This window comes from Tachypleus tridentatus, chromosome 13 (assembly GCF_004210375.1).
Source record: "Tachypleus tridentatus isolate NWPU-2018 chromosome 13, ASM421037v1, whole genome shotgun sequence".
NCBI classification, from domain to species: Eukaryota; Metazoa; Arthropoda; class Merostomata; order Xiphosura; family Limulidae; genus Tachypleus; species Tachypleus tridentatus.
In genome coordinates, this window is record NC_134837.1 from 36,212,248 (window position 1) to 36,354,122 (window position 141,875).

Sequence of the window (141,875 nt, forward strand, 5' to 3'; positions counted from 1 at the left end):
TTAAAGGAAACATTTGTATTTCATCTATCACCACGCTTCTATATAATGAACAGTGATAACTCCATGATTGTATATTTTGTTAAAATGCTTCTCAACAACTGTTAAAAGGGAAGAAATTGTTTTAATTTTCATAATTTGATTTTAATTAAGACTAATACTGAAAAATGGCAATAATTACTTGCAAAATGTCATTAATCCAGTGGTAAAACAGATGTTATTTACAAGTTCTCAAAATTAATTCTGTGATTTTAAATATGATAGAATTTTCTGGATACACTAAAAGATAAAATAATAAAGTGGAAACTATACTTTAATTTCAAACATTTTAATATCATATACATTATTCATAATGTATAACAGGCTTTTTTTTGGTACATTATGTAAATATTCAACTTACCAAATATTTAATACTTCATTATACTCCATAATTTATTCACATACATTTAATGTGAGAGAATACCATGGCATATTGCTCAAAAGGTCAAGAAATGCATATATAAAACTGTTATTCAACTGTCATACATTATTAGTTGTTACTTGTGTTATCAGGATGTTAAAATCATTGTAAATCTTGAGACATTTTGAAATTTTACAATGAAAATCCAAAACTATATGCCAGAAAGGGAAAAAAGTAAATACCTAGATAAGGATATTTTTAACGATTAAAACCATTTGTTTGATGTATGCTTGGCTGTTAGAGGTTGTATATCTGTAACACTCTTCTTCCTTCAGTGATTTAAAATTTTTTTAACCTATCACAAAACACAAATTTTTTTCAAGTTCACACAGAAAAAATTTCTTAATTAAGAAACTTCTAACAATATCACCTTAACCCACTAAAACCATTGTTTATATTATTTTGACCTACAAAGCATTTTATTCCAAATAAACATCCTCAGATATCTGAACACCAGTAGAAAATCAAAGAAAAATACATTTGTTTAACAAAAGCTGTCAGTCAAGGAAAATCATATGCAATGTGAAAGAAAAAACATTTTTAAACAGATCGATATATTTAATATTATACTTAAAAAACTTTTAAGGGAACATTTAAGCATTAGGTCACACATTCTTTGTAGCAATTCTCTTCTTGGCTTGTGTATTTTCGACATTTGAGATTCCACTAAAAATCAGTTTAAAGAAACTCTATATAATATTTAGATATTTAAAAATACTGTAGTGAGTATACAAGTTCCATTCCGTTGAGACTGTATCCACTTTACAGTGTTATTAACAACAGAAGGATCTCTGCAAATTTAATATTCCAGTCTTTTTAACTCATAATGTCTTTGAATAAAAACTGTACTGTACTTTTTCTCTGAATTAGTATGTGACATAATACTTGAATATTCCCTAGCTATGCATTTATATGTAACATATACCAAGACAAAAATGACTATGAAACTAAGAAGATATGAAAATGGAGTTGTGAAAACCTTAAGAAAAGAGATCTTTACAAAGGAACCTCTCTGTTGATTGTGCTTTACTTGGAATCTTTACGCTCCTTGTTTTCCCGTTTATTTCCCTGTAAAACACAAGTCCAGATAACTAAAATATTTAAGAACAGTTTACAATAACTTTACACCAAAAAATGGAATAATTTAAATTTATTATTGAAAACAATTGTAACTGTTCTATTAAAGTAACCCATTTTTAACAAATTATTATAGCTATTCAGTCATGAATGGATAATGTGCCAGAACATTACATGGAAGCTACCAGAAACTATACATTGACGACTGAAACAATCTCACTGGTTTAGCTGATCTTATTAAAAACTATATCCTAACATTCTTAAAGAAAAGTATTATGTAATGAGTGCATAAAGTCTACAATAATATATTTCCAACTTACGTTACACCCCTGTACCTCTGAATCAAAGGTTAATTCTCATTTAGTCTGCACAAGTGAAAAAGCAGTAGCAATTACAGGAGTACAATTGGGAATTTAAAAACCAGTGATAATTTTGGTTTCATTCTGTTAATCAGAATTACATTTGGTAGAGTCAAAATAGAGGTTTGTAACTTGAGTAAATAGTATCCTCAGTGTCTCTATCCCAGTATGCTTACCTTGTTTATTATCACAGTTTGCAGGTTTTTAAATTCACGGTTTTTATTTATCTTGTGCCTCAAACCTTAAACTTGTATATTTACTTTTTTGGACTACATGTTCACTTTAAAACTATATTGTTTCTGTATTATTTTTATGTCCATCATGGACATAAATGTGTGCCATAGTAGTGATGTCCCATTTGAAACAGTTTATTTTAACAAAACATGTTGGTGTATGATGCTCTGTTAGAAATGATAATCTTTGGACTGGCTTCATGCAGAATAGATGGCTATTGCTCTTGATATCATTGACACAATGGTATCTTGGATAGTGGGCACAATGGATAATGTGCCAAACCATTATATGCATAGTGATCAATATACCAGGTTATGTATCTGCTTGTAAAATACACACACACACACACACATAATTACTATATTTATATCCTGTAGCAAGCAATTCTTATTGGTATTTATGTACATATACATGCGTGTTTTTCTTACAGCAAAGCCATATTGGGTTATCTGCTGAGCCCACCGAGGGGAATCAAACCCCTGATTTTAGTATTACAAATCCATAGACATACAGCTGTACTAGCAGGGGGAACATATACATGCAGGCTTTGTTATTTTAAATTGTAAAGCTATATATATATATATATATAAAAATAGATAGCCATATGAATACAAGAAACAATGTGTCATAATATAGCAGCATGTGTGCAGAAGCATTTATAATATTTCTTGTGGTCATTATAATGCTTCCTCTCAGCTGGTCACACTTTTGGTGCAACTCAGCAGGTTTACTCTTAGGAGTAAAATTCTGCACATTCTACAAGATCAAAAACGTGTTAATTAATTGGGTTGATTTTATTAATACTCTGATGGAGCTCGAGTTCTGACATTTCTGTGACCCTCTTCCACAATGATGGCCCTAAACTTTGGTAAGCCTTTGTTGGAACATATTTCATCTGAAACTAATTATTTTATAAATAAACTATAGAGCTACAAAATTTTTGCCTTACTTTCACCTCAAATGGCCTGCACAAGTTTTGACACTCCTTACAGTCAACTTTAATGATGGCTAACCTATCTACAGCATTTATAAAATACACAATCATTGTGGGTTATAACTTGATACTTAATATCAGCAATCACTGTGACTGCCAATCCAATGCTTGAAACAGAGCTTGACACTATCTTTTAAACTATAGCTTAAAGGTATCTGTTGAGGGAGGCCAACTGATATGGTTCATGATGATTTACTGTAGCTATTAACTATATGATCACATTAGTTCAGGATCTAGAAAATTTAAGCTGCAACTGGAGACTGTCATGAAATTTGTTTGAGAACATAGTGAGCATTTATGGTTTCAGCATAAATAAATTCCCTATGTACAGCAATTGGTATATACATACCTACACTAAGATAGAATCTCCCAAAAGTGCACATAACATTTTACCAGGATAAAAGGAGCATTTTCAGATAAAACATAGATATGTCAAACATCATTTTAAACAAACATTTGTGCCTCTTAATGTAATTATTCTATGAATGTGTGTAATAAAATTTAATGTATATTTTTTACTCCTTCACTTCATACATAATATATTGGTTGGCTCCCTAGAAACACTGAATGTATACTGTACAAAGCATTGAGTACCTACATGTTCCAGTCACCCAATATTCATCTTTTATTGGCTGGTAATTCCTGTATTGCCCTGTAATTAATTTTTTTTTTATCTTATGAAAAGTATAGAAATAACTTAAAAAAGTACCTTATGCAATGCACAATGATCCTTTTAGTAATAGTGTCCAGGATTGATTTCAATACTCATGCCCATTCTTACTGTTGGCTGGCAGAACAATAATATTGTATAAAGAACAAATAAGTGATCCTTATTATGAGCCACTACTGCAATTCATGATAATAAATTCAGAACCAACAGCAAATATTTTAACAAGTAAATATTAGACCAGCATTTTAGTCATTCATAAAGAAGGCAGAAGACAGGCCTTGATACAACATATAATGGAATGTGATCCATAACCTTTATTTTCTTTTTTCAACAAGGAAGACTTCAGAATTTAGACATAATAAAAACATTACCTGGTATTTTCTTAACTCAGTCTGAAGTGCATGTACTTTGGATCGTTCCTGTTCCAGTGATGCTTTTAAGCCTGATATCTGTAACATTGAAGATAGAATTATTCTGTGTAAGCCCCAGTAAGAAGGAAAAACAAAAATCTATAACCTGAAGATTCAAATCATCTTGCTCATACATAGTTTGCTTGAATATTTGCATCTGTTAGTAAGATAAGAATATAAACGGTTTTGCATTTTAGTTCTAATTATTTAACTATTTTTAACTTTACTTTCCACCCAGACTGTTAGTCAACAGGTCCATAGGTTTGATGAGCTTAAAATCAAATAGTTTACTACAATCCCAAATTACAACTTGTGTTACAATTTTGAAATATCTAAATACAGTACCTGTAAAGCTTTTAAGTTATAAAATTAATTATTTCAGCTCACTGTGATTTAAATTAAGAGGACATTTCATAAGTACCATGCTAATTACATATGTTTTAGACAAAGTGAAATTTTATATAAAAGAATTTTCTGCAATAATGATATGTTAGTCTTAAATACGTTTCATTGTCTTTTAAACACTTAACACTTCAAAATTAAGCCTATTTCCAATATAATGATGTCTATAAGATATACTTAAAAGGCATTGTTAATGGTTTGAACCTATCCAGAAGGTTTTTGGACAACAAATGTTCAAAAATTTATTAGACAAATGCAGTCCAGTAGTAATGCTTTTCAAGTATGATATCCCCTGTTTAATCCTTCTCTAAAACAATAACCTGCAAGGCATTATTTTTCTTAAATTTGACATTCTATTACTGGTAAAGTTCCTGAAGGTGTAAACCAGGAAAGATCTCTTTAACTGAAACATGAAATCAAACATTATTTACAGTTTTTAGATGTTGCTGGTCATTGAACCGTACTTACAAGACTTAGTTCATCACCACAAAAGGAGAAATGAATTTCTCACAGTAACTGTGACTCCTTAAAAGCTATGTACTGTGTGTAAACACAAAACTCGGTTTGTTTGATATAGTGGCATAACATGGTATGCAACAATTTTAAATGATGTCAATAATAGAGACAAGAATGTAACTCTTACCTCTTCTGTGAGTTCATCTTTAACTTGTGTTATCCGTTCTACTTGTACTAATATTTCTGCTTTATCTCTCACTGTGGATAAGAAACAATTTATACATGTATAAAGATAACACATCTAATATCAGTATTCAATTACACACACTAATACACTTTTTTCCATGTTATTTTATGTACTTAAAGCACAGTAGATAATTAATAGCTGTTAGTGTAGTTAAACAAGCATGCATGAGAAAAATAACTGTAACAATAGCTTATTTTAATAACTAATCAATGTCATCTATGAATCTTACTATTACTAAGAATTTCATTAATTTAAGTTGTTGCATGATGTAGAATGAAGGAATTATAAAGCTAGTACTGTTTCATAAGGCAGTTTGCAGTTGATGTGTAAGTAGGCTTGCACACACAAAAAAAAAACAACAACTCTCTTTCCTTATAATTCCTATCAGGAGTTATAAAATACTTGGTTTTCTTTCATCAACTTTCTTGATTTAGAATATTATCTTTAATGATATACAAGTGCCTGATCTTCTGATTTCAAGTATTTCACAAATGTCCCTATTAATCTAGGTAAGTACCAGAACAAATGACTAGAACTAAAATATTTTATGTTCTTCTTACATACAAAATCGTAAAAAATTATCCAAAAGTTCCACGTATAAGTTGTACAACTGTAAAGTTTTTAAGGCAAAATAAAATCACGTGTTCAAAATTTTATTATGTATTTTGATTCATACTAATAATTAATTTTTTTTTATTTTTTTTTTATTTTTTATAAAAAATGATATTACAAGTATTGAAATATCCTTGGAACTATTATTTCATTGTCATCTTATCTTGATCTGATGGCTACAATTACACTATTGTTTGAGCTTGAAATTTCCATTGTCACAAACTTCTGCTAAAATAATGTGAAATTAACCTCATATCACACATATGAACAACTCTGAATAAGGTTCTTTACTGCAGAGGGTCATTTGCTCCAAGACTGTGCTTAAGCAGAACAAAAGACCATAAGTACAGTATTGAAAGCCTTGACAAAAATGTGATCAAATGGGTTTGCTGTCATTCCAGTTCTTCTATCATCTTTTTCACAAAAACATACTTTGATTTTTAGGTGTAGTTGAAAGCATATGAGGCTTCATCAACTTACTATTATTGTTTATTGTCTTGTTAACACTAACAATAGATGTGCTCAGGTTTTGGGGTCAAAGGGTATTCATAACCACAACTTTAATTTTTCAGATGAGGGCATTGTTCTGAATTGGCTTGTAATGTTAAGGAGCACTATGCTGTTCTATATGCTCTGTTGTGTAAGATTGTGGATCTACATCATTTAACAATCTCACAAAGATCCTTCCACAGAAGGGTCTGTGACAGAAACTTCCTATCATAACTATATGATTACTATATGTTACTAAATAGGTTGGGAATTCACCATGAACCAAATATACAGGTTAACTGTGGTACCTAATCACACACCTGTAGGGATATGTCACTGCATTAGAACATGTAAGTTGTTCTTATAAAAATGTAATTAATTCTTTAAAAATGTACATAAATAATATTTATTTTACTTTGTTCATAACCTAACAGTAACTAGAACAGAATCTGAATCCTTAATAGTCTGCATGCAATAATAGTACTTAAGGTTTCAGTTAATGACACAGAACAATACAATTTATAAATTTGTATGCCATTTACTTGTAAAACACACTTTGATTTCTAAGAGCTATTACCGAATAAAATATTAAACTGTACACAGGTTCAGTTATTTTGACCAACCTTTTATGGCCAAGACACTATATGTAAAGTAACTCTGAATGTATTTTGTGTACCTTCATACATTTAGCAAGACTGGTAAAAATGATAATTTTAGTAAAGTCTTGTCTGTAAATTTATAATGCCTATACTGAATAAATCTAAGTGAAAGGTGGTTTTTATAAGCCTATTTCAGTAATTTATACTGAGGATAATGCTTCCTTATTACTAATTATTTCATACTATATTGGTTTTCCACAGCATCATTAATGTTCCTTTTAAATAAACATTTTAGACCATAAAAAATTACATCAGGCACTAGAATAGAATGTCCTAAAACTATTATAATTAATTGGCTTTCTAAGCTGTATATACATTACAAACATTCTGTTAACTATTCAGAACTAAAGATAAAACAAAACATGATCACAAACAATGAAAATGAAATGGTCTCCTTAGAGGCAACAAAATGAAATAACCACATAAGGTGTCTTTGTAAGGAAAGAAGCCATGCTTTCTGTTGGTTGTGAATAATCTAATAGTAATGTAAGAGAATTACTGACATATCTTGAAAAACAGAATAATATGAGACAGACAAGTTAGTGTGGTCTTCACATTTTTTATAAATCAATAAACTGCACAAGTCAATACATACTGTCTGTATATATTTCTAAGTAATTGGACACTTAGAAAATCATACAAGGGTAGAAAGCAAATCTAACACAGGCAATTCAGAGTATATATGCAGTACTTGACATAGACAAGTCAAAACTGAGAGTTGATTTAAATATTTCCTTCTGAAATTAAGAAAATAAACTTACATAAATTAAATATGTGAATTATAAACTACATTTTGATGCCAAGTGCATTAATCCACATTTATAACAAGATTGTTTATTTACATTTTAAACATAATTCTGCAAAACAAATATGATGAAACAGACATTTTTGACTCTCTCACAAGTGTAGGGTTAATACTTACTTTCACCTTGAGCTAATAGATGACAAAGTTTCTTGCATCTATGCTTCACTGTCTTCAGTTCTTCCTGTAACAAATAAATACAGTTACTAGTGCAGGTGATAAAACTTCTCGGTAATTCTTTAAAACTCAACTTACTGATGAAATTGGTAGAATAAGAAAATTTATTTAATAGTTTCATATTCTGTGTTAACACTGTAAAAGATTGCAAAACTATAAATCATATTTTATTTCATTATGTCAAAATATTATAGGAGAGAATAATCAACTAACTATGGCACAACATATCACTTTAATTCACCTTTGTCTTTTTCAGTTCCTCTCTGAGCTCACTGATTTCTTTATCTTTTCTTTCAATATCTTCTTGATGTTGAAGACTACGTACGTGCTCTACCTGAAAATACTACGTAGGAAAAATAACTTTTCTTGGAGAGATTCTTTACAATTTCATTCAAAGACAACTACTACTGGACATACGAACAAAGCTACTGATTTATTATTCATCCCTTATGATGATAATATATATTCTTTTCTTTTGTACATATATCTTTGAAGTAACACTGTTTTGTTTAGTTCCAAGAACTCCTAAACTATACTCATGCAACAGAAGAGTGCTCTACCTGAAAATACTACGTAGGAAAAATAACTTTTCTTGGAGAGATTCTTTACAATTTCATTCAAAGACAACTACTACTGGACATACGAACAAAGCTACTGATTTATTATTCATCCCTTATGATGATAATATATATTCTTTTCTTTTGTACATATATCTTTGAAGTAACACTGTTTTGTTTAGTTCCAAGAACTCCTAAACTATACTCATGCAACAGAAGAGTTTCTCTATTAGATCATTCTTTGGTAGAACATCTAAAATATTTTACAAAATAATGACACGTCCTTTCACATCATAAATATGTTTAAAGTAATTATAATAAACCTCCTCAGAGAGTTTTTTACCTCTGGACTCTTATAAGAGCTTTGTCTGTGTTCTTTTGTAATAATTTTTTCTGCATCTTCTTCAATCTTTTCAAAGAAATTGGTTTCCTCAGGTATAGATGCTTGTTGATTATGAGTTGGACTTGATGAAATATCTCCACCTGTTACAAAGAAAATCCAGATTCCTTTTTTCTCACATATTTTCCCAATGTTAAATTCTGGAAGAGCTTTAAATGAATTTAAGACTTCCCTTTACTCTTATTCCCAAAAATATAAAAACTAAGTTTAAAAAAAAACAACACCTCTCATTAGCCATAAAAGGTAGACTAAGGATGTTTTACATTAGTTATTTTGACAAAAATAAATGATTAATAAACCTCACATACATAAGTCTGATATTAAAATAAGCCAAAACAACTTACAACATCTTTAAACTAAAGTCTTATCAACAGTTTTCAAACACAAAGAGTACAAATAATTACACAAACCTATATATTTCAAAATAATGTTTTTATCTTGCAAATACTGAAACATAAATTTTAAACTACAAATTATGGCTGTCACATATCACAATAATAGTGTCCAATTATTTTTCTTTCAAGGAGTTAAAATTTGTTTCTTTGTGACACAACCAAAAAACTGTAAGAAACTAAAATTTCTTTCATGCAGAAAAATATACACTTGAAGCTCAATGAAAGACAAATATCTAATAACAAAACTTCCTCAAAAATTTTGTTCACCTCCTTCCAACTGTTTAGGTAACATATTCTGAAACTGATCAAGGGTCATGGTAGATGTTTTATCTTTCTTCTGGTTGTTTTTCTTCTTTTTTTTTAATTCATGGCTACTATTTTTTTCTACTTCTGCTTGCTTTTGGATGGCACCATAGAACTAGACACAAAAATATTTTTTCAGCTCTTTTTAAATAATAATTTATACTTTTTTTTACCCAATGTTTCTCTTAAATTTTATGCCAAAAATGGAGAATAAATTATATTAATTTACAATTAATCCCTACTAACAAAATTTCAGTTGATCAGATGTTTCTGTATAAAAAAGTAAGTATGAAAGCAAACATAAAACATTATTGAAGCTGTATTCAAAGTGTTATTACATAATAAATTAGTTTTAAAAGTTAAATATATAAAAGAAATTATCCTTAAATCAACATAAAATATTTTATTTTCCATTTTATAAGTTACAACAAATGACTAATACAGGTTTATATAACTCACTTTGTTAGACTATGAACAAACAAAACTTTTCATTTCATGAGACAATTTTTGTTTTCATGGAGAAGGAAGTTACAATAACTTGATTTTAACTAGCTGTTTTCAGATGAAATGTTTGAGTTCACTAATCTAAGATTCATATAGACTTTGCAAGGGTAATGTGCATCTAAAAACAAATACTAAAACCACACACACAGTAGATATATCATGGAATGTTTTAAATTTCAAATATATTTAAACATGGTTTCTTTGCAATCAGGATTTTCTTTGACCTTCTAATAAAACTGAATGATACTTAGCAGGCCTAGTAGCACCACCAAACTTTATCTGACACAAATTTCAGACACCTATTAACGTTCTTTCTATCTCCACTGCTGGGCTGAAACCTACTAAAGAATTTTCTCTCACACTTACTAGCCCAAACCTATTAAAGATTTTCCTATCTCAGTTACTAGTTTATGGACTTAATTATAAGCCACAAAATATATACTCTCATGTAACTGTTTAACATTAAAAGAAAGTTGAAGAAAATGCTTTTTATCATCTTAAATCAACAACATCTCAAGAGTAAATGGTTTAATAATTTCATTTGTTTTATTGCTTCTTTGTCATCAATCTGTAGTCTACCAATTAAAACAACACTTTCATATGATTTTATCTGGTATTGCAAAAGGTGAACAATGTTTCATTTGACACATAAGCCTAAAAATTTACTTACCGTATTTTCCGCCTAATAAGCCGAATTTCTGGCCCTAAATTTTGGACCTGATTTTTGGGGTTGGCTTATTGGCCGATCACTCCTTTCGGAAATTTCTTCTTCTTAGGAAATGTTTTTCTTTTGAAAATTACCATAGGCGGTAATTTTGTCCAATCAACAAAGCACGTTAAGACTACAGTGAAACGTTGTTTCTGGAATTTCATTGGTTACCTAATTACAGTGAGTGGAGCCAATAACGAATGACATATTGATTCCATCTCTGTCTCAATACGACACGTTCTGCTTTACTACAGAATGCCAATGATCACACACAACATGCATGCTGACGCTGAAACGAGACTAAGAAATCATTTTGAAGAAACTTGTCACTTCTTAAAAATGGCTTCGGCTTATTGGGCGGTAATAAACAAAAACCCTCATTTTCAGAGCTGAAAATTGGCCTCGGCTTATTCGGCGATTCGGCTTATTAACCGGGAAAATACGGTAATTTAACTTGTGTGTACATATATTGTTCTAAGGAACATACAATCAAAAGCCCTGGTCAATGCCATTTTGTTTTTATGTGTATATGTTAAGCTTGTTACGTACCGATACAGACAACTGAGGAATGAGCTGTGTATTTCTATGGCAAATTACACAGTATTGGAAAAACAACCAAAACTTTTAAGTTTTGTTTCTAAGTTTTATTTCTGTGTAGAGCAACAACCCCACTATCTAATACAACTTAAGTAAAAATAATTTAAAGAAAATTAGTACAGTTAAATGCTATCTAATTTCAGGCTACAAAAATATGTGTTTATAAAAGGAATTCCAAATTTTGTTATGAATCACAGACTGAAATAATCAGGCATATTAAACTGTTTCCTGAAAATATTTACTACAAAAAATTACTCAACCACAAAAATTTACATGTATTTAAAGCATCAACCAGCCATAAGTTCAAATGAAAGTTATTTTTACAAGGAATAAAAAAAAAAGGCTAAGGTACCCATTCTTTTTATACTGTAGTTTTGTGTTTGAAAACTCTTTACACGATGTTCCACATTATGTTATTTGTTTAATGCATCTTCAACAAATATATTTTAAAATTTAATATTACCTTACACAATAAGCATGCAGCTGGCAAACAAATGCTGATTGTATGTTCATACTACACAGGTCATTATTCTCTACATCTAAACATTTTAAGAAGCAAATTAAATACCATTCCTGATAAAAGACACTTTTCTAACAGATACACACAAGTTATAAGGAAGCATTCTCTTTCAGTGTGTGTGGATTACCTTTTTTTTCTCTTCAAATTCTAGTTTACTTTGAAGCAAAGCTTCTTGCAAGTCTTGTTCATACACATCACATACAAACTGAAAATATATAAATATTTATTTGTAAATCATGGATAACATCACTAGTAAAACATTTTATAATGAACTATTACATCTGTGAAATACCATTTTTGGTTTTAAGGGAAACAAAATTGAACCTCAGGCTCCTGTAAAGTAGGTAAATGCATTACCAATTCAGTTAAAGGGTTAATTCACTAGTGCTTACTAGTAAGGCACTTTTTAACAACTCAAACAACTATATTTTTTCCCTCTCACAAACAAAGTCCATCTTTGAGCCTTATATTAGTTACTTTTAATCTTTCAATACATTGTGACATTTACATATGATAGATTTAAATACTTCACTGAATGACATCTAAACTATTTTAATACTCTGAAGGTCAAAACTTGTGTGTTCAGTTGTTTCCTTTATCTTCTATTACTTTTTATTTCTGTTTGTTGAAAATTTAGAAAAATTATTTTCGATAGACTGGTAAACAATTAATAGAAATGTTTATATATTCATAATGGCAATAAATCTGCATAACAAATTCAATGAAAACTGAACAAACTCTAACATGACATCACTGACAGGTCCAGGATAGGACACAGCCAGAATCCAATCCATACCCCTGACACAAAAAAATGTTGTCTCTGAATCTGCTTTCTGTAATCTCATCACTTAAATGGACCTTTTGATCCACAGCTACACTAGGTTATGTCTCCTTTTCCTGCAAATCCTGGACCTGCCAAGACATCAAACTATTGAGTTCTTGTATTAAAAGTGCAAGAAGTCAATGAAACCTTTAGTTTCACAATATAGCTCTAATCATAAAAATCTTACTTAAAATTAGGTATCAGTCTTTGTAGTATTAGATAGAATGCTCCAGAATAACCATATTTATTTTTAATGCAAGTGTAAAAACAGTGGTCCCAACCTAATTCTGCAAAGGGCAACTCTTCAATACATGTACAATTTACTGCTTACTGAACTTTTGAAAAACAATAACTTGTATTTGTTTTCTGCAAAGGACAATGTCATACAATCAAAAGAAAAAAAAAAATCCTAAGTATATTCCAAAGCAGTAAAACTGGGTAAATATCTTACTACTACCATAAAGCCATTTCCTTTAAATAAAAATAGTGGTTAGTTTAGTCATACATAATGTTGCATCATCTAGTTTCTAATTTCTGTTCTTGTTTTAAGCTTAAACAATGATTTATTAACTTTATAATTTGTTACCTACATAATAAACAAAACGTACAGTTATCCATATACTTAATGGGTATTATAAATTAGTATCATGTGTAGTAAATACATCATAAAAAGTCTATTTTCATCAAATTATAGCTTTCTTATATTGAAACTGTATAATAGATTGTATTAGCACACAGCTACGCAATGAGTTATTGGTGTTTTGCCCACTGGGAAATCAAACTCTGGGTTTTAAGAGTTGTAAATCCTTCAACTTACCATTGACTTTCTGGGGAATGTTAGTTTGTGATAAAAAAATTAAACAGTTCTCTACCAGATAAATATGAAACATGTTTTGACAAACAATAGGATAAATTTAACAAGATTTGTGTTGTAAGCATCTTGTTACTATTTATTCTATATATTCCTTTATCTAAAGGCCCTACTTAGAGATATTTTAAGATTTATTTTTTGTTTCATAACTTGTTTCAGTGTTTGAAGTTTTAAATACTGACAAGCCCCCCAGTGACAGAATGGTATGTTTGTGGACTTGCAATGGTAGAAACCAGGTTTCTATACCTGTGGTGGGCAGAGAACAGATAGCCTATTGTGTAGCTTTGTGCTTAACTACAAAACATTAAAACAAAATATTGACAAGGTTCAAGACCTATAATACAAAATGTGAAAAAGTATCATAAAAATTATAATGCTATTCTTTAATAATGAACTATAATTTTTTTTAGTTCAAAACAATAAAAACATATATTAGAATAGTTTTTATGTAACATAGTAAATACTGGAATGAGGAACTTGTTTTATCAGTAGAAACAACTTGAGCTCAAGAAACGTTTTTTTTGTTTACCAGTGTTTTGGTTTTTACCTATCTTTGCATAAGACATTTTCCAAAACTGGTAAAATATTCAGTTTTTCTGTTGCACTATGTCATTTTACTTGTAGAATAAAAACATGTTTTCACCTGCATGTTTTCTACAAAACAAACAGTTACTACTTACACAAGCTAATAACAGAAAGTATTACAACTTGGTTTGATAATCCTAATAAGCTACAAAAATACATCTTACAATCAATGTTAGGTGTATTTAACCTTATGTAATATACCATCAAAATTGGACTCCGATGTGCAAATACAAAACATATACCACTGCAACTGAACTAGAAGATTGCCCTCCAATAAAAGAACCACTACTCATACAACACAAGATGTTAAGCACATTAATCAGCTCTTACTTCATCATCTTTCTTCTTCCATTCTTCCCACTGAGTATCAAGCCCATCGGAACTGTGAGAAGAGCTGCGATTCCCAACTGAAGTCTGACCCAATCCTTTTCCTTTATGTTTAACATTTGGACAAAAAGCAAGGTTCTGAAGCTAAAATGGTATCAAAATCCCAAGATCATATCAAGGTACACTGCATATAACCACTGGAAAAATTCAAACCTTTATTAAAAGTATCAAGAATTATAAAATTAATAATAATAATTTAAATACAAAATATATGCTTATGCACTAATTTTTTATGAGATTCCAAAACAAGCACAAATTTGAAGAAATTGCCTTTACTGAAAACGTGAAATGAATATATAAAAATCATACATCGTATAAACATACACAAATATTTACAAAAAAAAGTGATCACCATAAACAAACATTACTATTTTTGGTAAGGAATTGGAGAGTTCATTTTCTTCATACTTAATATTCTAACTAATGTAATACTTAACTGGATAATTCTAACATGCCAAAATAGAATTTTAATAGCAACAGGTGATTTCATCTTATGGTTAACATTTTTACCAAAAAGGCTGCAAAGTTAGATGAGAAATACAAAATAATGAGATTCATGAAAAATATTTTTTTAAACTTTTTTATTCATAATGTATTAAAGATTTAAAATGTAAAGAAAATACAAAAAAACAATAAAAGCTGTTGGGATATTTATTTATTTCATCTGAGCTTACAAAATTACACTTGATTTTATATTTTTTAACACTTTTTTTTTTAAAAGACAACTCTCTCTCTCTGCAAATAAACTACTTACAACCTCACCTCAGTTTTTTCACTATTACTATTTTTTTTTTTCTTCTTCTTCTTATTTTCACTGCTAGCTGTCTTACCACTATCTTTGGATTTGGTTCCCGATGTAGATGTTTTGGGAGCCTTTTGAAAACTGGATGTATTTTCTACAAGTTCATCATCTTCAAGTTTCAGCACAGAAAATCGAGATGCAGTAGCTACAGCCATGTTATGCTGCAAAGCAGTATGGGTTGCTAAATACAATCATGACAACTCCATAAATAGCTGAACATTACAGAAAAAAAGTATTTACTTTTGTCAAAATGGTTTGATCAGAAATAAAGATTCTTAAATAGAAAACCTGTATATCAAATGAAGAACAGTCCAATAGCTATTTGTCCAGTTTTTACAGTGCACATGTACAAACTTATTTTAAATTCAGCTTACCCACATTAACACAGACATTCTGTTTCTACAGACTATATATTCTTAAACTTTTTTTTTTAAATGACTAAGCCAAAAGAACATTTTGATAGCTATTTGTCCAGATGGAGGGTCCAGTTAGACTCTAGGTGTTCCATAATGCAACTTTTTAAAGGTTTGCTGATGCAGGTTAAACATAAAGCTACACAATCAGATATCTATACTCTACCCACCACAGGTATCAAAACCTGATTTTTATTTATAAGTACGTCTGGCAGTTAGTGTTATTTGCTAATCAATAAAGTGATGGTCCCATTAATCAATTACATCTAATCAATTGATTATTACAGTATTTCCCTGATCATCTTGTGTGCAAGCAAAAAATAAATAAAGTCAGTTACCTTCCACTTAGCTAGTAGAAGTTAAAAAAAAAAGTTGGGAAAAGGCACTGCTAGCCAGTTGCCATTTCTCTAGTTAGCAATTCAATAAACAAACATTTGTCAGCAGGCTATCAAACAGTTGTTTCTTTCTCCCTAGTCAGATATTCAAAATAAAGTGGCAGATGGCCTTAACAGCTTAGCAATAGAAAGAAAGGTTGAGCAAGTATGGTGGCAACAGGAATTGCATCAAAGACACTGAACCACAACCTCTCCACCTAAATCACCAAAGATCAACAAACTTGTAATTTTTTTGAATTTAAAGTTGTGTCTTTGATGCAATTCCTGTTGCCACCATACTTGCTCAACCTTTCTTAAGCACAAACATGCAATAATAATATTTCTATTACTTAGCCAATTGAAATAATAAAATATGTTAAGTCAAAAACACTAACTTTGATTAGTTGATTATTTTGTGACAATCAGTTCAATAGTAATTTTGATTAATTAATTGCTGGAATAATGTAAAATTAAAAATCAGAAACTCTAATTATGATTAATTGATTACAATTTCAATTAATACAATTATCTTCAAAATTACTCCTCACAGATAACTAATTATATCAATTAAACCTAGCTCTATGATGGTAAAAATTCAGGAAAACTCAATAAATTGCTTTAAAATGTTTTCAGAGCCACCTAACAAATTTTACAATTTTGTTTAGTGGCAACATCATTTCATATGGGGTAAATCTTGACTCACACTTTGATATTTTTCAAAGATGTATCTGCTTATGAGGATAAGGGTAAAGGTGTGGATTTAGTATACTTAGGTTTTTAAAAGGACTTTGAAAAATACCCATATAAAAGTCTAGTTAAAAAAATCTCTCTCCATGGATGTGGGGAATAAGTGAGCTCAATACTGATAAGGTAACTGAAATTGGCCAAGTGTGGTGATGACATTAAAACACTGTGTAGTTGGTTGTAAGGAAGGTGCTAGTATTTTACAAAGAGATTTGGATCATTGGTCAAATTGGGTAAAGATATGACAGATGGCATTTAATTATGTTAAATGCAAGGTAATGCATATGAGTTACCTTAACTTAAACTACAAATAATATCTTGATGGAAATCAACTCAACAGTAAATTTTAGAAAGACCCAGAAACTCAATCATTTTAAAATAGCTATTTTTCTTTAACAGTGTTTGAGCATCTGGATCTTTTGAAATCTACTTAATTTTTCTTGATCAATTTAATAGTATTATAGAAGAAAGAGATCTTCTTGGTTTGGTTGACAGTCTTTTAAGCATTTCAGACTACCATCAGTGTTGTTACTAGTGGGAAGCAAATAAGGTTTTAGGTTGCATTTATAGAAAGACTGAAGTCAATGGAGCCATTTTTTGGTAAGCTTCATCTATAATACTGCATTAATTCTTGGGCTTTTTATTTTAAGAAGGGCATTGAGTAGTTGGAATAAAAGGGGTTCAAAGAAGGGCTAATAAGATTTCTGAGACAGAGGTGACTCTCATATGAAGAAAGGTTAAAATCCTGAAATTTTTTTCAAGAATGGATCTGACTGAAAAGTTGAAAATTATAAAGGCAATACACACGATTCATGCATGATATTTATAGCGTATAATGGTTTTAGCAATACACATGATTCATGCTTGATATTTATAGTGTATAATGGTTTTAGCAAAAGAACTAAGATACATGCATTAAAATCTGGCAGGGTAGAAATTTTTCACAAATTAGGCAATTTTATTTTTCAAACAGGGTGGTTACCTTTGAAATATGTATGCTGCCTTTAGAGAAGGGTGATTAACTTGATTAATCAGTATAACCCATTCCTAATGAGCACTGATTAATGTAATGTAAATTAATCAATTAATTTAAATTATGATTATATTAATTAAAATATCCAACTAATAAAAAGTAAAATTTCTAATATTACTGTTTTTGGTTATTCCAGTTATTCAAAATATTGACATTACATTATTAAGCAAAAAAAGTATACAAAAAATATACCACTGGTGGTATCAAAAACTCAATTTCTAGCATCATAACATTTTTTTTAAGCCATTGCATGTGAAAATAATCAATTAGTTGGACATAACTGATTAATGGGCTCAACAATTAAAATTTTTTACTAATCACTCAACTTTACAACTTGCCTTTAGACATAGCACACACACATAAGAGAACTTTAGGAATATTGTGAGAATCAGAGCTGTATATTAATAGATATTTTCCAAAATGAATGGGACAACTACAATGCTCAAATACACCCCCTTACTGTCCTTCAAATGTTATGTATTACTGTGTACTTAATATAATTTGAGGCAATTAGCTAAAACACTTAAATAATTAAAAGGTCACTTATCAATTAATTGAGGTCATTTTCAACACCCTCAAAACAGATTTAAATATCCCAAAATTTAATATAATCTACAAACTTGACTAATTATACTTTCATCAATATCACTCATAAATAAGAAAAAGCAAAGGCCAAAACACAAGTAACAAGGGTCCAGTTTAAATGGTGCTTTCTTCCATCCAACCATCCTGCAAACCAATTAACTAATCTTTATCCAATGTCTACCGATATGATTTTCTCTTTCATGTACACCTTATTCAAAGTTTTTGGAAATTTAAATACCATAAGTCCACACACTTTCCATCATACACATAATCAGTATTCCGTATCTTGAACAGCTGATAGAAACATGACTAACAAAATTACTTCATTAATTCTGAACTTAATAGGAAACAAAATGGGAAATTTATAAAAGAGTAAGACTCCTTGGCCAGATAATATTTCCTGAAGAATTTTTAAGGAGATTTTTGTCATTCCATGAATAGTGGGCAGGTAACAAAGGACTGAAAGTTAATTAATGTAAGTCCTCTTTTCAAGCGAGATAAAAATTTTCCAAGTAATTATAGACCCATTAGTCTTACTCAAGTTTTGGGAAAAGTTTAGAATTTTATTGAATAGTCAACATTGTTCTACTGATGGAAATTCTACCTTTACAAATCTTTTGGCATATTTTGAAAAGGTTACTACTTATGTAGATGAGGATAAAGATGTAGGTTCGTGTATCTGAATTTTCAAAAAGCATTTGATAAGATGCCACATAAAAAAATGTGTAATAAATTATCTCTATAGGTCTGGAAGTTAATTAACTAGATAGAAAGAGTGGCAAGACAGAAGAGAGCAGAGGGTTGTTACAAATGGAGTTAAGTGGAACTGTGTTACTGTTACAAGTGGCATAACTAAGGGCTCAGTCACAAAGTCCTTACTCTTTTTGATTTACATAGATGAAGGAATGGACATAAACTTGCAGATGATACTAAGGTATTGGTATGTTGTTGGCTGTGTAGAGAATGCTGCTGATTTACAAAAGGATTTTGATCATTTAGTGAGTTGGGCAAATAAATGGCAAATGGGTTTTAATTATAATAAATACAAGATAATGCATTTGGGTTGTCATAATTTGAATTATAATTTGGAAGAGAACACCCTTAACAGTGTCATTAAAAAATGGCTCTTGATGTAATGATTTATCAGTCTCTTGAGCTATCCAAACAAAAAGAAGACAGGTTGAGATCTCTCAAACTGTTTTCTCTTGAAAAAAAAAAGTTATAAGGAATTCAATTGAGGTGTTTAAGATTGTAAATGGAATTGATAGTGTTGATGCATCATGTTTATTTCATACTTAACAGTGAGAACAGCAGGACTAGGAAACACAAATATAAATTTTGGCACTGTGGGAGCCATCTTCAGCTAAGACATTTATTTTTCTAACAGGGTGGTTAGTTTTGGAAGGAGTTGCCTTCAGTTATTTTGCCGGAAGTAAATTTTAGTGAGTTTAAAGAGAAAGCTTGATAACTATATGAATGATAAGGATCGGCTTTAAGATGTTTATTTATTAAATAGTTTTAGTTTAGTTTAGAGGACGGGACAGCCAAGATCAACCAATAGGTGTTTTGTTGTCCCTATAAATCATGTTAAAACATGTAAAGTTATAGGAAACAATAGCAATAGATTTTTCTAGGATTAATAGTTCTGTAATATAAAGGGCAAACTTATCATCTCTCTTTAAACAAACAAAAAGAAAAAAAAAGTAACATTAGGAAACCATCAAGCAATTATATACTATCTACTGATAAAACAGAGGCTCACATATCTGAACTCTGACCTCCATTAAAATTGTGAGGAAAACTTTGTCTGATCCTGGTGCTTTATCTACTTTTAAGTTCTTAGTCTTTCTGTTTGTAACCAAAGGATTAAGATCTAAATAATTCAGATCACCTCTTAACATCCTTCATAGAAAACGCACGGTCAGAAATAATTCTATTATCTTTTACTGTAAACAATATGACAACATTAAAAACCTGGCCATTTCACAGTCTTCAAAAATCTTCCCACCAGCATCCTTTAAGGGCCTAATCCAAATGTTAATATACTGCTAACAAAAAAAAAAAGACTTGTCTCATGGCCACAGATTTGGTTTTCTGAAAATTAGGAACTATTGCTTTGAGTTGTTTTTCTTAACCAAAATACCTGACTACTCAAATTTAATTATGCAAAAATATCACTTTTTCAAATGTTCCAATACTTCAACTCTTGGAACTCTATGATACATATATACACACAAGCACATTTTGTGTTTCTCTAACATATGTTCAATTATAATAGACACAAGACACTACATAAATATTGCAGAAATTAGAAATAAATCTTTAGTTTACATAAAATATCACAAACCCAAATATTCATATACTATCTTAGACTAAATAAATAATGCAAAGAAATATAATGAAGATATCTTTTTGTTTAATAAACACAAACTGTTATATTTGTAGAAAGGTTGTATTACATAAAGTAAATATATCATAAGCTGTGCTAGAGAGAAAATACTTTTCTTAAGCTCTAGTCTATGTTTAGTTGTAATTCTTGTATATGTTGTGAGTAGATACAGTTGAAGAAACACAAACTTAATTTACAAAAATATGTCAAAAAATAAATTGGCTGACCTTCACCTATTAATATACACACTAACAAGTTTCTTGTGGATAAATATTATACTTTAGGATAACGTTTTTCAAATATTTCTATTTTGGTATGCTAATAAAAAAATGATAAAATACCAAATTTAAAACTACATTAAAATTAGGTATTTAACATGTAATTGGAGTTTAAAACATATATAAAGCTCTAAGATAAATAAAAATGGAAGTTTTGCATTCTTATGTAGGTCTAATACATAGAAGTATCTTACTTTGGATCTTTGAAGACTCAAAACCAGGAATTATGGTTTTATATATGTATGATTTTATTTATTCTAGATTATAAATAATAATAACGTTTTTAAAAGTGGTAAACATTTTCATTTTGCTTCATTAATATATATATTAATAACAGTGCACATGCTGAAAAGGAGAAAACACAAATACACTAAGAGATAAATGAAACTTCTACACAAGTGATGAAACTGCAAATTAATCAGTCACCAATGCTTAGCACATTAAAAATTAAGACTCTGTTTACAAAAACAAATATTTCAGAAACTAAATCTACCTCAATCATAAGAATCGAGCAGCCAAACAAAATTACAATATTTATAAAAAGAATACCTATGCTGTCTTTGAAGAAATTATAATTCACCATTACAGCAAAAATGACAAGTACACTTCAACACATTTATTCTGCACCACATTAAAAAAAAGGCTACTTTTCATAATGTACTTAATTTTAGGCTTAACTTGACATCTACTATTATAAATATTTGTTTCAGAATATTGTGCAAAGAAACACAATGGCCATCTGTGAATAATTTTGAACTAACAGACTAGAAAGAAGGCAGTTGGTCACTAGCAGCCACCACTAACTTTTAGGATACTTATGTCTAACTAAATAGTAGGATTTGACAATCACTCTTACAGAATGTCCTTGGTCTCAAAGAGTCTCTACGATTTATAGTGTATTTTCAATGAACCATGAACCCTTGGATTCAAAGTCCAAACAGGCCAACTACTAGACCAAACCCAGTTAAGTCTAAATATTAAAAAAAAATAAAATAAATAAATAATATACAAAACTAAACAAAAATCTTTCAACACAAAATTGCAGAACTAAAACAACAAATTAAACTTTTTAGAGCTGTAACCAAAGGCAGATCTTGATCTTTGAAGGTTTAGAACATATCATTAAATGAAAGATTAAATCTTCAATGGTACTACTTTGCATAACTACTAGTACATATGTGATTGAAAATCTTATTATTTCAGATGTAATCCATATAAGTAAAATAAAACATTCATGTGCAGTTTTTTACTTTAAAAAAATGCTACATATAAAAGTAATCATATTTTCATAACTTAAAAATACACATTGATAATGTACATCCAACTGATACTGCTTACGATACTCATACAGTAAACTCACATTGCAGGAGTATCTTACTGCAACCAATTAAAAGAATTACATGACTTAGGCAAAACAAAGCTATATTTAACAGTCAATATTCCAATGTTAGTTAATTAAAAATAACTAATAAAGAGAATAATAATTAATTAATATTAGACCATATTATATGCTTCATATTTATTCTACCCAAACACTTCTCTTATGTTTTGTGGACTAAATGTCTTAAATTTCAATTGGCATAACATATATACAGTGCCAGATTATCCTAGTAGCAAAATTAGCATATGCTAAGTCTCCACGCTAAATGTTTTCAAGTTATTAACATGGATTGGCCATACCCAAATTCTATGTTGATAAAAATGGATTGTTCATTTCGTTATGCACTTTAAGCAAAAGACAAAAGTCCACAGATCATTTCTGATTAAACAAAATACAGATGGAATGCTCTACAAGTGTATTTTGAAGGCTTTAAAATTTACGTGCCGTTAAATGCCGAAAAGTGCAATATTTGCATACTTGTATTCTTGGCAATTCATGACTGAAAATAGTTTGCCAAAGAGAATTTACATCCAAATTTGCTGGCAACACATGAAGACTGGTAGGACATATACTAAGATTATATACACATAGATACCACACTCTCATGCAAAAAGTGGTCCCAATAGAAAGTGAAAATATAAGACCAAAACCCCTAACCTTAGACACATAGTTGGAAACAGGAATAATGATCATATTGTGGGATGAAGTATTACAGTATTTACAAATGATCAGTGCTTCTTTGCAATCTTTTGACCAAGATTTGAACACAGTTTGTGCGCTCTGTGAATCTTTGCATGGGTGTATGGGGTCTACTTTATCAGGCATTGAGCAAAAAGTCAAAGATCTGACTGAGCTTGAAGATTATCAACAACAAACTCAAAGAGAACACAAGTGAAATCATGAGTACGATGATTTCAATGGTTCCAGCACTCTTGATTCACTTGTTGAACCTCAAACATCTTCTCAGAAGTTTAAAAGCCAAACATTTCTTGGCATTATTGATAGCTTGCTTTCTGCCCAGCCAAAATGCCAGAAAGCATATCAAAAAATAAATGGTGTATTTGGATTCCTTCATCAGTTACTGTCAATTACTCCTAAAAATATTGTAAACAGGTCATCAAATTTCATAAAATCATATCCAAAAGATCTAAAAGAAAGTCTTGATGAAGAATTTGTGTAGCTTACTGAACTGTTGAACACTGATCTTGTTTCTCATGTTGGCACCAAACAAGAATTTGTGGAGTCACAATATTTTCCATTTGATAATTGACAATTCTTTTGAGTCTTGTTTTCCAAATGTAGAAACTACCTTGTGCATCTATTTGTCATCCATGGTTACCCACTGCAGTGGAAAAAACTCATTTTTGAAACTAAAAAGATTAAAAATGAACTAAGAAGCATCATGGATCAAAATAGATTGAACAATCTGACTCTAATGAGCATTAAACATGAACTTCTATGTGAAATTTCCAGTATCATCAACAAATTTGCTCATGCTAAATCTAGAAAATGCATCTTTTGACATTTGAAACTAATACCTACATGTAAATCACATTATTAATGAAATGTCAGATATATTTGTCATGTTATCTGGCTGTATAGCAAATGAAAAAAATACAATTAATTTACTATGCAAGTTAAATATTTGTGTTTTTTTAATTTAGGGCCACTTTATAACATACGCTACAGGTCCTACACTAGCTTAATCTGGCCTTGCAGATATATTTCAGAATTTTCGTCTTAGTCTTAACTACAGTTTATACCAACAAGCCTTTGTCCTAAGGCATACAACCATGCAAGAGCAGAGTGGCCCAGTGTCTACAAAGAGGTGGTTGAATACCTCAGTTAATCGATACAATCCATAACCTATGAGTATCTATTACATTGATTAATGTCACATGAAATAACTAAATCGATTAATGTCGAGCAAACACTCAATTAATCAAAATGTTTCCAATTGCAACTGTTTTTAATTAGTCCAAATATATACAAGTAATTTAAATATTACCATTATGATTTCTCATTATTATTTTTATTTCATTCAAAGTTGTTCAACTTAATTAACTAATGTACAATTCCTGAAAATAAACTAACTGATATCAATGTTTCTAATCATTATAAGTTTGGTTAGTCCACTTATCCAAGTCTTGTGTAAAAATAATCAATTAATTGAATGTAATTGATTAGTAAGCCCAACAACTAACAAATTATAAAATTTTATTAACTGATCAGCTCTTGTGGTTATTGCTTTGGATTCACAGTCAAAAGGTTATGACCTCATGGCATGTTTGCAACATGTTCTTCTCTTGAGAAAGGCACTTTGTGTTAATCCTTTCAGTCTATCTACCTATATAATTTATATAAACTGGTAGTTATGAGTTAACCTGCAATAAACTGACATTCCATCCAGGAGTAGTGTATTATGATTGCTATCCACTTGTGACAATGAAATTGTATTAAAACATCAGTTCCTATGTTCTCAGCATGGGATGGAATAAAAAAAATTGTATAATACTAAATAAAATATTAATCTTATTTCTAATAGTATGAACTAGTGCACCTTCTAAACACTTTATCATGTTTTTCTTACATTACTTGTGTTATAATCAATGATATATAAAGTTAAATTTAAAAACAATACACAAAGTTCCAGTACTTGGATATTTTACCTATAAGATATTATAATTATTGAACAATATAATACCAAATTGCTTGTTAAGATAGTTTAAACTCTAAGGCAAGTCTTTAAAGAAGAAAAAATGGGCATATGCTGTATTTAAGAAAAATTTCTCTCCTGTGAAAGGGGTGTGAGAATACCTCACAGCTTATGTTGTACTTTCTACCTCACATATCATAGTAACCAATAATAATGCAAATATAAAATATTAATGGGAAGTTAATTTTTATTTAAGTATACTTATATGTTATAGCCACAATCACAGGTTTAAATTAGATATCTTTGCTCCTTTCACTGCAAACATCTCTTCCTGCTGGCATTGCATGCTTATATAAGTACTAATTATTTTCATTAATAGGAATTAATTATACCTAACTTCATGTTTTGGATAAATGTGACATGATATATATCTATATATAAAAAGCAGACCTGTAGCTTTAATTTTGATATAAATTGAGCTTTGAAGTTAAGCAAAGTTATTTTTTCCTCAAGTGAATTGTGAAAATAAAAGGTTTGATTTAGCCTAGATTAAACTAACTTTAAAGACAACTTATACAACACAAGATATACTAGCATTATTAAGTTTTTCACTTAATATTACATTATTAGGCTTATTTACACTTAAATTCGAATCAATAAAAGTGGAGAAAAACTTATACTAAAGTCCAATTAATTATAGTTATATGTTTTTAATGTTCACAAATTTTAAATATTTTAAACTCTTGTTCCATTAACTTTGACGTTTAAAACTGCCAGAGGTTGGAAACATTAAATCATTCGTCTATAAATCATCTTTCTTTTATTACAAATGTATTCCCACTTTCTGAATTAAATGTAATTGTACCATAATGGTCTTTATAAGAATATTAACCCTTATTTTCACCTAACAAAATAAGAATGTTTTAAATAACTGAATGATGGTTTCTGCTCTAGGCGAAATTACAATCTATGGAGCTCAAAAATGACTTGGAATCGTTAAAATATTTGTAACTTCTAAAAAAACTTGAAACGTATTATCTTTAATCTTATCCTCATGCTCTTAAAAACATTAATATGATTTTTAATTTTTGCTCTTTTTTAATTTTATAAGCTTAGTTTATCTCAACTCAAATCAAAATATAAAAGAATCTCGAAGACGAGTACTCGTAGTTTCTTTTACACACTAAAAGTCAACAGCCACATCTTCCTATTAAACTTAAAAATGATTAATATTTTATTACTTCACTTTCAATATTATCAAGCACTTAAATAATGCCTACGCTATATAAATATATTCTAAATGTAGGAAATAAATATCAAACATACAAACTTGCTTTAAAAACAACCGTCAAAAATTAATCGCTTATAAAAAGTTTGATATGTCTCGCAAGAATACACCTTCCTAAACAACACGTGCGCCACGATATAAATTTAGTCTGTCACTTTGACTTCGCACATTTAAAATAATAATAATAAGTTCTTTATTCTTTTCTTTAAAGTTGAATTGACTCCAACACAAACTAAAAACAACAGAATTAACAAACATATATATTTTAACAACTCTTTCTCCGTGCAAATAACTTTATCAAACTATTGTTTTAAAATGTAAATATAAATAAGCATGGATGTGAGTTTTCTTCAGCAACACATTCCAAATTTAATTTTAAAATAAAAAGATATATAATAGGTTATTTTCAAGTTTCTTTCTAACGTTTGTCGTTAAAAATAAAAATAAATAATGGACTACTTGTGCTGCGCCAACCACGATTATCAAAAACAGGTTTATAATGTTATAAGTCCCACAAACTTAGGAGTGGGGAAGGGTGTCTTGAAACATCAGAAGAGAAACCGTGATCGATATTGCATTGAAATACTGAAAATTCCTGTGCCTAAGGGCACGCCCCCCTTGGCACAGCAGCATTCCGTGGACTTAAATGATAGAAATCGGAATTATTTAAATATATATATAAAAATATATGCCACACTTATATACAAAATTTGATATATATATGTAAGTACTAACTTACTCTAATATAGCAAAAATCAACAATTCCTTTTAATTCTTAAATTTCTGCCCTTTTATGTTTGCCAAAAAACTTCGAAGTTATTTGATTTACTCTTCTCGATTAACACATACGTACAACAATGTGATTAATACATATCTGCGTTCCAATATTATATTTATTAAACCTTAAAAAATATTTAAATCAGAAATAATAAAAACACTATTTCAACATTATATATGTTAAAATGGACTATATTCTGAATCGTTCTTATGCATAAAAATATTTTACTCAATCATGTTGTAATATTATTCATCGGAAATACTGAATTGCTATTTAAAATTTTTAAATTTACTTATTTCAGTCAATTATAACAACCTATCAAGTGTCTAGATAATTGTACATATATATATGCGTGTGTGTGTGTGTGTGTGTGTATTATTTAAAATACATCTTTGAAGTTTAATAGATTACTTACAAGTAACTTCTTGCTCTTAGAATTTACCTCTTCTGCTTTAAAAACTCCCAAGTTACACTATTTACGTAGTTATAATTGTACGCACTAGATGCCAGCAGTAAAAAAAGTAAAGCTGTTGTCCAGTTTTAACACTTTATCAGTATAAACTGTATGTTTATTTAGCTAATCATTCTGCTACTAACAATGGCTGACTTTGAGAAGAAATAGAATATATTTTTTATCGTTAGTTGTTGTTTTGGAATTTCGCACAAAGCTACTCGAGGGCTATCTGTGCTAGCCGTCCCTAATTTAGCAGTGTAAGACTAGAGGGAAGGCAGCTAGTCATCACCACCCACCGCCAACTCTTGGGTTTTATCGTTAGAAATGAATCGTTAAACGGGTCGGCAATGTTGTACAGTTTGTTTGTTTTTTGGAATTTCGCACAAAGCTACTCGAGGGCTATCTGTGCTAGCCGTCCCTAATTTAGCAGTGTAAGACTAGAGGGAAGACAGCTAGTCATCACCACCCACCGCCAACTCTTGGGCTACTCTTTTACCAACGAATAGTGGGATTGACCGTCATATTATACGCCCCCACGGCTGGGAGGGCGAGCATGTTTAGCGCGACTCGGGCGCGAACCCGCGACCCTCGGATTACGAGTCGCACGCCTTACGCGCTTGGCCTGCAATGTTGTACAGCAAAATATTTCACACAATATTTTATACAATCAATCTTCTACACCACTGGTGACTTGAAATATTTGCAAACACTTGCAATGTGTTAGTTAAATATTCACTCAAAATCGTGCTTTCTTTATTCCTTCACTTTATTTATTACAGCTCAGGCTTTCAATTTCTTTAACACTTACTTACAAACGAATAATCAAGTAGGAAACATAAAACTTTGCTTTTTGATACAAAATATTCAGATAAACTAAATTAGCATTTGTTATTTTATTTTTCGGATAGAGTGATTTTATGTATGACTATGCATTAAATAATATATAGGCTTAATACAGTTTTTATCCTTTTATATAATGGATGGTGTTCGTTTATTATCAGAACTCGTGGACTCAACTAGAGAACTTTAATCCTAGTCTAGGTTCATTTTTAAAAGCTGGAACATAAAGGTATTTTAGATAGAAGAATAGTGTGTGTTTTCTTACAGTAAAGCCACATTGGGCTATCTGCTAAATCCACGGAATCCCTAATTTTAGGGTAGTAAATCCGAAGACGTACCGCTGTACCAGCGTGGAACTAGAAGAAGAAAGGTAAAAAATGAAGGTTTTTTATCAATGTTTTACAACATTTAAGGTGCTAAATACAGTACTATTTTTGTTTGTAAACCAAATATCAAAACAAATAGGTAAAAGTCTTCCCCTGGTGGGACGGCAGCAAATTTAGTGACCTATAGCGCTGTAATCCTAGGTACGTAGGACAAAATAAATAGTCCAATGCAGCTTTGCTCTAAAATAAACAAGATAACATGTCAAAATAAAATTAAATATATGTATAACAGCTTTTAAAAATGTTTTACAAACGGATACAAAATTTAAAAGTTTCACAGTTTTTCTGAAAGTTAGAGACATTTTCAAGCATATCCACTGTAACCTTTAGTGTTACTTTTTAACAGCTTTTCATCAGTGTTTATCTTTCTACTTACCAACTAGTTATATTAATGCGTTTCAAAATTTACATTTCTAGATTGATTATTTGCTTTTGAATTTGTTGCACCAAGACTATCTGCGCTAATTGTCTCTAATTCTGAAGTGATAGGTACTCCCTGCTAACTCTTGCGTCTCTTGAACAACAAAAAGTAGTATTAAGCGTCGCATTATAATGTCCTCATGGCCAAAAGGACGGACATGTTCTGCGATGGTATTCAAACCCGTCAGATTGAGAGTTGAGTGCCATAACCATCAAACTATGGCGGGCCACTATATTGCAGTACTTATTTTTGTTTTTGTCACCTATAAAGATTGTGAAATTTAATAAAATAAAAAATATACTATTGACTAGAAAAGAATATGAGAGAAATTGCTAATCATTTTTGAACTGACATTTGCATAAATTGACCCAGCAGGTGTTTAACATGCAAAACTGTATTACATTTTCTGTTAGCAGTTGCAGGAAACATCCTTGACTTGTATCTTATCTTATGTTATCAGGTCACCATTAAAACTGTTATGATTGAAAACGTAATGGAAAAAGGTGTGATGAAACAGTGAATTCAAGTTAATTTCTGACACGTGTATGCACATTAAAGTAAAAAGATTCACAACATACATCCTCCTAAATTTTGTTTACAAGTACTCTATAACTACACTAATGTTAAGTGTGGTAGCTTATAGCAAAGCCACATCGGGTTATCTGCTGTATCCACCGAGGGGAATCGAACCCTGATTTTAGGGTTGTAAATCAAAAGACTTACCACTGTTCCAGAGTGGGACACTAATGGAGAAAAATACCTGTGAAATATTAAAAATTAAATCACACAGGTTTGGAACAAAAATTAATAATAAATAAATTAATATAAATAATGAAAAAAAAGAAAAAGAAAAGAATGGTATTTCCTTATCCAGTTAGCTTCTACAGACAAAAGAGAGATAAATTTAACTGCCAAGCCAAGTATAGACGTGACCAAACTATATTGTTTGAAAAGCCGTAAAGAACAATCCTTAACAACTGTTTAAAAACCTCATAAAATGTATGCCATCGTCACTTTAAAACGTTGCTTTTAATAATGCCCATTTCTTGGAAGCTATAATCTTCTTGAATACAACAGGTTAAAGGTTCTAAAGACCATTATTTGGGAACTATGTTACTTCCTCAGCAAAACACTCAACAAGTCACAGTAATTACTTTTTAACCAGAAAATCAGGTCAATAAACATTTATGTTTTAACCTTAGCAACTAGGTTAGTCAAGAGGAAGAGATACGCTTACCAATCCTGTTCTATACTTATAATTTCTTTGTTCATTAAATTTGTTACAATTTTATTTCTATTTTTTGCATTTTATTTGACTCAACTACTTGAGAATGGAATTTATTTTTTTCAGAACCGTTTAGTTCATGTGACTATAGGGCCTGGCATGGCCTAGCGCGTTAAGGCGTGCCTTCGTAATCTGAGGGTCGCGGGTTCGCGCCCGAGTCGCGCCAAACATGCTCGCCCCCACGGCTGGGAGGGTGAGTGCTGGGTAGTGATGACTAGCTGCCTTCCCTCTAGTCTTACACTGCTAAATTAGGAACGGCTAGCACAGATAGCCCTCGAGTAGCTTTGTGCGAAATTCCAAAACAAACAATCATGTGACTATAACGATAGAAAATTTTATGTTAACTTATCCTGTTTTTTTAAATGAGGTGTTACATCTTAGACAATCTTGTAAAAAATATCTATTCGTTAAATGGTACAGAAATGTGATATACAACTTATAACTGTTCTGTACTTAATAAACTGATAAAAACAAGAACGTTTATTACCAATATTTACATATTGTATTAAAATGTTTATATGATGAAACAAATAAAGGTGTAATCTTAATGTCTATGGTAAACTGTTTACGACTAATAAATATTGTGCTGAACAGGTATATCATCTGCTGGGACATCAGTAAGTTTTCAGATTTAAAGTGCTAAAATAAGGGTTCGATTTTATTCGGTGCATACAGCAGATATCTCTGTGGATATACTATAATAAAATATACACACGCTAACTGCTCTAAATTTGCTGTCGGAATTGATGTCATTATGTTAGGTCAAATCCGTAAAATGCCATTGTATTTCTTTTATTCAATATTCCAAATATATAATGATTTATATATATATATTTATTTTTATCATTCCACCCTTTCTATGACGTCAGATGTTTTCCCTAAGACTTGTTGAAGGAAAACGTACATAACTAAAATTAATAAAAGGCAACATGCTGGAGAATATTTAGCGTATCATGGAACGATACGGACTATGTAAAAATAATTTAGTTGAAACATACGATTAAAAGGTAATATCCATTTCTAGAACCAGATAAAATCAAATATTGAATATGATATAAACAAAGTCTTATATTTGAACACCTTTTTCTCACATAAACAAATTACATGCTTTCAGTGTTGTATAACACTAGCAAACACTCAAAACAAAACGGAAATTGAAGATGCTCAGCCTCTTTTTATATGTGGTCTTGGCCTAATAAACATGTCGGATTGTGGAACCAAATATTAATGGTTCACGTCTCCTTATTGTAAAAACATTTAAAAAATCGCGCATCACATTTTAGGGCAATGAATATTTTCTAACAGCTGCGGCCAAATCCTACTATTCAACTAGAATACCCAGAGAATAGGCGGTAGTTGTTGTTGATTAGGTGCTTTTCCTTATAACCTATCAGGAAATTTAGGATGTCTAGTAAAGATGGCCTTTGCGCGAATATCTGAAACGAAACAGTTTGTGTATATAGACTTATTTAGTTAAAGCGCCCTCTCTTTTTCTTTTATTAAACTTAATACATTTCACTAGCAGCTTCGATTCACCAGCCTTAAAGGTGACTTTTACAGAAAAAATAAAACTTTGCAGTTAAAAGAATTACTCATACTGATTAATATTGCAGGTTCACATTTTTTATAAAAAATATGTGCTAATAAATGAAACATAGAACTTGGTGCAGAAAGAGCCCTTTTCGAGCGGCAATCTGAACGTTTTAGGAAAAGTATTGTGACGTAATAGATGCCAAACAAACTGCCAACGCGTTGAATGTAAATAAACATGGACATACGGAAAAATAGAGGCGTAGTCTGTTTTGACTTTGTGTTCTGAACAGTGTCGAATAGCGCCATATCAATTCGAACCTACTCTGAACGAACCTAGAACAGTTACTTTTGACACAGATCTGACAAGTTCCAGTGATGAGGACAGTTTCACGAGCGAGAGTAGCGGAACTGTAAGTGATACTAATAGCGCCCAGGCCCGTCGGTCATACCTCCAATGAAAAAATGGTAAGCCTAAGCCGTGACAACAAATATGGTCTGTATTATTTCACGTGCAATTTTAAGCATCTCGAAACCTGTCTGGTGTTTATAAACTATTGGTATCACAGACTGGGTTTTATTTGTTTATACTTTGCCGACTGTGGTAACTAATACTCGGCCCTTCCACAACCATTGTACCGAGTATTTACGACTCGTAACAAAATGAATTTCAATTATACCTCATAATTCTGTTCATAAAATCAAACTAGATGTAGCAATCTGAATAGTTAATTTATCTCGAAATATTAAATTTAAAAACTGGAATTCTTCAAACTTTTCTATATTTAAAAATGATACAAAAACATCTACAGAATGATCTAACAGCTTTTAAACTTGGAATATACTTTATTTGGGATAGATTTATTCACTGTCTAGACTAGGAAATCAAGGTTTCACTGACTTTCAGGTGCCACAAATGCTAAATACGCTCATGAATGTGAAATGTGTATGTCTAGTTACATTCTTCTAAAAAGTTGTACTTTTTAAATTATTATATTATACTAATTATTGTTTATCGCTTTATACTGCACACATACCTTTAAGTTTGTTCTTTTCGTGATGGCAAGGGGTGGAACCTGTACGCTGCAGGCTGAGATCAGTTCTCAGCTCTACACGAGGAAAGATGGTAGGGACGATCCTGTCTACTGCCGATGGTTTTTTTCAGTCTCAACCTGCCTGGCTTGAAACCCACGGAATCCAAAACAGTTGGATCTGACATAAAACATAAGCGTTTAAAGCGATCTTGACAAAGCTTTGCATGGTGTGAAGGAGTCCAGTTCTTCCTATTGACTATCCCAACCCACTGTCGCCACCTTGCCGGTTCCTTCTCCTTGCACGGAAACGAAAAGAAGCTTTTGCTTGAAGCCGAACCGTTTTTACAACCATAAGCAACGCAGTAAACCATGTCATCATAAAACAAACATAAAGTAGCAATATCAAGACAAAAAATAGTCTCACAATATATGTAATCCGAAAAAAGCACCGATAGATTTACATAAAACACCAGCACTGAAAGGAACACAGTGGTCGGCGCGCAAGGAAGAGTGTTTGGCAACTATTATGTCATAGTTGTAAAACGTCACGGAAACAGCAGAACGCCCGAGAGGAACTTGTGTTCGAGAACCAGCATATTTTGTTTCATTTTTTACTCAAAAACTAAAGTGTTTAAAAATATGGCAACCACACAGGAATTATACCTAACTAAAGTACAGTTTCTAAGGCAATTATTAAATGTGTTGACAATTCACCTTTAAAAATCGTTAGATGTCTTCTTAAAGAACCATTGCTGCTTATTTGAAGAAAAGTAACACATCGAAACACGTTTACCTGATAATTAATATGTTTATTACTTACATATCCGATAATTCATACTTATCACAAACTGTATTTAAAGCGCAGGTCAAAAATACGAATTTCAAAGTTCGATTACGCAAGTTCCTTAACTACATAAATACACCCAGAAACAACAACGTTACTAGTTTACAATCTTCGACAAATTTTCGTTTAGGATAGCATCGGGTTGGTTATTTCATAACTTTCGTTTCTTCAAACCTTTTCTTCTTCTTCCAGTACCTCTTAACAAAAAACAAACAAAAAAGACGTTATATTCTTGATATATTTTTTTCCTTAAGTTTCAACCCACTTTCAACTGGGTACTTCTTCTTAAATCAACCTTTCTCACAATATATATTTCCCATTTCTGTAAGAGTAAAACATCCCCCACTACTTTGTTTGTGGTCTGGTGTGATCATGCCTAGCACGGCCAGATGGTTAATCTGAAGGTCACGGGTTCGAATCTCCGTTACACCAAATATGCTCGCCCTTTCAGCCGGGAGGCGTTATAATGTGGCATTTGTAGTTGTTGTTGTTGTTTTGAATTAAGCACAAAGCTACACAATGGGCTATCTGTGCTCTGCCCACCACGGGTATTGAAACCCGGTTTTTAGCGTTGTAATTCCGCAGACATACCGCTGAGTCACTGGGGGCATTCGTTTATAAAAGAGTAGCCTAAGAGTTGGCAGTGGGTGGTGATAACTAGCTGCCTTTCCTCTAGTCTTACACTACTAAATTAGGGACGTCTAGCGCAGATAGTCCTCGTGTAGCTTTACGCGAAATTAAAAAAAAAAAAAAGTTTAAAATTAGGGATAGCAAGCATAGATAGTCTTTTTGCAGTTTTGTTAGAATATCTAAAAAAAACCATTATATTTCACTGTTTTATGTGAATAGTTTTGTTACGGATTCTCATAGCAACATTTCTGAATCAAAATCTCCCATTGAATTTAAAAATAACTGAACGTTTGTTTTATCGGTTCACAATACACGTGTCATTCGTTCTTGCAGCTATTATAATTCTTTGTAAAATTCAAACTTGATTACGATATTCATAGTGATTACAACAAATAAATTAATGAAAGAAAGACTTCTACTTCTATAAAAGGGCAAAACTTGAGTTTCGGCTGTATGAAAAAAATAAAAAATATACATCTCGGCAAAAAATAAATTTAAGAAAGCGTCAAGTAACCAGCCTGCCAAGTTGGGTATAGAGGCCAGTTTGTTGGGTTAGAGATCGAAAGGTCTAGGATAGGAAAGAAAATAGGTTTTCAGAACTAGGGGTACGTATGAAAATCGGGGTTAGGTGGGAGGCGTGGCTTGGGATATAAAAATAAACAAAAAGGCCTAGTTTTTTGTGAAGTAAAATTTATGTTGGATTTGCTACTCAGTGGTACATCGGTATATGTTTAACACTAGAAACTACGTTTCAGTACTATTGGTGGCCAGAATACCGATAGCCCATTGTGTAGCTTTAATTACAAACAAACATACATACATATTAAACTTGAGAAATAAATGTTCCTATAACCACTTTGAAAATGTAATAGTTATTGAAGAATTTGCCTTGGCATGGACAGTTGGTTAAGGCACTCGACTCGTAATCTCAGGGTCACGGGTTATAATCCCCGTCAACCAAACATGCTCACCCTTTCAGCTGTGAGGGAGATATAATGTGACGGTCAATCCCACTATTTGTTGATAAGAGAGTAGTCCAAGAGTTGGCGGTAGGTGGTGATGGCTAGCTGCCTTCTCTTTAGTCTTACACTGCTAAATTAGGGACAACTAGAGCAGATAGTCCTCGAGTAGTTTTGCGCGAAATTCAAATTAAACCAAACAAGCCAAACCAATTGAAGAATTTCAGGCGTTTGTACGCAAATATTCAAATATATAGTAATTAATAAGCTTCCATCATGAATACAGCTATTACACTTGCATCGTAAGTTTTGAGCTTGAATCAACAGATCAACGCTACCTTAAGTACTATTTATTTTCAAGAAATGATCTGTCAAATACAAAGTGGAACAATACACAATATATCAGAGAATGCTGTTTACTTCGGCCTTCAGGAACCAGGGGTAAGGCGTACCACCATATTTTCATTTCTGGTCTGGGATTCGAGTCGTGAGGTCACTGAACACGATTCACACTTTCAGCTGTGAACGCATTATACAAGTGGCAGCCAATTCTTTTATTTGGTACTAAAAAAGCCTCCGTGGTGGAGGGATCTGCAAGGTTGGTTGCCTTTCTTTGAGAAGTTAAAAAGTAGGTCGACTATACCTGAATTCTGTAGTCCTCTGACCTCAATGTTTAGCTCACATGCGCATAAGATAGTGTCCAAGTTGAAAACTTCCAATGCAGTTTTCTTTGCTAAATTATTAGAGAACTGTTACCAAGGTAACTTGAAAACATTATTCTTTCTTACAAGAAAGAATCTTCAATAGCCGTTGTACTTGAAATTCTTTCAGACAGGATTAGATTAAATTAATCTATCAGACCATTTTCTCCCTTTTTATGAGTAATATTTTTGTGCGACAGCAGTAACAAAATTGAGGTGCCAATATAACCGATTCGATTTTATTTCTTATCAAGATCTCTACTTGATTACCCGCAAACTGAAATTCTTTTAAGCCCAATAAGGTGACGAAGCTATGAAGTAAATTTTGTACTTAAAAAAACTCAGAACCATTCTAGAAGCCGGTATGTTGCGGCTAACAAGATATTTAATAAAGGCAAAAGTTTTCCGTGTTTTAACTCAAACACGTGCCGACTCGACTGGTTTATTTTGAAGACGCTGACTCGTGACAAAATGGAAATAAAAAGACAAAATCAAAGGGATATTTTTTAGGGAAATTCAAATACATACTTAAGAGAATTGGTAGGCTTACAACAGACATCAGTGTTTCAATGGTTTTCTTGCCCCCTACCCGGTGGTTCAGCGAAAATTATGAGGGCTTATAATGCTAAAAACTATGTTTCGATATCTGCTGTGGACGTAGGATATATAGTCAATTGAGTAATAATATTAGTAATAATAAAATTTAAAACTTCTAAATATGCCTTAAAATTATTACACCCAAGTTTCACCTAAGATATTCCAACTTGTTTGAAACTTTTTCGATAAGCTTTTATAATGTAAAAATATCCGAAATATAAAGTCATTTACTATACATTTGGAAGCCTTTGATCCATATAATGACGAAACGATTGGTTGAACGTATATACTTCTAGTAGAAGTTTATCACCGAGTTATTAAGATCTGTTTATAATTACCTTCCCAGACCAATGACAGGTGGCATAATTTGGGAGTGGTGTCAGAGGCAGCCTACTCTCTCCTCTCCTTATGTCGCAACTTATGCAATATCGTAAGGTCCTCAACTGAATTTGGGGCTCATACAAGATCAGCACTATTTCCCTTCCCACCTATCAAGTTTTGTGAAATGACACTTTTGTAATGACAGCTTTTAAATATTTTGTATTCTTTTCTCCCTCACCAGAGAATTATACATCAAAGTACATAATCCCCAGCCTAAATCGTAAAAAAAATATCAAAGAGTTTGTTTTGTTGAATTTCACACAAAGCTACTCGAGGGCTATTTACACAAGCCGTCCATAATTGTTAAATGGTAGACTGGATGGAAGGCAGCTAGTTAACACCACTCATCACTAAGTCTTGATCTACTCATTTACCAACGAAAAATGGGATTGGCCATGACTTAAAAACACTCCCACATTATGTTCGATTAAGGCATTCGAGCTCAAGACTCGCAGGTTGCGAGTCGAGAGAATACCCTAATCACCAGGCCATGCTAGGCTATTAGTGGTGCTAAATGCTAAGTTTTTGTTAGACTTATTTCAAATTAAATTGAAGTAGTATATTATAAGCATTATATTAAAGTTGAGAATTAGCTACTCCATAGTGTAAAACTGTTAAACAGATGTATGTGTCTGTGATAATGATATCAACCAATTATCACAATATTCCAGTAATTTTATGCTTTGAACTCGAATCGTAATATTCTCAATTACTTGTGTTGGTAAATACGCTGAAGCGTTGTCTTTTCTTGATTGCACCCGCTTGTGTTGAGAGTTTTTTGTCAGAATATCATTTTAGGACTGGTGTCTTAGGTCCAATAGAATTTTAAAAAATTGACCAACAGTTTGTGGATGAACTGTAGTACATAAACAATTGCCGAACTATTTGAAGAAGGAAAAATGATTTCATTGGAAGACTCAGCATCATACAAGAACATAAACTGCAAAACGATTCATTTCTCGTATTTAAGATTGCATTTCGCTGCAGCATCTTGACATATTTTTGATGCGTTGTCGTACAACTGGTTGAGCATATTTAAATCATCGATCTCATTTTTTTCAAAATATTAAAAAGAGGACAAGCTAGATACTCCTGTGTATAACTACTTATTGGGACAAACTATACGAATCTTTTTGTAACCTGATGAGTCGATTTTCGAACATACCGAAGAATTATAGTGAGTTGACCAATAAAACAAAAACCTGGAGTAGAATCACGATTAATGACAAATGCTCAGTGTCCTTCATTTCAATGAAAATAGTTTATCTCCCAGTATTTTAGTCACTTCCTCACAAATTGCAGACGATAAATATGAAGATATTCTTTGATTTTTATAACGAGCAAGAAGATTGCTAAGAAAAGGGTCAAACTGAGAAATCAAATCTAAAATATCCAGTTAATATCATTTGAGTTGAGTCTTTCGCTTCCTCCATGAAAACCTAGTCCTTTAGTTACTGGAAACTGTACTGTTGACACAATCGACACAACGTGCTTTAAAACTTTCTGTCAATATTCTTTTTCTTTTCGAAATCATATACCCATACTTGTTTCTATTCGTCATTTTTAGAACGCAAATAAGGACCAATCTCATCTTTTAATGTTGACTGAGCAGAAGTGGTTACGCGTGAAACTACAAAATTCCACAAATTAGGCATCTGTTTGACTTTTTCTTTTTGCATTCGCTTTTTCTCTTCGATCTTTTTATGCTTTGCAGCACCACTTTCATATTGTTTCTTGCTTTCTACCATTATTTAATTTATTTTATTAACACCATTATCAACTCATTTGTCTTCCGCTGGGACAGCGGTAAATCTTCGGAATTCGTTTCCCCTCGGTGGACACAACCGATAGATCAATGTGGCTTTGCAATAAAAAAAGCACACACCTTAACACATTCTATCATATGTTTAAGATTTACATTCTTTAACAGAACTTGTACTGTTATAACAACTGCTGTTATTGTCTGTTATTAAGCGTAAATATATACAAAGAGCCATCTTTGATCTGCTCGGTATCGAAACCAGGTTACTAGCATTATAAATCTCCAGACATACTACTGTGTTACCAAAATGCCTTTATATTATTTGATGAAATAACTATAAACAAAAACGCATTAGAATTTTTTAATAAATAAAGAAGTGCAGGAAAACAATCTATAATATCTTAAAATTTCCACTAAAGCAGCAAAAACGAATAAAACATGTTTAGTCGTTGAGTTTTAAAAACCTTACTTAGAAATATAAACACTCAATTTTTATGTAAATAACTTGTAAGAAACACTAATTAGAATGAATAAATTTAATTTTTATGTGTGTTTTCTGACAGCAAAGTCACATCGGGCTATCTGCCAAGTCCACCGAAGGGAATCGAACATTTGAGTTGAGCATTGTAAATCCGTAGACATACCGCTGTGGCAGCGGGGTACTAATTTTAATGGAGAATAACATTTACAACTTTGATGTTCGACATACACAAATAGTTACCATAATTTAAATATCACAAACTCCAAAATAAAATATGTTTGTTTTTCGTGAAAACATCCTGAGTAATCTGAGGGGCGCAGGTTTAAATCACCGTCACACCAAATATGCTCACCATTTCGCCTGTGTGGGCGTTATAAAGTTACGATCAATCCCACTATTCGTTGGTAAAAGAGTAGCCCAAGAGTTGGCGGTAGATAGTGTTGACTAGTTGCCTTTTCTTTAGTCTATATTAGGGACGTCTAGCGCAGGTAGCCCTCGTGCAGCTTTGGACAAAATTCCAAAACCAAACTTTGCTAAAAAAGTTTTTAATATATTACAACAAAAATCTTTAAATATTTGACCCTAAAATCGTATCTTATTACTTTTACGATGTTGTTTTGAATTAAGCACAAAGCTGCTCAATTGGCTATCTGTGCTCTTCCCACCCCGGGTATCGAAACCCGGTTTTTAGCGTTGTAAGTCCGTAGACATACTGCTGAGCCACTGGGGGGCAAAAAAAGCAAGCATGTTTGGTGTGACGGGGATTCGAAACCGCGACCATCAGATTAGGAGTCGAATACCTCAACCACCTGGCCATGCCGAGCTGCGAAAACATCTTACTTTCACGAAAAAACATTTACCAAAAGCTTTAGCCTTTTAATAAGCTACGGTTTATTGTATAACATAAATTGCACATAAATAAGAGGAGGGTAACTAGATATAAGCAATTATTTAAATATCGTACATCTGAGATAGAGGTAAGACGCCTTTTGACTCCAGTCTAGTTAGCCCTTGAGTTAATCCGGAACTGTTCATGCAATATAGTTATACGTATTATAAAATATTCATTAAAACTTCATGACTACAGCGACCCTATCCATCAATAAAGATATCAACTCTTTTATTTCGTGCTTTGATAATAGTGGTAGACAGTTTGTACTTGTGAGACGGATTAATTGAACAAATATTTTATGCTACGTGTGGTTTCGTTTCCATTTATCGGAGGGAGGGGGTCGATACAGCTCACCTTCTAGCTAATTTGTAGCTAGAAAGCCTAACTGATATAGTTTCCAGTTTTCAATTAATTTACCCAAGCGTAACGACCAAACAGATGAAGTATGAAGTCAAATTTTTATTTATGTATTTTAAGAAGCACATTATTGACCTTTTTGTCAGTATCAGTCATTTTATCCAATAGGTTCATATATCTCCAGAAATAATCAATTATAAGATATTATTAAAAAGAAAAAAAAGTGCCACTTTGTTAACGTAGTGGTGAACAATGATTAAAGTTGTTTTAGGCTTAACAAAAGGAGTTTGAAACGTAATGTCTCATTGTGCTTAAGTAAGACGTGATTTTTTAATCGCTTTTCCCTTCATATGTTGGCTATACAGAATCTTTTATCTTTATTGCATCTGTGAAAATGATAGTAAATAACCTGATACCAACAAAAACTCGTAAACAATGTAATTTTTTATTTATTGGTTAAGTAGTTTATTAACATGAACAAAACAATTTCATAATTAAGACATATGGAGAAATATATTCGGATAAACACTTTTAACAGTTGTTTTTTTGTCTAAAACTTCGTAAATATCGTATAGTCTTTTTATAGGGTCATCTTCAATCATATTTTTAACCACAACGATTTACAATGAAGGATTAGTGCATATATTTATTTACATAAAACTCCTGCAGAGTTAATATTTATATGTTTATTTGCTTCTGAAATAGCGCCACCAGTCTTTGTAAAATCTCGTTAACTCATCTGTTTAATATATTTCTCACTGCTTCATTTCTAGTTCCTAATTTGAGAATGAAAGTCCAATATTTTTTAAAATAATTTTTAAATCGTTTTCTCAATTATGTTTATATTTTGATTTATATTAATTTGCAATAATTGTGAAAGAATCAATAGTTTCTGAAAACTCTTGTCCAGTGAAAAGAAATTAAGTTTGAGTGCTTGTACCCACTGTTAGGTTTTTGCTATTTTGAGTAAATTATTTCCTCCCTTAATTTAAATTATGATTTGTTTAATAAAAAAATTAACAACACTTTTCATTTTGTATCTCAAATGTCACTTGAAGGCTTTTAAAATCCAACTTTGGCAGTAGAAGCAAACAGATTTGAATTATATTTACTATGTGAAGATTAAAAACCATCGTATCTCCCTTAATTAACATCGTTATAACTTAAACTAAATAAGACAAATATTTAATAAAGGAAAAATATGTTAACTTCCACGAGCATTTCTGTGGTTTGGTAAAGTAATTCATGCCTACAACTTAAATACTACAACATTAACGTACAGTACATTCTCCTTACATTTAGCAGACAACACTTTAGGAACATAATAAAATAGAATATCACTTATAAGGAGTTATGATGCTATTCAGAAATATCAAAGAACGTTTCATGGCACGTACAGGTCTAGTATTAAAAACTATGATCTGAAGGTTGTTGAACTACAAGAAATTAACACCTTACCAATGATCGCGTATAGATCCCCAAAGTAAACCTCTGGTTTAAATCCCTCTGTTTTGATAAATTAACAAATTCACATTTGTTTTCATTACTATTTATAACAACGTTATTAAGTTGCAAGTTTATGTATTTTTAATATAACAACTTAACACGAAGTTTATTTTCTAACAATACGAGAAAAGCCTTGCAATCATTTATCAGTTGTTATCTTCTGTAATGGACACAAAAGTTAAGTTTTCATGATGTCCCAATATTTGTGACTTTGCATTATTATTTTTCACATAAACTTAGGACGTAATGAAAATATCATAATATTACTGATAAAAGTTATTGTAACATTTGTTTAAAAAAATTAAAATTCGGTAAACAAAATTTACCCTCATACATTTTTACGGTTGTTTCAAGATAGTTTTATATCTTATTTCTCTGTTGAACACTTCAAGGATCCACTGTGCAAATTCTATGATAAATAAACTAAAACATGTATTTTCCTCCTCGACATTTGTTCTGTTTGTTTTTACGTATAAAGTTGATGGTACATATTTTCAACATCAAACAACTGTCATATAATTATTACACATAAACAATTCGGTACAGACTGCAGATTTTAACTAAAACCTAATTTTCTGTCACTGAATTTGAATTTTTAAATTAAAACTCTATGACACTACTTGGGAAAGAGTAAAAAAAGGTGAAACTAAATTGGAAGATCTATTAAATGGAATTACTACAACAATATTGATCTGATTTACTGTAAAAAAAAACATTATTAAGTTATCCGATATTAGTTGATCATTCGCTCTTTGATCGTTTAAGAAAACTACACATTGAACAGTAAGTACTCTGTATTACAAGTACAGTTATTTTTGGTTTCACTGGCCGAGCAGCACCAACACAAGAATACTCTAAAAATTGTTAAAAACTATGCAACGTATAAGTCAATAGTGATTAATATCTTACAACCGCACGTTCTTTTTATAATAGTGTTCCTATAATAAGCACAATCGATTTCTGTAAAAGAGGACGTGGATTTGACCTTAACACAGTTGGATCATCAAAATGATAAATACAGTCGTAAAAATGAAAGACTTTAAAGTGACTATAACGTTCCAAACTTTAAAACTTCCGCTGGAATGCAGGTTGTTCTGGACATTCTTCCAGTTGATGGCTATTCTGACCAAGCGAAAGTTGGTCACTTGGAGTTAGACTTTTTTTCAGAAATAATGTGGCGCACACGGACAATTCCAAGCTTGTTATTCATCTCACCCATATAAAACATCTTTAGCTAAAGCCAAATACTTTACGATTTTCCTGTAACATTATATGGTAGTGTTTAAGAAACATTTAAAGATTACAACTAGTATTTAAGTTGCACAATCTCGAAATCATCCTCTCACATTGTTATAACTTAGGAAAAGAAAGGGTGTTTTTGTTTGTTTAGGTAACCGATGAGTGTTTTCGCCGAAGGCACGCCAGAACAACAGCAACTGTTATGCCTACAACAAGAATAATACTGATTGCCATGATACCCATAACCAATGCCCTCTTGCGGCGTTTACGAAGAAATTCCTTGTGATAAAACATTTCCCATCTTCCAACACTCCATGGATATGGTCCAGTCATTTCATCCATCTGTGCAAAAAGAAAGGTATGTTAAGTGACTAATAATATTATTAAACTATTTTACACTTAGTCCTAATGCTAGATGTATTATAGAAATAACATATCATGATTTCGAAAATCCCTTTGTAAACTTATATTACAATATATTATCTAATTACATCATTGGGGTGGTAAAAAATGAATATTTTTATGCGAATACTTTATAAACAGCCCATAGTAACTCAGTGGTAAGTCTGCGAGATTAAAATCCACAAATATGGATTTCAGTACCCTTGGTTGGCAGAGCACAGATAGCCCATCTTGTCTCTTTGTGCTTCATAACAAACAAGTAGATTAAATTTATAAAAAAGTGCTTTTCTCTTGTTTAAAAACTATTAATATGCATAATACATTGTTTTCTACAAGATACTTATTTCCATTACTGTTTAATAAATGTTGTGCTCTTTTTGTCATTTAAGGTGATGAATTTCATCTAACACAGTTCGTAACTTTAAACTATGGACTAAATACCGGAAACAGGTCTTAAAATATTATAGCTCGTTGATTTTCAATCTTGTGCAAAGTTATATAAAAACTCGCACATTATCAGGAATAAATAAACCTGAACATTCTTCTTCAAAAACAAACAGTGTTCCTCATTACGTAATGAATACATTGGTGTCCAACAGAACCATGTGCTGGTATCGATTGTTACATAAGGTGTATTTAATACAGTTACCCATAGAAAAAGCGAAAACGACAAATTCAAACATACAAATTCTAATTTCTTTGGAAAATACAGCACATACACTACTGTGCGAAAGTGTTAGGACAAGAGAACATTTTGTCATTCTTCTCGTTTTATTGGGCTAATTCTTTCATGCCATTACAGAATGTAACTCAGTACTATGGTAATGCTTCACTGATCCTTATTGGCAATTGATTGAGCAAGGTTAAGAATACACATCATTCTTTAGAATTCCCACATACTTGTACCAAGGACATGTTACAGTGGTTCTGGTTGAATGAACATATTGATCAAATGTAGGGTCAGAAATAACTGTTAAGGTATTACATACAGTGTCTTAACTATATAGAAAGGAGGTAGCATATGGTACTAGTTTATGTTAGAAGAAATCAATTCAGTAGCACTTCAAAAGTAAACACTGATTAAAAAAGTAGTATTTCACACCATATATATATATATTATGTTTTTTGTTATGCCACGGTCCAAAACGCGTAGAGAATTATTGATAGGTAAGAGAGTTCGCATAAAAACTTGATGCGATGCTGGTTGGACTTTCCAAGAAATTTCTACAGACTTGAGATGCTCCCCAAACACAGTCAAGTGTGCTCTAGATTATGAAACTTAGACGTGTAAATTTGAAAATAGAAAAAGAAAAAGTAGAACACCTAAATTCAATTATACTAATGTTAAGTATTTTTGTTTATGCAGCCTTCGGGACAGAAGGAAGACTAACACCGATCTAAGCATGAGACAAACTACCCAATGAAAGAAGTGTCCAGATCTACAGTATCAAGAAGACTCAATGAAAACGGAATGTTTGGTCATGTAGTATACAAAAACACTTTATTTTGATCTCCAAATATTCTCAAGTGCTTAAATTTGCTAAAAAGTACAAAACTGGACTTTTGATGATTTGAAAGGAGTAGTATGGATAGATAAGTCCAAGTTTGAAATATCTGGTTGAAAGGGTAGGTTGTACATCAACGGAAAAGACGGTGAAATATGCCTATCTCAATGCATAGTACTTACTATGAAGCACGGGGAGGCAGTGTGATGGTGTTTTTCTGCTGAGGGGACAGAAGGTATTTGCAAAATAGATGGAATAGCGAATCAGTGCAAGTACCATCGGATACTGATCCTTGATGGTATACCCAGTGATTTGCGAATTATTGGTTAAGGATTAAACTACCAAGAAGATAATGACCTTCAACATTAATCCAGCCTATGAAAAAATTATATAGTTAAGAAAGAAGCTGCTGGAGCCATTTAAATGATGCAATGCCCTCACAGAGCCCCGATCTCAACCCAGTTGAGCAGATCTGGGATTTGATAGGACAAAACTTGGCAAATGAAAAGCTACTTCCAAATAAAATTTATGGGAGTTTGTTAGAGACATTTGGAGTGAATTCCCAAAGTACATTGATTAAAATATGTTGAAACAAGGCCTGAATGACTGTCTGCAGTTATTAAAGCAAAAAGGGGGACACAAGAAATATTAACTGTTTGCTGAACTCAAGCATTTCCACTGAGTTTCTGTTGTATTAAATATAAAGATTAATAACATTTTGATGTTTCATCTGTGATTTACTTTCCATTGTTCTTTAAAAGTAGATTAAAGTATATTTTGTTACTTAGTCCTGAGACTTTTGTACAGTACTCTGTTTATAGTTTTTGATAAGACTTTTGAAAAAAAAATACTCTTTCGATCATAAAACTAAAATAGTTAGAAGTAGTTAAAACTAAAACTAGTTTAAAAAAGATTGACCTTTACTAATCCGGGTGTATACTTTTAATTGCTTAACCCTTTTTGTTTGTTTGTAGTTAAGCACAAAGTTACACAAAGAACTGACTATCTCTGTTCTGCCTACAAAGGGTATCGAAACTCGGTTTCTAGCATTTTAAGCCCGCAGACATACTACTGTGGCACTAGAGGGTAAACATTTTTTTGAAACTTTATGAAGAAAGTAGGAAAATAGTCGTTTATCCTTTCCAACAAGTAAAGAAGTTGGGAAGCGTTAAACATTTTCGTGTTTCATCCAATGGGGTAAGTATGCACCCACAATTACGGGAGGGTGATCCAAAAGGGGGACTCCTAACAACCAGAATCATAACTACAATTATAAGGAAATAAATTTAGGGGCTAAATTACTTTTATGTGAGGGGGTATCTTTTTGTAGTTATGTTCCTGGTTTCATTGTTGTACGGTCTGTAAAACGGAAGTGACGTTATTCTTACGTTGTCACCTTTGGCACTCTGCGTTACCATGTAAATTCTGTTCTAGTTTGTGACGGAAACGCTTTTCATACAGATTCGCAAGTCAACAGTGCATCTCAGTGTATAATGATTTAACTCTCTACGCGTTTAAGGTTGATAATGAATATATATGTTTGCAAATCAAACACTATTGCGTTGAGAAATGGTATAATAACGTACGTTTTTCACACACTTACATCCCTAATTTAGCAGTGTAAGAATAGAGGGAAGACAGCTGGTCATCACCTACCCTCGCCAATTCTTGGGCTACTCTTTTACCAATTATAAGTAGGATTGATAGTCACATTATAACGCCCCCACGGCTAGTAGAGCGAGCATGTTTGGTGTGACGAGGTTTATGCTTCAGACATTAATGTTATTAGTAATATATCTCTCTATTCACTTTAGCATGTTATTTACATGCCCATGTTTTATTTTACTCGGTCTTTGAATATTATACTGATATTTCTGTTGCTTGATCCAATAAACCATTAGGATCAATTTTGGACACAATAAAGCATAATCAGGAATTTTACAGCTGTTTTACACACGAGAGCTGTAGAAACATTTATAACACGAACGCACACAGTTGAAATTGCTACATTTATGATTGAAGACAAAACAAATTTAGAGAAGACATGTAATTGAACTATGTGTCCTGGGGACAAATGTAAATAAATTTTTCTGAGAAATGAACAGATACTGTATCAGCCGCGGAGTTTGACATGGTTGACTTAGAATCGTTCTAATGCTAATGGTAGAGACTTGTATTATATAATTTTTTATTTCTATAAAAATCCTGAACAAACTACGAACGTTATCATCTTCATAGTGAATAATGAGACGCAGTCGTTCAGTGTAAAAAATGTAATTCACTATTTTTAGCTTTATCCCTGATTCGTTTAGACAGACCGGAAGTATATGACTATTTGTCCCAATGAGAATAGAGTTGAAAGAATCCATTTTTCATTCTGCTGCTTGTAAGCATAACGTCACTTCCGTTTTACTTATTTCAGAAAACGAGAAACATTAAATGATCGATTAGCGAATGTGTTTGCCATTTTCCTATTTGTAAATTGTTGAAAGGAGTAATCGGAAAACGGCTTCTTTACCATTTCCGTTTTTGAAAGATGTTCAAAAATATAATAGAAAAACGGCTAGTTGCCATTTTCATTACAAAGTTTCCAGGAATTTACGATATATGCTTAGATTATGGACCCTATTATGCTTATTTCCGAGGGTGAGTGTTTGTTGAGTTTCGCGCAAACCCACTCGGGGAATATTTGCGTTAGCTGTCACCAGTTTTCAAGTGATAGAAGAGAACAGAGCAGTAGTTCACGAAACTCTGGTCTATAGGGAGATTTCAGCCAGTACGCAAAACGGTTGAAAATAATTGTGTATTTTTAAAAAATATACCTATTAAAGATTATTTATCTTTTTGGGTGTTCACAAAACAAAGTCACATTTGGCCCGGCATGGCCAGGTGGTTAAGATACTTGACTCGTAATCTGATTGTTGTGGGTTCTAATCCCCGTCACACCAAACATGCTCGCCCTTTCAGCCGTGGGGACGTTACAATGTGACGGTCAATCTCACTATTCGTAAATAGAAGAGTAACCCAAGAGTTGGCGGTGAGTGGTGATGACTAGCTGTTTTTCCTCTTGTTTTACACTGCTAAATTACGGACCGCTAGCGCAGATAGCCCTCGTGTAGCTTTGCGTGAAATTAAAAAAACAACAGAAAACTAAAGTATATCGTTTCAAAATGTAATACAAGATTACTTTACAAAGTTAATGTTTTCCAGTTGCTCAATGGCAAGTCTGTAGTGGTTGTTTTTAAGATATTTCAATTCTCAACACGAACGACTTCTAAAATGCACATAGACTAAACGGCCATGTCAAAGACCCCCTAGAATTTAAGTATAACTGTGCCTATATTTGAATTACTGATTAAAGAAATCTCAAACAGCGAGCATCATCAGCTACCACAAAACTTTCGTCTCCTCTGAACCGAAGAAAGGGAATGACAGAAACTGGTTTGGAGTGTCTTAATCAGCATAATTAGATCTCGAACTTCGAATTTTTCGATCCACTGTACAATACGCTAATAATTAGCCTCTTGTGGTCGTTATTATTTATAGCACATCTCTAGACGTTTGTATATAATAATTGAGTATTAAAGTCTACTGTCCTTTGTACTTTATCGATGCGCAAACAATAAACAATTGAGGTCTAGTTATAGACAGAGAATATTAAGACAGAAGTTTTTAGTTTTATTTTTCAAATATAATGATCACCTTATAGAAATTAGGTATAATTTAAACTAATTTATGCAATCACGTAATTGTAGCGCAATATAACGTTTCATAAAGGGCGTCTAGGCCATTGCCAGGTGGGTACTCAAGTGAGCGTATCTTGTTTCATTGCACTTTCTGTAAAAGTCCAGAGAGAAAGTATTACAAACCAGTTTACTTTTTTTCAAACTCCAAAACATAAAATAGGGCACGAGAGAAAGAGAGTTAATTAGTATTATTTGTTCTGAATGCTGGCAGTATTCCAGAATCAACAGTTAAAAATTGTCGAGGTTCTTAAGGGCATTTTGATTGCTACCAATTGGCCTTCTTTCGAGTGTAGTTAGGACTGATGAGAGTATGGGGAAGGATATTGAAAAAGCAACTACGATTTTTGTATAAATTGTTCTTTTCCAGATAAAATGATGTTTAACATCTGCATGCAAATATTTATAAAAACCGAGAGTATCAAAAGAAAATCCCAGTTTATTTATTTTCCACGAGAAAATGTTCGTTCTTTTGCGCCTATTTATGGATTACGAAAATATAACACATATCAACTATTTAGAATATTTATAAGCGTGCATACGCATGTGGGTCAGAGTTATGGTTCTTAAAGGAAAACGGTTTGTTTGTTTGTTTTTGAATTTCGCACAAAGCTACTCGAGGGCTATCTGTGCTAGCCGTCCCTAATTTAACAGTGTAAGACTAGAGGGAAGGCAGGTAGTCATCACCATCCACCGCCAACTCTTGGGCTACTCTTTTACCAACGAATAGTGGGATTGACCGTCACATTATACACCCCACGGCTGGGAGGGCGAGCATGTTTAGCGCGACGCGGGCACGAACCCGCGACCCTCGGATTACGAGTCGCACGCCTTACGCGCTTGGCCATGTCAGGCCAAAGGAAAACGGAACACGAAAATATGTAGTGTTGCAATGGTTTCTATTCTTTGAAAAGTTTTTTTTTTTCATATTCTTCAGTTAAATCTACTGTTAAGTTCAGCCCACTTTGTAACGACAGCGAAAGCCATTTCTTTCTGCACTATAAGTCTTACAAATTACAAAATTTTTCAAACTAATGGTAGGCTTAATGTAACAAATAATGATAAATAGTCACTCTTTGCTGGCCCGGCATGGCCAAGCGTGTTAAGGCGTGCGACTCGTAATCTGAGGGTCGCGCCAAACATTCTCGCCCTTTCAGCCGTGGGGGCGTTATAATGTGACGGTCAATTCCACTATTCGTTGGTAAAAGAGTAGCCCACGAGTTGGCGGTGGGTGGGGATGACTAGCTGCCTTCCGTTTTGTCTTACACTGCTAAATTAGGGACGGCTAGCGCAGAGAACCGTCGTGTAGCGAAATTAACAAAAACAAAACAATCACTACTTGCTTACTTTTCCAGTGCATAAGGTACTCTCGTACATGTAGTACTTCGTTGAAATGCAAACTCTACGTTTAGAAAACTGAAGTAAGAGATAAACTTGATAACAAAACCAACTCATTGTAACACCCGAAATCAATCAACAATCTAACATAGTTTTGCTTAACATGCTTTTTACACTATTTAAACCGTTTACCATACTTTCAAAAAAGTTCTAGTCCTTAAGTCGCTGCTTTATCACGTGACATTAATAGTTTCCTATCGTAAAACAAAAATACAAAAGTGAAACCGCAACAAAATCGACTTACACAACGACAATAATAATGAGACGAGTTTTGCAAGTTTAATGACGTTAATTTTTTTTTTTAATTATAGACGAAGTGAAATGAGCGTAAATAAAAATAAAAAAGATATACCATAAAAATTTAATTTTCTTTCATTTTACTTTTAGGCCCGGCATGACCAGGTAGTTAAAGCACTTGACTCGTAATCTGACGGTCGTAGATTCGAATCCCCATCACACAAACATGCTCGCTCTTTAAGCCGTGGGGGCGTTATAATGTTACAGTCAATTCCACTATTCGTTGGTAAAAGAGTAACCTAAGAGTTGGCGGTGGGTAGTGATGAGTAGCTGCCTTCTCTCTAGTCCTACACTGCTAAATAAGGGAAGGCTAACGCAGGTCGCCTTCGTGTAGCTTTGCGCGACATTAAAAAACAAACAAACAAACAATTTTATTTTAATTGAGTTGAATGTGTCGTGAAGAGACCAAACAAGACATGCAGAAAAAGAAGTGTAAGATATTCTGAATATATCTCGTTGCTTAGAGTCCAAAACGAGAAGTGTAAAGATATATCACTCAATATAAATTTAAATTATTATTTATATATATTTTTTAATTCCAAAAGGAATCAACACCACACATATCTACCTACTTCCATGTAAAGTATCTTTACGTTTTGATTCTTCATATTAAATAACGTCACGTAACTATAAGTTGTTGTAAAGATGCTGAAATATATCACTAAAAAGGTTAAAAGTAATTAAGCGTATCTTTTCAATCTAATATCTCGAGAGAAATCTGTACTTTTAAACTTACCTGACCAGTAGTGAGTGAGGAATCCTGGAAGTCTTGTTTTGTATCAGTGTCCTGCTCTTTAGTGTGTCCTTTGAAGTTTCCATTTAACAACTGTGAAGCACCTCCATTTTTAAAGCATGTACACTTTCATTATGCTCTAAAGAGGATTCCTCTTCTATGGGAGTTCCAGGTCTGATAAGGTTTCCTTGGTGACTTTCAGTGTTCACAAAATGAAAGTTTTGGTCTTCTGCGCTATCCTCTGCAAATGTCACGCGTCTTCTGTGATCAATGTCTAAGGCACACGTGCACGAAGAATGTACGGGGTTCCACAGTTGACCTCGAAGTGATACTCTTGAAATATCATCTAAACTTTGCGTTCGATAGCTGTTGCCAAATCGACAGTTTTCGCACGTACAAGGAAGAGTGGAAGACCTCCTATAAGGTTGGTGCTGAGTCCCTATTGACCTTGAACTTACATTAGGCATAACATTGTTTTCAATTTTCTCTCGACTGGAATTTTGAGCAGATCCTTCTGGTGAATGCCTTGTTCCCAGGTGATGAGAGCTTCTCATGTGGCTAAATTTGGCGCCTTTAAGGGGGCTTTTAGGTATGTTGTGCCTGTAAGTACTCTTCAGCGATGAATGCCTCTCTCTATGACAGTGTCGACAAAAACTGGTGTTGGTCGCATTCTGGCACTGATCACAGCTTTCTGAACCGTCAGGGCGCATGCGTGTTACAGAATCTTGGACACTCTTGTAGTAGTCTTCGTATTTCTTGTTGAATCTTTCTGAACGCCATTGTGAGATACAATTTTTACACAGTTTTGGTGTAAGCCTTTGTCGAAAGAAATGATTTTTGGAAGGGAAGTAATCATCTTCCTGTGATGAATCGACTCGTGTCTGCTGATGGTTAGAGTTGTTCGCTAACAGGACAATTGGGTCAAGACTATCCGTGGATACCTGATCTCCACGAGTGACCCCGCTGCTCTCAGAACTGGACTGGCGATTGGTTTGTAAAGGTATCTGTTGCTTTTGAGGTTCACAGACGGGGCATCCTTCCAAGCAATCGTTAACTTCGGCTATTTGTGTAATTTTACTCCCATTGTGGTTTCGAGAGTCAGTCTCTGGTTTTTGTTTGGAGATAGCTGACTGGTCTTTATTTAACGAGGGGTCTGGTACCAACCCTTTATTCACAAGCTGGTTGCCTACTTGACTGGTACTAGGCTGATTCTCTTGAATATCGAGTGTGCTTTTCACCTCCGTGTTGGATTTATTAGCTTTGTTCGGTGACTTTTTGTACCTGTGAATTCCTTCAAGTTTCTCATCACTAGGATTTTCAGGTTTGTTTCTGAGTATTCCTCCAGAATTGCCCTCCTTTTCATGCGAGTTTATTTCTTTAAATTCTTTCTGTAACTTTTTTAATTCCTGTAAAACAGACATACCACTGCTGTCAATGTTTCCAATCTTTTTGCTAAAGGAAAATTCATTGTCCTTTATGGAATATTTTTTGTTCGTACTGCTCTGCTCTTTTCCAGTAGGAATTTCACGAGCCTTTGGCTCTTGAGATTCTCTTACTTTTTCCAAATAAGCGTGTAAAAAACTCATTACTTTAACTTCCTTATTTGTATTTAGGTTTTCAGTTTCTTCTGTATAAATATTGGATGATGGCAAACTATCCTGGACTTTAGGAAGCACGTTGTTCACACTTGGAGACTTTGTGCCAACAACACTGATTTTCTCGCTTTCATCTAAACTCTTTATGATAGGTTGTTGAGAATCGAGATCACAAGAATCACTGTGATCTGTCTTAGGCGAAGAACTTTGTATTATTCCGTTATCAGGAAGCTCTTGATTATCTCTAGATAAATCTTTTACGTATTTCTGGCCAGGATTATCATACAAACTGCTTCTATTGTTTGAATGTCCTACTTGCTCATTTTCTATCTTTGTGAAATCTTCATTAACTTTATTCTGACCAGAAACCAGATTATCGCTTTCCAGAATGGAACTTTTATCTTCTTGGAAAGAGTCTTTAGTTTCTAAAGGTGCAAACTCGCTACTAGAGACCTCAACTGAGTTGGCGTCAACTTGAAAGTCTTCGGGAAATGGTAAAGAAAGTTTTCGATTAAAAAAATTTGGGGCTGAGTGAACCTCTGCAGAAGTTGCTGTTATTTTATGTAACGAATTCGGGGAGGGTGAACTGGAAGTTGAAATCTCCTTTTCAGAAGACTTTAGTTTTGACTCAAAATTAGCTTCTTGAACACACTTTTGTTTGTCGTTATTAGATGAAGCCCTAACTGCTAACTCACTGCCTTCTGAATCTTCATAAATAGGATTCACGCGACTGACTGAATAAAACTCTTTAATGTTCGAAGTATTGGAAATATTAGAAGAATAAAGAGGATCTTCAGTAAGAACTGAGGAAGGTTTCTTTTTGTGTTCCTGCCAATGGTTCAGCAAAAGTTTCAACATCACGATGGATAAAAAGTCTTTCTCTCACTCGCCTGAAAAATAAATCAACTTATTAAACAAAAAAAACTGCTTTTCATTGTTCAAATTGTACAAAGTGTGAAGAAAAGTGAGCATGGCTGTTTAAATAATGAAATAAGAAAAATCAGTAGAAGCAGTTACGAGATAAATATGTAATTTACTTGGAAATTTCTTCTCATTCACGTTATCCGCAATGAACCAGAAGTCCATAGACAAAGTAGAGTTGGGACACATTATGCAGCAACGTGCATTGCTTTTTATTAGCTTGAAGGTTATAGGTTCGAAGCCCTATCACACTCAACATACTCGCCCTCTCAACCGTGGGGGCGTTATAATGTGACAGTCAATCCCACTATTCATCGCTAAAATAGTAGCCCAAGAGTTGGCGGTGGGTGTTGATGACTAGCTACTTTCCCTCTAGCCTCACGCTGCTAAATTAGGGACGGCTAGCGCAAATAACCCTCGTGTAGTTTTGCGCGAAATTAAAAACAAACATTTTGACGTTAACTGCCATCGTAACACTGACTATTTCACTTAATAAAATAATTAACATATTTTTAGTCCTAAAATTAGTTTGCTAACATTCTAATTTCCCCAACTTTTACAACGCTCTCATTTTCTTTCTCCGTCACGTGTCCAAAGAAAAACATCTGTAATATATATTCTATAGTTAGTAAAATTCCGCTTACAACGTTTCTTAGAAGCGTTTGTTTGAAATATCATATTCTTAATATACATAAGTGTGTTTATTGGAAATACTTTTCGTAAACAGCTTAGAACTGCAGGACACGAAAACACACAAAAAAATCGTTTCTTCTAGAATTCACGAACTTCAATCCCATTGCAAATAGTATTTAAATATCCATGCGATACGGTCAAAAGTATTAAAAAAAACAGAAAAATCTCAAACCAGTTATGCTCTAACAGATCCCAGCTGGTAAAGCGGCTCGTTTACGTACTTGCAACGCAAAAATCTGGGGTTCGATAACATGTGGTAAATAGAGTACAAATAGTTCTTTGTGTAGCTTTACGCAGAAACAACAACAACCATTTAGTTTATCAAGTCAAAATCAAGGGGGTCTATTCTAGAACAAACAAGCTGTATTAGAGCACATACTAGATTTAGACATTTTGTTGTTGTTTTCAATTAAGCACAAGGTTACTCAATGGGCTATCTGTGCTCTGCCCACCACGGGTATCGAAACCCGGTTTTTAGCGTTGTAATTCCACAGACATACCGCTGAGCCATTGGTGGGCTAGACATTTTGACATTTAGACAGTAAAATTAATAAAACAAGAACATTCACTCTCCAAATGATAATAAAACTTTTTATTTCAGCCAACATGGCTTCATAAAGGCGAAACGTTAGCTAAAGGAAAAAGTGTATACTTGCAAAACAACCATACTAATATAACAAGGAGCACCAGAGAGACAGTGTTACGCATGCTCATCTCTCAAAGAAACCTGAGAAATCAAGAAGCAGAAAAGTATAAGAAACAATTATGTGCAACTGATTTCAGCACCTACAACTGTGCATTTTATTATTTCACTTTAATGAAACAGAACCACGTGCAATATAACTGTATACGTTGACGTTCGCCGTGAAATTTATCCGTGTTCAACACAGTCTAGCATTTACGTCAGATTAGAATCAATAAGAAAAGAAAGACAATTTAGAACGTGTGCAGAGTTTGTCCTAGTTTCAGAAAACTGGTGATCTGGTACGACGAGGCGCCGAATCAATGTTTATCATTAATTTCATTTTACGCTATTTATCTAACTTAATTGAAAGTAACCGTTGAGATTATACACTGTTTGAATTTCTACTCGGTTAGCTCTCGAGTTTTCATTTTCTCCTTTTATGATATAGATATCGATGCTCCTTTCGTTTTACTTTTTGCTCTAAAATATATTTTATATAGCATGAAAAATAAAAGTTGTTTTATATTCTATCAATAACTTTATGTGACTTTAGTAACTAATAATATATTTTTATTTACTAATAATGATGAGAAAAAAATTAATATAATGTTTATTAAGTTCGGGTACCCTAAACGGAAATTGCTACCTGAATATCAGAATTACGGAAGCAAACGTCAAGCGGGCAGGAAGAGGAAGACCCTGAGGGGTAGGAAGGGGCTTCAAGTCCCCAGCAGGGAGCAGAGAAGGCAGAAGTTTTATATAATTATATATATATATATATAATATATACAATTCTGAGTTATATTAACATTGTATGACATAAAATACTACATAGGACTATTGCAGTGATAAAAAACCTTTTAAAAATCTTATGCATAAAAATAATGACACATGTTTAGTTGATTTGAGTTTTTTGTTTAACTTTCGCGCAAAGCTACATGAGGGCTATTTGTGCTAGCCATCCCTAATTTTCCAGTATAAGACTAGAGGGAAGGCAGCTAGTCATCACCATTCAGTGCCAACTCTTGGGCTACTCTTTTACCAATGAATAGCGAGATTGACCGTCGCTTTATAACACCCTCACGACGACTGAAAGGGCAAACACGTTTGGTGTGATGGGGATTCGAACTCTCAGGTTACAAGTCGAGCGCACTAACCACCTGGCCAAGCCGCAGGAAATCAAACACCTGGAACAGAGGTTATGATAGCCCTTTCTTGAAAAATGCTGAAAAAACTATATTTCCAATCACTTTTTTTTTTTCCAAAATAAGAGCAATATTATAGATTAAAATTACACACTTATTTAAAAACATTCCATCCAGGCTACGCATGCGCGAGGCTGTAGCCAGCTGCCTATTTCAACTTACAGAAAAGGCAATTCTGGTATTGATCTATTTTATATTATGACTCATATTTACGCAAAATCTTTAAACTCATAAAGATACAACGTTTAATGCCTCAGTTTATTGTTTTTTTAACGACTTTATTATTGCTTGTTTACTCAAAGCAAAGCCACGTTGGGTTATTTGCTATGTCTGTTTTCTTTTTTCTTTTTTTTTTTTTGAATTTCGCGCAAAGCTACACAAGGGCTATTTGTGCTAGCCGTCCCTAATTTACCAGTGTAAGACTAGAGGAAAAGCAGCTAGTCATCACCACCCACTGCCAACTCTTGGGCAACTTTTTTACCAACGAATAGTGGGATTGATCGTACATTATAACGCCCCCACGGCTGAAAGGGTGAGCAAGTTTGGTGTGACGGGGATTCGAATCCGCGACCCTCAGATTACAAGTCGAATGCCTTAACCCACTTAACAATGCCGGGCCGGATTGTTGGAGAATGGAGAATGAAACCTCAAATTTTAGAGTTGTAAGTCCGTAAACTTGCCTCTGACCCAGGGGACATTTTGGAAACACTGCAAACTTAAGTAAAACAACACTTCCATTAGTTAATTCTGTAAAATCTCTAACCAATTAGATGGCTTTGCGTTGATTATATTTATCTATAAAATCAGAGAAGAAGGGGGTGCAGAAAAAATTCAAGAAAAAATATGGAAAATGTTTTGTTTTTACCATGTGAGTATCACAGTTTATAAGAAACTCTAAGCATATTTGAAAGCAAAGACACGCAAAAAATGAATAATTTAACAAATAACAAAATAAGTAAACTGAAATAAACCATCTTTATGTTTATGGCATGGATGTCTTTGTGTTTAATGATGCTCAATTTAGAAATCAGCTTAAGATTTCAAACACGCACTTGAGTCAGACTAAAAACCTTTTGGACTTCCTGGTATCTGCCTGCATTACTCGATTCTGGTCTGTTATCATGCTGGTGTCGAAAAAAATTTTGGTTTTGTTTAATTTGGGTCAAATTTAAGAGTTAATCTTGCTATTCACAAGGGACAGCTCGATTTGCACCAGGAAGTGTTAAAATATCCCATCAGTGTCCAGATGAACAGGGATGTGCTAGAAACGCAGAAGCAAACATAGTGGCCTATATTTATTCGTCCAAACACGCTCATCTACAGTTAAGAACATCTTTGCCCCAAGCAGTCCACTCCTTATAATACCCGATAGATATTTTACAGACAAACATATCAGTATGTACATAAACTCACATGTATATACACATATATGTTAATTTAGTCTTATATCAATTTGAGATTTAATAACACTAAATCCCCGACTCTCTAAGAAAGTCTAAAACTATGAGCGAACCCTACTTTCTAAACATTACATCTTACTTACCGTAAAACGTCTATGGCCCTTAATTTGTATGCCATCATGACAGCTTCAATCAGTATGTCGAGCAAAATATAAAGTTCAGATCGTTCTCAGAAGAATTGCATGTTTCATACGATTAATGAATGTTTTCTTATCGATTTCGCACACCGACGGAAATAAAAGCCACACTCAATAATCGTATAAGTATTAATAACAGGAAGTAATTCACTAGCCATAACAAACCCGACGATAGACAGCTTGCGGTTTCTTATGCTCAGATGTTATGGTTTGTTGCTTCCGAACAATTGTGATACGTGAAAACAGTGACAATAAACTGTACTTGTATCAAACGCTACTTTCTTTCATAATTTCTTTTGTTTGTTCGTTTCTTTCCAAAATCACACATCCGCGACTAGTTGTGACCAGAACGACCTGATCATGTAGGTTTCGAGAATGTAGATTTTGTTTTTCGAATTTGTGGTTCCAACTTAAGAGTCAGTTTTTCTATCCGCAGATTAAAAGTGAAATTGTTAATAACTTGAAAAACGTGTTGTAAGTGTGAAAGCATACACAGGTAGGTTATCTACATCCTGGACTTTTATGTTGAAAAACATGCACAACTCACAACAACCCGTTCAACTACAATACATATTTTGGAAACCATAATACATTACAGTATTAGTACTGTGTTTCCAATTATCATTACTTATTTTTATTACTATTAAAATAGAATGGTTTAAAATTAACTAGAATAATAAGCCATATTAACGGAAAGGCACTTTGATGTTAATCTATGGAATGCAAAAGATTGCAAATTTCTTATAACGAATAAGAAACTTATTGTGATAAAATTAACTGATTTTCAGACGTTCTTTATTACTTGACCCAAACAAAAACAAAAAGTTATTTTTCCCACCCCGAACTGGATATATTCCTGGTAACAACTGATAGCGAAAGTAAGGGTACCATGTGACACAATGTCACAAAACAAAGTTCGCAGCAGATGAACTAAATTCGATATTTTTTAGGCTAAGTGGACTAAGTTCGAGTCTTTCTGTTAAACGTGACCCTCATTATTTTCCATAAAACATTCCAGATGAAAAAATGACAAAGAATGGTAAAAAAATGATACAATTTGTTAACAGCGAGAAAAAATTATATTTACTAACAGTTTGTTTGAAGTTAAGCACAACATTATACAATAAGTTATCTGTGCTCTGTTCACCATAGGCATCGAGATCTAGTGTCTTACATTGTTAAGTCCGCAGATCTACGGCTGTTCAACTGGCCCCCCAGTGGTTCAGCGGTATATCTGCGGACTTAGAACGCTAAAACCCACCTTTCGATACCCGTGGTGGGCAGAGCACAAATAGCCCATTGTGTAGCTTTGTGCTTAATTCAAAACAACAACAGCTGTTCCACTGAGGGGAATTTACTAACTTGTTGAAAAGTGATAATATTTAGTTACAGAGTGGTGAGAAATTGTTTTATTTTGAGGGGAAATAAAGCACAAACCTACACAACGGGCTACCTATGCTCTGCACACCACAGGTATCGAAACCCGGTTTTTAGCGATGTGAATCCGCAGCTATGCTGCTGTGCCACTGGAGGGGGAGACAAGAAGTTGATGATATTTACTGACAGTGTTAGAATGATAAATGCAATCGAAATCACGAATAAATAGGTACCGAAAATAAGTTGATACATTATCTCGTGTATTGTGATTAAGTTGTTAAAGCACATTTTATAAGTTATGATATCTATGGAGTATAATTAAAGAAAAGTTATCGGTTCACATGATAATTAACAACGGGGCATAACACCTAAGATTCGTAATTAATAAAGCTGAATTTATTTTTAATGTATGTTTACCTCGATTTTTTTTCTGCAGCGATATGTTTAAATATTTACAAAAACCTACCAGCATATGCTCTGAGATAAAATCCTTCTGGGACCTGGCATGGCCAGGGTGTTAGAGCGCTCGACTCTTAATCTGAGGGTTGCGACTTCGAATCCCCGTCACACTAAACGTGCTCGCTCTTTCAGCTGTGGAGCGTTGTAATGTTGCGCTCAATCCCACTATTCGTTGGTAAAAGAGTAGCCGAAGAGTTGGCAGTGGGTGGTGATGACTAGCTGCTTTTCCTCTAGTCTTACACTGCTAATTTTTGGGGACGACTAGTGCAGATAGTCCTCGTGTAACATTGCACGAAATTCAAAAACAAAAAACATTTTGTTTTGTAAACTTCATAACAAGCACACTTCATTCATCATCGAGAAAAATCGTTTGCATCATGACTCTCAAACACAGTGTTGAGTGTCTCTTGTTTTCGAATGAAATGAAACGTAAAGCGTTATGTGAGTTTAAAACGTTTTTGTTTTGTTTTGTTTTTTTGGAATTTCGCACAAAGCTACTCGAGGGCTATCTGTGCTAGCCGTCCCTAATTTAGCAGTGTAAGACTAGAGGGAAGGCAGCTAGTCATCACCACCCACCGCCAACTCTTGGGCTACTCTTTTACCAACGAAAAGTGGGATTGACCGTCACATTATAACGCCCCCACGGCTGGGAGGGCGAGCATGTTTTGGCGCGACTCGGGCGCGAACCCGCGACCCTCAGATTACGAAGTGCACGCCTTAACGCGCTAGGCCATGCCAGGCCCCGAGTTTAAAACGAATGATGCACGAACAAACGAATAAATCACCAACCTCCAGCAAATGAAAGCGCTACCTATAGTTTGACTATTGTCTAACCAAGTGTAACATTATAAGATACATCTGTTTGATATCAATTTCTAACTTCTGTTTGGTTTTGCAAAATCATATAGACTTTTTTTTTCAACCTCTTTTTCAACTTTTAGAAAATTTGGAAGTATGAAACAAAAAGGCTTGAAGTTCAAAAAGTTTTGATTGTGCGCATTACATATTTGTTCTATTACATGTATATACTTTATTTAGTATATATTAACTTAGCAGAACGTATGAAAACGTGAAATTATAAAATATGAATGGTTCGTGTTTTAATAGGATTTTATCGTAAATAGCACTTGATATCCTATGACGTACATTATAGTTGAGCAGCTATATTTCAATTCACAAAATAGTTTGATTACTTAAAAGAGATTCTTTAATTTTCAATGGATTATTTTTCTCTTGAGACTAAATTTACTTTTAAATAAATTTATACACACTTATCAAAATATCTTAGCTTACCTTTCACGTGGTCTATCTACATGCTAACTTGTTAACAACTGACATTTATACATAAGTGTTTGTTGTTTTCCTTGTTATTTTGTTGGCTAGTTTCCAGAAGACATTGGTCGATTCTAAGGATCAAGAAGGTCACCTAGAAATGACGTTAAACGTTCTATCATTTCGGGATTACCCAAAGTTCTAAAAGTTTACTTTCTTTTAATACAGGGCAAAGTGAAATAAAAGGTTATGAACTTCATAAAGTTCATTTTAATAAACGTGGACAGTATTGTCCATTTTATAAGACGATACGCGTCTCACAATTTTACAGAGAAAAAGGAAACTTTGAAGTTTCGGGAATTCGTTGATGTTCTTATGATCTAAGATGATTTCTCAAACTTTTTTATCAGCAGATCACTTCGGCGGGGTAAAAGACCCTGTGGATCACCAACTGGGCCTGTTATGTTCTTTCGTTCGACCTCGGCCGTAGCGTTGCGAGTCAGTGATTTGTATATCTGACCAACCCGTGAAGCAAACAACGTGGAGAGCAATTTCGGACCACACTCTGAGAATCAATGATTTCAGATATTTAACTCAGCTTTGAAAACAGAATGAATAATCTTCTATGAAGTCAACATATTAGAATAAAGTGACATGAAATAACTCTATGGTTATATCATTTTAGGTTTGTTCTTATTTGTGTGTGTTTCGTGTGTTTTCTTATAGCAAAGCACAAAGGGCTATCTGCTCAGCCCACCGAGGGGAATCGAACCCCTGATTTTAGCGTTGTAAATCCGGAGACATACCGCTGTACTAGCGGGTGGCTTTCTTGTTTGTAATTGAGCACAAAGCTACACAATGGGCTATCTGTGCTCTGCCCACCACGGGTATCGAAACACGGTTTCTGGCGTTTAAGTCATTCCGCTGTGCCACTATCATTTCAGGATCACCAAACAACACCCTCATACAGCTTTATGGAACTTCAAGAAAGAAAGGTTTCAGCCTGAAGTTTATCAGTCACGAAAATTCAGTTGGTGACGCGGCTTAGCATAATAACATTTCAAGCTTAGTAAGTCACGAAGACACTTTTATAAAATGCACATAATTATAAAACTGCTTTTTCTCGGAGTTGACAATTAACTGTAACTGTATCATACCCTATATTTAACATTTCAATCGAATTTTGTCTTCATGGAAATTCGAGCTGGGCATGCCTCACTGATTAGCATATCAAGATCGTGAAGTCGAGAATTCACGACTCGGGTCCCGTTGTCACATGAAAACGTCTCTCTTCGCATTTTGCCGCTGTGATGTAGCTATAAGAGTGACAGTTAAGTCCCCTTTGTGTAGCTTTGTGCAAACATTCACACACAAATATGAAAATAGTATAATAAACTAATTGCGCAATTGTACTACTATAATATAACTAGCGTTTTGAGGGGATGCTGATATATGTTTATATCTGTGTATGTGCACAAAACACATTATTGTATATAGTCTGATACTCACGCTCGACTATAACAGAATTTCAAAAATAACATTTTTTTTCCTGTTGAAAAAATCGATAGCGTGTGATATGCTAGTTTCAAAACTTGTATTAAGCAATGGAGATTAGTTTCAAAAGGAATTTTTATGGAGCAATGCTAGTTTCAAAGTAAATATATGCATTTATTTTTTGCCAAGTTGTTATTCATTGTTTCCGCAGCGCACTCATTATGAAAAGTATGTAGATGGCGCTGCAATAAAATGACTTATTTTCATGAATTTTATAGCCCTTGGAGAATCTAGTTTATTTAAGCCACGTTGAGTGTACGAAGTATTTACGTACATTGGAAGTTTAAGAGGATTCTTCAAATTAAAATATGTTTGTCTTCATACAGTTCAATTAATTTACTCGTTTCATAATACAATCATCCAAATTATGTAATGATATATTTTATAGGTTTCTTTTTTAGCAACGTGCTGTTCCAAATATATCTTTGACTTCCTAGTGTATGTTTATGAAAGTATAAAATAATGTAGATATAACTTGTTGTTTGTAGCTAAGCACAAAGCTACACAATGGGCTATCTCTGCTCTGCCCACCACGTGTATCGAAACCCGGTTTCTAAGCGGTGTAAGTCCGTAGACATACTACTGTGCTACTGGTGCTCGCCACTGCCACAGTGGTATGTCTGCGTACTTGCACCGCTAAAAACCGGGTTTCGATACCCGTGGTGGGCAGAGTAGAGATAGCCCATAGTGTAGCTTTGTGGTTAATTTTAAACAAACTGCTGCTGGAGGGAGCATACATTTAAAAGCGTGAAGATAAAAAAGTTTTGTGTTGTTGTTTTTTTAACACAGTTCTTGTAATCTAAGGATTTGTATAGATTTTTACGTACGATATACACAAATAGAGTAGATTTTATTCAAGTCTTTTATCTGACTAATAGCTATTTGAAGAAGATTTAGAAAGCTGCAAGTGCCGAGTCTTGGCTTAAAGTTTGATATTGTTTCCACAAAATGTGACTGTGAACATTGGATATGTATAAAAAATATCAACAAAATATGTTTTTATTGTTTAGTTGTTGTTGAGGGCAAAGCTACAAAAAGGTCTGTCTGTAATCTGCCATCACAGGTATCGAAACTCTATTTCATAGCGTTATACAAGTATACAGACTTAATGCTGAGTCACTGAAGGGCATAAAATGTAAATATATATATATATATTATAACTATACTTTAAGCCAAAACAAAACACATTAAAAATAAACAAAATGCGCCGCATTTTTTAAAAATTGTTTAATTTTAATGTGTTTTATTTCGACTTAAGAAAATATGGTTATAGTATAATTAATAAGAGGTTAGGATTTGTTGTTTCTAACGCAGTCCTTCCTCATAATTTTGTTTACTTGTTTAATTTTATTTAAATGTATTTATTCAATTTCACTAATATATATATATACATATTATATAGATTAGTAGATTCTATGAGTTGGTCCACCTTATACGAAATAGCTGATTCATAATTCACATAAGAATGCCATTTTTTACTGTATCAGTTTGACTTTTGACCTTTCTATTAACCCCTTGTTATGCCCGTCGATAGGATAGGAGAAGTGAGGACCTCAAGGGGCCTCTAAAATTAGGTAGAAGCCCCTAAGAAAGCGTAACTATTTAAAAAGGTGAAAAGACGTAATTTTCAGAATGATAAATTTTATAATGTTTACATTATTGCTTCAGTTTCATTGTTACAATTGTGTATATCATTTAAAATTTGATCATGAAATTAAATTTTTATAGACAATTTACTTTAAAAAGATTAGAGTAACTCAACTTCCTTTCTGCAAAATCTGGTTATTTGAATGTTACAACTTTTCATTATTTCGACAGAAATTTCAGCATTTCCCGTGCTCGTAAAATTCACAGTGGAACAGTTGGGTTAATATTAAATATATACATTAATTCCTACTTTTTAGCTTTCAAAACCCCTTAAAATGACTTCCATAATGTCTCATTATGCAACCAATAATGATTATTTTGATTTAACTTTTATTGTTTTGTTTTCATTCAGATTCAACAATGACGTGTCAGTATGAAAGTACGTTGCAGAAAAGAAGGAAAAAGCGAATTGAGAAATTTCCAAATATTAATAAATTCTTTGCAGGTAATCGTCCAGCAAAGTACTTTGTTTCAACCAAAGATAATAGATCAGAATGGAGTGTTCTACTTCTACTACATAAGAACGGATGACTGCAACTGAAACGGAAATACCAATTGACATTGATGCTGACGAATCAGAAGCAAAGATTGCAACTGGAACCGAAGAGTCTGTTGATATATCTGCTGAAGAATCAAAATCAATGATTACAACTAAAATGGAAGCATTTGTTGAGATTGACGAGAAAGATAAACAACCATACACGTGTTGCTAAACCAGCAGGTGGAAGACGAGAGCACGTGGTGACTTCTGACCTGCATCACGGAATGAATCCATTCTAGGAAATAGTGAAATGCTGCGCATCAAAATGTTACAGGAAACTGTGGAGGCAAAATGTTTTGCCCTCATTCTACATTCCACCCCAGATGTAACACACAAAGTGAAAAATGATGTGGTGAGACCAATTGGTCCTGATTTCTCCAAGCCCGTTCCCTTGGCTGTGCTTTCGCTTTTATGGTCCTATAAAAGTAAGCAATGATATTGTGAGACCAGTTGGTGAAGTTACAAAGGATTTACTATAAAAGAGAACAGCAGAGGGAGCAGCAGAATTTGAATGCATAAAAAAATAACTTTTCTACCTTCATATCTGTGATAACGAGTGGTGCATGATAAAGGTACTCCTGCCAACAAACATGAGCAACCAAATTCTAGAGGATCGTTGCATGACTATTTACGAAGAAGTTGTAAATCTAGAGGAAATGCAAACATTTACGTGAGCAGTACATAGCTCTATTGAAGGAAGCATAGTGTGTACCTGAAGGTTTTGGGACTGAAATTCATAAATCTACTAAGAATGAACATCAACATTGGAAGTTATTTTGATAACGTGACAGGTAAATAATAAATAGTCTTTATTGACAATGACATTGCAGCCAAAAAAAAATTCAAATCAACGTTTCATGTTGTTTGACTGATGCTATGATTCAAGAATTTTAACTCGGTTTGAAACAGTTAAGAAGATTTCTGAACGTTTTGGCTTCTTGTATAACTTTTACTCCTGAAAATGTCCTTACTGAGTCCACACAACGTTTTTATTTGCACAAATAATGTGTCTAAAGAACTGATGAATGAGATTCTTCATTTATAAAATAACATCTGCATGGAGATTAAGGCTCAGCTCTCTTTCCCAGTATTACTAAACAAACTAATGGAGTTGCACCTTTCTTCAATTTTCCCTAACATTTGCATATGCTACAGCTGTTCTCAACGTTGCCAGTTCACACTAGCAGAAGCAAAGTTTCAGTAAATTTAAATGCACCAAAACTTCTCTCGTTCAACAATGTAGAAAGAGCACTTACAAAACCTAACTATTCTTTCCATTGAATCTGAATTAGCCAAGACTTTGGACTTTAACTCAGCTCCAGACAGATATACTGGAAGAAAGGAAAGAAAATCGCTACTTTAACTAAGAACTACACATGTTGTTGTTGTTTTTATAACAGCATCATTGTAGTATCTATTTTATGTATCATCACTGGAAATTCTTTGTGCCTTAAGGAGAAGAGATCAGTGAAAAACCATAATCACCAAAAGTCTGTTTGGATATGGTACCTTGAGACAGAGAGACCTGTGTAAGACCATGGTCATAAACGTCCTTTTTGAATATGGTACCTAGAGAGAGAGAGAGATTTGTGTAAGACCATGGTCATAAACGTCATCTTTGGATATGGTACCTAGAGAGAGAGAGAGAGATCTGTGTAAGACCATGGTCATAAACGCCCTCTTTGGATATGGTATCTAGAGAGTGGTCTGTGTAAAACCATGGTCATAAACGTCCTCTTTGAATATGGTACCTAGAGACAGAGAGACTTGTGTAAGACCATGGTCATAAATGTCCTCTTTGAATATGGTACCTAGAGACAGAGAGACCTGTGTAAGACCATGGTCATAAACGTCCTCTTTGAATATGGTACCTAGAGAGAGAGAGAGAGATTTGTGTAAGACCATGGTCATAAACGTCATCTTTGGATATGATACCTAGAGAGAGAGAGAGATCTGTGTAAGACCATGGTCATAACGCCCTCTTTGGATATGGTATCTAGAGAGTGGTCTGTGTAAGACCATGGTCATAAACGTCCTCTTTGGATATGGTATCTAGAGAGAGAGAGAGATTTGTGTAAGACCATGGTCATAAACGTCATCTTTGGATATGGTGCCTAGAGAGAGAGAGAGACATCTGTGTAAGACCATGGTCATAAACGCCCTCTTTGAATATGGTACCTAGAGACAGAGAGACCTGTGTAAGACCATGGTCATAAACGTCCTCTTTGAATATGGTACCTAGAGAGAGAGAGAGAGATTTGTGTAAGACCATGGTCATAAACGTCATCTTTGGATATGATACCTAGAGAGAGAGAGAGAGATCTGTGTAAGACCATGGTCATAACGCCCTCTTTGGATATGGTATTAGAGAGTGGTCTGTGTAAGACCATGGTCATAAACGTCCTCTTTGGATATGGTATCTAGAGAGAGAGAGAGATTTGTGTAAGACCATGGTCATAAACGTCATCTTTGGATATGGTGCCTAGAGAGAGAGAGAGACATCTGTGTAAGACCATGGTCATAAACGCCCTCTTTGAATATGGTACCTAGAGACAGAGAGACCTGTGTAAGACCATGGTCATAAACGCCCTCTTTGAATATGGTACCTAGAGACAGAGAGACCTGTGTAAGACCATGGTCATAAAAGTCCTCTTTGAATATGGTACCTAGAGACAGAGAGACCTGTGTAAGACCATGGTCATAAACGTCCTCTTTGAATATGGTACCTAGAGACAGAGAGACCTGTGTAAGACCATGGTCATAAACGTCCTCTTTGAATATGGTACCTAGAGAGAGAGAGAGAGATCTGTGTAAGACCATGGTCATAAACGTCATCTTTGGATATGGTACCTAGAGAGAGAGAGAGATCTGTGTAAGACCATGGTCATAAACGCCCTCTTTGGATATGGTATCTAGAGAGTGGTCTGTGTAAGACCATGGTCATAAACGTCCTCTTTGAATATGGTACCTAGAGAGAGAGAGAGAGATTTGTGTAAGACCATGGTCATAAACGTCATCTTTGGATATGGTACCTAGAGAGAGAGAGAGATCTGTGTAAGACCATGGTCATAAACGCCCTCTTTGGATATGGTATCTAGAGAGTGGTCTGTGTAAGACCATGGTCATAAACGTCCTCTTTGAATATGGTACCCAGAGAGAGAGAGAAAGATTTGTGTAAGACCATGGTCATAAACGTCATCTTTGGATATGGTACCTAGAGAGAGAGAGAGATCTGTGTAAGACCATGGTCATAAACGCCCTCTTTGGATATGGTATCTAGAGAGTGGTCTGTGTAAGACCATGGTCATAAACGTCCTCTTTGGATATGGTATCTAGAGAGAGAGAGAAAGTACCTTTTTGAAATTTATACATCGTAATTAGTAAAACAAATCAACAAATATCATATTTATAGATTTAATTATAATTTGTAACACGAAAGATTTGTGGTGTAATATTAAGTATTTTAACTTCGTGGATTGTGTTGTGGTGCATCCGTTTTAAACATAAATTTAAAAAATTGCATAACTATGAAAAGGATTGATAATTATTATAAAAGTGAGTGAATTTTACATAAAACCTGCTTTTTGGGTCACTTTTTCTTCCGCTGCTCTCGGATTCCCAGACTTCATCCTAGTTCTCAATAAATCTGTACCTCGCATCTTTCTAATTCTACCTTAAGCAACTTTTTGTAAAGTGAAAGACTTGAATATAAGTTACTGTAATCATCTGTTTCTTGAAATAACAAGTCTAATGTAAGAAAACAGATTCAAAAAGGTATTTATGCATATTTATAAAACTTGTTTATGATTGAAATCATCAGTTAGTAAGACAGAGTTATGAAAGATGTACATTTGAAAAGCTTGGATATCAAACGTATTTATTTGTGAAAGTATCCAATCAAGGGAACAAATAAAAATGTGATGAAAAAGTTAAAATTCTGATCAAGAGATATAATATATCTTTGTTCTTAAACACTGGCTTGTTTGGAATTTCGCGCAAAGCTACACGAGGGCTATCTGCGCTAGCCGTCCCTGATTTAGCACTGTAAAACTGGAGGGAAGGTAGCTAGTTATTACCACCCACCGATAACGCTTAGGCTACTATTTTGCCAACGAATAGTGGGATTCACCGTCACATTATAACGCCCCAACGGCTGAAAGGGCAAGCATGTCTGGTGTAACAGGGATTCGAATCCGCGATCCTTAGATTACGTGTCGAGTGTTTTAACCACCTGGCCATGCCGGGCAGTTCTTAAAGAAAGCAATTATATATATATATATATATGTGCGTGTGTGTGAGTGTTTTTGTTTTTTTTTTGCTTACATTACACAGTCCTTTAGTAATTCAGGAGTAAGTTTGAAGGTTTATAACACTAAGATTTAGTGTTTGATCCCTATGGTGTACATAACTTTTAAACACTCCATTGTGTTAATTTGCACTAAGGGAAAACCAATATCAAATATCAATTACATTACAACTGACTCTCACATTCCTTGCTGCTGTCCCACCGTAAAAATATTTCGATCACATATTGAAAAATTAAACTTTAAATGACTCAATTTATCATAGGTACAAAAACCTTCAGGAAACTATGACATAATAAATACGTCATACATTTCATTTTCTTGTCAGAAATCTTCAAAGGACAAGTTAAATATAAAATATCTAGCAAATATTTCCAGTTTTATTACAGTGTTTCGTTGCACTCGTTACCCATATTTGGATATTTCAGCAATGTAATACACAACAAAATGAACAACAATTTGTTTAATAGTTTATTAATGCTTTATTTGGTTTTCAATCATGCCATTTGTGCTTCTTTTTGTTTTATTAAGTGAAAAATTAAACAATAAGAAACATTTGTTTGCTCTTTGTTTTGTTTAAAAGAAAAATTAAACAATAAGAAACATTTGTTTGCTCTTTGTGTTATTTAATGGAAAATTAAATAATAAGAAACGTTTGCTTTCTATTACAATTCATACCAACTATAGCATGGTAGTCTCATGACTGACGCAATGTTTAGAACATAATAACATCTCATTTCTGAATCAAAATCAAACAAGTTGTCTCTGAAAATGTAGTAAGATCAGCCCAATGTTATTTTGAGAATATATGGCTAAAAAGTGCAGAGGCGCAGCATATGTGAGGCTTAATGATTAGAAAGTGAATGAGGCATGTCAAAACGTCATAAAAGGAATGGGTTTGTGAAATCGTAATAAATACTGAAAATATGTTATCTACTAGAGTGGTCCCCAAACACTTTTAGTTTGAGGTTTCTTTGAGGTTTCTCTAACCTATAAATATACCTTAAAATATTATTTATTAATTTCAAAAAAGATATTATTAATGAGCTGTAATTATATCTTTGAAGTTTGTTTGTTTTGAATTTTGCGCAAAGCTACACGAGGGTTGTCTGCGCTAGCCGTCTCTAATTTAGCAGTGTGAGACTACAGGGAAGGCAGCTGGTTATCACCACCAACCGCCAACTCTTGGGCTACTCTTTTACTAGTGGGATTGACGGTCACGTTGTAACGCCCACACGGATGAAATGGTGAGCATGTTTGGTGTGATGGAGATTTGAACCCGAGTCGAGTGTCTCAACCACCTGGCCATGCCGGGCCTATCCATGAAGCACTCTTTCTATTAAATTATATGTTTGTACTTTAGTACAGCCTTTTCTTATCAATTAATATGTATTATAATTAGACTTTTAGAAATTTGCTATGTTAAATTTATACTCTGAGCAATTTAATACCCACTTACGTAATTTTATGTCAGGTAACTTTATTTTCATTTTAATATATGATACATTCTTATAATTTAATTAATTAATCATAATTTTTGTTGTTTGTTCAGAATTAAAATTAATTCAGCATCTTTGTTTTCGGCTCATTGTTGATGCTCCCCACTCCAGAAAAAGGTTCAGGACTTCAGGGAGAGGCCGCAGCTCCCACTTGACTCTTGGGGAAACACTGATCTACTATATGAGATAACTCAGCAGCATTATCAACTTAAGAGTACAACAATTACTATTAGAATACCCTCCCCCCCCCAAAAAAAAAAAAAAAGACGTGAGAACACCAGCGTGTGATACTTGTACACGTGTTTCATGTTTGTACCCACTAACTTATGAGTGGAGGTATGGACACATATTCAAACATAGCGCTACTGGGATCCCGACGAGATTCAAGAACACTAAATCCGATGCCAGATTCTGATTCTTGTTTGTTTTACGCATTTACGCACAAAGCTTCACTATGGGCTATCTGTGCTTTCCTTACCACGAGTATCGAAATCCGGTTTTTACCATTTATAAACTATCAAACTTACCAGCGAGTCACGAGGGGGCGATTCGGATGCAAGTATCCTAAACCTCGTCATGCTTGGATGGGTTTCCGGACTCATTTCACTCCCCCATTCAGTTAGTAAGGGAAGCTATGCCATGTAGATATGAACATCCTTGATGCCACCGCGAATCCGCGTGCTAAAGTCGGTCCTGCTAGTTCCCAAACTGTAGGAAGAATTTCAGGACAAACAAAGAAACAAATTCACACAGGAAATAAATTAAAATAAAATTAATCAAATTATATTTTTAAAGTTTACATGTGAGTAATCTTTAACAAGTGTATATATATATACATATTATAGTGAATTCTGTTATATATATTTTTAGGGCCTTTGTAATAGTCACACCAAACATGCTCGCCCTTTCAGCCGTAGCGGCGTTATAATGTTTCGGTCAATCCCACTATTTGGTGGTAAGACAGTAGCCCAAGAGTTGGCGGTGAGTGGTGATGACTATTTGCCTTCCCTCTAGTCTTACATTGCTAAATTAGGGACGGCTAGCCCTCGAGTAGCTTTGCGCGAAATTCAAAACAAACCAGGCCAAAAATATAACAACAACTAAATCAAAAACTACGTTCTATTAGGAAAGGAACCGCCCGTAAAACACTTAGAATAGAAACAACGGTGTTTTGTTCTAATTGGATTAACTTGTTGGGGGTTTCCCTTTCACATAACAACTTAAAGAAATACTTGCTGCTTGTGACGTAGTTGCTGATGAACTTCGGCGTCGGTTCCTAGAAGTATCCAAGGATACGTTGTTAACGCATGTGTGCCAGTCGTACTCTTGTGTCTATGAAGTTTATTTAAGATAACGCTTGTGTTTCATTGTTGTTGTTACCTTTCCTGTTGTTCCAGTCAATCAACAATGTACGCAACATTACAAAAATGAAAGATATATTTGTGGTGCGGACAAATAGTAAATTTTAATAATTGCTCTTGATTATGCAAACCGAAATGAATTCTTTCTCCAAACATAAACTAGCATTTTGGTTAATTTACATTCTTATTATGTGTACGAATTGAATAATCTTCACAAAAATTAACCATATTCGTACACTTCATCTGTTTCAAATTGGTTTTGATAAATTCATGTAAAAATACTTCTGACCTTGTTGTTAGAAGTTTATAACTTCTGCACAAGAGGAAACAGTCGTGCCTTAAAAGGTCATTTTATTAATATATGCCAACGACTAAGGCGTTGAACAGACATGCTATAATTAGTAACCCAACAGCTAGCGGTATGTGTACAGGCTTAAAAACTAAATATTGGATTTCGATACCCGCGATGAGCAGAGCAGATAGCATATATTAAGCTTTGTGTTCAACAAACAATATTAACAATCTGTCGACAATTAGAAACAGAATAGCTATGTTCTAATTTGTTTAACTGATGTCTCGACAACCAAAATACTGAGTAGCTATGTTGTAGTTGATTCAACTAGTGAATGAATAAATAAACGATTCAATAGCTGTGTTTTTCTCATTGTTCTTTAGTCATTGTTCGATGACTAAAGGCGAACGTGGTTTGATGGTGAAACTCAGATAAAATAAAAGCGTATTATCATAAAGGAAACGACCTCTGGCGATTCAGCGATGAGAACTTATAGCGCTATAAACCGGGTTTCGTTACCTGTAGCTGATAGAACAATTGACGCTGTCGATAAGTATTACGTAATATAACAAAACATCTTATCAAAATCCATGACTTTATAACATCAAAATCTTATGTCTAGACTTTCATTTTGATTATTTCGGAATGGACACGTGATTCACAGATGTGTTAAGAAATATAAACTTTAAAATTTAATAAAGAACAATACTATAGATAAATGTATATTTTCACAACTCACTTACGTGAAAGTAATCTAGTTGTTTGCTCTAGTATCATCATATAACAATTCATAATGGTTAATAATATCAAAGTTATGTTTTTAATATCACAGTTGTCATAGCCACTATATATATCAAGCGTTTTTTCGAGTACCATTTGTATTTTATATAAAGATACTAACATCAGTAAGTTGTATGAACATTATGTCTGGTTTGTAACCATTTACGAAACGTCTTTTTTTCTTGTAAACTTATAAAACTGATTTCTCTATGAAGAAAGAATTAACTTTCCTTAGCTTTTATTCATTTCTCGTAAAGCACAAAGTTACACTATTGGATATCTGTATGCTGTCCACCATTGGGATCGAAGCCTCATTTCTGGTGCGATAAGCCCACTGACTCGCCTTTAAGCAACTACAGGGAGAGTTTCGATAACTTGTATAATTTAACATGCTTGGATCAGTCTCTGTCCAGCTTTTTGAACTATTTGTAAAATTTATTAATTTTTAACTGCTTCTTTTACTTGCAACCGCCATTTCCCAAGATATGAAATTTATACTGTTTTTCCTTACATTTCTTTTTTACATGAGTGCTTTTCTTCTCTCTTTCTGCCTCTCAGTAAAACAGCAGTATATTTGCAGAATTACAACACTAAAATCAGTGGTTCGATTCTCCGATGTGGACAGAACAGATAGTCTAATTTTGCATTTCTCTAAAACAAATTTTTTGTGTGTTTGAAAAGCGATAGAAATAGTCACAATAACATGTACTGTTCTTTTTGACAACCTTTAAGAAAACCCATTTACTTTTTGAAAATAATTAAGTTCAACGGGCTAATACTAAAGTCTACACTATTTCTGGTGATCATGGTCTTTCTGCTTCCGTTGTTTCTTAACAATAGCTGTGCAGCAATGCTTCTGTGAAATGAGGCTTCTTTGGACAACAAACAGCCTTGTCTGTTGTCTCTTTCTTCTTAAATAGCTTTCTAGGCATAGACTTAAATACTTCAATAACACAGAAGTCCACTGTATGCGTACATAAACAAGATTGCTGTGATTCGAGCTTCTTCACCATCTTTCTCGTGAAAACAGTAATTAATTTCGAAGTGTACCTCAAAATTGGTGAAAATTTGAATCGTGAGCCATCTCCGGTTTATATTACACGTTTTTGTTATATTGTTAACAATTTTCAATGAACTATAGACAGCTTATCTACGATGTTTTTTGTTTGTGTTTTGTTTTTTTTAGGGTCGAAGATCTCTCTTTTGCATCAACAGCTTTCATTTTACGCATGATAGTTTCTGGAGATTGACTTGAGGTGTACTTTTTGAATCATTTCTGTCCTAAATGCTGTGCTGTATGATGTTGATTTTTTCAATTCTTTTGAAAACATTGAAGTCTCTCTTATTCTAAATATCACATACGTCTCCTGCTACTGATCAAGTTTTGAAACATTTTATGGTTTGGTTTGTTTTATTTTGAATTTCGCGCAAAGCTACACGAGAGCCATCTGCGCTAGCCATCCCTAATTTAACAGTATAATACTAGAGGGAAGGCAACTAGTCATCACTACCAACCGCCGGCTCTTGGGCTACTCTTTTACCAAAGAATAGTGTGATTGACCGTCACATTATAACACCTCCACAGCTGAAAGGGCAAGCATGTTTGGTGTAATGGGGAAACGAACCCGAGACCCTCAGATTAACCACCTGGTCATGCCGGGCTTAACATTTTATAAGCCTGATGAGTGTATTTGTATTTGCTTGGAAGTCTTTCACTTGACAACAGTCCAAGAACTATCCAATCCTCACCCTACATCACTTATTCATTGTTTGGAGTTTTGTACGTAGTATCAGTAATTTCCACTTTTATCTAAAACTTTATCTTGAGACAGTAATTACATAACTCACAAAATATAAAGTAATGGAAAATGAATTCAAAAATACATAAAAAGTGTCTGAACGAAATTGTCAAGTATAATCGCGAACTTTAACATCGGTCCCTATTGAATACTGCTAGTATAATATTGTTCGTGCTTACTCTTGATTCTATGTTGTCATGAACGTGTATTGTCTTAGTTCTTCATGGCAATGTCTCGGTTTTATTGTAGAGTAAATCTAACGAGCTGTGTACAGTTTATGACTTCAGAAAACTCGATTCTTTTTTTCAATCTTATCACGATATTTATTCAAATAGTAGAAAAGTAGTTCGTGCCTTTTTCTTTTTACAGGCAAGCATTGCTATGAAACACCATTTAACGTATAGCAATACTCAACCCATACAAGGAAATTACGGACTTATTACACTTTTCAATGAATAACACGAGCATTTTTGTGACATTTCTTACACAAAACACTTTGTTCACTGACATGTACTGGTTAAAACGTATGAGCAAAAACCAGTTTTTAGTTTATTCGTGTACCAGTTCTGACGCGGGCTTTACAGGCTTCTAAATGTTTAATTACTATTAACTACAGTAGAAAGGAGAAAATACAATTTTGACGATATTTTGTCAGTAGAATACTTAAAGAATACACAGTTTTGAAAATGTAAACTTAATGGTGATGGAAGGATTCACTAAAATAGCCAAGCAGCTTTATTTACTGAATAAAACAAATATCTAAACAAGATAATTATACGTTGGTTCGTTTTCAACTCAAAGAACAGTACCGGTTGAATTCATATACTCGTCTAAATACTGGTTAGCTTTATACACTCATTAAGAAGTAGTTATCTTCATAAACTCGTATAAATCCTGGTTACCTTCGTACACTCGTTAAAGTACTGGTTTTCTTCATATACTCATCTAAATACTGGTTACCTTTATGTATTCGTCTAAGTATTGATTATATTCATATATACGTCTAAATACGAACTGTTTTAATTTTTCCCACTGTCCGTAAAATATGCGGTCCTCCCTCTTAAAACCAAAGTACACAAACATTTCTCATTTTGTAAGTTGATTGTTCCAAATTTCTCAAACATTTGTAGGTTTATATTCTAACCAAGTAATGGAGCTAAACTATTATTTCTAAAGAATAAAAATTCTAAACAGCTTGTCTTTCATAATTCATTTCTATTTCCTATTCGCCATAAATAGCCAATTTACAGTTACTAATGTTTATATTGCATTCACAACCGCCCCCCGCTAGTACAGCGGTATGTCTTCGGATTTACAACGCAAAATCAGGGGTTTGATTCCCCTCGGTGGGCTCAGCAGATAGCCCGACATGGCTTTGCTGTAAGAAACCACACGCATTCACAACTCTTGCAAGTTCTGCAGTTAAGTTTAAATGCGCATAGCGCCATTTTAAGTGAAAAAGTAAACTGCTTTAGGAAGAAAACCTAGTTTATGGAGTGAGTATACTAGATGTACTTTCGTAGGAACCTTAAAGGGTTCTGTTGCAAGAGTGCATAAAATCAAAGTTAAGAAAAACAAATATTTCTATTTCTTGCTTTTGAATTATATGTCATGCTATGTTGTATCCTAAAGAGTGCATAATTCTTCTCATGATTCATGGCATGCAAATGACGTCACAACATCACAAGCTGCGCCATTATGTGATGTAATTTTAGTGTCAACTGACTGACAGACAGACAGCACACTACTCTATCGTGGTGCGATTTGTTAAAACATGTAACCCCTTCCGGCGGCCTTCGGTATCTTTTCGAGTAAATAAATTGTAAAATGGATTATTATATCCTTAACAAAGAGAATTACTCTTTCTACAACCACCCCTCGCCAGTACAGAGGTAAGTCTACGGATTTACAACGCTAAAATCGGGAGCTCGATTCCCCTTGGTGGGCTCAGCAGTTAGCCCGATGTGGCTTTTCTATAAGAAAAACACAAACTTTCTACAACTACATGTTTCACTTTTACTTTGTTTTTGTTTATCATATTGCTACTAGTTAGTTAAGTATTCTTATTACTTTTAAAGATAGGTTCGAATTCAAAATATTTGTTAGACCATCTCGTCTTCTCAGGTGAATACCTTACGTGACCCAGTTTATGTATTTAAAGACAGACAATCGTAAATATCTTAAAGCAGTAGAGAGGGAAAAGAAACTTTAACTACGGGTTACTCTTGCGAGTGTTTGATGAAAAACTATATACAGTTTATTACAAGTGTGTCAGGATTTGGCTCAGGCGTCGTTTCGGTGAGCTTCAGCTCAAATCTTTAAATTCTGAGCTTGTCTGTTTCTTCATCCGTTGATTGACAAAGTTCTAGAGATGTTATCTCTCTAATTATTAAAACGTTGCCTTGAACAAAAGCTGCATCTATTTTCAGTCGTGTGCTTCAGTAATAAGAAGGAAAATAAAAGGTATTTGCCGCCTGGTCCTTTGTCATGGTTAAGAGTTGGATTTTCTCATCTGATACAAAGGGTTTGGCTTGTTTTACGTTAGAAATTTTCAGTGGCTGCTTTCATTCAGGAGTTCGTGAGTAATCCTTCCGTTTTATTGACAAGGTTCGCTGATTTCATAAATAAAGTATGGTCAGTGAAATAGGAAATCCACGCAAATCGTTCATTTGTTTACTTCCGATATTTAGGCAAAGCTGAAGATAGAAGAACCCACAACTAACTCTTGGGCTATTCTTAAAAAGGATGTGACTGTCATAATTATAACGCATCACGGCCCCAAATATACGAAAGACGACTTTTTGTTAGCGAAGGGACGGGGAATTATTGACTCTCGGATCGAGGGAAAGGGAGTAATAATTGTGTATCACAGAAAATTAAAACACTCCGTCACAATTCACGATATGTAAGAGTTACTTTTATCACATTCTCAATGAACGATAAAAGCAGAAAATGTTTTAAGTATAGCTTACTCTTCCCTTGAGTAAAAGATTTATCTGTAAATTACACCTTCCATGAGTCAACCATTGACTATTTCTCCTCTCACTAAATCACATGATTCTCGTGTAGATATGTGAAAAGTATTAGTGCCACTACCAGTTGGTTTCCAGCTAGGGCGATACCGACCTGCATAACATAGTTTAGTATCTCAATTTCTGTGTGTATGTGTGTGTGTTTTTCTTATAACAAAGTCACATCGGACTATGTGCTGTGTCTGCCGAGAGGGATCAAACTCCTGACTTTAGCATTATAAATCTGAAGACTTGGCGCTCTTCCACCAGGGGATCTCAATTTCTGTATTGTTCAAATTAACCTCCAGTTTCTTTCTTCTTTCAGTTTATCAACTCATAGTTGTTTCGAGAGAATGATCAACTGTTTATATTAAAGACTACAATCTGAATAGCCGTTTGATAAATGTTTTGGTTGTTTTTGGTACAGTGCTTTTTATGGTCAGATATGTTGTATTAATTTATTTAGTACTATAGAAATTGACTTTTAGAAGAAGTAGTTGTTGCCAGTTGTAGGCCATAATTTCAGTTATCTCTATGAAAGAAAGACAAAAACGTGTAGAGATGGCTATAAACTTTATGTTTTTCTCCTCACTTACTATCACCAGAGCATATAAGACCCTTCTTTGACCTTTCGAGCTGATAAAAATAAATTAATATCTGTTACACTTGAAGTTTTTCTGCACCCCGATGGCTCAGCGGTAAGTTTGAGGGTTTATAACGCAAAAACTCTGGTTCTAATGTTCACGATAGTTGAAGAACAAGTAGCCCATTGTGTTGTTTTGAATTTAACAATAAACAAACAAAAATTAAATAAAAATTTATCTAAGTAGCAAGAGGGTACAGTGCTTGATTGTTGAGTACTAGAAACAAACTTGTACAAATTTGTACTCTGTATTCCATAATGTAATATGGTGTTTTCTTTTAATTTTAATTTTGTACAAAGCTAAACGAGGGTATCTGTGCTAATCGTTCCTAATTTATCTGTGTAAGACTAAAGGAAAGACATCTAATCATCACCACCCACCGCCAACTCTTGAGTTACTCTTTTACCAAAGATAATCACATTATAACGCCCTCACGGCTGGAAGGACAAGCATGTTTCGTGTGACAGAGATTTGAACCCGCGACCCTCAGATTGCGAGTCGAGCACCCCTAACCACCTACCCATGCCGGGCTCTGTTTAAATTTAACTAAACATGAAGCTTCGGTTTCAACAGATGGTCGATTCTGGCCGAGGAAAGTGCTGTATTACGATATCGTTCTTGACGAATTCCTTCACTACGTGAGTAATTTTTAATACAGTATTTTATGATTTAATTATCCGAGTATTTCTCAGAATCGTCAAAATATCGTCAAGATTATCATTCATCCGGATCACGTCCTATTAAGGTCAGTAAACCTGCGCATAAGGAAAGGTAAGTGGCCACGTGATGAATAACATTAAGATTTAAAATTATAAAGTTCACAATATGCGTTTCCTGAAATAAACTATTTATGTTGGAGTTGCTATACATTGTTTCTCTTTGAGAAGAGCGAGATAATCAGTTATTTCGAGACAAGTCTGTGGAAAGTAGGTCATATTTTGGATCGATACGCACGTTAATCTTAAAGCCTTAAGAGAAGATAAGATATTGTTATCCTGCACGTAATGTAACCAGTTTCTACAGCTGCAGGTTTAAGGAAAACAAATTCACACATTGGTAAGATGACTGCAGAACATGAAATCGGAAGACTAATATTGTTTAGTTATCTTATCTTCGTCTTTATATTGTTTAGTTATCCTATCTTCGTCTTTAATGACTCCAATCAATTACACATTTACATAATATTCATAGTTCAGTTTGGTTATCATCTGAGCTAGAAACTATGAATGAAATTCTGAGAACATGATATAAAAACGTATTAAAATGCAATTCATCTTAAAAAGATGTTAAGTTAGACAAGAAGTTCCACTACTCGACAAACCCAAAATTTTTAGGGTAAGAACTTTTAGCTCATAGCTCCGTCATCTCTCGACCGATTTGAGATCTAATTACGGTTTTGGATTCAGGAAGTCAAACCATTTTGATTGACGTATTTAATCTTGTCCAAGATCTCACAGTTTAATTTACTCTAATCCTGCTTGACAGAATTTCAATAGCCGCGGCTACTGAGGATTCCATCTTGTTTAAATATTTGCCAGTATGCTGTTTTAACATTCTCTAGTATATGTTTACTTGAATAAACATCAAGCACACTGTACTTTGTTATAGTTCGCTTCTAGAATGGGACTGTTGTCTATTAAAGGCTCAAGGTACAAGTTATGTTGTTTATATTTCTGTGAATAATGATTGTTATTATTACTTCATCCAGTAATTGTTTAGTTAACGTATTCGTATCCATATCATTTATACAATAGAGAAACAGAGGAAAGAAAGCAGTCCGGTATATATATATTCTTTCTTAATGGACACGATTTCACGTATAGAAAACACTCAAGTAAATTTTAAGAGTGGTAATTAAATGCATATGTACCAGGAATTGAATGTGAAGATATTTTACGTTGATACTAATGTCAGAGTGCTTATTGGGTTCGTCAGTACCAGGAATTAACTTCAAAGGGTTTTTGCACTGGTACTAACGTCAGAGTATTAACTGAACGTGTAAATACGAGGAATTAAACCTGACAATATTTTACACTTGTACAAATATCAGAATACTTCTACAAGCCTTTTGTTCTATTTTTGCGGATAGTTTCTATCTACTCATAAAAAATGTAAGGTATAAATAAACAATACTTATTATAACAGATATAAAACTAACAAATGAATGCAGTTATAGACTATCAATCTGTTTAAATAAGTCCTCAAGAGGCCTAGTTTTAATAGCATAATTGGACAATATTTTAAAATCAAAGATGTCATGGGAGAACAGCACTGACTACTTCACTTTTTCGTCATGATAACTTGGATAATACAAATATAAATATTCATAAAAAATCATAAAACCTAACTTTAAATCAGAACTGTTGAAACACGTAAACAGGAATATTACACGGGCTAGTGTTATAATTAATCAATTCGCATAAGATTGTAAACAATAATCCAAGTTTATTAATTGTATGTGTCCCCCCCAGTGGCACTACAGTATGTCTACGGACTTACAACGCTAGAAACTGGGTTTCGATACCCACGATGGGCAGAGCGCAGATAACCCATGGTGTGTCTTTGTGCTTATTTTTAAACAAACGAATAATAGTATACATCACACAGAGAGAGATGAAACCTTCATTCACGCGGTATTTATTATATCGATTTATCCTCATGTTACACATTTCCGATTTGAAGCAAACCTAATTTATACTGGGAACCCTTTATCTTAAATATCTATTTGAAATTCGTTTAATTTGATAGTATTGATAGCTTTAATGGTTCACAGTTTGCCTCGAGGCGATCCAAAACACGATAGAAACGTCTATTACTGAACACAGACCAAATATCTCTGGAACTATACACGAAAAGTTCTAATTTGATTGATTATCAATCGGATAAATGTAGTGGCAGTCCTTGTGACTTCCGCGAGTGCTCAACCATGTATGCTAAAGTGTGAGGTCGTAACCAAAGCTGCAAAGTAGCAGTCAGCAGTTGTTGTATTGTGTGATTACACGCATATGCTCAAGTCAAAAAAAAAAAGGTTTGCTATAACAGGGCGCAGACTTATATATACTTTTGGAGAGTTTAAACTACAAACGAACAATTGTAGTTGTATGCGCTGTAAATATTCTGTCTTTCTCGCGAATGTGCGTATCTCGGTTTCCAACCCAAAAGAGTCAAGATTCATCCGATCTTTGTAATTTTGACTGCATACCTTACAATCTAGAAAAAAATATGGCATACAGTGAAGACAATAACTTCAGTATAAACTGTTTAATATCTCAAATTACTGATTTATTCATTCCTTTTAAGTTATATAAAGTAACTGCTGAACTGTCAAAATTTACTAAAACGTTCTTTGCTTTTGCTACACTGCAAATATGCAGCTCTATTGTGAAACTGTACTATAAAGTACATAAAAACGTACTTGAAGATATGTGTAGACGGAAAAACATGAATTAATTAAGATATTATATGATATGCAAGAAACAAGCAGAAATATATAGATGTGATTTAATTAAAATACTATACGATATACAAAAACAAACAAATATATATATATATAAATACAACCTGCTTAAAGCATATCATGTATCATGTAGATGGTTTATTTAATATATTCTACGATATATAAGAAACACACAGACAGATAACTATGATTGGATGCAGAACTGTACCTGAACAACTTGGAAGATTCCGGCATGTTCTTTTCATGTAGAGGTCAGGATTATACTGAAAAATAATTGTTTCGATACCACCAATGTTAAGTGGTGATCTATCGGTGTTACTGCTGGAAATCGCTCTAACATCAAAACACCTATCTTACTTATTCTACTGCAAGATTTTAGCGATGACTTTAGTTACTTCTTATACTTACAGGGGGCACTTACATGGCATTTACAGAGAGTTTTGCTCACGCCCTCGTTTCTGTAATATTGTGATTTCTTCTCTTTTTTTTTTTTTAATTCACTGGCTGAACTAAGCGTATTAATTAAGATTGCAAATGAAAAACTTTGCGCATTTACCCTAAATTATTTGATCGTACGGGTGTGATTCTTACACCAACATGTCAAAGTTTTGGAGATACGAAATCCAAGTGATGAAACAAATGGAACCCTACAGTTATAGAAACGTGTGGGTGAATGGGGAATTAAAGAACTGTTCGGCGTGCGACAACAGATCCACGCATGATGAGAACAGGGGACTGTTTTTAGTCTACTTGTTGAAAGAAAAGTTTCGTCTTCACTTGACAGGCCCGTTTCTTCTTCTGGCGTAACGTACGTTACTTTTTCTTTCATCTAGATTCTAGACTGAAGGTTGTTGTTCGTTCGCATTTCGTGCGAGTGATTAAATTCGACTGGTATCACGGGAGTTTCACCTGAATGCGTAATAAATTTGCGTACGTCACGTACGTCTGCAAGAAAAGCAGATGAAAGTCTTGCCGTTTTCACGATTCGTAGATCAAACTTAACCTGTGTGACTGTATTGTGTTTCTTACGGAGCTTCCTCTATGTAAAATAGAATATCGTTCTATCTCGGTATCTCTACTTATTGTCTTTATGATAGTTACCTGATAAACTACCTACAGCATGAGAACTAACGAAACTAGTTTTAAGAGTTAATACAAATATTTCCGTAAAGGCCGTTTGTTTGTAGTTAAGCACAAAGCTACGCAAGGGGCTATCTGTGCTGTGCCCATCACGAATATCAAAACTAGGGTTTTTAACGTTACAGGCTTTAAAAAGTATCGCTGTGTCACTGAAAGGTCCATAAGGGCGGCTTTTTTCGTAATCAGTTACATGTTGTTCTCGAGAACTTATTGCTGTGATACGAATACGTTCTTTAGATAGTTGGTCATTTTTGCCTAAAATTTAAATAGTTAATGAAGAAATTATGTTCATTGTACTCGTGAAGGCGGACGTCTTCGAAGACTGCATGTGACCGATAACTTTATCATACCTTTAGAAATAATATTCAGATTGCAAAATACGTTCTCAGCTGTGCAAACTAGAAACACTTGAATTGCAATTGTCTCTCTGGCTTCACATTTCGGCAAGATAAAATCTAGAATTTAAATTATGGTTAGTTTATTATTGCAGGTATTCGGTATCAAGGCTATTTATTATTCGCTTATCTACCTAGTAAGGTAATAGCAAAACGTACTTGCCAAGTTTATTCTCTCTCTCTCAGTAATCTGTAACTCAAGATAAATGTGCTATAAACAATACTCGTTTGTTAAATAATATTTTTGTTATTCTGGATCGTTTAAAATCCTATAACGTAATTGTTTATTTGTCCTTTGCGAAACGCTTTACATTGTAGGCCTGGTATACCTAAGTATTTAGTTTACTCTCCACATACTGTCATACGAGATCTGGTGATAAGTGCTTATTGACTTGCTGTCTTCCCCTCGAGTCTGCCAAGTCAAAACTTAGTGACGTCTATGTGCAAGGCCCTTGTTGAGGCCCACACGAAAATCGAAATGTGGCTTGGTGCACTAAGCTTCCGCTTCATTTCAGTACCTATGAAACTTCACTACGAATTACCCACTTGGAGGGAGCTCGCGAACCACAGATTAATAACCTCTGCTCTTGTCTGTTAGTTAATAGTTAGGACGGACTATTCGCAGATTGTCCTTGAGTAGCTTTGTGCGAAAGTTTGAAAAAAACAAATACAAACTGCGACACTGCCAAACTGCTATTAGAACACTATATGAAATTAGAAACAAAATTCTAACAGTAGAAAATGCTTTAGAAGTTTCAAGGCCTGATTTTTTAACACATAACTCGTTTTCGTTTGCAGACACGTTATAAGAGTGACACTCAGTTCCTTTATTAGGTTTTAGGAGCCAGACAAAATTCTTTTGGCGAGAAGTACTGTGTATCCAGTCCAACGACGCCTTTCTCATAATACCAGGGCTCATCATGCTGGACAGGATACAACATTTATAATAACGGTCGAGGTACTATTCATATCATTAATTGCAAGAATAACAATAAACACCTATAGTAGCTGGGCCTAAGATACTTCTTGTACTTTCTTTCTAAGCTACATACAAAAAAAGAATATTTACTATTATACATGCAACATTAACAGTATATAGCCACCTGTGACCTGAGAATTGAAACAGTTAGGCATAGAATAACTACTGATAAGTTGGTTTAAAAAATAGAAGACTCGAAAATGCCTCAAAACCTATTACAAAAAAAAAACCACAAAACTCTCTCTATATATATATACATATATCGGTAATTACAAAAACTACAAAACAAACGCCGTGTGGTTTATAAGGATATTCTTCACTATGAAATTAAAGTTAATTTTTGGTTTGTGACTAAGCACGAAGACACACAATGCGCCATTTGTGTTCTACCCACCACGAGTATCGAAACCCGATTGCCACTGGGTGACCGAAATAAAAGTAGTAAGTTAATTATTAAAGAATGTAGCTTCAGTAACACATACATATATGTCCTCCGGTAGGTCAACGGTGCATTTACGGAATTACAATGCTAAAATATGAGGATTGATCCCTGTGGTGAACAAAGCACAGATCGCCCATTATAACAATATGGGTATTACATATGCATATTACGTTGTTGTCCTCTTTACTTTTGCCACTTCTTTTTATGGTGACCTGACCTGTCTGACATATTTATGCTAATTTATCAAAGTAGTTCATAAATGCTAAAGGAGTAAAACGAAACCACTCCATGAACATTACCGTGCTACGAGCTTACAATAGCGTATGTAATTCTCCACGTTAAGATCAACATATTTTGAAACGGCTCCCCAAAAATAGTTTTAATCGTTTAGTGTTTTTTTTTTTTTAAACTGATGGATTAATATTCATCACAATATCTGACCAAAGCATGTTCATATAATTTCTCTTGATCGTCCTGAAAAACAAATGATAGCCACCCGGACTGTGTAAAAGTAAACTCTTGTCTGGAAGAAATGCGTGTTTTTTATAGTTCATTGTTTATTTGCTTGTTGTTTTAACTTCCTAACTGTTTGTCTGAGAACTGGGTCAAAAGTATGTAAAAAAAATTCTATCGTTTTCTACTGAGGGGAAAAACCCTTAAGTACCCCAAAGGGAAACAGGAAAAGATCTTTACAGCTGTTGTTGACGAGCCTTGAGGCAATAAACTTACCCGTAACTATGTCAAACCCGAATATGAGCTATACCTATGGTGATCACCTCCACCAGAACGAAACAAGATCGACACAATTTCCTCCAACGTATGCTCCGTATTTAATACGTTACACCGGCAATGTGCGTTCGAGGCCAATGAACTCCACTGACTATATAGTAATTCGGAGGTGAATCATGATCTAACGTTATTAAGTCGAAAATAATTCAGTTCGTTTATTGCTGCACTTCGAATTATATTATATAGATATCTACAGATTCGTTAATACAGCGCACATCAGCATAAGATTGTATGGGCAGCCTTACTGCTATCCTTTTGTGACTTTCTATGGGTGTTTTATGCGCAAAGAAAACAACTGCAAAAGGCATAGAAATCACCTCCGGTAACTTAAAGTTTCAAATATACTAAAACAATAAGAAAATTATCCAATTGGCTCCAGTGCTTTCTAAAAAGCGTTTCCTTCGAAAGGGAATGCATGAACGTTTTCTTATTATTTTTCTTGTAAGTGTGTGTGTGTGGAATGGGTACAAGTTGCATGAATACACAGATGAAAGACTGCTTCCTACGACATTTCAAAAGAATGCCGCAGTTTAAAAAGAGAGAAGTTCTAACCGTCTTCACACAATCTGTAAGTCGTGTAATAGAGCGTTATTTCAGTAGAACTTAATTTTGTCTGAATTTATCTAATTACATGCGATTCAAAAAATTATTAAAGAGTTATTGAAGCCTAGCGAGGTCTTCACACTTCTTATTGAATTATTTATAAATTGAATATATATATATATACATAATTTGTCACTCTCAAAACCGCGCTGTGATTGGAAGGTCCAAGGTTCGTGTTGATTTGCTGCTGTGCACACTCTGTACTTTAAGCTGTGAGTGCGTTATAAGAGCGACAGTCAACACCGCTATTTGGCTAAAGAGCCGGATGAAAACTTACTCAAAATTAGGGACAGTGAAACCACCTCAGTAACACAAAATTACGAAAAGTAAAAACTGGTTAGTAGTTCAAAGTTAAGGACAGTTAAACTTGAATATTATGGAGGATCTCTGACCTAACCATCTAAACCGTGTCCGCATAGAAATGCCTTTCAGGTTGAAAATACCAGAACTCAGAGGACAATGTGGGATAATTTGAAGTGTTAACGTATTTCATATCTGTTACCTGAAAAGTTATCGTTTCTTTAATGAGGCAAACAGGATCATAGGCCAATAGCAATCAAACTTAAATTCCTTCTTAAGGCCGTTAATATGCTTATAATATTTTAATTGCTAATAGTAAATCAGGACATTGATGACTTTCCAAGTTCCAATACAACTTTCTAAGTCATGTTGACTTATTCAGAAACTTTTAAAGTCATGCCTACGTTCTTCAAAAACCATGCAATAATTAAAGAGAGGAAAATGTTTAAGAAATCAGAAATTACTTTGTTTGGTAGATTGTGACTGACGTTGATATGCAACGTTTCGAGAACTGCCTACGCCTAATTTAGTAAGGAGGTTGCACAGGCCTTGAGGCCACAGGCCTTGAGGCTTATTATTATTATTCACCTGTTTGTTTTCAACTGTTTCCTGCAACAGGAAATACACTAAAGCTCATTTCGAAACATTTCCATCTGGGTATCGTCATTTACGGCTTAAGAACAAACACGCGAACCAAATATATTAATCATTCAAACACTAAACGTATTAGTGGGAAGTTATTGAATTCGAATAGTTTGAGTAAAACAGTTTTTATTGGAAACCCACTGCCAGTAGTAACACATGTCACTCCTCATACCAAAGATGTCAAATCAAGAAGTAGTTTATTAGCGATTCACGTTCAAAAGAAATATTTTATCACATACCTAATTTAAATCTTTCTGTTTTCTTCATAGTTAAATTTTTTCACAACCTCGAGAAATTACAAAACTAGGCAAATGGCTTTGAATTAGAGCTGTTAAGGTATTTTTTTTTGTAAAGCTACACAATAACTACCCGCACTCTTTCCACCGAGAGGAATCAAAACCCGGATTTTTGTGTCGCAAGACTGTAAACGTATTGACAATTTTGTGCCATTCTTGTCAGACCGAATAATAAGGATTTGACCGTCATTGTTATAACATAGCTAGGGCTCATAGTCGTGAACTTGTCTGTTACAATATCCAATGTAAAGAGTTGCTTCCCTCCTAGCCCGTGCAAAATCGCCCATTTTATATCTATAATGCATGTTCCCCATACCTCCGTGACTCAGGATTCGATCCATACAGCGAGCTTAACGACTGACATAAAAAAACTAAAATATATATTCAACTCCAGCAATAAACAATAGGATTACTTTCAACATTGTTGGGTTTTGTGGTGGTTTTTTTTTTTGGGACTCAGAGGACCAGAAGCATTCTGGTCAATAAATAATTTAGGATAACGTGTTTCAAATACCAATGCATATAATAATGTTAGGATTAAAACAGTCTTGAAGATTAATAATAACGGGGGCATTTCCGTCTTGTCAACACGAGATAATTACCACGAAAAAAAAAAAAAAAAGATAGAAATCAGACAAGTAATTAAAGTTTTGTTGTTGTTTTTTTTTACTTTTTGAAACTGAGTAAGTCTATGTAATTACATTACTCGTATGTTTTTACAAGATTGTCAATTTATTGAAGTATTGGCTGTGTGTGTGTGTGCTTCAAACATGCTCGCCCTCCCAGCCGTTGGGGCGTTATAATGTGACGGTCAATCCCACTATTCGTTGGTAAAAGAGTAACCCAATAGTTGGCGGTGGGTGGTGATGACTAGCTGCCTTCCCTCTAATCTTACACTGCTAAATTAGTGACGGCTAGCGCAGATAGCCCTCGAGTAGCTTTGCGCGAAATTCAAAAACAAAACAAACAAAGAAGCAGATGGGGTTGATCTGTGTATCGTCTTAAAAAAAAAACGAATTATTTATGAACATAGTAAGCATCCCTGGCGATACGATTTATTTTGTTTTCAAAAACAGTTGCAAAAAAATAGTTCTGTTGTTTACTAAGTCAAGGCGTTATTGAGACAATTGAGACTAAATATGTACACTCAGTAAAGTACGTCACCGTACACTTCTCAACCCGCACCATCTTACATCGTGAAAAGTGCATGAAACTGTAACTGATTGGTGCACAGACGACTTTAACTCATTACTCGATGAAGTTAAACACGGTGAAACTCGAAACTACTATCTCGTGCAATGCGTTTTCTGGTAGAAAAACTTAATGAACCGTCCCACTTGTCTCAATCAACTAAGCGTATTATGTCACTCAGTTTTCACAAGGATAAACATAAATCAACAGTTACCACCCCTCCGTGATGAAATTGAGGTCAGGTTGAAGTTTTGTAAATGTATAAAAAAGGTGATATTTTTGTTTTGTTTTCTCTATTTATTGTTGAGGCTTATTTGTTATTCATTGTATGTGCCCAGCATCAGATGCATGTTCTTTTTTTCCAGTATTTTGTGGGACATAATTTATGTTTTTTTACTTCTTAAAAATAAATCAAAATCTTTTTTTATGTTGTTGCATCTGTTTTTGATGTTTCTTGATATAGCAGAATTCTCAATAGGAAGCCTGACTTTATTTTTGGTTTTTAACGTGTAGAAATACACGTTTTATGTTTAAAAAAAACGTCTCAATAAAATCGAAAGAAAGAAAGAAACAGCCATTGTGTCAGGGTGAGTAAGCTTACTTCCTATCGGTTCCTTTTTCCAAGCTGATCTATTATTCCTTCGACCCACTGTTTAATATAATGACATCCACATGAACACGAACGAACCGATGATATCGAATACTATATCCTTGTGTGTTTTTTTTTGTTTTGTGTTTTGTCAACCGTTATGAAAACCGATTAAAATCTTGAAGCCTGAATTGGATAAGAAAACACTTCAGGTAAATGTGCATACTATGATATATCACCCTCTGTGCTTACCGTTTCGTAGTAAACATGCTGGGATTAACCATCCCTTTTAGGACGGTTCTCTATATCCCTTGCAACCACCTCCTCCATCTTCACTGTATTCAGTCTAAGGTTACGTTCTATTGTTAAGAAACAGGGTTAATTCTAGAGGACCCACCTCAACTAACTTTCCAAAGATTTTTCAATGTACATGAAGAGGTTTGTTTTGTGAATTTCGCGCAAAGCTACTCGAGGGCTATCTGCGTTAGCGTTCTCTAATTTTGCGGTGTAAAACTAGAGGAAGGCAACTAACCATCCACCGCCAACTCTTTGGGCTACTCTCTTACCAACGAATAGTGGGATTGACTGTCACCTTATAACGTCTCCACGGCTGAAAGGGCGAGCATGTTTGGTGTGATGAGGATTCGAACTCGCGACCCTCAGATTACAAGGCACGTGCCTTAACCACCTGGCCATGCCGGCCCTCATATAAATTGAAAAACACATATTGCTCGTAGAAAGAGTTACGGCTCGTATCTGTAGTTGCATGTTAGCAAGACTGCATTTACAAACAGCCCATGCGTACTTTTTTGTTTCTTTACATACACCTCGGAAACCATTTATGTAATCAGAAAGTTTTATTTGAAATAACAGTCATAAGCCGAGTATAGTTTATACAAGAGCTTTACGGCAGGATGAACATAGTTTATAATAACTGGTACTTACACACTACCCTCTTTGTTAATTCTTCTTTGTTTTGTTTTTATACTGAGAACATTTCACGAGCTTTTACTAACCAAAATCTTTCTTCTTATTTTATAAAACTACTACATAATAGGCTACCTGTGCTCTGCCCACCGGGATGGAGGAGGAGACACCAAAGATTCAAAAATCAATACAATCTGTGGTCCCCGTTCTCTGATTCCTTCCCAGGAAGCTACTTTGTTTGTTGCTGGAATTCGTGTCAAGCAAGACGAGGCTTAGTGAAGTGATATACTAAAGAAAGTTGAACCCAAGATGTGACATTATAAATTCGTAAACTTACAGCTGATACGTAGATCCCCCATACATAACTACAAACAAACAGACCCACAGGGAGATTAGAGGGAAGGTAACTAGTCAATAACACTCGCTACCAATCTTAGAATACTATTTGTAAACCAATTAGTTTGATTTGACCAGTCACTGTTATGACGCCAGTCATCACCACACACCGCCAACTCTTGGACTATTCTTCTACCAAATAATAGTATGATTGACCACAACATAATAACACCCCCACCGTTGAAAGTACGAGCAATGTTGGTGGGACTGGGATTCGAACTTTTGACTTTCAAATTGGGAGTCACGTGCCCTAAGCACCTGGCTATGTCGGACCTTGTATATATATATGTATAATTACACAGCAATGTTAAATCGTTATTTTCTTATGACATTCGTGTTTGAATTTTCCTATCGATCTTTCATATATCTATTATCAGTTATATGGATGATGTCATAATTTTCCTCTCTACTTCACTTTTCCCTTGAGCAAACGTTCTAACGAAACTTATCGTCTTGATACTTGTAATATTCAACAAAATGCTATAATCAGCTTAACAAACCAATATAAATCGTTAGTATATTTAGCAAAATCTAAAAAAAAAAGAAAAACATTGTAATTTTTAAAGAAGAAACTAGTAAACTGGCGGTTATATTTGAAAATACTTAATACATTATAAATGTGGTTTGGTAACATGCTATCAGATTAAACTTAAACTTTGGAATCTCTTCAACTACAAATATTTGTTTTAAAAAACAACTTACTCTTGTTACCTTGACAGAGTAGAACTTTTTGCATTTCGGAGGAATCATTATCCAGACTGACATGTTTACTTACATGATATTAGTTCTAGCAGTGATTCTGTTCGCTTCTTAAATTGACAGTCGAGCAAACCGGTTTCTCAGAGTGACTTGATTGTCGGCAGTATTACGTCATTAAAGGCCGGTAGTCCTCCTCATATAGTAGTCACTAGAAATTCTATTTTATATTTGTTTATTTATCGGGGAATAAAAAAAAACAGACGAGAATTACCTTTAATAGTAACGTTTCACGGTAATAATCTGAAGAGTTCGACCATAATACCTGATACCTGAGTTAAAGATTACTTCAACACGAGTTTTAACTGGTCACCCCCTGCAGGAAAAACAAAATTGGAGCAGGAAATGACCTTCTTCATGTGTGTTTGTATATATCAATTCCTGAAAGAGAAACGCCCCTTGATGTATATAGATAATAGAGCTAGCAGGTTTATAAATTACGTCATCAAAATGATGTCAACACTTTCCGTACTAATCGTGAAACTATATGCGTATTACTTATAACTTGAGAAGCAAGTCAATTACTAATAAAGTAGGTACTACTGATACTGTTACGAGACTCAGTCCGTTTTCGGTCAATAAATTGTCCGTGCTTTAATTTACAGATAATTCTTCGCCGATATTGACTGATTTATTTTTAGGTTCTTCGATCCACAAATGTATGTTTTTATGCGTTTCTTTTTTTTTTTATAGATATAACAGATAGAAAGATAAACGATCAGATTTCTCGAGCTGATTCATTTGGATAACAATATTCCAACTATCTGATATTTTGTCCATATTTCAATTTAGTAAAGATAATATATTAGTCTGTTATATTCTAAAGTTTGTGTGTTCATTCATCGAAAAATGACACTTTAGTTCTCACAATAGTCTAAGATAAATATAATTCAAGCATAGCTGATACTTAATTTGAACGCGGACCTAAAAGAAGATAACTAACTGGTCGACAGCATCTTAATCAATATTGGAACTGAATATCGTAGTCAAAGACGGCTCAGCTGTTCCAGGCTTACTTTTTGTGGAATAAACATCAGTGAAAGTCCCGCTGTGAAAAAAAACAAAACACGTGTGGATCGCTCCTTTCCACTGTTTTCAGTCATCACAGCACACAAACCGTTTGATCGGTACTAAAAGGCCCACCCAAAGCACAGTATTAACGTCTCTTCGTTTGGCGTTGACTACACCTATTTCACTACCAACCATGTCGCTCAGATAAACCGGCATCCGCGAAGTGAAAGCAGTACAATTACTTTGTTGCAAAACTCGAACTATTTGTTCGATTACTTATCAACTTAAGTTGTATTTTGGGAATGGGGGTTCGAAATTGGTTTATCAATTGGGGACACCACCACACAGATGGGCAACTCTATTATACATAATGTTTCGTGTGCTCAAACAACCTAACTTTCAAAAGCCTGTCTTAACACTTTATGATTTATTATTTAAACGTAAAGCTTAAAACTCGTAGCTGATTTGAGGTCTGATATGTGACTGCAGTATCCTGCTGTAACAACAAAAAGCGTTAAATAGCTTTACGTCCTTTTTAATGTAAAAACAAAATCAGGAACAACGTGGTAAATCTAACACTTTAAATGTTTTGAATTAAGCACAAAACTACACAATGGGCTATCTAAGCTCTGTCCATCACGGGTATCTAAACGTGGTTTTTAGTGTTGTAAGTCCGTAGACATACCGCTGTACCACTGGGGACGTATTTCAGATTAAGAAAAAAGTAATAATTTTAATCCTGAGCTGACAGGTTTGTTTCGTGCACTGGTTGTCACTTACTTCACGTGTACGCTGATAAATAATGTATTGTTGCTATGGGCATATACGCCGTAGTGTTTAACATTAATATATTCATTGGGTCGGACGTGGCCTAATGTTTTCGCGCATGATTGTGAATCCAAAATTTTAATGCCGCACGTCCCATTGTTACAAAATCGAGATCACTCATTGGGGCTGCGGATGTGTCGTAAGAGTGACAGCCACACCATATTATTCAATTGGAGAAGCCAAATGAATATATACTGTTAACCGTAGCTGCCTTCCATGCAGTCTGTCACTTCTAAACGAAGAACGGTTAACTCATGTAGAACTTTGTGCGTGTATCAAAAAAAAAAAAAAATTATAACACTGTGCGATTTAATTACATATATTTTTTGAACTAATGTGTAGTTTTAATGGTAATTTTAACGTTCCTAAGAAAAAACGAAACAAATTTACACACAAGGCTTTCGAAATAGCCAATGAGAATGGTTTGTTTGTGTGTTTTGTTAATTTCGCGCAAAGTTACAAGAGAGCTATCTGCGCTAGCCGTCCCTAATTTAGCAATGTAAGACTAGAGGGAAGGCAGCTAGTCATCACCACCCACCGCCAACTCTTGGGCTACTCTTTTACCAACGAATAGTAGGATTTATTGTTACATTATAACGCCCCACTGTTGAGAGGGCGAGCATGTCTGGTGTGACGGGGATTCGAACCCGCGACCCTCAGATTACTAGTCGAGTGCCTTAACCATCTGGCCATGCCAATGGTTCACAAATTAGGACCTAGGAGACGGTATCGAAGTGGTGGGTGGGGAGGCTTAAGAACATGTATAACTATTGTGTTTAAAGTATACCTGGCACTAGTCAAAATAATATTTTCAGTTAGAATATTATATATTGCCATAATTTTGACTAGAAAAGTTATTCATGCTTGAGACAGTTTTCCAAATAACGATTTGCAATGAAATTAAGATAATTCAGATGACTATTATTTCGAATTTCTATTAAATCATTAAATGGTGTTCTCAACTAGGCTGTCGAGGGCCTTGGAATGTCTCAAACAAAAGAGCTTGGAAATCCCTGACCCAAGGTTTAGTTTTTGAATTTCGCTATCTGCTAGCCGTCCCTAATTTAGCAGTGTAAGACTAGAGGGAAGGCAGCTAGTCATCACCACCCACCGCAAACGAATAGTGGTATTGATCGTCACATTATAACACCCCCACGGCTGAAAGGGCGATAATGTTTTGTGCGATCGGGATTCAAACCCGTGACCCTCAGATTACGAGTCGAACGAATTAACACATCTGAGCATGAAGGGCCCGTTTCCATTAGTACATTTACTGGTACTGATCAGCTAAAAAGCCAGAGCAAAGTATTTAATTTAAAAAGTACAAACAAGAGTTGGCGGTGGGTGGTGATGACTAGCTGCCATCCCTCTAGTCTTACACTACTAGATTAGGGACGGTTAGTGCAGATATCCCTCGTGTAGTTTTGCACGAAATTAAAAAAAATAAACTAATGGAAACAACTTGATTCTCTCTCTACAGGTTTAGATATAACCTCACTTCTTTACTGAAATTCCTATTTTAGAAACTATTTTCCTCTTTCATTTATTTAAGTAGAATCGTACAATTGCAAATCGTTGCAACTAGCAACAACTTAAACAGTCACTTGAACTGTATTGAGTTGAACATGTGTTGAACGATTGTTTGTTAGATCAGATAGATGCAAATCTTACTGCAAACATCTACTTTGTCTCTGTGAGCAATCGTGACTGTAGGAACACTAGTGAATTTAAACCTGTTCACTTGATGGTACGTAAAGAACATTTTGTTTAAAAACACATTTGTTTTCTTTGATATTCTACGAAACAATTACACTAGATTGAAACAATTCGGTTTCTTTCATGCCCTTCGAAACAAGCTCTCTGAATTTAAAACGCACGCGCTTTGTCAAGTCGTACGAAACAATCTCAGTGTATTTAAAAATACTTTCGACTTTCTCTCCTTATCCTATTGCCACTTTAGAACAGCTTCTCACCTGATACGATTAATTTAAAAGTTTTTTTTTAACTTTTGTGAGATTCTTTATACTTATTTTAACCACCAAGTTCTCTCTCTTGTATTAATTAATAATGTTGTCATCACTCATTAGCTCATTTGTATTTTTATATCTATCACAAACCATGGATATTTAATAATTCTACTTAATTTAGGTTTAATGTTAATAGTATTATTTTCATCCTTTCTAAGCCTTACTTAAATTATAGACTGAAACATAAAACATTTCTTTTGATGGTTGATTTTTTTCTGGTATAAAGTTTCACAATAGGTTATCTATACTATGTTTCCACAGGAATCGAATCCCGAATTGTATGGTACTTAATCACATTAATTTTTCATTAAAAATTATTTTATTGTTTCTTGTAATCTGTGAGACCATTGTTTAAAATAACATATTTTCTAACGTTTGTCTCAGAAAGTACACTGAATTTCATTGGTTATTATTGAACATCAGTTTTTTCAAAGATAGTTCTTAACAAATCTGGCCTTTTTTCTTGTTAGAGAGGAAAACAACAACAAAACTAAAAGACAAACACCATGAAATACATTAAAACCTAATCAAATACCCCACCTGTTGCGGACTTACAACGTTAGAAACCGTGTTTCGATACTTGAGGTGAACACAGCACAGACAGCCCATTGTCTAGGTTTGTTCTTTAATTACAAAATAAACAAAGTACATCCGTGATGACGAAAAGGTGCCAACAACAAAAAGACGCCAACACAACGAACCATCAACCGACCTCATAATCAACAGATTCGACCGACAATTAAACACTGAAGAGGTACATTTGCCCAACAAAGGATTCAACTTGTCAGTAACACCTAGAAATATTCTATCCATTGAAATGAAAGCCTGTCTGGAAGACTTAGCTAGAAGACTAGTAATCCATTCTACACAAACCGAAAACACCAACAAAACAACGGAAAACAACCACCAGACAGAAGACAACTTCGACAACAATTCCATTGACATCCAACAACCTATCTTTCCAGATAGAACTGAAAACATCTATTTCCCGAAACACCTTAAAACAATATCTTAAACTGCTTTTTAAAGAATTTTTACGCAAAACTATCAACATAACTTCACAGAAAAGAAAACTAAAAAACAACCCCACATAGAAAGATATTAATTTTATAAAAAAAACCTAAAACAAGACAATAACATCAAAATTTTAAAAACGGATAAAGGCAATGCTATAATCATAATGAACACAAGTGAATACATTCAAAAAATGAATAACATCCTAGCAGATACGAACAAATTTAAACTAATACACACAAATCCAACAAAAACACATGAAAACCAACTAAACAAAATACTACCACAAATGAAAAAAGAATCAATCTTAGAAAACATTTATTCTTATCTACGCAAGACCTACTCACATACACCACAACTATACAGAATCCCCAAACCTCACAAACCCGACTATCTACTACGACCCATAATGTCGACCTATGAATCATTTAAATACAACCTCTGTGGGCATTTTCGAAATAGGTAACGTCAGCATCTTCCTCTTCACAGAAGTTCCAACCACTGAAGCCTTCAAGATAGCTTTAGAACTTTATATCCAAGATCCCAACCAATTAATACACATCTCCGGTAACCAAACGTTATAAAATTCATCACCACCAAAAATAACTTTATGTTGAATGACCAAAACTACCTACAAATAAGTGACCTAAGTATGGGGAATCCCGTGCCATCAGTTTTAGCCAATATTTTTATGACACAAATTAAATATCAAGCGGTCAATTCGGCCTTATACCCACCACTACACTAGTACAGGTATGTCGATGATGCAATTGTTAGATTCACATCTACAGAACACACACTTAGTTTTTCATCCACGTTAACTCTATACACCCCAACATTAAGTTCACCTGTGATCAGGAAAAACTAACCAAATAGCATTTCTTAACCTCAAGATCACTAGAACTGATACACAGTTCAAAACAGAAATCCACAGAAAAATCATCCATGCTGGATCATACATTCCCTGAGACTTAGCACATGAAATAAAACAAAAATTCAACATATTAAGAAACCAAATAAACACAGCCACAAAACTATGTTCACCTGATAAAATCAACAAAATAAAACAACATTTCATCAACAACACAGTCAACAACAAATAAACAATAATAAATTCCAAGAAACAAAAAACTACAAAACCTTACACTGTTGTATACCATATATTCCTGATATGAGCTAAAAAAACCTAATTCTTGAAAAAAAACTTATCACAAAACATAATGTTCTTGTAAATACCAAATTTATTCAAAAACCAGGTACAAAACTAAAGTCCATACTATGTAAAAACTACACTGATAAACATAGCGCAACATTATTTATAAAATACAATGCAAGAGCTGCCACGATTTCTATATTGGAGAAACAAGCAAAAAAGTGGAAACCAGATCCAAGTAACATAAAAAACGCCTTCACACGTTTTTGAACACTGCAAATCAAATACACACAACATAACCATAGAAAATACCTAGACGTTAAGTAGTGAAACAAATATAAACAAAAGCAAAATCAAAGAAGCCAAAGAAAAACCAAAATTAAACCAATATAAAGGTGTTCCTTTATACCTATACTAATTAATAACCTAACATCAAACTGAAGCGCCCTCTACAATCCCGTACCCGTTTACACTCTCGCCCGTAAGACATGCTGGCAACGGTCAGTTGCAAACAATATTTGTTAACCTGAAGGTGACCTAAAAAGGTCGAAACGTTGTTTTGTACTTTATTTTCATTAAAGTTTTAATACCCATACCAGTCGTCCTGAGAACCCAAACTAAGTACATTTTTAAAGTAAATGAAAAATTTTAAGAACGCTTATAAATGTTACAACCTTTTTCGGTCCCCTCTGCAATACACAGATACACACATATGTGTATGCATTTCTTAAACACTGTGACTGATCGTTTCATTATAAACTTGGACAACGAAATCTTCAGGATTCTGATATTCTTTCCAAAACCTGAAGCAGACAATTTTTTTTTGCGTCAGTGACATCAAAGTCCGATTCCCTGCTGGTAAGAAACTGAAATACAACACAGCAGTCATTGCTTTCAGTACGAAAGCTAACTTTAAAAAATAATAACTTGTTAAAGTTATGCCTCGTGCAGTCTACAAACTAAAAACAAGTGTATGATTATCTCACATATCTGTAACGTTAACCTAATATTCCACTCACATAAATTATAATGTGAGTAAGCTAATATTGATATCGAAGTTAAGCAGTATTAGTTGAATTTCAGTAATATAGATTTGACAACAGTAATATCTGTAGCAAAAAATATAGGTACACATCCTGAATGTTCATGTCCCGTTCAGTATTGTAAAATTAACCATGTTCTGTTTGTTATACATACAAGGTAAAATTATTACCTCCTTTCAGACTTTAGGAAAAGTCATAAATCATTCAAATTCAAGCTCCACGTTTACCTGAGTATTTTTAATTAATCGTAAACCCGATTATCTAATAACAACAATACAGGTAATTAATCATTGTCATACATCTGAGTATTGTTACCTAACAGTAAACTGTATTGTATAGCAACAACAAATCGGAAATTATTCATTGTTAATATACCAACATACGCACGCAAATAAGAACCTGTTCGTGCGCTCCTAAACAAGCATCTGGAGGCGCATACATCAATATACGCATTTGTTTACGCATGTACTAATATATGTACCTGTGTGCGCATGCCCAAATACATAACTGCGCATGAATATTGTTGTAGTCAAGATGATTATACAGAAACTGAGTTTAATAAGATGGTTGTAGTCTGGCCTGTGGAGACGTTTTATAGACAATTATATTAATTTAATTTCAAAGCTAATGTATTTCGTTTTCTAGAGTACTTATCTCACACGAATCTACAGTTTGCTTTTGTTTTGAAAAACAAAACAAAACACTACACACACGTTCTTTGATTTTTTGTATATTCTTGTTCTCAGATATTTTAAGTATTCAGTATTTCATTCGTAAGCGCAAGTTTTTTTTACAGATTTAATCCCCCAACCTATAAGTGTAGAGCCTTACAGATTTTTGCTCACTAAAGTCTATATCTGCTAACCCTAGTTGCATTTTATAGTGGAAAAAGCTTAAAAACAGAACGGCTCTCCTACAAGTATTTTGGTATTAATTACTCTTTAATTATTAAAGATATGGTATCGTGCCTGTCTTATAGCATTTAGATTCTGAATTTGCTAACTTTGTAAAATCAGTTTTAGTGAGTAAGCGTCAGACAGATATTACTGTCTTTTTATTACATGATAACTCAGAAAGCAAAACAATGATTATAATCAGTTATATTCTGAGGTGACGTACTTTCAAACAAGTATCTACGCTTATAAGTATTATTAATAACTAGTTGTTGTGAAAAGGTAATCACAATTCTAGTTTAAGCGATGTTATCGTTACCCCTTAAAGTTGGCTTTATTACAGAAATGGTACAGGGTGAAAGAGGAATTACAAACCAATATATAAAGATAAATAATAATTGTTACAGTTGAAACCTCATTGTATTTAGAACTTAGTTATAAATACAACCTTCCTATGTCTATTGCCTTAAATAAACAATAATAAGCAAACAAGTAAACACAAACTTTGAAAACAATTAATTCTAATTCATATCAAAAACATTGTAACCAAGATATGATATAAGGGGTAGCATTTTTATTATCCCTACATAATAGCACAGGTAAGAATTAACGTATACCAATATATATATAACAATTCTTTCACAAACAAGTTCAGTTTACCCTATTTTTGTCTTTTAACATTCTACTACACTGTATAGTTGTATATATATTAATCCATACTAAATAATCGTATTCAAACTGTGGTGTTAGGTAAGCATTTTTATTTTATATAATACACTATAGACCAGCAAAATTTTGGTCAAAGACTTTTGACGTCGAAATACGTGAAAGCCACATAAACAACTTGTTAGGTTAAAATTAGGTCCTAGAAAGTCACTTATTGAACACGGGAGAAAAAACTTCTAAACGTTTCTAGATGTTATAGTCTCACTGCTTGTGTTTCATCAAAACAAAAACCAAACAAGTAACCACAAAAGTCTTCATATTTTTTAACCCCTTTATCAGACATAATTAACAAGGAAGTCATCGACTTTTTTAAAACACTGTCTATGTTTTTTCTTAGTTTTATAACCAATGATAAGTTATATGAAGAATTATTCTACATTAAGTGTGTTTTTAACTCTGACTTTTTATACAGTTCAACAGTAATTCAACCTTTTTAAAGAAACATCCTAATGTGCTATTCGACTCATCAATATGGTCTATAAATAACAAACCAACGACTTCTGACCCCGTTTTGAAAGAGGGATGTTACTAATTGAACGCAATATAGTCGCTGTCCTTTCACTAGCTAGACCCACCAGTTATTTATGCTTAGGAAGGGACCATAATTTTAAAGGTGTAGCAATAAAGACGTTTCTGTCTATAGTTCAGGGATAAGATACGCGAAGGATCATTCAGTGTTATACACCCTAATTTATACAGTAAAAGCTATGATTACGAAAGAGACTCATTTGACCCAAAACCGATAACAATGAAGCCGAGCATGTTTCTTACCGATAATAAGCTATTAAGAAAGTATTTGAAGTTACTAATAGTTCACAATATCCAAAAGTTTCCAGTTACTTCTCGGAACCAATGGCTGTTTACTTGATAACAATGACCGAAGAAACTAAGATCACAACAATTCATTACATGTCCCATGATGTAGCTCTAATGGACCTTGAAACTGAGGTCTACGCACAGTGCAGGATTTTTGAAAAGTGTTTTGTGGTGTGTGGGCTGCGACTGATCTCACTGTTCTTTCTAAGAAGCTTTTTATAAGGAAATTGCGATGTTTTTTTTTCTATTTATTCAATAAAATACTATCATTTGGACTGTTTGTTTTGGTATTTACGCGACAAGCTTTACAAAAAGATATCTGCGTGCACCCCCATCAACTTTTGAACTGATAGTTTATAGAGAAATGAATTAACCAACAGCATCTATTGCTAGCTTTTAGGTATTAAAACACAAATACGGCCGTAAAGTGTGTACCATTCGCGGCAAAGGGAAGCGAACCGTGAATCCTTTGATTAACAGTTAGAAAACACTAATCATTAGGTCATATCCTTCCCTGATGGTAGAAGAAAGGAGTAGACATGTTGGATTGTCTATTTCATATAGTTTATGTTTATGAATTTTATGTTTGAATGCATTGTTTTTTGGGCACAGTTAAAGTTCTAACAACATTTCTATCCTCTGATGGTCAAGTGAACCTTCTTCTTGTTATTGGTACTTCAATATAATATGTGTCTTACTACCATTGCACGTGTCTACAACAGTGCAACGTGAGTCTAGTCTAAAGTAGCATGCATTAACTTTAGTAAATCTTGATTCTGTACTAACGTAGCACAAGTGGTTTAAGATGATGCTAGTCATTACTAATGTTGCATGTGCTTACAAAAATGCAACGTGAAACTGTACTGATGTTATAAGTGTGTGTGCCTGATATAGTACAAGCCTATTTTAATGTAAACTTCAACTTATCATGAATCTTTTCTGACACGTGTTTATTCTTAAACACAATGTCAATCAATATCTACGTGACACGTGTCTTTTTACTGTGCCGCATTGCTTTAAAAGTAAGTGACTCTACATAAGCGTCTAACGTCATTAGCTCAACTTCTTAACTGTTAAAACAAACAAATTCCTGTAGACAATAGGGTACCCCTAACTACCATTCCATGACGTCAGAATTATACCTTAACTACAAGTAATCGTCGTTCCAAAAACTGACAGACGTTATGATTATATCTTAAATACAAGTAATTGTCGTTCCAAAAACTGTCGGACGTTAAATTTATATCTTAACCATAAGTAACATTCATTCCAAAAACTGGTACTTTTCTATTTGTATATTCTGTGTACTTAGGGTCGAAAAAATAACTCATTTTGTTTCCACTTTACGTTTTTCTACCTTATACTGTAAATAACTCACGGAACAAGGATTGATCACCTTTCTCACATTTAAGTACCATGTGCTTTTATTTAAAGCGAACCTGCAGCAAGCTTCACTTTAAACCAACCTACAACCAGTTTTACTTCAAATCTATGCCAGCCACCTGCTTCTGGTCAGTTAGGGCCAGATGTGGCTAACCCTAAATTACAGCAGGTTAGTTTTCGCCCACCATTTCTATATTTGGGCCAGAGTTGTATATTGTTAAGAAACTTCATATTTTTATATCCTGCAGTTTAATTGCACAACGCTGAATACGTAGGTTTTTGTTTTGTTTTTTTGCTGTTGCCATTCTTTCAGAAGTTTTATAACCTACTTTAGGTTGAAAACAAGTCTTGAAAGATTTCGATCGATTGTGAAGGTCTTAGCTTAGTGTTCATTTAACTTTAGTTTATGAAACGAATCTTGTTGTTTATACAGAGTATTCGGTGTATTCAGTCCACCAGTTTCAAAAATTGTAGCGTAAAACAACTGAAATGAGTAATAAACGTAAAACTAAGCTAACGCTATCATACTGGAAGATTGTTACATCAACACATTTACCAACGCAAGTAATTGAAGAGTTTAAGGTTCAGGTTAAAAGGATGAAATTACTGGAATATTGTGATAATTGATTGATATCATAATATTTAACAGTCTATTTAACAGTATTATAATATGGAGTAGCCACTATATCCTAACTCTTAACTTTAATACAGTGCTTCTAATGTACTACTGGAGTTTAATTCGAAATATATCTAAAAAAAATTTATCGTTCAGCAGTACAATATGGTGATTAGGGTACTCATTCGAATCGCAACCTGTGAATCACGAGTTGAAATGTCGTCATCGAACATATTCACTCTTTATTAAGACGTGGGGCATTATTAAGTAATGGTCAGTTACACTTTTCGTTAGTAAAAGAGTAGCTCAAGAGTTAGCAGAGGGTGGCGTTGACTAGTTGCCTTCCGTCTTGCCTAACATTTAAACTTAGGATCGACTAGGCAGATAGCCCTCTAGTAGCTTTGTGTGAAATTCGAAAAAACAACAACAAAATAAACCCAATACTACCACTATTCTGAAATGATACGGTTATTAAAATAAAATATGCTATAAATAAATTATTTTACTTTTTTGTGTGACAAAAACAGATTCAAGATTAGTTTGTAATTAATGGTCTTAGGATATGTTTCCCGTTACGTTACATATATTTGTTGCGTGAATCACGTTGATTTATGTATAATATTTGAATTGGGTGTTTTTATAACAAGAATATATCAATGATGAATTTTTAAAAAAAAAGGTGATACAACACTTCTTCATACCATTCTTTGCTTCGGAACTTCTAACTAATAACATCTGACCGAATAATGGGATTTGACTACCACTCTTATAACGCACCCAAGATTCACTGTCTCAACATTTTAACTACGAGTACGCGCCCAGTTCTTCCTCATATTATACAAAGAGGGATGAACAAATAAAAACATATTTATTTAGGCTATCAATAGGCTATCTGCGCTCTGTCAACCAGGGAGAATTGAAACCTTGGACTTTATAATTTCAGGTCCGTAAATATACTTCTGATCCACTGAAGTACAAGTAACATCACACCAAGTGTTTCTTCTTTTCATGGCTGAGATCCATAGATTATAAAATACCGGGCATTTTAAGCTACAACAAACCAGTGGAAAGTTAAAAAAATATCTCCTGTTTATTAACCAAATAAAAATAGATTTATTTTTAAATCTCTGCAGTCCATTCTACAAAGTTTCAATGTGAATACTCTGTCTAAACAATCTATCAAAGAATACAGTCCACAGTTTAGCTTTGAGCTTCACAACAACAACAAAATTCGCTAACTAAAGGTCTCCCGCTGGGACACCGGTAAGTCTTCGGATTTACAATGCTAAAATCAGGGGTCCGATTCTCCTCGATGGACACAGCAAATATCCTGATCTGGCTTTGCTTAAACACACATATTAACAGAAGAAAATTTAGTGCTGCCATCTAGTGACATACTGTACATATACAATCACCATCATTAATTTAAGATTTATCATGTAACTGTTATCATTGTGATTCTAACATGTCTAACATATACCAACGAAGGCAGACCATGTTTTACAGAAATAAACCGTTAAAACTTTGGAACTTGTTGTTCTATTTAGTTTTTATTGAGTAAGCAAAACAGAAATGGATTTGGATAAAAGACTTTTAAGGAACATTGTATAATCTCTGGAAAAAGTCAAATCTTGAGAATTGTCTCACACCAAATAAACAAGGAAAAACAATCATAAAAATATGGAAAATCTCGCCATAAATATGATATAGATATTAAAACCTAATTCGTACAAAAACGTTGTCCGAAAATACAGGATTTACCAAATAAACCTTAGAATAGTGAGGACTAGACAAGTAGATCTGTTAAAACTATGAAAATTATAAATATATACATTGTTGAATCTAGTATAAGCTCAAAATTGAGATTTAATGAACAGTAAAAAGTACGATAACATGTAAACAAAGACATAAAGCTTAACCATAAAATAATTATAAGTATACGTTTGGTCACGAACCAAGATGCCCGGCATGGCCAGGTGGGTTAAGGCGTTCGACTCGTAATCTGAGGGTCGCGGGTTCGAATTCCGGTCGCACCAAACATGCTCGCCCATTTTAGGCGTGGGGGCATTATAATGTGTCAGTCAATCCCACTATTCGTTGATAAAAGAGTAGCCCAAGAGTTGGTGGTGGGTGGTGATGACTAGCTCTCTTCCCTCTAGTCTTACACTACTAAATTAGGGACGGTTAGAGCAGATAGCCCTCGAGTAGCTTTGCGCGAAATTTGAAACAAACAAAGGAACCAAGACGTACACACACACATAACCAAGGAAGTACCATTAATTTAAAAAAAAAATAAGTAAAGTAAACTTAAATATTTACAAATAATGTTCTATTTATCTTTATTTAAAGCCTCATATTACACGTGGCTTATGATTAAACAATTTGTAAACGAAATTATTTCGTTTCAACTTTCTCTTATAACAATTGAAAAAGCTTTGCTAAAAAAGTGAAACGTCCTTGTATAGGATTTCTTTTCGGTTGCTCGAAAGAAGCTAATTTTGTTTTTAGAAGTTTCGAGAAAAATTCGAGTTATGTCATCAAATGTATTTAACTTATGCAAATTAAAAGTGTTTAAGCGACTGCAAAAGCTTTCAGTTTTTATGGAAGTTTTTGGTTTATTTCAATTATCGAAAACAGAGAGACAGTATTTTTGTCTAACTTTGTAAATCAAAAGGAATTAGTCATAAAAAGCTAATTTGTTTCAATGTACACTGTAGCCTTAAATGATACTTAATTAATTAATTGCATTTAATTAAACCTAATAAGATAAAAAACAAATAATAATATAACTGTGTGCATTTTTTATGTATGTTTATAAAACGATTATCTTGTTTCATAAGGTACAAAGCAAAAAAAAAAAAATCCAAGTTGGGCATGTCACCAAATGTTATACAATGGGGTAGCCAAATCCCGGATATGAATTACTGTTATTAAGTTTCACCAGTCTCAGACTGGCAAACTACGAAAGCCGTGAACTAGTAGTGATTCCCGAGTTTACATATACAATTTGAATTTTAGCCTAACGTTATTTGAATTTATCTGTGTAGTTATTAAGAACTTACTGTACTGTAGCACTCTTGGATATACATCCATGCCATTTGAAGTAAGCCGATGGGTTTGTAGAATTTACGTAATAGGAGAATTGTTAGCAGTTTCAGCACAATTTTTGATATAACATGTTTGTTTTTCATCTTGATGAGATAATCTCTACCTCTCGCAAACCACTAAAGTAGGGCAAGGTTTACATACTCTACAGTTGGCTTCTAGGAACTGTCATTTGATAACTATAACATGTTAGTTAATTCCAAAACAACGTCTAGTATTTCTTCAACTTGCCTGGAGTCTGAATATTCATGGAGTGATATATTTCTTATAAAATGAAACACCATAATATGATGAATGCACGAGCGATTAACGGGCCCGACATGGCTCGACCCGTAAACCGATGGTCGCAGGTTCGAATCCCCGTCACACCAAACATGCCCTCCCTTTCAGCCGTGAGAACGTTATAATGTTACGGACAATCCCACCATTCGTTGGTAAAAGAGTAGCACAAGAGTTGACGGTGGGTGGTGATGACTAGCTGCCTTCCCTCTAGTCTTACACTGTTAAATTAGGAACGGCTAGTGCAGATAACCCTCGTGCAGCTTTGTGCAAAATGTAACAAACAAACAAACGAGTGATTAAAAGAAAGAAGTGATTTTGACTTCCGTTTATTCAAAATTTAAACACCAGGGGCAAAATGAGAAAAAATGCGTTCACACTCTTTATCTATGACTTTAATCATTGATAATTTCGTAAAACGTGGTACATTTATTACCTGTTCACAGCCTACATCCTTCATTTTGACCTGAAAGACTAAAGGGATGTAGCTAGTCAACAGCACCCATCGCCAACTCCCAGCCTTTTTGTTTTCTTTTCTGGTTGAATAGTAAGATTTTATCTTCACTTTTATAACATACTTGTGGCACCAAAGTGCGAAGCACGATCTTGTGGCGACGTAATGTGAACCATAAATCCACAGGTTCATGGTCCAGATTGCTTACCATACGGTTATGCACATCCCATCTAAAAGAATGAAAAATAGTTTAATGATGAAACTAAAGCAATCAAATAGTTGAGATATTTCTAGCTGCGGAAAAGTTTCTTTCGTTTCTAAATGTAATTACTTACATATTTTAATAGTGTGTTTGCTATCGTTTTCATTTCCTAAAGTTACATATAACATCGACACAATAATAATATACTTGCTTGATGGAAAAAATATGTTTTGACAGCTTTGTTAGACGGTAGATGGCATTTTTGTTAACTTCTCAATTCTCAATGTGTAATTTTTAAGAAATAGCTGGAAACAAGTAAGCCTAATAATTGGTATAAAATAATATAACTATACATAAGTGACTTGTTTTAACAACAGTTATTGTGCCTTGTAGTATTTTAGTTCAAATCGTAACTTTCAATGGCGCTCAAGTTTACTTTTTGCAGTTTGTGTTGCTTATTTGGATTCAATATACATAAAAAAAGGCAAAATAGTCATGATTTATTAAAACATTTTCATAAACAAATTCTAAGGTAAAGACCTACAATGTTTAGCTACGTATATCTAATGTTTTTCTTCATAGGCAAGACATTGCAGTTTTACTATCGCTACACGTAAACAACTGGCTTTTCACTCAAATTTTTATAATTAAACAACAGATGCCACTACTAATCAAACTATATTTGGATTAACATGTTCACTGATATAGGGCTACCTATATACAGTAAATCACATACGGCATCTTACATCAAATATCCGGCCATAAATCCAATGGCACATGAAGACCTTTAAATTTCATATGAATTAGTTTATTGTAGTTTATATGTATTTGTTTTATAGTCACAGTAAGTTTTTTTTGTGTGAACAAGCTACTTCAGTAATTTTTATGGAAAATGTTACATGTTTGTTAACAACAAAACGTATAAAATATGTCGTTTCATAATACGACAGACGGAGATGGTTATATTTACCTCAACATACTAGTATAGTTTGTTTGTGCAGTAAATTATACTCACTTCAAATAAGCCTGAGCATCGTATCGTCTGCTCATCATTCGAATGAATTTATACGGCATTCCAGTTTAGCTGTCTTGAGCAGAATATCGGTTCTAACATATATACATAAGTACATGATTTATTGTATCGTGTAGAAATAATGTGTCCTGATAAAGATGGACTCTATGTAACCTCAGCTTGGTACAACATAAACTTAAAGACTTTACTAACACCACCCATCCTGAATGACTAGCTTGCTCCGTATTATGGATTAGATATATGATACTATGTAATCTAAATGAAATTGAAGACATAGCATACTACTGCTACATGTGTAATAGAACACGCCAAAATTAATAATGTCCGAAAGATGTTGCTAGACAACGCTGTAAAATGTGTATGTATTCACAGAGACACTGCGAGGCTTTATTTTTCTCTCCTGCGTATCTTTCGATTGGGATGGTAAACGTGACAGGATTTTTATTGCTATTTTTCTCTCTTTCTTTTGTAAAATGGCCAGTGTTGGCCAAAATGCACTGTACAATAAACAAACAATTCTTGCTTAATCTCCATGTAAGTGATTTGCGAGTTAGCTACATCACTTTATCTAAGATTCTCTTGTTTTACCATCTTATTCACATTTTCAACAACCCATCTGAACTTGGTGATAATTTGTGGCGTTAGTTGTTAGTTATTTATTTTGTTAAGTGTTTTTTTTTTCCTTTATAAGAATCTGGGATTTCTGTTCTGAAATATATATCCTGCCAGAATGCTATTATGTATACTTCTAGTAAACAAAAAAATCGTCGTTTTGAAGCTGCCGTTCTTCAGGATGAAAGGTGTCATCAATCTCGTCATCAGCAAGATACACTCCTATCCAACACGCTGAAGATGTATCCGTCTGTGTTAAGTGCAAATCTGCACTGTTCCCACATCAGGGGACCTAACCTTAAATTTTAACGTAGTAATTCTTTAAGTTTGTCGCCAAACCTGAGAATGTATTCATCTGCACTCATGACTACATTTGACTTCATTAAATGCCTATGTTTCTGGTTACTAAAGTTTATACTTTAGAAACTGTAACTGCTGTGCAGTTATGATTTTAGTTCTTCTTCCTAGCCGTCAAAATACTAAAAGCAATACTTATAGAATTGGTTGTAAAATAAATGTTACATATCCCAAGTTTACCATACAATAATTTTGCTTGAATTATTCATAATGTTTTATTTTTCTTTGAATATTTCATATACATTTAATGTCGTTTTTTTTTTGTTATAGGAAAGGTACACAATGGACTGTGTACGCTCTTTCTACTTCCAAAGAATCGAGCCCCAAATTTATAGTTTTAGCATTACAAATCAGAAAGTTACTGTTGGCCCATTGGGGAACTATTCATTTAATAATATGTTACCCGTGGAAAGTTATTGAATAATGAAAAATATTTGGCTGTTTATAACAGTTAAAACATTTTATTGAAACATATGTAAAAATACAAACTGAATTAGTAGCTCCGAATATTTCGTTAGACAGTACATTAAAATATTAAGTAAAATAAACAGTTTTGATTAACTAAATAATTATACGATATCTCGATATATAAACAACAAAGTACCAAAATCTATACGATCGAACGTTAAAAAAGAACACCATTTTGAATATTAATATTACCATTGTTTCTTGATATGTGGGACAATTAAATGGATCTTTCCACTTCTATAACAACCAATTGATATTAAATGATTAGTTTTGCCACATACTAATATAGTAAGTCGCAGAAAAAACCACACTTATAATAACATAAGCTGCCTCGTGATAAATAAAACTACTAGATGTTGTGAGACCCAAATAGAAGAAACTTTCCACGAGCCATTCGAGACCCTGGGGTTTTGGACTACCCTCTGTGTCTTTGATTGATCTTTGTCTTCTGTGTTATCGTCATGGCCTGAACACGAAAGGAAGATAAATATATAAACAAAACTTACATTTGCCAAGAAATATATATTGTTTTATTGGTAGCAATAAGAATACTTCGAGGCCAGTATAAAGAAAACTAAACAAGCTTAAAAGTAACATTTAAGTTTTAAATTCTGGATTCATCTTCGTAACCTCATTCCAAAATATACCTTATGCTATCAAATTACCATTACCTTACAAAAGTTTCGTCTTTCAAAGAAAAGAAACAATAAGTTAAACCAGTATTATAGTTATAGTTAACAAGTTAACGTGGATAAATAAGACCTCAGTAAAGTGAAACACAATGCTTTCTTTGTATTCTATCACTTGAGGCTTAATTTTGAGCCAAAAGTAGGGAGTTATTTGTAACTAAAAGGCTTATTATTCGCGAATTCCACTGGCCAGTTATGTAAAATATTTTAAACATAATTAGATGTAATTTTGCTTCATAGTTATTTTTATTTAGTCTTCTTTTTTAGCGTCCTCACGCTAGTACAGCAGTAAGTCTACGGAGTTTCAACGTTAAAATCAGAGGTTCGATTTCTCTCGGTGGGCTCAGCAGATAGCCCGATGTGGCTTTAGTATAAGAAAATACACGCTGTTTCTTAGCGTATAGCCAATCGGAACTACATAAAATTGCCGTAAGAAAATATAAAATGATAAATCTTCGATAAACGATACATTAAATGTTCTTATTTGTTCGTCGATGTATCTCTAGGCTATTCGAGCTTGTCTGCAGTAGTTCTTTGTAATTTCGATGTGACAGACTAAAAGGAAGTCATCTAAAGAACAGTAACTACTGATAACTCTTAAGCTAAAAGGACAAGAATATTCAGTGACAGGACTCGAAAACGTGAGAAGTCATTTTTACTGCAAGCAAGAGGGAACCTTAAATATCTGCGGCTGCATTAGATGTTAAATCGGCCAAGAGATGGAGCTACAAGATTGTTTGTTTATTTATTTGTAATTAACCATAAAGCTACACAATAGACTATCTGTACTCTACCTACCACAGGTATCAAAACCCGGTTTCTAGCGTTATAAGTCCACAGAATACTGCGGTGCTACTAGGGGGCAACTATGAGCTAAAAGTTTGTACTTGGAAAAAAAGCAACTCTGAATCGTCCTACGAGGCAGGCACTATGTCGTTGCTAAGGTAATAACAGTACGCTTATATTCGAACTATAGTTTCAACTTTTATTATATACAAAAAATACACAATACGTTTGAAATTATGAAGTTTACAACTTGAATATAACGTGTATGTTAATATAAAAGGTTGAATAAGAATAATCAAGTATGGATTACTGATACTTTCTGATAACAAAATATTAAAGACTTTACTCATTAGTTACGAATGCGTTTACGAAGTTAAGTTCTTTGCTAACACATTCTCTACCGAGGTCTTATTAATGGTATTTCACTTTGGCCAAATTTAAAGTACTTTGAATCACATTTGCGTGACTTGAATTTGACAACATATTGTGCGTCAGACATCTATGTGATTGGCACAACTGTATATCTGCAGACTTACAATGATATAAAGCTGGTTAAGATACCCGTGTTGGGCAGATCACAGATAGCCTATTGTGTGGCTTTGTGCTCATCTTCAAACAAACATGGCCTGACATGGCCAGGTGGTTAAGGCACTCGACTCGTAATCCGAAGGTGGCGGGTTAGAATCCCCGTCGCACCAAACATGCTCGCCCTTTAAGCCGTGGGTTCGTTATAATGTGACGGTCAGTCCCACTATTCGCTGGTAAAAGAGTAGCCCAAGAGTTGGCGGTGGTTGGTGATGATTAGTTACCTTCCCTCTAGTGTTACAGTGCTAAATTAGGAACGGCTAGCGCAGATAGCCCTCGTGTAGCTTTGCGCGAAATTCAAAACAAACATATATGAGCGACGCAGGAACGAAAGCGTTAAATAGATTAGTTTGTAAAGAATTTCGTGCATAGCTAAATTATACTCCCACCAAGGCTGAAAGGACGAGTATGTTTGGTAGTACAGGGATCAAGCATGCGAAACGTTGATTGCGAGTTGAGCGCCCCTTTACCACTAGGTCACGGCGGGCCTTTGTTAAATAAAAAAAAACTGCTTCTTGTTAAGCTCATAGCTACACAATGGGCTATCTGAACTCTTCCTGTTGCGGTTATCGAAACCTGAATTATAGCGTTATAATTCCCCAGACTTGCCACTAAACGTGCCATTGAGATTATAGTTATTTCATTTTACTTACTTTCGTGCTCGTGGTTGTCATGATCATAGTCATGAATATGATTTTCATCATAATCATGGTCTCTGTCATGATTACGGTCATAACCATGGTAAGTGTCAGGATCATGATCTGGTTCTCTTCGTTCCCCTAAGCCATAAAAATGGTGTCCAGGATCCCGTATGTTATGATCAGGTTCGCTTTCTTCCTCCTCTTCCCTGACGTCTGAGTCTGGTTTGTTCTCAACAATAAGACTAAACACAACGACACAGATTCCATGAAGTAGAAACAAGAAGAAGATTTTCTTCATCCTACTGATGCTGTAAGAAATATGAAAAACCTTGTAACACATTTCCTATATCAAAAACTTTGTAACACATTTCCTGTATCAAAAACTTTGTAACACATTTCCTGTATCAAAAACCTTGTAAGACATTTCCTGTATCAAAAAGTTTATAAAACGTTTCCTGTATATAAAACATTTTCTGTATCAAAAACCTTGTAAGACATTTCCTATAGCAAAAAGTTTATAAAACGTCTCCTGTATCAAAACGTTTATAAAACATTTTCTGTATCAAAAACCCTGTAAGACATTTCCTGTATCAAAAAGTTTATAAAACGTTTCCTGTATCAAAACGTTTATAAAACATTTTCTGTATCAAAAACCCTGTAAGACATTTCCTGTATCAAAAAGTTTATAAAACGTTTCCTGTATATAAAACATTTCCTGTATCAAAAACCTTGTAAGACATTTCCTGTATCAAAAAGTTTATAAAACGTTTCCTGTATATAAAACATTTTCTGTATCAAAAACCTTGTAAGACATTTCCTATAGCAAAAAGTTTATAAAACGTCTCCTGTATCAAAACGTTTATAAAACATTTTCTGTATCAAAAACCCTGTAAGACATTTCCTGTATCAAAAAGTTTATAAAACGTTTCCTGTATCAAAACGTTTATAAAACATTTTCTGTATCAAAAACCCTGTAAGACATTTCCTGTATCAAAAAGTTTATAAAACGTTTCCTGTATATAAAACATTTTCTGTATCAAAACCTTGTAAGACATTTCCTATAGCAAAAGTTTATAAACGTCTCCTGTATCAAAACGTTTATAAAACATTTTCTGTATCAAAAACCCTGTAAGACATTTCCTGTATCAAAAAGTTTATAAAACGTTTCCTGTATCAAAACGTTTATAAAACATTTTCTGTATCAAAAACCCTGTAAGACATTTCCTATAGCAAAAAGTTTATAAAACGTCTCCTGTATCAAAACGTTTATAAAACATTTTCTGTATCAAAAACCCTGTAAGACATTTCCTGTATCAAAAAGTTTATTAAACGTTTTCTGTACCTGAAACGTTGTAAAACATTTCCTCTATCAAAAGGTTTATAAAACGTTTCCTTTATCAAAAACCTTGTAAGACATTTTCTGTACCATAAACCTTGTAAGGCTTGTTCTGTATTAAAAGTAACCTTGTAAGATATTTTCTGTAGCAAAAGCCTTGTAACACCTTCCCTGTATCAAAAACCTTTTAATAATTTCCTATCACGAAAAGGATTCCTGAACAATACATTTTCTTCTTATGACATTTATAGTTTTTTTTTGTTTTAAATAAAACTATATACAGGGTGTTCGGCAAGTCAATGTGCAGTTTTGTAATCATATTTTATTCAGTCTATTTCAAACCAGCAACTGATAGTGTTGTTTAGAAACAAAATAAGAAGGATCCAGGCCTGTATTGATGCCAACGGGGGTCGCTTTCAATATTGTTTATAATTGTCATTCATATTTACCTTCTGTATTCTATATTGAAACATGTCTGTTAATAAATATATAAGTGCACAGTGACTTTCCAAACACCCTGTATATTTATATATATATATATGTTGTATTTTTTGTTGTTTATTAATAATTCAAAAAAATTGCATAACCAATTGCGATGCGAAATACTTTACTGTACATTAATGAGGAAAATATATTTTTAAATCAATAAAGTGCCTGCTATAAATTACGTGTATATCAATATTGAAACTTTAATTTGTATGCATTTGTTAAATTACTGGACTAGAAGAAAAAAAACAATCATCTAACTTTCCTTATTTTTTAAAATATACGAAGTTATAATTAAGATAATACTTCCCAACAACGGTGACTACGCTTAACCTGCTCGTAAATTATCAATATATAGGAGTGATAAAATTACATTCAACATAATTTCAACCCACCATCAACTGGTCAAGAGTTTATCTAATACGTCTGCAAGCTTATTTTGAAACACAATAACCTCAACTGTAGAAACATAATTTAATTTGTTGTCCCTACCAGTGGGGCTGATATGGTTCATCAAGTTATGATTTTTTTTGTTATGCCTGGTATTAAAAAAAAAAAGGATATGCACGCGCATAAAGATGTGTGTGTGTGTATGTACAAAGTTCAACCAATCTTGTTTCGGTAACAACAAAATACCAGTTTAGTGTATGAAAACTACATACAAGTTGCTTCCCAGATTTGTAAAATGCATTTGTTTTCATGTATGAAAAAATACATTTTGTTTTTTTAATTACGTCCCGCGAAACATGATACGTAGTTAAGTTTCTAGAAGTTGATAAAATATTATTATATATATTCATATGTGTATTAGATAATAAAATAGAAAAAAAAAGGACATCTTTATAGTGAAAATATTTGATTTTCTTTTCTAGTTAACTAAACATATCTCTTTAAACTTCTATGGCGTTTTACATGATAAGTTATAAGTCTTTTCTGAAATAAAAAAAAAAAAACAGTTTTTCTAAGCACACACATTAAATAAAGCTAGAACGATTTGAATTTCTCACTATTTCGAGTTATTTTCAATAATATGAGTTCGAACTCCTGAAGACAGCGAAGGTCAGTGATACACTTGAGAAATACTAATAGCTCTGTGAACACTACTTGCTGTCATTAGCTTCTCAGTATGATAAAGCTAAGAAACAGAGAAATTAAAACTAAATCACTCACGCATCCTCGTATATGTGGGTTTCATCATAATCGTGGTTTGAAAATAAGGCTATTTATAGGATTTTTTTATTTTTAATAATGAGGTCTTGGACTACACCCAGGTATGTTCGAATGTGATTTCGCACTAATCTTTGTAATTTTATTATAATAATATTTAACGCTAAGTACTATTACTTTATTTAAACTGTATATACTACGAAGCATTTTCAGTTGCTTAGAATATAGTGTTCAGCTGTTTTAAACCTCATATTAATTTGAAAAAAAGTTCTTTTTTCTAACCAGAAATCATCTTTGTGTTTCATACTTCTATTTTCTCTGTAAAAATCTATATACGACTATTAAAACTATTTTTGTTCAAACGTCATTACACTGGTTTGGTAAACTATAGAATACGAAAACGAGAGTAAAGACCATATCTGCACATTACAACGACAACCACAACTGGAATCTCATTTCCTTTGGCAGAAACTACGTATTCTCACCTAAATAAAAAAAGTTAACGGGTCTTTTCGATCACGATATAGAAAATATATTTTAACAAAGAATACTTGACATAACTTTTTAACAAGTTCTCCACAACATGCGTGTAACAGATATACTTTGTAATATAAATAAAGGGATATGGATATTTGTTTTGAATATTACACATGCTACTCCATTGTTATGTGCACAAGCCGTTCTTAAACAGTAATTGCAGGAAAAGAAGGCAGTTAGTCGATACCACCACATTCAACTCTTGGACTACTCCTTTATCAAGAATAGTGGAATTGACCGTAGCGTTATAACGTCCGCACGGGGAATAAATAATGATATTATATGTCAATTGTCATACAGACTAAGTTATATTGAGGAAACAGTAAAAATAAGTTGAGTTTTTCAATCAGAAAATGCTGAAGTCAACGAGTGAATTTCCAAATGTCGAATAAGTATGTTTTCAAACCTAAAAAAATACTGTAAAAATGACTGACAATTCATCGATGTTAGTATGTTTATAATTTGTATTACGAAGATTTAAAATAATATACATACCTAGTTGCTGATGGTTAGAGAGCTAGCTACTGAAATAAAGGAAGTTTTAACACTTGACCGCTGTACTACACACACCCCAACACTCTACTAGTTACGAAGTCAGCTTCATAGTTTATATCAGTTTTTTATTAGAATCTTTTGGCAATCGTCTGTTTAAATGTGTCTGTGTTTTTAAAGTATTCAGATGTAGCTGGTGAGAAGTGACTCAACATTTGTAGTAATTATGCAATGGCCGTGAAAATAGTAGCACCCAATAGAGCCTTTGGTCTTACGTAAATGTGTTTTTTTCGTTCACAACACCACATCCCTCGCGGTATGACGAAATATAGGCCAACTTTTGACTAGCGCCAGTTCCATCAAGTTATTCCTTGCTGTAATGAAACATCAATTTTAAAAATAAACAAGAAACAAGAGTAAAATATAAGTTATGTGTAAAACTCTCCACTATTTGTATATCTCTCAATGCAAACAAAAATTAATTACATAGAATGAATGTAAGTTGTAAAGTTGTCTTCGCTTCGAAGAATCTTACACAGAATTATAGAGTTCAAGGACCTCTAATTTATATTTGAGTCGTTTCTGACCGTAAATGATTAAACAGTATATTAAACCCTTCTTGTTTTTGTTTTCTTACATAAACTACATTTATTAGAGTATCAAAAGAAACAGGAAGCAGTTTTGTATAGTTAATGTGAAACAGACGTAATGTTACATAAGACAAGAATAGTTGTTCATAATCGTTGTTAATTTGTATAGTTAATGTGAAACGGGCGTAATATTACATAAGACAAGAATCGCTGTTAATTTGTATAGTTAATGTGAAATGGGCGTAATGTTACATAAGACAAGAATCACTGTTCATAATCGTTGTTAATTTTACAACTTTCATGATAATACTGAGATTAATCGCATTTACATCTCTACTGTTCTCAGTTTAATTGTCAGTATAACACATTACTGGGTGATACTTCCTTTCTATAGTAAAAAGCTCTTGCGAAAAATGAATAGACAGTATTATACCATAGAATTTGACAAACTGACACTATAGATTGTCCGCTATTTGTAAACGTCGGTTTACAGTACAACACTTGACTTATAAAAAACAAAGGCACAAGGGTCCATTGGCGCTGGGACACTTGAAGGGTGTATGAACAAAAGGGAAATTCTAGGTTTGTACTTTATCCAGAAACCGCTGTTTGCGTGTGTTTGTGTTTTCTTATAAAAAAGCCACACTGGACTATCTAATGAGAGCTCCGAGAGGAATCGAACCCCTCATTTTGGAGTTGTAAATCCGTAGACTTAGCGCTGTACTAGCGGGGATCTCAAATTCTGTCCTATTACCTTGTTAACGGTACAAAGAGATATGCTCAGCTTCATAGTAATGACGCTTTAGATCGGCGGGTTTTTCGAGAAAGTAGTCTTCACTTTGCAAATAAGCAACTTCGGACTGGCTTAGCTTGCTGCTGTCCTAAATGTTCTGTTGTACGTTTTACGTCGTCCAGGGAAGACAACGAGGTTACCCGCTTCTCAGCTTCGTGACGTTTCACTCTATATCATTCAGTGATTTAACCGTGTGAATATTTATTTTAATTTTTTCTGTCTTATAAATATCCACATTAAAGTCTATCGTAACGGTACTGGCCTGTCCAACGGTCGGGTGGAATAAATGGAATTACGCAATAATTAGTATTACGAATAGACGAGCCTAAATTTATTTTCAAACTATTATTTAAATTAAACCTATTTTTTCTACGAAATTAAATATTTGCAAAATGATATCTTCCCGAAATATGTTTCGTGGAGGAACAAATAAAATGTGTATACGGATATATCTACCGTTCTACAACAGCCCCCCCTAGTGCAGCGGTAAGTCTACGGATTTACAATGCTACAATCAGAGATTCGATTCCCCTTGGTGGGATTAGTTGATGCGGCTTTACTGTAAAGCGTAGTATGACTAATAAAAACTTAGTCTGAGGAAAATCGTATTTATAATCAACTACTAGGAGATAGAAAAGTAAGTAAACCCGTGATTCAAATTTCGTTCAGTTAACAAACCGATAGTTAAAATCACTGATAAAGTGTAACATGACGATGCAATGTCTAACTCACACCTGATTATAGCATCTTATTTCTTGAGAAAATATAAAGACTATTTATGTTATTAATAAATCAGCTCTCATTTTATGATTTTCATCGTTCTGAAAATATCTTAACTAACTATTTACATGCTGAGATATGGCATTTAGATTACCTACCTTCATGAAGGAAGTTAGGTTCCTCCCGGTAGAACAGTCACTATTGGTGACTTTTGTAAACATTTTATCATGTATTGTTACATAGGAGTAAGTTTAAGGAAACTTACTTGTCAGGGTTGCCACTATTTTTACCTAAGATTAACAGGCCATGAATTAGGGAGTAAGGCTAAAAATACCTCTTGTCATGCATTTGAAGATCAACCACATAAGTTACATAAAATATGAATTATTTTAATACTGAAAAAAAAAAGAAGAGAGAAAATCAAGAAAAGCACATAATGGTAATAATAAAAACCCTATTGTTCTCAAAGTTGAAGTTTACTATTAGCAGATATGCTGATGCATTCTTATACATTAACTACTCCAATATCACAAAACTTGGATTTCCAGTTACAGTTTTTTATTCGTATTTTCATCTTGTTCTTGATGACGCTGATATCAACGCTTTGCGCTATCGGAATTTTTAAACCATATCCCATTGTCGTTATTTTTATTTTTATTTTTAATTTTACTAAAACTAACTCCAATTTTATTTTATCAAGGATTATTATTGTTAATAGGTCCTATAACGTTTTTCTTCCCAAAAGTTTTACTGCACAGAAACATTTCTGAAGACTATGGTTATTTTACATAGTTCTTACATTCAAAGCAAATACCTAATTAATTTTGGAAAATTTCTGTCAGAGTTATTTGTGGCAAATGTATCTGTCGAAGGCTTAAAAGATTTCAATTGTCAGACTTCTGACGTTCTGAAATTAGAAACTCTAAGTTTGTCGACTGCAGTCATTTCTACTTAATTATTTATGCGATGTCCACATGAAGCTCCAACGCCTACGGATGCAGTGCATTTACGATTAACAATTATTTATAAATTACCAAAAACGACAAAATTTAATTCGTTAGCTTGAAACTTATAAGCCTATTGATCGAGTTTTTATTGTGTTCATTGTGTAGTTTTGTGTTTAAAGACACTGAAATAACTGCTTAAAATCCTTAGATAGCAATTACAGTCAATGGCTATTCATCTTGTTACAAGCACGTGGTACCTCATTAAAATCAAATAATTTGAATAAATTTTCGCATACTTGTCTTCTTAAAGTATTCATACTCTCGAGACATTCGTAAACAACAAAGAAACTAACTGAAAACAAAACTGACAAAAGTCTTTATTCGTGTCTGAGACAAGGTTTAATATCGGTTAAGAAACGTCAAAATAACTACATGAACGATAATACTTTGTATGTTGTACAAGTCGTTGTAATGCAGGACAAATTTTCCACTTGTTCTTGGTTGTCTGCAATTCGGGTTGGACTATACATCGTCAGGAAACCTCAATATCAACAACTTACTAAATATGCATTGTAAGCATGACAGTTCATCCAAACAACTCAATTGGTTTAGTCATTCCTATAGAAAATTGGCAAGTTGGTCGGTTCTAATTCTGATAAACAAATATTGAAACGATAGCGTGGTTTAACTGTACATTTGGCCCGGCATGGCCAAGCGTGTTAAGGCGTGCGACTCGTAATCTGAGGGTCGCGGATTCGAATCCTGGTCGCGCCAAACATGCTCGCCCTTTCAGCCGTGGGGGCGTTATAATGTGACGGTCAATCCCACTATTCGTTGGTAAAAGAGTAGCCCAAGAGTTGGAGGTGGGTGGTGATGACTAGCTGCCTTCCCTCTAGTCTTACACTGCTAAATTAGGGACGGCTAGCACAGATAGCTATCGAGTAGCTTTGTGCGAAATTCAAAACACACAAACACACAAACTGTACATTTCCAGAAGATGAAAAAAAATTGAGAGTAAAACTATTAGTTCTATACTTTTTAAGTTGCTTTGTGATTTTTAACACCGTTGCATTACGCGTAGTCATTATTACATCATGGAACCGGTTAGATCTACCAATACATATTCATGCACATAATTACGTTTTCTAGTATGGATGATGAAGTATTTGTGTTGTCCGTGAACACGTTGGCATAGCACTGTATTATTACTAAAAAGTAGATGAAAAAAACAACAAAAAGTGGCAACCTCGCCAAAGGGTATAATCATGTATTAGGTTGTAAAACTGATTTGAACTTGGAGCATACCTAGTAAAAAATTACACAATATATGTGGCTATGGAGCTGGTCGTGGGCTAGTGGTTAGCGCAGCCAAACACTGAATATGGGAATCCTTAGTTCACATATCACTTCCGCGAAAAAAATTGCGCTCCTTGTCTTGGGGTCGTGGGTGCATTATTATAACGACAGTCTAATGCCACCGTTTGGTCAGACGAGTTTTCTATGTGGCTTTGCGCGAAGGTTTATTTGTTTGTTGAATTTCGTGCAAAGCTACTCATCTAGTAATCAGGCAGCTAGTCATCACCACCCACCACCAACTCTTGGGCTACTCTTTTACCAACGAATAGTGGGATTGACCGTCACATTATAACGCCCCCACGGCTGAAAGGGCGAGCATGTTTGGAACGACGGGGATGCGAGCCTCAGATTACGAGTCGTACTCCTTAACACGCTTGGCAATGCCGGGCTAGGTGGCAACCGATACATCGTAAAATAAATTATGGTTTGATACACAGTTCAAGCGCCTAGCAGAATCGCTGCCAACCAGTTAAAGTACAAAAAAGTAGGGAAATAATTTTCGTTACGTGCTTGCTTATGTAAGTATAATACGTGCGTTTCAGTTTATGCAGTTTGCAGGGGATTCAGTTCGTTGCTTTATTTGTAATATATAACCTACAACGAATTAGCAATGATCAACCGCAGCACTACCTCTTTATTTAAAACTAATGTAGAACTAATTGACCATCAAATAATATAACATTCAGTAAGAAAAATGTAATGAAAGCTTTAGAAAAAAAAAATGATTGGATAAATCATTATAGGGAATCTAACCCAACGGTTTCTGTGCCCTTATATAATACCAGTGTCGTAGATATTTGAATAACATATCAAATGTAATTTGGTTTTCTTTCTAAATAAATTTATGTTCTTCTGGCATCAACTTTATAAGCACGTCTATTGACTTGGGTTTATTCCTAATTTACTTATAAAGTTGATGCCAGAAGAACAGAAATTTATTTAGAAAGAAAACCAAATTACATTTGAAATTTTATTCAACTATCTATGATGTAAATTAATTTTTCAATGTGAAATCTATAAATTCCATTTTTCCATCATGAGAGTCGGGCATGGGCTAGTATTTAACTTACTGAGATATGAAACGAAAGGTATAATGCTGTTGAAAACTTACGCCCTTTCATCTGTGGCTTCATTATAAGAGTGACAGTCTATCCCTTCTTTCGGCACAGATCTGTAGAGCCCTTATGACAGCGGGCATTGCTAATTGGTTACCTTCACTTCGATCAGCAACTGAAAGTTATGGACGGTTATATGTGAATCTAAGGAGCCTCCGATCTGATTTTAGATTTTTTTTTTCTTTAAAACAAAGCCACGTTGGGTTATCTACTGTGTCTACCGTGGAAATCGGACCGTATATTTTATCGTTATAAGTCCGTAAACTTACTGCTGTTCCACTGAGAAACCTGATTGTAACAAATGTGAACTTAAAATGTCGTAAAGTTAAAAATACCAATACCAATATTTTTCAATAAGGTTGGGATGTTTATTAATTTTTTTTTTTTTATGATCTCATATGTGTTGTCGGATGAAAGCACCAACGTGGGTATATGTTTAACACGTTTGGACATAAATTACTTTAATATTTTAAACTATATAAATTTAGGACTATTTGTACTTCATAGGAATGACGTTCCGGGTCCGATGTGTACTTTCAAGTCACTTCCTTCATATTCATTTGTGCTCAGTTTGGTGATTATAGTTACGAGCTACTATAACAAACTGGGCCCGGTATGATTAGGTGGGTTAAGGCGTTCGACTCGTGATCTGAAGGTCGGGGTTGCAATCCCCGTCGCACCAAACATGCTCGCCCTTTCAACCGTGTGGGCGTTATAATGTAACGGTCAATCCCACTATTCGTTGGTAAAGGAGTAGCCCAAGAGTTGGCGGCGGGTGGTGATGACAAGCTGCCTTCCCTCTAGTCTTATACCACTAAATTAGGGACGGCTAGCGCAGATAGCCCTCGAGTAGCTTTGCGCGAAATTAAAAAACAAAACAAAAAATATAGCAAACTGTAATTATATCACAGGCTTCCGTGAAGGTCAACCCAGTCAATCTCGACCTCAACTCTGAACAAACATTTCTTCTACAGAACCTGCACACCCAAGGTGGAAAACTACACCTTTGTGTTGCATTGGAGAAACTGGTAAATATTCGATAGAACAGAATTGTTATGATTACAGTTTTTTAGTCATCTTTCTCATAAAAACAAACTTTTGGTTTTAGAGTGTGTTTGTAAAATTGTAAACTGTTATAATCTTTTGAACTTAAATCAACTTCAGGTTCTTGTTTATTATCTTGTTAATGGTAATATAAAGTATGCCCACCTCAGCATAATTGCTTTTTGGGTCAAAGGGTTCTCTTGCGTAACCACAACTTCTCTTTATGGATGAGATCGTTGCTCTCGAAAGTTGGTAGCTTCAGAACCCATTGCTGTCCTAAATTCTACTATTATGTTCATTGGCTCTATATTTTATTGCAGAAAAAGAATAACTTAAAGTCTAGTTAAGTAGTATTCCAAATAGTATTAACAGGCGTCAAATTAAATTTCGGGAGAAGTTTCAGGTACTACTGTTATATCACTTTCAGGAACCTGAACATTTTAATTTTTCACTTAAGCTTAGCGCTTTTTGTACATTGACAGCAATGGATAAAGTTCTTCTCTCTGCAACGATCAGTTTGAATTTATTTATAAAGAATATCCTCCTCCAACATATTCATACCATCGTTTACTTTAGTTTGTTTTGAATTTTGTGCAATGCTACACAAAGGCTATCTACGCTAGACGCCCCTAATTTAGCAGTGAAAGACTAGAGGGAAAGCAAACAGTCACCACCATCCACAACCAACTGTTGGGCTACTATTTTACCAATGAATAGTGAGACTGACCGTCACTTACAACGCCATCTTGGCCTAAAGAGCGAGAATATTTGGTGGGACAGGGATTCGAACATACGAGCCTCAGATTGCAAGTCAAACGCCTTAATCATCTGGCTATTATATAAAGTGTGATAGGAAATTAGGCTTTTGGTTTGGTTGTATTTCTTCTAAACAGTCGAGTTTTAAATGAGAACTACTCATTGAAGCCGTTTCATGTTAATAATTTGTTATTTGTTATTTTGAATTTCGCGCAAAGCTACTCGAGGGGAATATAATAGTTAGTGTCTGAAATTTATGTTGTTTTTCCATTCAATAAGATATAAATGGTAATAGAGTTGTTTTGGTTTGAATTTCACGCAAAGCAACACGAGTGCTATATGCGCGTGGCCCGGCATGGCCTAGCGCGTAAGGCGTGCGACTCGTAATCCGAGGGTCGCGGGTTCGCACCCGCGTCGCGCTAAACATGCTCGCCCTCCCAGCCGTGGGGGTGTATAATGTGACGGTCAATCCCACTATTCGTTGGTAAAAGAGTAGCCCAAGAGTTGGCATTGGGGGGTGATGACTAGCTGCCTTCCCTCTAGTCTTACACTGCTAAATTAGGGACGGCTAGCACAGATAGCCCTTGAGTAGCTTTGTGCGAAATTCCCAAACAAACAAACAAACAAAGCTATATGCGCTAGCCGTCCCTAATTTAGCAGTGTAAGACTAGAGGGAAGGCAGCTAGTCATCACCACCCACCGCCAACTCTTGGGCTACTCTTTTACCAACGAATAGTGGGATTGATCGTCATATTATAACGCCTCCACAGTTAAAAGGGCGAGCATATTTGGTGTGATGGTGATTCGAACATACGAGCCTCAGATTGCAAGTCAAACGCCTTAATCATCTGGCTATTATTTAAAGTGTGATGGCAAATTAGGCTTATGGTTTGGTTGTATTTCTTCTAAACAGTCGAGTTTTAAATGATAAGTACTCATTGAAGCCGTTTCATGTTAATAAGCACAAGGAGATCTGCAGCAAGTCGTGCCTCAAGCATGATAAGCAAATGAGAAATCTAGCATAAGGTAAAGATCCACGAGTACATAAATATCAGGGGTATAATTGAAATGACCATAACTTCACCGTGAATCAAATACTTAGGGATTAAATACGTCACCGATCGCATATGGCTTCCCTCTGCGGAGACATGATACTGAATTAACATCATAAAGATCTTAAATATCATTAACCTTATTTATATAACATTAAAACACTATTAACATATGCCGAGAGAAGCTTCATGTATTACGATGTAGAACATTTGTAGAAGAAAAAAAATGTTCTTTCCTTCTTCCTCATTTACACTAAGTACGCTTTTTGTATTTTATGTATGTTGGATGGGATGTATAGGATCCTTCCCCTGCTACATGCAATTTGAATTTGTATGCACCTATAAGGAACACCCTCTTACAACTTTGTGAAAGTAACATTTACACCAACACTTACACGTAGTTTGTTGGCAACATCTGTACTGGACTATCGTACCTGTTAACATACCCTGAACTACTTAACACTACTTTTGAACAGTATGAGTTTTCTATCTGGATGGGTTTCTTTATCAACAGAGTGCTTAATGAAATACAAAATGTCGCCTCAATCTGTAGAATAAAGTAGTCAAATTCTTTTTATAAGTTTGATCATATGAAATACATATATTATAGCACCTTGAATGAATTATCACTCTGTTGATGGGAAAAATATGGCTATCTGTATTTTTATAGGAATTATGTTGGCGTGGCACTGTATGATTGGTTTGGGTACATTGATGTCTTTTAAAGTAATTGGGTATATTCTCCTGAATAGCAACAGATCTGATAAAAATGTATCACGGAGAGAAACTGGAATGTTTGGTTTTAACTGAACCTAAAGAAGTAAAATAGGCTAGATACAATATATAACAAAATCAATCAATATTTAATCAAATTCAAGTAAAAAAAAGGACAATTAGAAACACGTATTCACTAAGAGCTACACCTTTACTCGCGAGACCTCTCTGTATCTGCATCTATCACAAACTGTGTAAAATCTGTCCCAAACAGAGAAAACTTTGAATTATATACTCAAAAAATATAATATTATTTTTTAAGGGGGCGTGCATTACCCTCGTGATTGAAAAGTAATGATAATTATATCTTCAATGGATTATCTGACCTGAAAGTGAAAACAATACTCTCTATTTTCACACAATATGAACAACTTTATATAAGTCTTTTCCCACAATAAGGCACAAGTGACACCATAGATAAATGACTCAAAACAATCGGTAACTAGGTTTCAAGCTACTTTCTTGATCGATATTCTAAGTTAAAATTACATAAACCTGAGTGAACTACAATCTTGCAAAATTATATATTAAACATAGGGATAAAAAATATGTTGTGTCTGCAATGCATACCACACTATGCCATACCATACTATTAAGATGGTGAGCTTTTCAAAAATGAATAAACATTTTTTACTCAGTAGACAAAAGTATGAAACACAGTCTATAAAGACTAATCAGAACATTCTGTTGTTTATATGTAGCAATATATAATAACTAACGCTAATAAGATTATCAGTAAATTTGTGTTTTGAATATTCTTTCACATATTTTTTACAAATTTATTTAGTGGAATATCTGCTATGTATATAGGTATTTTGATTAATGAAAGCTATAGGGGAACCTTGTGTTGAAATCTACGTTCTATATCTTATAAATAAGTTGCCTTCATTATAAGCATTTGCCGAAAATGATGATTACCTATTTTGCCAAACACACACTCTGTATATGTATATTACATATTTTAGTAGTTCAGCAGATGGGAAATCTGGTGGCTGGTGTGAAGAAAAAAAACACGGTGTAACATTTCATTTGCACCAATAATTCAAATGATCCAATAGTAATATTTCTTGCCATTTGAAACATCAGTTATTTGTCAAAAGTCAACTTCATAAATCACCGCCCTTTATGTTTGTGTTTTATATGTGTGTGTACGGAATTTATTACATTCAAATACAGTCTTCTGCTGACGTCCTCATGCACACGTGTCACTTGCAATGATGAAAATATATTTGATTTTGCAACCAATAAATCATCAGTATCATAGAAACAAAATTATATTTCAGCCATTCTGTACCAAGAAAAAAAAGTAAAATACCTCACCAATGAATTAGATAAATGATCTATGAATATTATTTCAAGGAAAACATAAGTAATAGTTACAGCTGAATTTGTGATACTGTGCAAAATATAAATTCTTTATTATTGTGCTTATTTACAAAACTGAATTTTTATTGCCTCAAACTTTAAGTTAAAACTTCTTGTTATCATTTTATGTTCTATGTCACTACAGTAATGAGTTGTAAACGTTTCTACCTTGCATAAATGTTCCACAAACAAATGGGTAACGACTTGTATACACTTCAAACCCCTTCAAAAACAAGGCAGAGAAATTTCCTTTCTATCTATAATAGTTTATGACATATGACACAGCAAAAAAGCGTGAACCATCATATCAAACTTCATTTCAAACTAAACAGAATTTTATTACCACAAGTCACTATGAATTGGGACCCAGTATGGCGAGGTGGTTAAGGCATTCGACTCGTAATCTGAGGGTCGCGGATTCGAATCGCTGTCACACCAAACATGTTCGCCCTTTCAGCCGTGGAGGCATTATAATGTAACGGTCAATCCCACTATTCGTTGGTAAAAAAGTAGCCCAAGAGGTGGCGGTGGGTAATGATGACTAGCTGCCTTCCCTCTAGTCTTACACTGCTAAATTAGGGACGGCTAGCGCAGATAGCCCACGTGTAGCTTTGCGCGAAATTCCAAAAAACCAAACCACTGTGAATTGTGGTAGGCAAGGATTCATGAAGATTATAAGTTAACACTTACAAACAACTTGTTTAAGTTAAAAAATATTGGTGTATATCTAACACTTTAAATAATAGGTGTTTTTTTTATAAATTTTACCAAGCAAATGAAAAACAAAACGATCAGTTATCTCGTACGAGTTCAGGATCGTTTTTTGTACAACTTTTCAGTTTAAAACTATTTTAAATTAGTTGCTATTATTCGAATTCTAGGTTAGCAAAATGCACTCTTTTCTTAATTTCAAGAACTTTTAAGCATTAATTTAAAAAATAATTATTTTCTCAGAATTTCAAAAATCTTCCCATCACGTAATTTCTTATCTTTTTCCTTCAAATCACGTCATTATAATGTTAACTGTATACAAGGAACTTTTTTAATGGTTAAAAACTGATATATTTTAAAATTTTGATGAAGGAAGCGCTACTTTAAAAAAGAAAACTTCGCAGTCAGCGTTTATAAGGCCAAAACTACCATTTGTTTTAAGTAACCCAACGACGTACTTCCTGCACATTACATAGAAAGTCATTACCAGAGACAATTCTTGCATTCGTGTTATTAGAATTCGAAAATTCTTACTTAGGTTATCCAATTGGAAAACCTAAGTAAGAAATTTTGCTCATTCTATAATACCATTTCCCAGAATTATCAACAAGCCCATTTAATATGTTTGTTTTATCCGCTAATTTGGTCAGAGTTGTTTAGTATGAAACTTCTAAATCTCACGCACTTGACTGATTAGAAAGTTATTCAAAGGTATATTGTTTTATATTTATGTTATTGATAAGTCATTAAATTCCTATAAACAATTAAGTAAAGTTGAGACGGTCGTTATCTAATACACTTGTTTTTAAGTTCAATTTGGAACCATAAAATGTGTCTGTATATCGTGTTTATGTCCCCAACCTCTTTATTTTAATCGTTTCCCTATCCCCCGCAGTGGTTCAGCAGTAAATCTGAGGGATAATTTCTCTATAAACTGGGTTTTGACACTCGTGATGAGCACAGCCCATTATGTAATTTTACGCTTAACAACACAAACCTTTGGGCTGGTCATTGTCTAACTGTTTAACCTGATGTGCATCTGACCTTCATTAAACTTGAAATCAAAATTAGCTTTTGCGCTTAAAACAACACAGTTGTTACAGTTAATGCTTCATTTAATAGTTTGATATTTTCTTTACTTAATTATTTTTTTCTATTCTCTTTCAGTGTAGAAATAAAATACTTTTTTATTATTTTATTTAACAAGTATTAGTTTTATGAAAGTTTGTGAAATTATAATCTAAGCATTGTACAAACGTGCCTCGATACCCATGTTATAAGATGTTAAAACTGGCTCTAATATCTATATTTCGATTATTAAAATTATGTTAATTGTCAAGAGCACCTTTTTTGCACCCGATATTTATTTACATCGTAACAGATATTTTAAACATAAAATAAAGTTACTTTTTCACAATAACTCTTAACTGTGGAAAAAGCTCTTCAAATACGATCATTGTATTGGCTGAATAGAAGAAGAAGAATACAAAATACTATCTCTGAAAAGGTGTTTAATAACATGAACAAAAGTTATAAAAGAAGGTTTAGGCTTGACTTGTTTGTTATTGTCAGGTTCTTGGATTTTTCTTCGGAATAATTGGGTAAGTTCGGCAGAATAACAAGAAATTCGATATAAAATGTTATGCAGGGTTAAACTAAAGTCTCCGACTTTAAATGAATTATAAAACAAAGAGACTGAATATAAAACAAAGTTTGAATATTTATTATTATTTATTCAAAGACACGAAAAGAAGAAATTGGGGAGTGTTTTTGTTTGTTTTGAAGTTAAGCACAAAGCTACACAATAGGCTATCTGTGTGTCAAAACCCAGTTTCTAGTGTTGTGAGTTCTGCCCCTGGTGGCAGGGTGAAAGAAATTTAACTTCTTTCTTGACAAATGTTCCGTGTCAAAATTACATACATTTAAAATTTAAAATTCACTTTACAAAACAAAGGGAAAAGAAAAATATAGTATGCCTACGTATTACATTTGTACTGTGAATAAAATAATTCATAGTTTGCGACACCTTATCATAAAAATGCACTTTGCATTTTGGAGCTGTGGTTACATTATAAAAATTTGAGGCCTGGAATGGCCTAGCGCGTTAAGGCGTGCGCTTCGTAATCTGAGGGTCGCGGGTTCGCGCCCGAGTCGCGCCAAAACATGCTCGCCCTCCCAGCCGTGGGGGCGTTATAATGTGACGGTCAATCCCACTATTCGTTGGTAAAAGAGTAGTCCAAGAGTTGGCGGTGGGTGGTGATGACTAGCTGCCTTCCCTCTAGTCTTACACTGCTAAATTAGGGACGGCTAGCACAGATAGCCCTCGAGTTGCTTTGTGCGAAATTCCAAAAAACAAACTTATAAAAATTTGATCAAATTCTACCCTTCAGTCAGAATGTAATAGCTGACTTACGTCTAGTTTATCAGCTCTAACTGAGAAATGTCTGTTCGTAGACAGACCCTGTGTAGCTTGGCGCGAAAATCTCTGAAACACACAAGTAATCAAGCTAAAAAGACCACTGTAGTGCACAGTTTTTTTTGTAGCTCGTAAAATTGATATTAAATAACTATTTTAGCTTTCTTATATATAATAAGTACATAACCTATGACTTCTAAAACTCCACATTTTCTTGTATCAGGTATTACAAATATTTTCTTATTTCTGATGTTAGTGCTTACGGTATATGTTTAATAATAATAATAAAGTATTTCTTTCATAATTAATGTAGATTTACATTTGATGTTTTTACCTAATTAACTGAACCTTTCTAACTAATCATTCAGTATTCTTCGTTCTGAACTGTTTGAGTTCATAAAATATTACTAATAAATAGTATAGATAAGTGAAATGCTTCTATATAAGATGTGGGTTTCTGTAAATGCACAAATACTTACAACTGTTGCAAATATATTATTATTGAACAGTTTTTGTTGTTTTTTTCAAATTTATTATTTAGGGAAAATAATGTGAAATCCAGTCTGCATAATGATAACAAATTAGTTTATTTCTTTCATTAAAGTTTGTAACTAGATACTATCACTTGTGCATAGTGGTAGGCCTAAGTTCACAAATAACTCTTTCGCTTTCAACAGAAATTTACTTGCTCATTGTACTATGATAAACATACAGATAACCTTTTTGTAAAATTTCACGGTTAATTAACCAATCAATTGTATGCACGTTATAACTAACACTGTTCCGAATACTTATCTACTATTTTAATTCCTGAACGAACTGAAAATTATTCCAAAGCTTCATTGATTCTCAACTTTATAATGTAGCATTATTTCTAGATATTTTATAGTCCTTCGATTATTAAAATTCACCGATATTCCAGGTATTCTTGAACTATTTTTAAAAACTTCCTTGATTTTAACATACTGTGCTTTCTCTCGTAAACATCTAAATTAAAAAATAAAATAAAATATATTTACAACATTGTTTGTTTGAAGTTAAGCACAAAGCAACACAATGGGTTGTCTGTGTTTGCCCACAACGGTTATCGAAATCCGGTTTCTAGCTGTACAATTTCAGACATATACCGCTCTGCCACTGGGAGGATACTTATAAAATAATTATATATACATTGCTGGCCAAAATCTTAAGGCCAATAAACATAACGAAAAAATATGTATTTTGCGTTGTTAGACTCAGCCACTTATCTGAGAAGAGCTTCGAAAGATGAAAATAAGAAAAGAGAAAATAAAAAAAAACCAGCTAGTATTTAGGCTAAAAGTTTAAGACCATGCTGAAACGAAGCGTTAATCGGTAAACACGTAACGAAATTTAGTTTTGTTTGTTTGTTTGTTTGTTTGGAAATTTCGCACAAAGCTACTCGAGGGCTATCTGTGCTAGCCGTCCCTAATTTAGCAGTGTAAGACTAGAGGGAAGGCAGCTAGTCATCACCACCCACCGCCAACTCTTGGGCTACTCTTTAACAACGAATAACGAAATTTAGTCATTTGTGTTCAAGCATTAGCGTTGTCAACATCTCCCACTGACATCTGTGTTACATTGGGTAAAAACATGGCAAAGACTAAAAAGTTGACAGAGTTTGAACGTGGCAGAATTGTCGAGCTGCAAAAGCAAGGTCTCTCTCAACGTGCCATCGCTGGTGAGATGGGCGCAGTAAAACTGCTGTTGCAAATTTCTTAAAAGACCCTGAGGGATACGGAACAAGAATTTCAAGTGGTCGGCCCAAGAAAATTTCCCCGGCGTTGAACAGGAGAATTCAATGGGTTGTCCGGCAAGACACCAGGCGATCATCGAACCAGATTAAGGTCCTTACGGTCGCAGAATGCAGCTCAAGAACAATAAGACGCCATCTACGAGAAAAAGGCTTTAAAAACCGTAAACGGTTTCAAAGGTCACGCCTCTTTCCACACCACGAAACAGCTCGGTTAAACTTTGCTGAGAAGCACCAAAAATGGGATGTAGAAAAGTGTATGAAGGTTTTGTTCTCTGATGAGAACAGATGGCTTCCAACGTTACTGGCACGATAAGGATATCCCACCGGAGACATTTTCTACACGACACAGTGGAGGAGGTTCTATCCTAATCTGGGGTGCTTTCTCCTTCCATGGAACAATGGAGCTTCAGGTTATACAGAGGCGTCAAACAGCAGCTGGCTGCATTGGCATGTTGGAGAGAGCATCCTTATTGATGGAAGGCCCTCGTTTGTGTGGAAATGACTGGATCTTTCAGCAGGACAACGCTGCAATCCACAATGCTCGCAGTACAAAGGACGTTTTTCATGGCGAATAACGTGATTCCTTTGGATCATCCAGCGTCTTCGCCCAAACTGAACTCCATTGAAAATGGTTGGAGATGGATGGCAAGGGAAGTTTATAGAAATGGACATCAATTCCAAATTGTGCATGATCTTCGTGAAGCCATCTTCACCACTTGGAATGACATTCCAGCCAGCCTTCTGCAAACGCTTATATCGACCATGCCAAAGCGAATGTTTGAAGTTATTCGCAATGACGGTCGTGCAACTCACTACTGAGACCTCTTGTTGGGCATTTCCTACCCTGTTTAGGACTTCTTTTTTGGTATGGTCTTAAACTTTTGACCAGCTAGTATTTAAACTAATTTCATAGTGTTCACATTTTCCATATTAAATGCTAAAAAGTTTTTTATTTTTATTTTCCCTTTTCTTATTTTCATCTTTCGAAGCTCCACTCAAATAAGTGGTTGAGTCTAACAACGCAAAATGTATATTTTTTCGTTATGTTCATTGGCCTTAAGATTTTGGCCAGCAGCGTATGTTTATTCACACGTTTTATTTTGATTATGTGGATCTCAAGTGCAAATGATTAGCGTTTAATGTGTTTCTAAGTAATAGCTTCTTGTTTGAGAGAAGGTTTAGACACAATAATTGAAAAGCGTTGTTAACAAACGGCATCTATCTAAGAGGTTTTGGGCAACGTTTAAAACTGATACTTGATAACAAGATACACGATAGGAGTTTAAAATGTCATTTAAAACTTCCTAGATAGATATAGTTTATTAATAACGACTTACATTTATTTTCCTTAAATTTTATGGATGATCATGTTCAAAATTAGATACACTTTTAAAAGTTATATTATACTTACGATGATTATTTTGCACTGTTAGTTTATTACATGAAATTAAAAATAAATTAATTCTCTGAAGCTATCCTAATCTTATGAAATATTATCTAGATAGCTGCTGAAAATGTGTGGTGTACATCATCTGTTTTTATCTACTTGAAATACTGTAATATGTATTTTGAATTCCTTTTTAATCTGAATACGAGCAGATTTCGCAGAGCATATGATTGAAAAGCTCTAAAGTAGATCCTCTATCATTTCATCTTTGTTGTTTTTGGAAATGAATAATATCTGTTATGAACTGGGAAGAACATTGCTTAATATGAGTTACGTAAGAATGTAAATACCAGTATCCTTCAATGGTTGTTGAGGCGATATATGTATAGAGAGGTTAGGGCTTGGCGTATGTTGTAATGAAAATAACCAATCACTGACAATCGCAAGTCATCCTGAGTAAATGGGAGGTTTCGTGAGTGCTAAAGAACGTTGCATTTCGTCAATCTGGTCTGTAACATATAGTATAGTTTAGAACTTTTTCTTCAGCATCAGTTCTGTGATCTAGTAGTGGTCATCATCCTTTTGCAAGTAACAACTATACACGCATTGTTTTCGATATCTAACAATGGCTGTTCGTTTTATATTGGCTCAATTAGTAAGATTTATTACTACTTTACAATTGATATTTTGAGAAAATATACTGTTATCTAGTGAACTTATCTAATACTTATTAACAATTCTGTGTTGCATCCCGGATGATATTGTATTGACAATTATAGGTAAATAATATTTCTAGAGTGTTGTTATCTCATGTGGGGTTTTAAATCTCATTAACTATTTCAATGGTGTATTATCTACTCAAATAGTGGATTTTTTACCAAACAACCACTGACACGATGGTGTTTCAAGAAGCTCACAACTCTGAGCATTTGCTTCTTTATTGTACAGTATCTGTTTCAAAAACATGAGTGTATAACTAGCATACACACCAAAACGTTCCACTTCGTCCTGCACCGATTCCACTACCACTAGCATTGGGTTTGTTTTGTTTTGAATTTCGCGCAAAGCGACTAGAGGGCTATCTGAGCTAGTCGTCCCTAATTTAGTAGTGTAAGACAAGAAGGAAGGCAGCTAGTTATCACTACCCACCGCCAACTCTTGGTCTACTCTTTTACCAACGTTACATTATAACGCCCACACGGCTGAAAGGGTGAGCATGTGTGGCGTGACAGGTATTCGAACCAGTGACCGTCATATTACGACTCAAGTGCCTTAACCATCTGTCCATGCTGGGCCCTAGCATTGGGAGCCAACAATTAAGTTACATTACCGCACTGGGTCTTCCACCAAAGCCTTCTTCAGGTTAACTTGTATATTACCACGTTATTGGCCCCCCGCTGATACAGCGGTAAATCTATGGATTTACAATGCTAAAGTCAGGGGTTCAATTTCCCTCGATGGGCTCAGCAGATAGGCCAATGTAGTTTAGCTATGAGAAAATGCACACACACCTTGCCATTGTCAATTTTCATAAAGTTGAAATGTATTTCAGGTGAAATGCTTAATGTAAGGTTTCAGGAATGTTAGTGCTTCCTAACGATCATTTCATGTGAAATACATATTTTTATGAGAACTTATAATGGTGTGGTGATCTAGAATTTGGCCATAAACCAGTTGTAATACAATGCAAGCGCTGTGAAGACTTTCTCTTGGTTACAGGATGAAACTAACTTTGCACTGCAGTTGTATTAGTATAATCTATGGAGATTCCTCCTCTACTTACAATATCAACAGTAAATTCCACGTCCATGCCCATTCTTCTGGTTCCAGTCTATCTACTGGAATGTCATTTTCAGATTTTCAGTCACAGAGTCGAATGTGTAACAAAATACTAAGACATCATTAACATAGATCAGACATTTCTCACATTGAAATCCTTTCAGCTAAAGCTCCACTAGCCTCTGAGAATTGGCAGGCACATTACACGGGCTACGTAACCTGAAGATAAACTGAAATAACCCATCTCTTATGCTGAAAGCAACCTTGTGTCAACTGTTGTCGTTCAGCTTGATTTTTCAGTATCTTAATATCAGGCACAATGTACTAAACCATCAAGCCCTTTTCAATGCATCAAGACATTCAGTTCTTTATGGTAGTGGAAAGATAATATATTTGGTTTTTTAATTTCGCGCAAAGCTACTCGAGGGCTATCTGCGCTAGCCGTCCCTAATTTAAGTGTAAAACTAGAGGGAAGGCAGCTTGCCATCACCACCCACCGCCAACTCTTGGGCTACTCTTTTACCAACGAATAGTGGGATTGACCGTCACATTATAACGCCCCCACGACTGAAAGGGCGAGCATGTTTGGTGCGATAGGGATTCGAACCCGCGACCCTCGGATTACGAGCCGAACGCCTCAACAAGCTTGGCCATGCCGGGCCTAGGAAAGATAATATAAAATATTACATTCACTCATCTAAAATCAATACATGGCTTGAGTGTACCTTCCTACTTTTACTACTAAAGATGACCGAGAAATCTCCAAATATCGTACAGTCTCATTCGTTAACATCTAATATACCCCAGAACTAGCTATATTCACAACTTTTCAGGAGAGTTAATTGGATGGACATCACCTTTATCAGTATGACACTTGCTCAAACCAATCAACCATCTCGTTCCACAAATACATCAACAAGTTCAGTCAATTAGTCTTTTGTAGAGTTTCTGCCATTAGAATTGTGGTACAATTCTTAAGTAACAAACTTAATTGTGTTGGTAGTACTGTACTTGGGATGTAATGGATAAAACCCTAATGTTGCCACTAGCTTCAGCTATTTGTGTGCTTCACTCACCATGTCAATGACTATTCCAGCATGAAAATAGTTAACTGGTCATACATAACTGTAGAACAGCTGGAATTTCCTCTCTCCTTAAACAGACAACTGTTAAAGTTCATGCTTGCTTTCTGAACATAAAACAGCTTATTTCTTGTACGACTTTACATCAGTGCACAAGGATAAATTACGACTTCCTTTCCCACATACACTCGTGCAGTCCATTCTTCCTGTATATGGTCTAGCTAACATAATCTAACTCTCATAAAGAACAGTTGCTGACTAGCTGCAAAGTAGAACTAAGATAAGCTCTGCAGTAAATCAATCCCATGAGTGCTGATGCAATAACCAAGGTTACCATACACAACTATCTTCAATCTGTGAGAAATGCCTCTAAGACGTAATAACCAAGATATAGCTCCATACGTGCATAGTTTACTTCCATTTGCCGGAATAAAGTCTAGGTCAGATATAGTTGCACTTCAAGCATCCTGTATACACTATAAGATCTACTAATGTTACAGCTGTTTATGTATAAACCAGGAATTCCATTTCCCACACTTACGTATATATACATACTCTGAGAGCCACATATCAGGGCCCATCCATCTCTGAGAAATATGGGATAACCACTGAACAATTTGGTATACGTTATCCACTACACTCCCAACAAATTGGTGACCAGAACCCTTGAGTTACATTAGTTTCCAAAAGTTATTGGCATTGTTTATTGCTTGTTGTTGGCTCTCTTGCACTTACTGCATCATTAGAAACACTCCCATATCATGATCAAACCACCTCCACATTTAACTATAAGTACAGGGTGCTCTGTATTAAGTCCCCATTTTTATGGTGGTCAATTTATGAGGAAAAGCTATATTTCATTCTTATCAGACCAGAGAATCTTGAGAACAAATTCTTCTCAATAAAACAAAACGTTACTGACAACATCCATAAAATGAATCTCTAGCCAGAAGGCGACAAATTTAATGAAAATCATCATATGAGGTTTTTCTGTATGAATAATTGATCAAAAAATAGATAAAATGTCAGCATATCACAATGGAGCAACACTAAGAGAGGACTTGTTGTTGTTTTTTAAACCTAAATGTTATCAACACCTCCCATTATGCTATGTCATCATCTAAACAGTCCATTCTGCATATGAAAACATGTGTAAAGAGGAGTCTTGATAATAGCTAATCAATGTGTAACTTATCTTTTGGATACTCTTTATACTTAATGTTTCAGCAAAGTTTCAATATACTGCTTATTTTACATTCATAAGTAAATGTTGAAATAGATAATTACTAGGAATTTTTCTAATTGCAAATATGTTACAAATTTCACATATGTACAAGTTAATAAGCCACAGTACACAAAATTTGTAAGAATGAAGACTTGTGTTGCTAAATAAAACTAAAACCTGATAACATATTGCAGATACATTTTGAAATATTTATCAGTGTAAATATATATAAAATATAATAGTCAAGAAAGAAAAAAAATGCATTTTCAATCAGACAAAGGCTATGGTATAATCATTACTTTTGTAGAATAAAAAACATTAATGCACAAACCTAGATTTATTTGTCAGTGCATAATACAAGCAACACAAATACCGATTACACAAACAAACTTACTAAGGATACAAATTTTAAATATTCAAATTGCAGAACATATGCTTTATTTTCAGTTGTTTATATGTACAGTTGTATTATGAAAATAATGTATAAACAGGCTCCAAGATGTCTCAACATTTCCATACAAATATACAAGTGTTCTTTTATTTCTTTTATATGGAAATGTTGAGATATCTTGGAGCCTATTTATATAAGAATGTATAAACAAGCTCCAAGATGTCTCAACATTTCCATACAAATATACAAGTGTTCTTTTATTTCTTTTGTAGCAAACCTTATCTAACATCTACAAGGAAGAATTCACTTACAGATTCAATACAGAATGTTAACTGTTTACAGGACACTTAATGAATTATGTGCAAAATTCTAAGAACAGTGAGTATGGCATTCCTGAACTATAATGACATGCAATTATTGATTTCTAATATTAATATTACTATAATCCATGTTCTCAAATTATATCATACAAAGTACAGAATAAGCTACTTTAACATTAACACAAAGATAGAAAATTATCAAGGAACTTGAAAAAAAAATTATGGATAAATTAAGAAGCAAAGCACCTGATACATCCATCAGTTTCACAATTTTGTTTACTGTATTACAGTGTTAATATTACAAACACAATTACATTTCCTCAATCTGTATTGGTTTTACATCATTAAAATTTAAATTAAACATTAGCATTTGTGACAACTTCTAGCAATATATTTCTATTACTATGTACTTCCCCTTAATATCAGTTTTACTCAGCTTTTCTATTTTAAATATTAAATACTGACTTTTCCTGCCAAATTAAAAAAAAAAAAGCAATTAGGAAGACAAGAAAAAAAACTAAGCAACAAATTTACAATTAATGAAATTACTATTTCCTTATCCATATATATTTTACTTATTAAAACAAGTAATTTTTTTTATGAAACATATATAGAGTTGTTTTCCTCAAATAAGCTTCAACAAAAGGTAATAATGCAACAAAGAACAGTTTTTTATTTTCATTATTAAAATTCAAAGCCACTCATTAATTTGTACTCGGTAAGTATTACTTAACCTAGCAATGCTTTCCTTAAACATAGCACAACATATAAACATTTTTCTACAATCTATAATTTATTTTTAAGCAAACAATAAGCTGTATTATATTTTTTTTTATAAAACACTGAAAAGATATCTAAATAAAGGTAAATTTCTTTAACAGAACTTAATTTTAAAACATCTTTGATGACAGCTATACAACTTCCCTTATTTAATGTCAAAATGCTCATTATTTACTTTCAGTTGAAACAAAGAAACTACAGAAGCATCATAAATCATTTCAATTGAATAAGATTCAACATTAAACTATCAGTCAAACACACAGAAGATCAACTTTTGAATACTGCTTAAACAGAAAGAACTATCAGTATTAAAATTTACAAGATTCATTCAAATAATTTATCTTTCAAATCAAATTTTAATTTAATTTTTAAAGTTTAAACATTCTTTTAGGACAAAGAATAAAATAAAATGCTTCCAAAATAAACCTATTTTTAAATTTGTAAACTTCAAGCTTAATAATTTAAGAAAACAGTTTTGTGACATGGATTCTTAAGAAATTGAAATACCATTACATACTTGTCATGTTTAGTGTATCACAACTACCAAATTGGAATAGGATATATATAATATACTAATTCTCATGTTTTAAATTATTACTTTCACAGTTTTATAATAGATGGGAACCCAATCAACAGCAAGAATGAAAAAAGTTATTTTAGCACAGTAGTCGATAAAGTCGCTCAAGCCATCAAAACAGTGCTTTGTTACCAGCAATAAGGCCCAAAAGAATTTTAGTATATTTATCTACATGTTCATCACAATTTTAAAAATATTATTCCTTCTTTATACAAATCAGGCTTCATTTGGAATACTGCATACAGTGTTGGTTTCCTTATCTAAGAATACTGACTTACTGGAAAAAATTTAGAGAAAGGCAGTGAGGACAATGGGAGGGTTTACAGAGACAGGTTAAGATTTTATTTTCTCTAGAGAAAAGATGAGTACAAGATGATTTAATTGACGTTTAAAACATTATTCAGGGGATCACTAAGATAAAAGCCACTCATTTCATTTTGCTATGTTGTGAAAATAACAGGACAAGAGAACACAAGTACAAGATTTTAAAAAGACAAATTAGGTTCCAAGAATAAACATTCATACCAATGTCCCTTTTCTCTTGCAACATTTGTCATTACATATTCAGAAAAGGAACCAGAATATACAATTATTACCAATTAGTCATTACTGTTTCATAGATACATATCTACTTCCCAAAGAGCTTAATGGGACTGTACATCAAAAATCCAAGTAATCATATATTAAAGATGACACAAACTGTAAAAAATGTCTTAAGTTTGTACATTTGAGATAAATGATGCAACATTTAGAAACACAGTCCTCTTCCTGGAGGTTAAGTCCAGTTTCTTATTTTTCAGCCTGTAAAAGTAATTGAAAATAGATTTATTGTCACAGTAACTGTAGATACTTAAAATTTCAACTAAAATGTGTTTTGAAAATAACTGTTTAAATATGACTTAAGTTAATGACACTAGATGTTAACACTAAGGAACAGTAAATCAATCAGTGGTACATGTACCACTACCAATGACAGATGAATTTTCAAAATGGTAGATACTCAATATTTTTTACTCCTGCATGTTTGTGAAAATTACAACTTTAAGGAATTTTCTGCTATGTTGTCAACCACAGTTGCATTTGCTTATTAACATTGATAATTTAGCCTCAAACAACTAATTTGATAATTTATGTATAATTTAAAAAATTCATTTATACACTGCTAGTGTTTGATAATTTTCATACAGATTTAGTTGCTTTATCATCCAATAAAGAACATATTATTTTCAAGACTAAATTAAATTTGAAACATAAATCCACAAAATGACATTTGTGAGTGTCAGAGAATGAAATATTAAACCAGAAACAGCACAAATAAAAATGTTAAAATTTCCATCATGAAAACTCTAACAGAACACTTCCACTATAGTTGTATTCAAATGTTTGCTTGCAAGCTGGAAACTTTAAAATACTTTTAAACTTTCAAAAGGTGAAGAAGATAAGTCTTTGATTTGTATAATTGTTGTTGCTGCATTAAAATCCTCTAATCATTCATACATAGCACCTCTATATTATATAGTGCTGTTGCATGCACGAGAGCAGCATGTCATAACACTGGGAGGAACCTACAATAAGGGTCTGTTGAATAAAACATATAGTAGATATTCAGTGTATGTTTTATTCATAATAGTACTCTTACAATGATGGAATAAATGTGAAAAAATTATAAGCTAACATCCTACAGAAGACTAAACACTGATGTTGAAATGATAACTAATAAGTTTAGGTACCTACTGTAAGCAACTTTAATTTAATAAGATACCTTTCCATACAAACACTGCCACTCCTTCTTTTACTTTGAGTATACTATTACAATTTCCAATACATTGTTTATTATTACATGTTGTGTAAAAAGGAATTTTTTGTTATAGTTGAAAACACCAATTTACTTCCAAACTGTTACTCTGTCCTGTTTTGCTGTTATGTTTAATTGATCAACAATATACTGTAATTGTGACTGCTAACTGTTTGGAACACTGACTGTTAATAATACTTTGCTTTCCCAAAGTCACCTGTAATTCCTTTAATTGACTGCAGTAAAATAATGTACGAGTATTACTAGCAGTATCAAAAGCAAGTACATAAACAGTATGTACTTCGATTTATATAAGTTATAAAAATATGATTATCATTCTATATATTTTTAAAATATGCATGAATCTTCCATTTCATTTGTACAGATTATCTACAAAATATGATTTTCAATCAAATATAAACCAGTATCTATGGTGTCAGTCACTAGTAAAT

The 141,875-nt window shown here is 33.7% G+C and overlaps 3 protein-coding genes and 1 long non-coding RNA gene across 19 annotated transcripts; 1 reads left to right on the forward strand and 3 right to left on the reverse strand.

Moving 5' to 3' along the window:
• Window positions 1-309: 309 nt before the first annotated feature.
• LOC143240108 (G kinase-anchoring protein 1-like) lies at window positions 310-26,807 on the reverse strand. Of its 11 annotated transcripts, XM_076481995.1 has the most exons (12): window positions 26,678-26,694; window positions 24,921-25,042; window positions 15,459-15,679; window positions 14,640-14,780; window positions 12,158-12,235; window positions 9,665-9,815; window positions 8,946-9,085; window positions 8,287-8,388; window positions 7,989-8,052; window positions 5,247-5,317; window positions 4,163-4,240; window positions 310-1,525 (listed from the first exon to the last, which is right to left on the reverse strand). In XM_076481995.1, exons 3-12 carry the CDS (start codon window positions 15,651-15,653, stop codon window positions 1,484-1,486), a joined length of 1,062 nt encoding a protein of 353 aa, XP_076338110.1. In that variant the 5' UTR covers window positions 15,654-15,679; window positions 24,921-25,042; window positions 26,678-26,694; the 3' UTR covers window positions 310-1,483. The 11 variants fall into 11 exon arrangements, with proteins under 11 accessions (XP_076338110.1, XP_076338109.1, XP_076338111.1 ...); XM_076481994.1 differs by lacking the exon at window positions 24,921-25,042 and having other exon boundaries at window positions 26,686-26,807; XM_076481996.1 differs by lacking the exon at window positions 24,921-25,042 and having other exon boundaries at window positions 15,459-15,659; window positions 26,678-26,796.
• Window positions 26,808-41,399: 14,592 nt separating this feature from the next.
• On the reverse strand, window positions 41,400-92,169 carry LOC143240111 (uncharacterized). 6 transcript variants are annotated; one of them, XM_076482004.1, is made up of 4 exons: window positions 91,955-92,169; window positions 71,671-71,851; window positions 51,798-54,279; window positions 41,400-44,058 (listed from the first exon to the last, which is right to left on the reverse strand). In XM_076482004.1, exon 3 carries the CDS (start codon window positions 54,245-54,247, stop codon window positions 51,881-51,883), a length of 2,367 nt encoding a protein of 788 aa, XP_076338119.1. In that variant the 5' UTR covers window positions 54,248-54,279; window positions 71,671-71,851; window positions 91,955-92,169; the 3' UTR covers window positions 41,400-44,058; window positions 51,798-51,880. The 6 variants fall into 6 exon arrangements, with proteins under 6 accessions (XP_076338119.1, XP_076338118.1, XP_076338117.1 ...); XM_076482003.1 differs by lacking the exon at window positions 91,955-92,169 and adding an exon at window positions 91,882-91,896; XM_076482002.1 differs by lacking the exon at window positions 91,955-92,169 and adding an exon at window positions 82,696-83,295.
• Window positions 43,948-46,255, forward strand: LOC143240112 (uncharacterized). The gene is made up of 2 exons (XR_013021576.1): window positions 43,948-44,074; window positions 45,485-46,255. It is a non-coding gene; the product is annotated as an uncharacterized LOC143240112 (long non-coding RNA).
• Window positions 92,170-109,928: 17,759 nt separating the features above from the next.
• LOC143238961 (uncharacterized) lies at window positions 109,929-116,836 on the reverse strand. The gene is made up of 3 exons (XM_076479640.1): window positions 116,678-116,836; window positions 112,669-112,964; window positions 109,929-110,421 (listed from the first exon to the last, which is right to left on the reverse strand). Exons 2-3 carry the CDS (start codon window positions 112,952-112,954, stop codon window positions 110,267-110,269), a joined length of 441 nt encoding a protein of 146 aa, XP_076335755.1. The 5' UTR covers window positions 112,955-112,964; window positions 116,678-116,836; the 3' UTR covers window positions 109,929-110,266.
• Between the last annotated feature and the right edge of the window lie 25,039 nt (window positions 116,837-141,875).

Coding starts and splice junctions, on each gene's coding strand:
- LOC143240108 (XM_076481989.1), bottom strand. CDS start 21,897: ATGGTGAATTATAATTTCTTCAAAGACAGCATAG. Junction 15,680..21,863: donor TTTCTTCAAAGACAGCATAG/GTATTCTTTTTA, acceptor GATTGTATTTAG/CAACCCATACTGCTTTGCAG. Junction 4,241..5,246: donor AAGATGAACTCACAGAAGAG/GTAAGAGTTACA, acceptor TCAATGTTACAG/ATATCAGGCTTAAAAGCATC.
- LOC143240111 (XM_076482004.1), bottom strand. CDS start 54,247: ATGTTGAAACTTTTGCTGAACCATTGGCAGGAACACAAAAAGAAACCT.
- LOC143238961 (XM_076479640.1), bottom strand. CDS start 112,954: ATGAAGAAAATCTTCTTCTTGTTTCTACTTCATGGAATCTGTGTCGTT. Junction 110,422..112,668: donor TGACAACCACGAGCACGAAA/GTAAGTAAAATG, acceptor TTTCGTGTTCAG/GCCATGACGATAACACAGAA.